This window comes from Chenopodium album, chromosome 11 (genome assembly GCF_948465745.1).
Source record: "Chenopodium album chromosome 11, dcCheAlbu1.1, whole genome shotgun sequence".
Taxonomy (NCBI): Eukaryota; Viridiplantae; Streptophyta; class Magnoliopsida; order Caryophyllales; family Amaranthaceae; genus Chenopodium; species Chenopodium album.
The window spans coordinates 33,026,472-33,170,650 of record NC_137844.1 but is presented as its reverse complement, the minus strand read 5'-3'; the positions used below and the strand labels follow the sequence as shown (position 1 = coordinate 33,170,650).

Genomic DNA, 144,179 nt, shown 5'->3' with positions numbered 1-144,179 from the left:
AGGGCAGGTTCAATCTCTTTTAGGTTGGATTTGTACCTTCATCCCCGAACCCTATTTGGTTCAAGACCTTTTGGAGTTGACGATCTCCTGGATCGTTAAGGGGTGTAATCTTCACCTTGTGAACGGTTTACAAGTTCCTAAAACTTGTTGGCGACTCTTTTGCTCTAGCTTCCTTCCCTTTGGACGCTACCATGCTTAAGTGTATGATCACAGTGGGGTTCAAGCTTGGGATTAATGCTTGAAATATTCCCTACAGTTTTTGGCGACTCCACTGGGGAGGATTTCTATTTTAATTCCTGAAATTTATTTCGGCAATGATTTAGAATGAGTGGATGAGACTCGAAAAGTTCTAAGTATTTCATGTGCGTAATTTTGATTAACATTATTTTCGTATGCATAAAAAAAAGGTCCTCATTGGATAGACTATCCGAAATGAGTCAAAAACATAGGATTTTTACACGTAGGAAATTTGAGAAATATCATTCACAACTAGAATTGAAATAATACTGCGAAATCTGGAAAATTCTAAGAACGTAGATACCTGTTGAGGCATGTAGGAACTAGCGTCTAGAAAACAGGGCTTGTCGCCTGTAAAGTGCTTCTGTCGCCTGGCAACAGGGGTACTTTTGCGGCGACGGTCCCTGTAGTCTGGCGCCAAGTTCTTCCAATACCGAGCCAGAACTCTGCCTTCTTGTTTTGACTATTTCTAGCACTGTTGGCTCGATTCTACTTCCTGATTGAGTTTTTCTCTCTTTTCTAAAACCCATATGTGTTCTACATATGGACATAACCCTCTGGGGGTTCACGCTCCATCTACCCAATCGAACGCTCCTGGCAACGACGGGTACATTCGAGTTTGTGAATCCACCAAACCATGGAAGCGAGTTTAACTTGCGGGGTCCCATCCATACGCGCCAACCCTTCCAAAGGTAAGGCTTCCGCGCGATGCATCCGGACTCATAACCATGGACCCTCTTTGACTAACCCATATCCTTGAACTTTAGAGAACTAGAGCCATGGTTAGGTTGCAAACTCATTGCATCATGTTGTGACTATTTGACTACTTGTGCATTATTTGCTTATGCATACCTAAATGTGATTAAACAAACCGTTTGGTTTGACTTGTAATTATGAATATTCTTAAATAAAATAACCAATGACTAAAAGTCTTTTCTTAATTAATTGATTAATTAATTTGAGCAGATAAATATGTCTAAAATCGAGTCATAATTCCTTTGAGTCAACCCGGATTTTTTATTCCCGTATACTGCACAAACGTCAACTTGTTTTTGTCATAGCTGGAGTTCTAGGAAGAGTTATGAGTCGTACAACCTATGGATCTGTAGCCCTGAGTTTTATCTTTCATTTGGAATTGGTTTCGTCCAATTTAGAGTCACAGATAAAAAGTTATGACTAAAATACCACAGTTTGTCCAGTTTAATGCATATATGTGAGGTCTTAACTTAGTCTTTGTTTGAGTCTAGTCACATAGTCTAGCCACATGGGCATGACACGAGTCTTAACATGTCACCTACACTCACTAGTCGTAGCACACACTTTACATAGTCACCATGACCATGTATTAGGTTCATGCATGAGTCGGTTTTTTCCGTCATTTGAGTTGGGGGTACATTCTATTCCTAATTTTTTTTTCATCTCTCTCCATCTACATCATCTTTCCGTTCTCTACATGCTTTCTCCATATCACAACCTTCATTCTTTCTACCTTCTTCCATCCATGCATGTTGAATCGAGTTTGAGTCTTGTGATTGACAAACAAAAAAGGGTAATGATGAAACAAATGCACAAGGCAAGCTTTTCACCAAGATTTCATGCGTTCTTCTTCTTTTTTCAAACCCTTCCCCAATAAGTCTAGCATAGGCACCTTTCACTTTCCTTAGATTTATTTTGTAGGATTTTTTCCTTTTTTTTCCCTTTAATAAAATGAGCATTTATTTCCTTGCATATGATCATTGCATCGCATAAAAAAAATCCATGTCGAACTAAGCACAAGATATACCAATGATTTGAGGCACCCCTTGTAGCCACATCATATCACCTTTCACCTTTCAAATATACAATCTTTTTTTTGATAAACCCCTTTGAGCCTCGTCTAACGATAGACCTTTCTTTCTTCAACCTACATCTACCTAACCTTGGGGTGGGATGGGGTGCAACTTATGCAATTTTCAATTTCATAAAAAGTTTGAGTGACTTCAAAAGATTAAAATAGCAAGATAGAAACAATAAAAGTGTACAAAAGGGCAAGTGTTCCAATGTCTTTGATATGAACTCGTCTCAAATTGCGTTTCTTATCGAGTGCTCGGTACCGTGCCTGAGAAACATGAATACCAAGTGAGTGATAGACCGCATGATCGGGATTGCCCATGCTTATAAAAAAGAGATTTGAATTTGAAAAAATGATAAAGCAAGAGCAAAATATAAACAAAAGAGAGTTAAAAAGTGAGAAACACTCAAGCATAAAAATACAAAGATTCAAAAGCAAGGTTGCACACCTTGGGGGCTTACCTAGGGTGTTGAGCCTTTATCCCCCTCTTCTTCAAACCTTTAACCTAACCACTTTACAATCCTTAAAAGACCTTTTTGAGGTATACACACTTGTGCGAGGTTCGGCTAGAGCTACGTTTGGCCTGATTCCTAACGGATACGTAGGCAACCTCACATCAGGGTGCGGCCGTAATAAACATGCATTCATATTCACATTCACACATCATGATCATATCAAGGGATCTCCTATGCTCATCCATATCTACTTAGAGCTAGACTTGGGGGCTTGATCCTTACATTATTAGCCTACCCAGCCCAAGAGTCACCACCATTTGACTCTTTTCAATATATCTTTCCATACACTTAGCCCTTACGGCCTAGCTTTAGTGTCACTATCACACACATCACAGATACATGACCAAATAGTCCTTTCCTTAGGAACCCTTTGTCATGAAATCTTGAAGCATACTTTGTCATAACAAAATCACTCATCACTCATCATTGCATCACAAAGTATGAAGTGCTTAGCCTCCGTGCCTAAATTACCCAAATACTTTCATCATTGAGTCAACAATTGAGATAGCCTAGGATGAGTTAATCCTTGCACCTTGAGAGATAGTATCAAACAACGTTTGACTAAGCTCATTCAACATGCACCATCAAAAACTTCTTCCTTTTTGCGTCTTTCTTTTTTGGGAGAAAGTCGGTACCCTCCAAAAAAATGACGGAAATTTTTGTTTTTCTGCATTTTGAGTCATGTACACATTGAGTCATGTCGTGTTATCACATTGAGTCAACACTATGCACACGCGAGTCACACGAAGTGAGTCATGATTAAGTCAAGTTTATACCTTAAGTCACCTCAAGTCAATGAGTCAAGCAACACTAAGTCTTAGGTTAACCCTAAAGAAAGATAAGCAAAGTCCCATAGTCAAATATAAATGCAGGAGCATCCCAACAAGCAAGAACGTTCCCGGATTTTTTCAAAAACCGCGAATATGACACATGAGATTCTTCCAAGATGAGAGGAGTTACATAGATCAGTAAATTAGAGATGAAGAGCATTAATTTATAAAAGATTTGAGCGAATTTGGTTGAAAGGAAACGACCAAGTTCAAAGTTCGGAGCGAAACCGAGCAACGAACAGCAGCAACAAGAGCAAAATAAGGAAGACCCGACTCCAGCGCTAGACAACAAGGATGTTGCCTGGCGACAACATCTGTCGACCGGCGATAGAGCAGAATTACAGCGATAGTAATTTCCAGTGTGCGCCGGTGCGGCGATAGGATACATGGCCCTCATAAGTGACTATGTGGACCTTACGCAGCAATTTCGGGTTCCTTGGTACGCCAGTTAGCCCCTATAAGAAATTTGACATGATTAAGTAATCGGCTCGATTACAATCACAATAGGTGATCGACCTGATGAAAGATCGTCTCACTTAGCTTAAAGCGCCTAAACATTGGCTCATCGCAAGACACCGACATACAGGTTCATAAACAACAGAGGCACCGACATAATGGTTCACAAACAGCAAAAATGCGCCGACGTATTGGCACCGCGGAAATTACAGCAAAAAAGGTTTGCAACAGCAAAGTTCAAGTGAGCTTTAAGATCGACAAGCGTTGGTCTTCGGTGATATTCTTCGGAGTATTATCGCAACAAATGAGGATAACTTCGGGCGAAGATATCTTCGACAGCATTCGCTAAGATTGTGGAGATTGTCATTAAGATTTCAGAAGATAGCACGAGATGGGCGGTCTTCGACAGCATTCGCTAAGATTGTGGAGGTTGTCACCAAGATTTGAGAAGATAGCACGAGATGGGCGGTCTTCTACAGCATTCGCTAAGATTGTGGAGGTTGTCACCAAGATTTGAGAAGATAGCACGAGATGGGCGGTCTTCAACAGCATTCGCTAAGATTGTGGAGGTTGTCACCAAGATTTGAGAAGATAGCACGAGATGCGCACTCTTCGACAGCATTCGCTAAGATTGTGGAGATTGTCACCAAGATTTGAGAAGATAGCACGAGATGCGCACTCTTCGACAGCATTCGCTAAGATTGTGGAGATTGTCACCAAGATTTGAGAAGATAGCACGAGATGCGCGGTCTTCGACAGCGTTCGCTAAGATTATGGAGGTTGTCACCAAGATTTGAGAAGATAGCACGAGATGCGCGGTCTTTGACAGTGTTCGCTAAGATTGTGGAGGTTGTCACCAATATTTGAGAAGATAGAACGAGAAAGGCGGTCTTTGACGGCATTCGCTAAGATTGTGGAGAATTGTCACAAACAACTGAAGATGGCTACAAGAAGAGTTATCTTCGATCGTGTTCCCTAGGATGTGGAAGATGGTCACAAGCGGCGGAGAATGATTACAAGCAAAGTCATCTTCGATGAAATAGGAGGAAGCTACAAGCAGAGCGGTCTTCAACAAATGCAACAAATCGGTTACTTTCAGAGACGTGTGCTCGACGGTGCAAGATACGCGTTTCTTAACTCTTTTATCTGTTTTAACTAACGCTAGTTTGCAGGTATCGGCGTTACAAGAATGATTTAGGATCGCAGAACGTTCTGAATCATTCTCCGTCCCTATCGATACTTTGACTTTCGTTTTCGAAACTTGCGTTTCTCCAAACTCAGTCAAAGTGGGGGCTTCTGTAGACACCCAAATGTGTCTCCCCAAAAACCAAACCAAATGATGAATACCTTTTGCGTTGAATGATAATCGAACGAGGTGAAAGTGTGAAAGGTCTGGTGTTGCAGTTGGTTTTTATTAAAAATTCTTTCTTTCCGTTTTCGAAAACAACTCTATTTTATGAAAATAGCCAATCCAGTTTAGTTTGGTCCAAGACAAGGGTCCAATAATAGTGTAGTTGGATGGGGCTTGCAAAGAGCTTTCCAACGATATATTATAATCCCAATTCCGATGAATAATGGGGAAAATATGGCCAGAATACTAAACTAGGCCTGGTTTGATCTTTACATGCGGCCCGATGATCTAAGGGAGGGCCCAATGTTAATTATTATTCCTAGAGTTATTAGAATTAATTATAGTCTTCTAAAATTCTCTAGAAGGTTCTATTTAGTCCTAATAGAATTAGAATTAATAATTATATTTTGATAAGTTTTATTTGGAATAAAATATTATTGTATGAAAAATACGATTTCGATTTCCATACGGACTTTACAAATAAATTTTGATTGATAAGTGGACTCCGTGTTTGAAAGCGCGTAGGAGTCCAGGCTGTCGCCACCGACAAGCCTTGTCGCCACGCGACAGACCCTATCGCCAGGTGACAAGGTCGGTTTTGCGGCGACATAGTGGAGTTTTATTCCTTATCAAATTTTATCTATTTCCGGATTGTTTTCTTATAAATAGGGTCCTGAACCTCCGTTTTTATTCATCAACAATTCACAATCTACAATCAGTCTATTCTCTCTGTGCTCTCATCTCTCTAGCTTTTCATAAAAAAAATTCCGCATACACGAGATCTAGAAACACCTAGCCGAGTTCGAAGTTACCTTCGCCCTAGACGTGAAAGGTTATAATTTCTGAGGGTTTGGTCCCTAATCTCTATTTCAATTATTTGATTTAATTGTTTGATTTATATTTTCCTTGAAGTTACTAACGCGTGTATTTTGTTATTAGAAAGAGATACGAGGCATCAAAGTATGTAATCTTATTGCTCTATTCTTGTAGAAAGGATGTTTATTATTAATTCCTAGCATCATGTTAGGATGTTATTATTGCTTTCTAGTATCATGTTTAGGGTGCTTCCTATGCTTTCTAATAACATATCAATATCATGTTAGTATCATGTTAGGGCTAAAGCTTTGATTTTTATTGCTTAGTGACATGCTAGGATTTGTTATTAATCTTGTTAGTATCATGCCTAGGATCTTGCTATTATTATGCTTTAGCGTCGACATGATTATTATTGTTATAATTATTGTTTTTATTATTATGATGATTGTTATTATGTTGCTTGATATTTATTATTATTGTTATTGCTTGATCACGCCTTTTATGCATGTTTAAAGGGAATTTGTACTTGTAATCACGCTTAATAAGATAATTAATAATCTTGTTTAGGGTTAATATGATTATAATTCAAGTGATCGCCAATAATAGTTTTATTTGTGCATTAAATTCAACCAACATAGATAAACAGGTTTAGGGTTAACCTATTGATTGCATGTTAGTCAGAAAGCGCACATGAATACAGAAAGAATAAAGTAGAGGCCTATTATTAGGGCAGGTTCAATCTCTTTTAGGTTGGATTTGTACCTTCATCCCCGAACCCTATTTGGTTCAAGACCTTTTGGAGTTGACGATCTCCTGGATCGTTAAGGGGTGTAATCTTCACCTTGTGAACGGTTTACAAGTTCCTAAAACTTGTTGGCGACTCTTTTGCTCTAGCTTCCTTCCCTTTGGACGCTACCATGCTTAAGTGTATGATCACAGTGGGGTTCAAGCTTGGGGTTAATGCTTGAAATATTCCCTACACCCTTAGATCATGTTAATCAGACGGCTCACATGCTTTCCGTGTCATTAATGGCATTTTTGTAATATTTTAACTTTATAAAGTAGTTTCTGGTTTCATTTATCAAAAGTAAATGAAAATTTAGTAAAAGTAAATTAAATCAGTCTTAAAGTAAATGAAATTGCCTTAAAAGTTAATAAAAAAAAAAAAAATTGGGAAAAAGTTTGAAAACAGCGAAATTACGAGAATGCCATTAATAAGAGCGGGTGCAATGTGAGCCATTAGATGGAGTGCGATCAATGGCTGAGATTAGTTCCTAGTTCCTAAGGTCTGGATCCGGTGAGAATCACCCTTTATGTGAGAACTCACATCTTATGTGAGGATAAATCTCAACCGCTAGATTAGATCAAATCCAACAGCTGAGATGTCATCCGCATTTTTAACATACTAATGGTATTTTGGTAAATGATTGTATTATACCAAAACATATCTAGCGTTCTTTTTCGCTTTCTCTCTCTTCTTCATGTTGTCTCTCTCTTCCTCCAAATTCTCTGGAATTTGAGGCGATTTTCTTGGGTCGCTCACGATTTCTTCGCTTTTGTTCGTCAAATTCTAGCGCATTTCTGTTAAGGTACGCAAATTTCCATCGATCTATTGGTATGTTGATTGCTCGATTTTTTTCGATTAATTCGAGTTTGAATTTAGGGTTTTTGCTATTTAATTTTATTTGATTAATATGTGTTTTCGCATTTTATAGTCAGATTAAATAGTTGAAATTTGGGGGTTTTTTGCTAGTTTTTGTTTGATTTATTTGTGAATATTGATTGTTCTATGTATTGTAATTTTAATTACATTTTTTTAATGTTTGGTGGTGTACAATGTTGGAATGCAGTAAGGGTAATTTTGTTTTGGTTGCTTGGGGAGCTGGTTTGTGGGGCTAGTTTTAGGTGGAAGAACTTGGGGTGTTGCGTAGGGAGATGCTATGTGGGGCAGTTGCCTTGAGCTCATTGTTATTGGTGTAACTATTTATAGTCAGGCAGCAGTTTTGTGTTGCTGAGTGTCGTTGGTTGTTGTTGCGTGTTTGAGCGAGGGATGTTAGGTGGTGTGCTAATGTTTTAGTAATAGGGCAAACCCAAATTTTGATCCTTGTTTTTTAGGTTAATACTAGCACTAAAAGTTCTGTAAACTACATAAATATCAAATTTCTTTAATATTAGCAAAGATAGAGTTTATGTGGTTTGATTCTCTTTTATCATATATAGATATAGAATATATCAAGGTCAAGTAGTTACAAGTGATTGAAATTGTATGCTAAATACCACTTTGCTCATTTATCAGATGAGCAAAAAAAAATTCTTTCCTCATTTATCAAATGAGCAAACAATTCTTTGTTCATTTTGTCAAATGAACAAATAATTCTTTGTTCATTTATCAAACGAGCAAACAATTCTTTTTTCATTTATCACTACATGAGCAAACAATTCTCAGTTCATTTATCAAAAGTGTAAACAAATATTTGCTCATTTGTCAAATGAGCAACAATTCTTTGTTCATTTTGTCAAATGCGCAAAAATTCCTTGTCCATAATATACAAAATGAGCAAACAATAATTCTTTGCTCATTATTTGCTCATTTGATAATGAGCAAATAATTATTTGCTCATTTATCAAATGTGCAAACAAATCTTTGCTTATTTATCAAATGAGCAACAATTCTTTGTTCATTTTATCAAATGAGCAAACAATTATTTGTTGATTTATCAAATGAGCAAACAAATCTTTGCTCATTTATCAAAGAGCAACAATTCTTTGTTCATTTTATCAAATGATCAAACAATTATTTGTTGATTTATCAAATGAGCTGATTAAAAATTTATAACTTAGAAAAAAAATTTAAAACATATGATAAAACCTATTAGCTCAATTGGTAGAGCACTATGCAAATGCATAGGAGATGTAGGTTCAATTCCTACATAGGTTATCTCAATAAACAAAATGGGGGGAGAGAGAAAGTGTGAAATAGCTAAGAGAATCTTAGAGAGATGAATTAATCAGTGCGACGAGAAAAAGAAGAATTAGCAACAATTCTTTGCTCATTTATCAAATGAGCAAACAATTCTTTACTCGTTTTTCAAATGAGCAAACAATTCTTAGCTCATTTATCAAATGAGCAAACAATTCTTTGCTTATGTATCAAATGAACTATATTCTTTGCTCATTTATCAAATGAGCAAACAATGTTTTGCTCATTTATCAAATGATCTGATAATTCTTTACTACTTTATCAAATGAGTAAATAATATTTTGTTCATTTATCAAATGAGCAAACAATTTTTTGCTCATTTATCAAATGAGAAAATACTTAGTTGCTAATTTAAGAAATGAGCAGATACTTAGTTGCTAATTTAAACAATGAGCAACAACTTAGTTGCTCATTTGTCAAATGAGAAAAAAGTTAGTTGCTCATTTGTCAAATGAGCAAACATTTCTTTAATCATTCATTAAATCAACAAGCAATTTTTTGCTTATTTGTGAAATGAGCAATCAATTCTTTGCTCACTTGACAAATGAGCAAATATTTCTTTACTCATTTATCAAATTAGCAAATAGTTCGTTGCTCATTTGTAAAATGAGCAAATATTTCAGGTAAACGCTAGGTATAAATGACAAAGTATTTAAAGTAAAAACTAAAAAAGATCTAATTTCGATTCAAATATAGCCAAACAATTCTTGTGTTTATTTAACAAATGAGAAAACAATTATTTGCTCATGTATCAAATGAGCAACAATTCGTTACTTATTTATCAAATGAGCAAAAAGTTCTTTACTCATTTATAAAAATGAGCAACAATTCTTTGCTCATTTATCAAACGAGCAAACAATTCTTGTGTTTGCTTGTCAAATGAGAAAATAATTCTTTGCTCATCTATCAAATGAGCAACAATTTTTTACTTATTAATCAAAAGAGCAAACATTTCTTTCCTAAATTATGAAATAAGCAAAATTATGACATTACGAAATATATTTTGCTCAATTATGAAATGAGCAACATTATTACTTTGCTCTTTTGCAATATTTGTTTACTCATTTTAAGAGAAGGGTAATCATAATTCAAATGTAACAATTGTGACTATATTCTATTATGTTCATCAGATTGAATACAAATATAAATGTTTGTTTACTACTAGCCTATGTAGGATTTGAACCTACATCTTCTGTGCAATATAATGTAGAAACACAGTGCTCGACCAATTGAGCTAATAGGCTAAGAATTTTATGTAATCAATAACACACCAATATAGCAGGAACCTGTAAATGCTTGGATGATAATCATGGCCTAGCTACTACCAAAATTATTTTGGCTAACAGTTAAGGTCAAGCAGATCTAAGACAAATAGTTAGCAATTAATATTCAGATTCAGGCCAATCCACAATCTTAATGTTGTACCCTGGCCGGAATAGAAGACTTGGTGTAGACAGCCAAATGTTTCTCCTCAAAACCAAACCCAGTGATGAATACCTTTCATGTCATTTGATTATCGAACAAAGCGAAAGCGTGAAAAGTCTAGTGATGAGGATGTGTTTTTATTAAAATATCTCTTCTTTCTGTTTTTGAAAATATTTATTTTCTTACCCTATTTATGAAAAACGTGCATTCCAGTTTAGTTTGATCCATGATATGGGTCCAATAATAGTGTAGTTATATGGGGCTTGAAAAGACCTTTCCAACGACATATTATCATCCCAATTCCGATGAATAATGAGGAAGTTATGGCCAAAATACTAAACTAGGCTCAAACCGGATTTTACCTACGGCCCAATGACCATGTGGAGGGTCCAAAGGTTTAATCCCATTCCTAAACTAATTAGGATTAATTAGAAACTTCTATAAGTTTCTAAAAGATCTTAATTATCTTTTTTGAAAAGATAAAATCAAAGAGTTTGAAATTGAATAAAACTTTCCTTTTTTTAAGTCCTAATTCTATTCGAATTTAAAGATGTTCAAAGACAGTCAGATATTATTTTTGTACCTCATAATATTTATTCAAATCTTATATGGTTGGATAGATATTGAAATTATCTTTCCAATGATATATTATAATATTAATTCTGAGCTATAACAAAAAAGATATGAATGGAATACGAAACTCTATCCAAAACTGACACTGTCCCACTATTTCGGCCATATCTTTTTATCTACAAAATATTTTAATCTGATTCCAATTGGGTTGAAAAGTATACTTCAAGAGCTTTCCAAAAACATATTATATGACTTATTTAGACTTCTGGATCAAAAGATATGATAAAAACAAAATCCGCAAAAACTGTCTTGCATCACCAAACGACAGGTTTGTCGCCTAGTGACAAATCCTGTCGCCTGGCGACAGAAGCGTGTTTTATTCCTTTTCGAACTCTGATTCATTTCTATCAATTCCGGACTATTTTCTTATAAATAGGGTCCCTGGACCTCCGTTTTCAATCATCAACAATCATCAATCATCTCTCTCTATTCTCTCTCTAAAAGCTAGAAGATTTCCCTCTCTCTCTATTCTTTTTCTAAACCTTTTCTCAAACACAATTCCTCATACATTAGCACTAGACAAACCTAGCCAAGTTCGAAGTTGCCTTCGCCCTAGACGTGAAAGGTTTGATATTTCTAAGGGTTTGGTCCCAAATCTCTATTTCAATTATTTAATTTAATTGTTTTATTTATTCTTTTCCTTGAAGTTACTAACGTGTGTATTTTGTTATTAGAAAGAGATACGAGGCATCGAAGTAAGTAATTTAATTACTTTCTTTTTCTATAGAAATTATGCTTTAATCATATTAATTCCTAGTATCATGTTTAGGATTAACTAATATTTCTGATATTATTATGATGCTTCCTATTTCTTTCCTAGTATCATGTTAGGGCTAAAGCTTTGATCTTTATTGCTTAGTGACATGCTAGGGTTTGTTATTAATCTTGTTAGTATCATGCCTAGGATATTTCTATTATTATTATGCTTTATTGAGATTGAGATTATGATGATCATTATTTATTATGTTGCTTGATGATTATTATTGCTATTGCTTGATCACGCCTTTTATGCATGTTTAAAGGGAATTTGTACTTGTAATCACTCTTAATAAGATAATTAATAATCTTGTTTAGGCTAATATGGTTATAATTTCAAGTGATCACCAATAATAGTTTTATTTGTGCATTAATATTCAACCAACATAGACTAAACAGGTTTAGGGTTAACCTATTGGTTGTATGTTAGTCAGAAAGCGCACATGAATACGAGAAGAATAAAGTAGAGGCCTATTATTAGGGCAGGTTCAATCTCTTTTAGGTTGGATTTGTACCTTCATCCCCGAACACCAGTCATGGTTCCAGACCTATTGGAGTTAACGATCTCATGGATCGTTAAAGGGTGTAACCTTCACCCTGTGAACGGTTTACAAGTTCTTAAAATTTGTTGGTGACTCTTTTGCTCTAGCTTCCTTCCCTTTGGACACCACCATGCTTAAGTGTATGATCACAGTGGGGCTCAAGTGTGGGATGGCTTGAAATATTCCCTACACTTGGCCAGCTCTATATATGATTTTTACAAAAATAAATGCTAATATTGCCTAAATTTGGGTGTACTTTTAATTTATGTAGGATCCTAGCTACTTCCTAGTTGTTTGCTTTGTCTACTAGTTCAAATGATTGTTGTGAAGTAGCAAAAAACATTTCTTCTATCTACAAAGTAGAGGTGAAGGTGATTCCCTTACATATGATAAGTACTAAAAAACCCCTATATTGGCCATAGCCAGAATTCAATAACAGAGGAAAATGTCATCATTTGAGTAAAGAACAATTTGCTCTTGACATGAGCCAATTATAATTTTCTCATTTGACAAATTAGCAAAGAATAATTTGCTCATTTGACAAATGAGCAAAGAATAATTTGCTCATTTGAAAAATGAGCAAATAATTGCTTGCTAATCATTGCCTGCTCATTTGACAAATCCAATTACCAAGTGCAGCTTGAAACCAATTAAACCCAATAATCTTGCAAAAATCAGTACTAAGTTTGCAAAACAAGGCAGCTTGAAACCTAACATAATTACAAAGTCACCACATATAACAAGCTCCCCATGTGTACAGAAATCTCTCACTCCCAGTGCTATTGCTAGCTCCAGCTTCTATTTACTGACAGACAACATAATTGGGGTCGAGTATGGAATACAAGGGGCAACTTATCGATAATGCCCCTAATTCAAGTCTTACTACAAATTTCTTATTAAGAGGATATAATACATTTCGTCCATGTTAGTTGCCTAACTAGTGGTGAATATAGAGTTATAGAATATAACTTCACTTTTGGTTGATGCACTTGCAACCCCAAGAAAAAACATTTATGTAATGGTACCTCTATATTATTTATCATTGCATTTGCTACTAGAATATTAGGCTACCAACTAGGGTCAATATCATTCAAAATAAGTTTTCTCATCTTCTAGTATCTTCAGGATTATTCACACCATCTATATCAACCACTACCAGAGCCTTAATACCAAATTATTCACTATATTCTAGTCTAAAGAAGGGAGTATCAAGATATTAAAAAAAATCATTGAAATGTGAACTAATATCACATACCACATACTACTAAGATCACATCCCGCTGATTCTTTTTGTAACTTCCACCTAAGCATTACACACCATACCTCACTTGAATAAAGACATTTAAATTGATTATACAATCAATTAGTAAAGGACATGCTATACAAAGGAGAGAAAAAAAGCTCCACCACATGGCAATACGAAGGACAAACATCTACCCAAAGGCAGAAATAATGCAGCTACACCAATCTATAAAATTCATGGGAAGAAGCTCACTCCCTTTCTTTCTTATAAATTCAAACTTAAAATATGAGCAAACTAAAGAAAATGAGCAAACTAAATTCAAATGAGCAAAGTGAAATAAAATGAGCAAACTAAAATAGATTGAGCAAACCAAACTAAAATAAATTGATACTTACATTCTTCGTTCATAGGTTACAACTAGAAATTTTGGTTCATCATTTGGAGCTTTGGTTGAATCCATTTGCAATTCACGATTTCTAGGGTATCGGAAAAAAATTTCACAAAAACAAAATTAATGAATAACGTAATTTTGTATGAAATTTTAGCAACATTACATCAGACGAAATAACTCTATATAATAATGAATATTCAGAAAAATATAATCTGAAAATTCAACCACAAATACAAAATTCAGATTATAAACAAAATAGTAATTCAAAAAATTTCACAAAAAAATACAAAATTAAATTAACAAAATTGAGTGAAACTTGAGAAATTTTCACGAAATTTACAAAATCGAAGATGAACTAACTAATTTGATGATGAATCATGCTAATTTGATCTTTCTCTAAGTGGAGCCTCTTAGTTGAAATTTTAGAAAGATAATGAGTGACACATGTGAAATTTTCACAGAGGAAGTTATATGGGAAAGAAGAAGAAAAAAGAGGTGTAGAAATTTACAAAAATGCCTTTACTAATGCTGTTTTTTGTATGTTGGATCGATTTGATCAATGGTCTAGATTTGTTCCTCACATAAGTTTGGGTTCTTACATAAGAGGTGTGGTCTCATATGATCTTTTTTCTATATATATATATATATATATATATATATATATATATATATATATATATATATATATATATATATATATATATATATATATATATATATATATATATATATATATATATATATATATATATATATATATAGGGTCAAATGAGAAGGGTCTTATAAATGAGAAGGATGAGAAGTAATCTGACACGTTCAAATAAGATAATCTAATGACTTTCATTAAAAGCCTCATTAATGGCAAAAATGTAAATAATGTTTTTCCCTATTTTTCTTTCTCTTCCCGTATCCTTCCCTGTCTTTCCTCCCCATTCATCACTCTTCCACATTTATTTTTCATATTTCAAAAGAAGATTAGAAAATTTTCCCATTTTTTTCCCTCTCTCTCCTCTGTTTTATTTTTTCAGATTTCAAAGAATTTCATTCTCTTGAAAATAAGTCGTGGACATTAACAAACATATAGAGGATTATATTAGAGAGTAAAACTTTAACATGCATAACTTTAAAGCTATATGTGCATTTTTTTTAAAAAAAAAATGTGCATATTAATTAACCAAAATATGCAAATCCTATGTATTAAAGATGCATATTTTAATAAAATTAACAAATTGTTGAATATTCTCTTAATGATCAAGGTATATCTATTTATGATTTAAACTCTAGTTAATTGATTGATGATTTCCACCTTTCATCATTATAAATCAAGAATGGTTTCCACAATTCATCATTATAATGATTTGGGAGTGTTCGCAATTCGACATTCGAAGTCAACAAACTATGTAGAGAAGCTTGGAAATTCGATCCTTATTACCGGGTTTGCAAGTAGCTTATAGCCACATTTAGTTTCTCATCTACTGTATAATATTAGAACTTATAGCTTGAATCAGCTTTAATGGAGGAGAGAGAGAGTTTATTACAGTGAGGAGGAAAATAACAGTAAAAAAGAATGTGCTTACTTTTTGAATAAAATGTGCATAACTTATATACTAAACGTGCATAATTTTTCTGCTAAATGTGCTTCTTGCGAAAGTAAAATGTAAATCGTTGGGTTAATTTGCACGGTCAAGATTCCTTCTCATCCTTCTCATTATAATGAGAAGGATGAGAAGGAATCTTGACCGTACATTTAAATCCAACGATGCACATTTCACCTGTGCCAAATGCACATCTAGCAGAAAAATTTTGCACATTTAATTCAAAATTTATGCATACTTAATTCGAAATTTATGCACATTTTTTTCTTTACAGGAATATTGCACATATAGCTTAAAAATTTTGCACATCTTTTACAAGAATAATGCGCATATAGCTAAAAATTTTGCATATTAACTTTTACTCTTTAATTTAATGTCCTATATTCAGACTATTGTGCACGACTCTCTTATTGCAGTAATGAAAATTTTTGTCAAGTCTAAGAGACAAATAAAGGTGGGAAAAGAGATGACAAGGAGGAGAGAGAGAGGAAGAGATACAGAAGGTGGGGAGAAAAAGATGACCACGGAGGAGAGAAAGAGAGAGAGAGAGAAAGAGAGAGAAATGGGGGAAAATTGTAGCTTCTTTTGAACTTTAATTTACCAGAAAAATAAAAGGAAACAATGATGAACATGGAGGATAGGGAAGAAGAGGAACACGGGAAGGAGAAGAGGAATTTTGGGAAAAGATTTTATATATTATTTACAGTTTTGCCATTAACAAATCATGTAATAAAGACCATTAGATCATCTCATTTGAACGCACCGGATTCTTTCTCATCCTTCTCATTATAACACCCTTCTCATTTGACCCTAAATCTATATATCATATAACTAATATATAAAGCTAAACTTTTAGACAGGCCACGAGATTCCGACACTTGGCGTTCCAACTTTTCACCAAGTGTCGCGCCACTTCAGATGTACAAATTGTTAGTTTAGAGTTTTATTATCAATAAAATACCAATATTTCAGATGTACAAATTGAATTATAATTTTATTCAAAAAAATTATTAGATTATAATTCTCAAAAATTATCACATAAATTTGTTCTTTATATCATAATATTTTTTGGAGCGAAAGAAGTAGTTCAAAGCATAAAACATCCATTTATAATATTACTAATCGGCTAAAATTATATGCTTCACAATCGAATAGAATAGAGAACTGTCAATTAGGGTTGGGTCATGAGTCATCTCGGATTGGGTCACTTCAGGTTACGAGTCAAGAAAATGGTGTGCTTTGAACATTTATTTTTTGCTAATATTTATTTTTTATTTTTTAATGTATTAAATCGAACATTTTCATCAACATTATTATTAGTCATTACATACCTACTAGATAGCAAATCGTCAGAAAATCACATCAATTCCTAATTAATTTTGTATTAATGATATATTTTAAATTTTGACATATAGATTATAAATTTATCTTAAAATGCAATAAACAACCCGGGTATCGCGCGGGGCACAAAACTAGTATATATCATATAACTAATATATAAAGCTAAACTTTTAGTCAAGTCACGAGGCAGCGACACTTGGCGTTCCAACTTTTCGCCAAGTGTCGCACCACGTTGGATAAATTTAAATAGATTTCATAAGATAAAAAAAGTTAGATTATAATTCTATTTGGATAAAATTGTTAGTTTAGAGTTTTATTTTTCGATAAAATACCAATATTTCAGATATACAAATTAAATTATAATTTTATTAAAAAAATTATTAGATTATAATTCTCGAAATTATCATATAAATTTATTTTTTATATCATAATATTTTTTGGAGCGAAGGAAGTAGTTCAAAGCTTAAAAAAAACCTTTATAATATATACTAATCGAGTAATCGGTTAAAATAATATACCTCACAATCTAATAGAATTTTTATTAATATGTAGACCTGTCAATTAGGGTCGGGTCATGAGTCATCTCAAATTGGGTCACTTCAGGTTATGAGTCAAGAAATGTTCAACCATTGCCCAAAGTTTTGAGTTCGGGTCAACCCAACGGGGTTTGAACATTTATATTTAATTTATTTTTTGCTATTTTTTTTAATGTATTAAATCGAACATTTCCACCAACATTATTATTAGTCATTACACGCCTACTAGATAACAATTCGTCACAAAAGCACATCAATTCCTAACTAATTTTGTATCAATGATATATTTTAAAATTTGATATTTAGATTAAAAATTTATCTAAAAATTCAATAAACAATTCGGGCATCGCACGGGGCACAAAACTATATATATATATATATATATATATATATATATATATATATATATATATATATATATATATATATATATATATATATATATATATATATATATATATATATATATATATATATATATATATATATATATATATATATATAGGGGAGGGATCCGGTGAGAATAGGTCTTTATATGAGAAATCCATCATATATGAGAATACATCACAACCATTAAATAGAACAAGATTCAACAGCTGAGAACACTCCAAGAGTAATGGCAAAAGTGTAAATTTACGCTCAAATAAAACCCTTCCTACCCACACATTCAACTCATCCTCCAAACCCATGCTCAAATTACCAGCTTCTCTCTCTCTCTCCATAAAGCTTGACTTTCTCTCTCCTCTTGTTCTTAGGTAAGTAATTCAATTCTTATGATTCAATTCTTTCTACTCATTATATTCTTATGATTTTTGCTGTGATTTGTTTGATCATTTTTATGCAATTTTTCCCAATTTTTTAAGCGATTTTTTGCTTCGATTTTTATGCAATTTTTCTTAGTTTTTTCACAATTTTTTCCCTGATTTTGGCATTTTTATGCTCGAGTTTGTTCGTTTTATGTTTGATTTATGTTCAATTTTCGAAATCTGTTCAATTTTTGCGATTTATATGCATTTTTTTTTTGAATTTCCGTCTTATTTTCGAATTTTTGATTTAAATTTGATTCTTACAATCAAAAATATGTTTTCAATTTTATTAGGTTAAATTTATTGTTCTTGATTGTTTGGATTGAATTTGTGTATATTATCAGACTATCAATGTTTCATTTGAAATTTGTAATCTGAATTTTTGCAGGTTCATAATATTAGGTTGAAAATTATGGATGAACAAAAATCGTAGAACATTGTTGAAAATTTTCTAACATGTATGTACAAATTTAGAACATGTTAGAAAGCAAGGGAAAGTAATAACGGAGGATGTAGATGAGTAAAATTTGATGAATAATTTAGAGCATTTGATAAATAATTTAGAACAAATGAGTAAAATTTTGGAACATGTTCTTATTTTTCTAAGGGGGTGTCTAAATAACAATGTAGAACGTATGAGTCATAAATTATAACATATAAGTAAAAATTTAGAACAAACATCTTAATTAGGTAAACTTTAGTCTTGAATTTATGCTCTATATATAATAAATCTCTTTGTTTTAAATCAAATTTGCATGTACACTTTGAATTAATTATTATAAATATTGTTCTAATTTCATACTCATATGTTTTAAATCTTAAATTGTTTTTTCTAAAAAACTTACATGATCTAAGATTGTTATTCAAAAGTTCTAAAAATTGTTTCTAATGTTCTAAATTTTTAGTCTAATGTTCCAAATTATGTTTTATATGCTCATAAGCTTTAACAACTAACTCTTCATTCAAATGTTCTTAATAGTGATTCTTATGTTCCGATTACAATTAAATAAACTTCATTATTGAAATTAAGCTCTTAAAAATTAGTCTTCTGTTCAAATCATATGTTCTAAATATTTAATCACGTGTTCTAAAATTTTTTATCATATGTTCTAAATTTTATTCACATGTTGTAAATTTTTTTTTAATGTTATAAAGTTTTAGTCTAATGGTCTAAATTATGTTTTATAAACTCATTACCTTTATGCTCTAAATAATTAAGTAAACTTCAGCCTTAAATCTATTCTCTAAATAGTGTCTTCTGTTCTGAGTTAATCATGTGTTCTAAATATTAAATCATATGTTCTAAATATTTAATCACGTGTTCTAAATTTTTACTCATATGTTCTAAATTTTTATTTACATGTTCTAAATAGGTACTGCTATATTTCTTGTGTAATGAAATTTGATCTTCTTGTTCTAAACAAGTACAACATGGCATTTACTCCATTTACAAGGGTTGATCATCACAAGAGTTGCATCACTTTTGCGGTTGGTTTCATAGCAAAGGAAGATATTGAATCATTTGAGTGGTTGTTCAAAACATGATTGTGTTAGTTTGGCAGAGGGCGATGATGAAGATATCAAAGACCTTGTGATTAATCTTCAAGGATTGAGGCTGAATTTGGAAGCTAAGAGGAATGCAAGAAGTAATGTTGAAAATAATGCTACTAGCATAGGTTGTGGGGAATTGAGTCACCATGATATTCAAAATTGTCCAAAGAAAGTTAGATGATACTTAATGATTTTATAACATTTTTTTGAATTTGTGTATTGAATAACACTTTTTTTGTAGTATAAAAATGATTATAGTTTGAATTTAATACATATACTTCGTATGTATTGAAGTTTAGAACATATGACAAAAAATTTAGAACATATGACTAAAAATTTAGAACATATGAGTTATAATTAGTAATCATGTGTGTTGTATGTTTTCGATGCGATTTCAAAATTTTAATTTAGACCATATGATTAAAATTTATCACTTAAATTCTTAGTTCTTGAATACATGAGTACTATTTTTTAATTTATGTGTTTTGTATGTTTTCGATGGGATTTCAAAATTAAAAATTTAGACCATAATGATTTAAATTGGTGGGAGGGTGTGCTGCATGAATTTAAATTTCATTCAGATGCATTTGGGTGGGAGGATATGAGTAAAAAAATGGAATATATGAGTTTTAATATAAAAAATATGAGTTATAATTTAAAACATATATAAACATATAATTTAGAACATAAGGCTAAAATTTTAGAACATATGAGTAATAATTTAGAACATATTTATAAAAATTTAGAACTTATGGGCTTATGGGTAAAAAAATTAGAACATATGACTAATATTTTATAATAACATGCTATATTTTTGTTCTAAGGGGATTTCTAAATAGCAATTTAGAACATAAAAATTTATATAACATTATATATTTTCACATTAATATTTATAGTATATGGGTAAAAATTTGGAACATATGAGTATTAATATATAATAAATTGTATTTTTATATTCTTGCATGCATAACAATGAAGTAGATCACAAGAAAGACAAGACAAGCTTATATATTCGAATACAACCTTTTAGAAAAATAGTTTTACTATAATTATACTATATAAAATTCTACATGCTATTTCTAAAATTTTATTACAAATTATTTTCTTTCGCCCATTTCCGTGATCTTGAAGTAATCTCATGATGTAGCTCATTTTCCTTGTGTGATAATATTTTAGCACAAAAATCCACCCTCAATTTCTTCATTTGATCAATCTGCAATATAATAACATAAAATCATTAGACTTTGGTATCCGCTATCCCACTTTTTACATCATTATTAAAAAAAAAAAATAGATTTACACAACTTACATGATTCAATTAAATCTGCTACTTACATTATACATTTTGGAACTTATGAGTTTAAATTTAGAACATATGTATAAAAATTTAGAACATATGTATAAAAATTTAGAACATATGGGTAAAAAATTTAGACATATATAAAGTTGTAGCAAAAATTAACAATTGAACTAGAATGTATATATACTGCATACTCAACAAAATTCTAGTAGAAAACATAAAATGTGAATAAAATAAGAATTAAAATTAGAATTGAATTAAATTTAGAACATTCGAGTAAAGTTTTAGAACATATGAGTAAAATTTAATCTCAAAAAAAAAAAAAAAAAAAAAAAAAAACATATGAGTAAAATTTTTGAACATATCTAACATTCATAAAAAGTTGAACAGTATCCATGGATGATAACCAACCTTTGAATTTGATCATTGTTTATAGCTTCTAGTAAAGATGGCTCCACAATTGGACTTCTAGACCACTGATCATCAATTTTTACAGCTTCATCATCACCATCACTTTTTTTCTTTTTGACAAGTGCTTTATCACCATCTCTATTTGAAAAAAAAATGTGTTAGAAGCTTAAAACTGAGATTAAAAACAAGGTTACACTTGCTAATCTAAGCTAAGATAGTCAAAACAACAATATTGATTTACATAATCATACACGCAACATGCAGTTAAATTTCAGCTTGACATTTTATCGAACGTGTTATGAGCATCTAAAAGTGATTTCTAAATTTGCAAAAAATCAAACATCAAGAATACTATTGCCGATTATAAACAATGATGATAATGAAGAAGAGAGAGAAATACATCATAATCACATTATTGATCCATTAAATCCAATAAGTAAACATCCCAAAATAAACAATCAATTTCCCATAAACTAACAGATTCAAGAGCTTAGCTTTAGAGCACCAATATTATTATCCTTCAATTTAAATTGATACTACCAAAATTCACATAAAAATAAAGTAAAATGCCCAAAATCAATAAATTGATACTTACATCCTTCGTTCATAAGTAGTAATAGCTTAGATTGAATCCATTTGATGAAGAATTTGCGATTTCTAGGGTTTCAACAAAATCACAAAAACCTTATTCAATACAAAAATTTGAACATTGAAGCCAAATATCAAAGGAAAAATAGTTAAAATAGCAAATACCTAACAATATTTGTAGATTCAAGTAGAAATTCAAAGATATCTTACATTAAGATCGATCAAACCAGTGTTCGTTCAGAAATTTTTGGGGAAAGAAGAGAGAGAAAGGGAAGAGCTGGTTTAATTTCTAGAGAGAGAAAAAGCTGGACAATTTTTTTAATTTTTCTTATATACAATCTAAAATTTACAATATTGCCATTATTTTGACCAGGGTAGATGTAGAGCGTTGGATCTTGTTTAATCCAATGGTTATAAATTATTCTCACATATAAAGTGTTCTCATATAAGAGAGGTGTTCTCACATGAGCCTCTCCATATATATATATATATATATATATATATATATATAACCAAACTCAATAAAGAGAATTAGGAACTCATCTGAGCCATTGGTTTATTTTATCCAACGGCTGAGATGTTGTCCGCCTTTTTGCTCGAGTAATGGCATTTTGGTAAATCTAATATATCCAAAGTTCATTTCTTTTTTTTTTTTTGCTTTCTCTAAGTTCTTTATATTATCTCTTACTTCCTATAAATTCTCTTTCTGGCGATTATTTTTTCCTTCGATCTTCGCACCGTAGTCTTTGATTTGGTAAATTGAATTTCTTAGCTAGTTATTTCCGGTGATCAAAAGTAAGTTGTTTGTTTTTTTTTCCCCTTTATTTTTCTTCTTTTTTTAATTTTGTTTTTGAATATTAGTTCTAAATTTTTATCAATGATTAGTGTTCTTCAATTACTGAATTATATAGATTTTAGTTTGATGTTTTAGTCAGTTCTGTATTTGTGATTTCGATTGATGAATTAGAGTATTCTTGTTTCTTAATTGTTAATTTTCATTATAATCTAAAAGGTTTATTTTTTTTTTAGGGTTTTAATCTAGTATGATTTTGTCTTGTTTTTATTATACATTTTTATTCTCGTAAAAGTATTATTGTATACTTTTAAAGATGTATGGGTTTCAATTAGTGTTTGTCCTTAATTTTGAATATGAATATCAGAAGGCTTGTTGGGTTTTTTTTATTGCTTTGATTTGTTGCATGCCAAGTGTTCGATGAAATGGCTGACTTAATGGAATGGATGTTATGCTAGACTGCTTGCTCAGGTCTTTAATTTAGTACAACTGTAATTCGCATTACAATTTCATTGAACAATTTAGGCTAGTTGTCTGCCTAAATTGTAACTAGTTTCGCATAGTTGTTTTGGTATTGTTTTCTAATATATTCTTCGATCTGAGTTTTTATGAACAATATGTCCTCATATTTGCTTTGTACATATGTGATACGTGGAATAAGGATGTCAAAATAATGGAAAGTTGCTCCTTGAACAACAGTGTGACATTGTTGATCATTTGCGTTGTGTGCAACATATTGCCAACCTTGCTGGATTTAATAATCTATCACTTCTAACTTTTCCTTGAATGGTTAAAGGTGAACTCTCCTGTTGGCTCCTATCTTGTCAATAAGCCTTGTTTTAATATACCAAATTAAAAAGTTAAATCTGAAACATTAGACCTACCCTTTTTTTTATATAGTATGATTAATTTTTAAGATATTTTGATTAACTTTTGACTTTTTTAATTTCTATTTACTTTTGAATTGGCCTAATATATATTTGCAGTGCATAAATTAAGAGCTGCTTTATTCTAGATTAATTAGTAGATTGCATATATACTACTAGGCATCTATACTAGACAAGGGTGTGCGTAGTTAGTTGGCTGGATTAATTACATCTATACTACACTTTGAATGGGCTTGATTTCCCAGATTGCTTGTGTGTGATGAGGTAGAAGTAGATGACAGTGGACTATTATTTACATCCCACTGGTCTGCAAGATTCCAAACTCCACCAGTTCTTTCTGGGAAGTTGAAACATCAGTCCAAGTGTCAACAGAATTAAACAGAATCACTGCAAGTAGTGCAACCAACACCAATCCCCAATCTGCCATTTTTTTCTATGCCTCGCTAGTTGCTTTGTTTTTAATTGTGACTGTTTGGGCGTGTTTGTAGTGTGCAGTGTTAGTGTGTAGTGTGAGGCTATTAACACATGAAAACTCACATGGATAGGAAATCTCCTAAACTAAGAAAACAAATGCTACCTTTAGATGCTTTTCTTATTAAATTTTAAGGATTTTTTATTTACTTTTCTATTATTTTTAGTTACTTTGAAATATATATGAAGAAATTAATAATGATCAATTAAGTTGCACATATAATACTAGCCTACTAGCTCAATAGGTAGAGCATTGTGCAAATGCACAAATGATGTGGGTTCGAATCCCACGTAGGTTCATATTTACTTTTGAGTTTATATTATTTACTTTTGAGTAATTTATTTTATTTACTTTTGAATCCCACGTAGCTGCTGCCCTGCCATGGCTTGCTACTGTAGCTGCTACTTCTGCCTTGCCTAAGCTGCTGTTGTAACTACTGCCCTTCCATGGCTTGTTGCTGCTATGCTACTTCTGCTCTACCACCTACTTCTGCTATGCTACTTCTGCTCTACCGCTACTACTGTAAATGTTGGTCGAGAGTTCTTGAAGTTGAGCAAAACGGGAAGCTGTTGTGAGCATGAGTGCAGTCTGGCACCATGGAAGCTTGTGAGGAGCAGCAGAAGCATGAGCAGAGCCAGCTCCATGAGCAGCCCACAACAACAGCATAGGCATAGCATAGTAGCAACTACAGTAGCAGCTAAGAAAAAGGTCCCCCAGGCGGCAGCAAGGCCTTGAACATGCAGCAGCAGAGACAACATGCACAGAAGCAGCACAACCACTGGCTTAATTAGAGAGAGTGTAGAACTAATTAATTTTCTTCAATAATTCAAGTAACCTAATTTTCAATTTCTAGTTTTTGGTTCAAGTTTAGTAAGATGTTTTTGTTTACTTTAAGATTTTTATTTTACTTTTGAGATTTTTTGTTTACTTTAAGTAATTTTTATTTACTTTTATCAAAAATGATCAATTGCATTTACTGACTGCTCTTAGTATATAATAGCCTACTAGCTCAATCAGTAGAGCATTGTGCAATTGCTCAAAAGATGTGGGTTCGAGTCCCACGTAGGTTATTTATTAAATAATTTTTTATTATTTACTCTACATTTGAGCTTTTTTTATTTACTTTTGGAATATTTTGATTTACTTTTTATTATTTTTTTTTATCTACTTTTGACATATGATGCATAGTGCTCTACCCTTGTGCAAAAATGATATTGAAGGAGTTAATCAGTCAAGTGAGGATAGTTGATTCTTATCCAACTAGAAAGTGGTCAGAGCAGTACAGCTGCTCATCTCCCATGGAATAGAACCTATGCCTGAATTTTTAGACAATTGAAGCTGCTGTAACAACACTAGCTTCCCCAGTTCACCATAGTTCACCATTGTTAGCTGATAAATCAAGCACAGCCAACGTCGAACAATAATATTTGATATTATTATTTATTTTCTTCAATGATATTTTGATTAACGTTTTAGCATTATTTATTTACTTTAGAGTAATTATGATTTACTTTTGACATATTTTGTTCTACTTTTGATTTCTTTTTAGAGTTATTTTGATTTGCTTTAGAGATATATTTATTTACTTTTTTAGTTTTTCTAATTACTTTTGAGAGATTTTGATTTACTTTTGAGGCAATTTGAATAACTTTATAGTGTTTTATACTAACTTTTTAAGATAACCTATGTAGGATTCGAACCTACACCTCTATGCATCCGCATAATGCTCTTCCACTTGAGCTAATAGGTCTACTTTAAAGTCAATTTTTATGCACTTCAAACTCTTTTTTACTTACTTTTTTCAAACTAAAAACTCACTTTCTTCCTTACAGACTCTCCATATTGAGAGGAGGTTGTGGAGCTCATACATGTACCTCAAGAGTTGGTTAATTGATAACTGCACAACACACAAAGCATTGAGAATTGATGTATACTAGAATATAATTTTTAAGGATTCAGATTAGCTACAATATGATACATGATACAACTGAAACTTCATCACAGCAACAAGTAAACTAATATAGCTATGCCCATTGCAACTAAGCAAACCCACATCACCAGGATTATCAAGTTACAAAGAAAATGGAAGCATCAAGTGCCTTCATAGCAAAGAGTTTTGGTTTTATGATAAATGACAATAATTACCTTTTTTCTTGGTCTTGGTCATAGTGTAAGCAAGGTAGGGAATTTGGAGGCACCAAACTTTGAAAAAGGTGATTAGAGTTATACTGATTATACTAGGTGAAGGAAGCATGATAATGAAGAAAATGATGATCAGAGAAGGAACAAGAATATAACACCTTGTAATGATGAAGTTCTTGAGCAATATGGTGATGTGATATTGTGCCTTGAAGGAAGAAGTAAGCCGGGTGCACTGTGTAACAGCAGTAGCAGGACACAGAATTCAGGTGATTCTTCGAAAGGCTCGAAGAAGCGAGGCAATAACAAGGTACATCGTACATGCTGCTGATTTGAGGGGGTTAGAACCAATCCTATAATAGGAACTAGAAACTAATCTAGGCTATTAGATCATGTTAATCGGATGGCTCACATGCTTCCCGTGTCATTAATGGAATTTTTGTAATATTTTAACTTTATAAAGTAGTTTCCAATTTCATTTCTCAAAAGTAAATGAAAATTTAGTAAAAGTAAATGAAATAAGTCTTAAAGTAAATGAAATTGCCTTAAAAGTTAAAAAAAAAACTGGGAAAAAGTTTGAAAACGGCGAAATTACGAGAATACCCTTAATGAGAGCGGGTGCAATGTGAGTCATTAGATGGAGTGCGATCAATGGTTGAGATATTATTCACCTTGGTTCTCACACACACACATAATATATATATATATATATATTTATATATAAAATAAAAGACACACCAGCAATGACACGTGTCATCTCCTGGTGTGTCTTTAGTTTTTTTTTTCTTTTATTTTTGAAAAAAATTCTATTTAAGAAACAAATTAAATCTTTCTACGTATAAGTAAAAATTGCATATAAATTAAAACAAAATATTTTGATACAATTTTTTTTTATATATAACTTTCCACAAAAAAACATATTGACATAATTTGTGACATATGACTTTGTTTTTTGTAATGACATATTATGTACTACATATGTTTATTACAACAAGATTATATATTATTTTGTTGATTTTTTTGTAAAATTACGTAGTAGAAGCTACAAGCTTAAGTAATGAAATACGAATATCAAATCAACAAATGATACTTTTGTCATTTCTTTGAATAATTTATGATTAAAATTTCAATCAATTAATACTCTACGCATACTTCAATAAGATTTGTCAAAAAAGACACATATTGATTATTCTTAGTGTGATATTTTCCTGTCATTTTTGTTGTTATTTAGCATTCAATTGATATGAATATAACATAAGAAAGTCAAAAAATTCAATAGTGTTAATTTTAAAAAGGAAAAATTGACATAAACAATCCCACCTTTTAGTAGTCTTCTCATATTAGTCCCACTTTTCAGAGGAAGTACTAAATGAGGTCTGATATGTATATGCAAGTGCATAACATGGCAATATTGTAAATAAATTGCAACTTTTGTGTAACGGTTTGTGAAAATGGAGGGAAAATGTGAACGGAATAGTAAAAATTGTGTAACGGTGTGGGACCCATAGCTGATTAAAAAAAGCAATTGACCCTACCCCAGATGTACTTCCTTCCTGAAGGAGAGAGACCCACTAAGTTTAGAACCTTCTTCCTCCAAAAAAAATTATCGAAAAGCTAAGCACCTTTTCCTCCATTGTTGAACTCAAAAAAATTGAAGAAATGGAGTTTTTAAGTTAAAAAAAACTTACAGTATTCTCAGTTGTGCGTAATGGAGTACTTGGAAATGACTGAGGATATCGACCGGTACAACGGTGGTGAGTTAGGTCCGAGCATCTGCGAGCCCGTTGATGACGATTGCGATGAAGTAGACTGCGCAGCGGCATTGGAGTTGCTTTTAAATCAGGTGAGTGATTAACTGGGTTGGCTTAATTTGTGAGAAAAAAATTAGGGTTTTAAAATTTACAATCGTATGAAATGTTCCATAATTGAGGAAGTCGAGCTATGCAATTGTGTTAGTGTGGTAGGTAGGTAGTGTATGTTGTGTAAGTTGTCCTCAAATTGGTCGTCGTCCTATTTCATGTAATTGCTCAGAATTAGACAACCTACATGTTCTAGAATCGTCCTCTGCATTCATTACTCTGTGTTAGATAGTCATGTATTCTTAGTTTTACCCTGTTATGTGGTGTGTGGAGAATATGTTGTTGTTAACTAGTGTGAAAAACAAAATGTTAATTGTTCAGAATTGTATGTATGTTTGTAGTCGATGATAACTTATTTTAAAAAATGTTAAATGCTGACCTAATGTTAAATGCTGACCTTTGTGAGGTGAATGTTTTATGTCTACATAAGGTAATTGTAGGGGGGATTCCTTTAAGACTCCAACGAAAGGGAAGGGCAATGTCTCCATCAGTATTCAGATTAAGGAGGCTGGTGAAGTGGAGATGGATGTTGCTTTGCCACCTCCGTCCATTGGAATGGTTTTTGAGTCAATGTTAGAAGTGGATAAGTATTTCAGGGAATATGGGCAGCAGAATGGGTTTGGTGTTGTGCGTGCAAGCGGTGCAAATAATGGAAAAGGTGCAAAGAGGAATTGTAGTGGACTTGTGAAAGCTATGGAAGGCATGGTCGAAAGTGGAAAAAGAGTGAAGTAGGTTTAGTCTCAGATGCTCAAATCAGTGAAGATGAAGATTTGTGTCCTAAGCGAAAGACAAAAAAATGTGAATGCCCTATGTTTATATATGCACATGTAAACGATGTAGGTCAATGGGAGATAACAAAGGCAAAAATGGAACATGATGGGCATAGTCCAACCCCTAGCAAATCGAAGAGTATAAGTAAATTTAGGAAGAAATTTTTGGTGGAAAATCCCCATATTGTGAAGCAGCTATTTCATGAAAGAAGGGTAGGGGTGCCTGTTTCTACCATTTATAGAAGTATGGCTCGGCAGCGGAATGGTTTGGAGGGGATGTAGTTTGAGCAAAAAGACTTACATGATGAAGTGTCTAAGGAAAGGAAAAGGGTCTTTGAAGAAGGGGATGCAAAAGCCATGTTTGCGTACTTTAAGAGAATGGTGGATGACAATTCAAATTTCTTTCACACATATCGAGTTGATGAAGAAGGAAGGCTTAAGGATGTTTTGTGGGTAGACGTAAGGAGTAGGGTGGCTTACGAAGAGTTTGGGGATGTAGTTGTATTTAATTCTACTTATTTGACTAACGAATACAAACTTCCTTCTTGCAATTTTGTAGGAGTGAACCATCATGGCCAAACCATTCTTTTTGGATGCGCGCTTGTCACCCGTGAGAATGCTGAGACTTTTGAATGGGTGTTCTCAAATTGGCTTCGATGCATGGGCGACAAAAAACCTATTGGTATCCTAACTGACCAGGACTCGGCAATGAGGAAAGCTCTAAAGGTTGTTATGAAAGGAACAACCCACATATGGTGCATTTGGCACATCATTAACAAGTTTGGAAAAAAGTTAGGCAAGCATGTTAAGTACCAGGAGCTGAAGGAGGCACTACAGCAGGCGATTTATGATAGTCTTGATTGTGAGGAATTTGAAGAACGTTAGCGTGAGGTTATGAAGAAATTTGAAGTTGAAGATGATGAATGGCTGGCAGGTAATCAAATTTTTATTTACAATTTTGTGTTAATGTGTAGCATTTGCAAACTATGCTTACTTCATGTGCTAAAATGTCTGGTGGTGATACATATTTGTATACTAGTTTTGTAGTTTGGTGTTGGTGTTATGTAATTTGAATTGCTTGTCAGGATTGTATGAAGAACAAGGAATATGGGTTCCAGCTTTTGTGAAGCATTTGTTTTGGGCTGGGATGAGGACCACGCAGAGAGTGGAAAGCATTCACGGCTTCTTTGATGGATATCTAAGCAAACACACACTGCTGCATGAATTCGTTAAGCGGTACTGTAGGGAATATTTCAAGCCATCCTACACTTGAGCCCCACTGTGATCATACACTTAAGTATGGTGGCGTCCAAAGGGAAGGAAGCTAGAGCAAAAGAGTCGCCAACAAGTTTTAGGAACTTGTAAACCGTTCACAGGGTGAAGGTTACACCCCTTAACGATCCATGAGATCATCAACTCCAATAGGTCTGGAACCATGACTGGTGTTCGGGGATGAAGGTACAAATCCAATCTAAAAGAGATTGAACTCGCCCTATAAAATAGGCCTCTACTTTATTCTTCTCGTATTCATGTGCGCTTTTTGACTAACAGGCAATCAACAGATTAACCCTAAACCTGTTTAATCTATGTTGGTTGAATATTAATGCACAAATAAAACTATTAGTGGCGATCACTTGAATTATAATCATATTAGCCTAAACAAGATTATTAATTATCTTATTAAGCGTGATTACAAGTACAAATTCCCTTTAAACCTGCAAGAGAGGGCGTGATCAAGCAATAACAATGACAATATATATTAAGCAACATGATAATCATCATAATAATCATAATTAACAATCATAATCATAACCATAATCATATCAACGCTAAAGCATAATAGCAAGATCCTAGGCATGATACTAACAAGATTAATAACAAACCCTAGCATGTCACTAAACATCAAAGATCAAAGTTTTAGCCCTAACATGATACTAACATGATATTAGGAAAGAAATAGGAAGCGTCATAATAATATACATGATATTAGAAATTTCAATTAACCCTAAACATGATACTAGGAAGCAATAAAACATCCTAACATGATACTAGGAATCAACAAAATTATCTAAGCATGATTTCTATATCAAAATATCAATGAAACAATTAAATTACTTACTTGGATGCCTCGTATCTCTTTCTAATAACAAAATACACACGTTAGTAACTTCAAGGAAAAGTAATAAAACAAACAATCAAATTAAATAATTGAAATAGAGATTTGGGACCAAACCCTCAGAAATATCAAACCTTTCACGTCTAGGGTGAAGGCAACTTCGAACTTGGCTAGGTGTGTCTAGAACTAATGTATGAGGAATTGTGTTTGAGGGAAGGTTTAGAAAAAGAATAGAGAGAGAGAAAGCTTCTAGCTTTAGAGAGAGATGATGATTTTTGAGAGTTGATGATTGAAAAAAGGGGAGATATGACCTCTATTTATAGGAAAAAAGAAAGTCGAAGAATAAGAAAAGAATCCGAATTCGAATCGAAATAAAACTCGTCGGTCAACAGTTTTTGCGAATTTTGTTTTTATCATATCTTTTGATCTAGAAGTCCAAATAAGTCGTATAATATGTCGTTGGAAAGCTCTTGAAGTCTAGTTTCCAACCCAATTACAATCAGATTAAAATATTTTGTATATAAAAAGATATGGCCGAAATAGTGGAAGGGTGTCAGTTTTGGATAGAGTTTCGTATTCCATTCATATCTTTTTCGTTATAGCTCGGAATTAATATTATAATATATCATTGGAAAGTTGATTTCAAGATCTATCCAACCATATAAGATTGGGATAAAGATTATGAGGCACGAAAACAATATATGACTGGCTTTGAACATCTTTAAATTCGAATAGAATTAGGACTTAAAAAGGAAAGTTTTTAAAAAAGGAAAGTTTTTTATTCAATTTCAAATTCTATGATCTTATCTTTTCAAAAAGGATAATTAAGATCTTTTAGAAACTCATAGAAGCTTCTAATTAAATCCTAATTAGTTTAGGAATAGGATTAAACCTTTGGACCCTCCACATGATCATTGGGTCGTAGGTAAAATCCGGTTTGGGCCCGTTTTAGTATTTTGGCATAACTTCCTCATTATTTATCGCAATTGGGATTATAATATATCATTGGAAAGGTCTTTTCAAACCCCATCCAACTACACTATTATTGGACCCATATCATGGACCAAACTAAACTGGAATGCACGTTTTTCACAAATAGGGTAAGAAAAGAAATATTTTCAAAAACAGAAAGAAAAGATATCTTAATAAAAACACATCCTCATCACTAGACTTTTCACACTTTCACTTTGTTCGATAATCAAATGACGTGAAAGGTATTCATCACCGGGTTTGGTTTTGGGGAGACACATTTGGGTGTCTACAGGTACATAGAGGCTCTTGAGGTGAGAGCAACAAGTGAAAAAAAAGCTGATGATAACAACACGAGATATGTGAGGAAGACTTACAGCGACTTCCCAGCTGAGCTGATATTCCAAAAGATCTATACCGATGCAAAATTCAAAGAAGTCCAGCAAGAATGTAGCAGGTCCCTATATGTTAGTCCAACTGAAAAAGGAGTTGTTTTTTAGAGCATCATTGAGCAAGTGGTTGAGGATAGAGTTTGGTACAAGCCGAAAAACTCTACGAAGGAGAAACCTTCGAAGCGGAAGCGGAAATACAAGATCACCTTCGATTGTGTTTCTAAGGAAGCTTGTTGCGACTGCAAGCACTTTGAGTGCCACGGTATTATCTGTCGTCACATTATCAAGGTTTACGAGCTGAATGATCATTACGAAATACCTGACAAATTCATTCTTAGGCGTTGGAGGAAAGATGTGATAAGGAAGCACACAAGGGTTAAGGTTGCATACCACGATCCAAACAAAACCAAAGAGGTTTGTAGGTTTGATAAAATGATGGTCAAGTTTGGTTCACTTAGTACAAAGCCCTGTGTTAATAAAACCACAACTGATCTTGTGATGCAAACCCTCTAGTTACTAGAAATTCAAGTAGATGAAAAGCTGTCAATGATCAATGTTACTAATGCAGAAGGAGAAGGAAGAGGTGAGAGGGGAACTCCTGTTACCCCTTCCACACAGAGACAAGGTAGCTGCTCTGAGGTACCGAAGGATCCCCCAATGCCGAAGAGGCCTGCTCACAGAAAAACCGATGTGAGATTCCCTTCTTGTGTTGAGAAGTCTAAAAAGGGGGGTAAGATAAACAACGACAGAGCTTCAAATAAATCCACAAAGGTGCAACATGAATCACAGCGTACAACTTCAAATGCTACACCTTCATATTCTTAGGTTTTGTTCTTTAGTATTTTAAGGCTCAGATGTTTTATGGTTGTGTGTTAATGGTTTGTAATGGTTTTGTGTTCTGTACTGCAGATGCCTCCACCACACGGATTTGTGTTTCCTTATAGCTCGCACTGTATAGGAGGCATCCAGATGGTGGATGCTGACAGATCAATAGGGTATTTCACTGGTGTGTCAGGCGCGAATACCCCCCATACTCCATCAGCCAACATGTCTGGGACTGATGGACAATCTATTTACCATCATCACTATAGACCACTCATTCCTTGTGCACAGACAGTTGCCTCCCCTAGTACCCCTAAGCCTGCATCACCACTTGGAGGTGCTTCTTCTACTAGAAAATACAGACCCATTGCTCCTAAGCCTGTGTTTATACCCATTGCTCCTTATCCTACAGTTCTTAATCATCACCAGTATATTCATCCTTACCACCATCAGTATATTCATCCAAACCAACATCCTAATGCTCCTCAAGAACTCCGTACTGGTCCTAACCAACACTGTAACGGTCCTAACCACCAGTCTAATGGTCCAACAGCTACTACCCCAGTAACATCTGCACATTAGCAGGAGCGTACTGATGAAATGCAACTAGAGTAGATGAACATATGTTGTTATTATTTTGATCATGTGTATTCAAAGGCCTAGACCTTTTTTTTGGTGGGTGTAGCTTAAAGTTATTTTTGGGGGGTGTAACTTCTTTTTGGAGGATCACATGCTGTAGTTGTGAACCTTATTACTTTGAGCCCCATTTTCGAGGGTCGTCACCATTATTTCTTTTTGTATTATTTAGATCAAAAAGATCAAACCCTCTAATTATATAAATGAATCTGTAGTTGTGACACGTTATTATTTTGGGTTAACATCAACCTCATAATAAGTTCGGTGTATATGTTTACATTCTATGAAATAGAAGAGTTGTATTGTGTTGCATACGAAATAGGATGCAGTTGTCTCTTGTAATCAGTATTGATCTCTAAGCAACCTTGGGTAGAAAGGAAGTACTCAATCCATACAAAGCAACATTAAAAGTATTACACTGACCTTAAAAAGGGGTGCAACTGGCAGTTGAATGAGGTTAACTTAATAACCCCTTCATTATACTCAGCATATAAAGGGTACAACTGAAAATGACAAGGGTACAACAGGAAATGTCAATGGTTAGAACTTATACTGACCATATAAAGGGTACAACTGGAAATGAGAAGGGTACCACTTGCAGGGAATAGTGTTAATAAACCTTGGTTATGTTAGTACTTATACTGACCATATAAAGGGTACAATTGGAAATGACAAGGGTACCACTTGCAGGGAATAGTGTTAATAAACCTTGTTTCTGTTAGTACTTATATTGACCATATAAAGGGTACAACTGGAAATGACAAGGGTACCACTTGCAGGGAATAGTATTAATAAACCTTGGCTATGTTACTACTTATACTGACCATATAAAGGATACAACTGGAAATGACAAAGGCAAAACTGGAGATGACAAGGGTACCACTTATGTTAGTACTTATACTGACCTTATAAAGGGTATAACTGGAGATGACAAGAAAGGGAACTGGAGATGAAAAGGGTACCAGTTGCAGTTGAAAAGTTAATAACCCCTGGATTAGTACTTATACTCACCTTATAAAGTGTACAACTCGAGATGATAAGGGTACCACTTGTAGGGTTAAGTTACTAACACTTAAAAGGGGAATAATTAACTTGAAATTTGTACACCTAAGGAGGATTATAAACTTTAGAAGGGGATTAGAAACGTGAAATTGATGCATAATGTGTATTCATCTTATAGTCATTGGTTTATTGGATTATCTGTAGTTGCTGTATATATTACTAAAATAACGTGTGTGAATTGAGAAATTCACAATTGCCGTCACCTATTGCTTTAACACAATTGTCGGTCCATGTACAATGGTTAGATTAACGATGAAGTATTTACTTCAATATATAGTACAGTTACATAGTTCAAGTGTTGGATATATGTTGGGTAATGTTTGTAGTTTAAAATGTAATACCCTAAGACTTCTTACGTCATTCTTATTCCGTAATAACCTAACTCACTTACATCCGACTTGAATTGTCTACTTAAGAATACGGCAAACTATGTTGTTCTTAATATGTACTCATTGACACCTACACTTTTGGTTATGTCATGTTATTTAAGCAATTACTAGCCATGTTCTACTGGTCCTTATTTACCATTACTGTAATTTAAAGTTATACCACTACACTTATAATGCTTCCACTAGTTCAAAGTTCATCTATATACTACAAGGGTATCGTTAACTGTCTATAGGGTACTATTATTGTCTTTAGGGTTTAGGGTTAGGGTTTAGGGTTTATTAACATGTTTTACAAAAGTACACTGGGAGAAGAAAAAGTACCACTCGAAAACCATAAAATCCAATTTATAATATTTTTAACCTTTAACTGGATTAGTGATGTATTCCACTAACACTTTGTAGGGTATTACTACAAATATATCCATGGTTCTCATCATCAATTGTGAAGTTTTCTATTAGTAAATTAATGTTATTTTGTAGGATTGTTACATTACACCAATGTTAAATTCCCTACACCATATACATTGTTCTCGTGTAGACTCCAACAGTCATTTACCAACATTGGGTGGTCCTTCATCTTGTATAAACCATATTTGTAGGAGAAGTCATTATTGAGTTTATAAGGGAACCCGCCTTAATACTATTTATCATTGTATAGTAAAATGTCTTAATACCATAACAGTACTTCTTCCATATAGGAATTATAGTTTAAATGCAACTTGTTCACCATATAGGAGCGTGGAATGTTGTCAATTTATAGATTACTACTTAATTGTCCATTGTCCTATTTTTATTAGTCCTATTTTATTAGCCTTTGTAATACAGTAGTATAAATTAACGTCAACTGTAACAATATTTGTTCCACTGATGATTTCCAATACTCTATCAACAAAACAGTACGGAACTGGAGTACCACTGGAAAAACATTATATACCACTATTCTATATTTATGTACAATTATGGAAAGTACAGTTGATAAATTGTTTGCAATGATGATTTCTAATACAAAAATACATAATAAGCCTTACGTTGTGAAAGTACTACTGACGTTGTATTTATGTATAACTGAGTTATATTAGTTCATTTTAATTTCGATTTATTAAAGGCGGGCTTTTTGGTAAACCTTTCCCGCCCATATTTGTCGCCCTATTTTTCCTTAGCTTCTTTAAATAGACAGGTTGTGACAAGGTATTTACAGGAGGAAGTACTAAAAACCCAAAACACAATAATGTCTTCACACTCTCTGTCATCTACATCTAGGCTTAGGAGATTTCAAAGCACAAACTCGGACATATTATGGGTGGCTGCTAAGAAATGCAATTGCGGGGGCCAAACAATAGCTTAGTTCCACATTTCTCATTCGGAAGCAAATCCTCTCCGGCCTTACTACAAGTGTAGAGCGTGCAATTTCTGGCAGTGGGTAAGTGAGGTTGATTTAATCCGCAACAGGAATGAAAACGCAGTTGGTTTAATTTGGCAAAGGCTGGATGATCTTGAACGTTTCGGTTGGAAAATTATCAAAATAATTGTTATTGTTTCCGTTGTTTTCACCGTATTCCACTTTAAATGATTAGATCTTGAATGTATAATTGAAGTGTTATCCTAGGAGATTAGTATTGTTATTGTAGTACACTATAAACTTGAATTGTTCTTCATGTATGACCTTTTTTTTTAAATAATGAAGATCTTAGCTCTGTGTATCAATCTATTGTTTCCCACGTTTGGAGCTTTATGATTTTTAATATTCCAATTATAAGTAGACTAAAGACAGGCATACATAAACACAACATACATTCATTCAACCTACTACTTATGATAACTTAGTACAACTTCAAAGTACTGAAGATAACATAACAAATTACAAAAGGACATAAATAAGTCTTATAATAATAGTCGAAAGAAAATGAAACACCCATAGCCGTAACATGAAACCACAACAGAATAGCAGCTAGCATAAGAATGTCCATCATGGGGTTAGATGGTCCATTAGATGGTCATTCCAGTCATGAACTGTTGGATCGCCCAAGTTCACTACTGGTTCGTCATCTTCAATGAAGGGTATCTTTGGTGTTGGTGGGGTGAGGTGATCATTCTAGTCGTGGATTGTAGGGTCATCAGGATCACTTCCAGCATGATTACTTTCCAGCTCACTTCCGTGTTGACTTGAATAAGCCCTCCTCAATGACTACAATATCAATCACATTTCAAAGCAATAATAATATAAATATCGCATTTCTAAATTAAATGTATAAATGAAATTTTGACAAGGCAATTGATACATGGAATATACATATGCAATTTCCTAATAAAAAAGTAAATGTAATCAAATTCTTACCTCGATGTCAACTCCAAGTTGGTGTCCGAAATATGAAACCCCTCTTTGTTACCCATGGGTACAGATCCTTAACATCCCAAATGAGCAACACCTCACTGTACCCATTCTGCACACCAAACCCTTCCACATTGTACACGCCCCTAAGCTCAAACTTTACAAACTCAAGTGTCGACTGGTCAAACCTAGTCTCCGTGACGACAACAACAACAGGAGCATAGTAATCGAAAATCTCATAGAACGTCTCCATAAATGATGGTCTGTGGACATTCCGTGCATTCCATACTACAATAGCAGAACCAGTATGCAAATGTTCAGGAGCACCATCATCAATTTCACTGTCAGAACCCTTTATGGAAACCCTATGGTACTTCACCTTCAGCTTCTGGGTGACACATGAAAATACATTCAGATGAATGAACTTGACCATGCCTTGGACCTCCATCACATGAATTGCTGCAGTTGAAGCTCCAATGAAGATGTGCCTTTCTTGAGTAGGGAGGCTATGCAAAGGAATATTGTCCAGATCAACCTCTGGCTTCAAATCAAAGATCGGAACAATTTCTTTGGGAATGAAATCATTAGAGCTTGAATTACTGCATATCCATTTGGAAAATGCACTTACCCCCTTGTGGAGATACCCATCCAAGTCATAAAGATCTGGATAGTAAGCAGGGCGGACGTTGTCTTCTGAAAGTTGCATAAAACTTTTGGGAATGTAAGTGGTTGTCATAATATCAAGGGAGATGGATAGTTGATCACGAAGGAAGGTAGGAGGCATACAAATTCCTTCTGTGTAGTAGTCATGGTTAGCAAAGTTTGGAGTGGAGTTGAAATAAAGTTCTGGGGTGGTTGTGGTGGCGAAAGGGCTGAAGTACATGACAGGTGTTGTGGGGTGTGGTTCAAGCGGCCTTCCCCAAGCCCTTCTTGATAAATTTTGTGACCTTAACATGGTAAAGGAGGTGAGTTACTATAAAGGGAGGATAACAATGACAGTAGGACTTAGGAAGGATAACAATGAGAGTAAGGAGTTAGGATCGATAAAATATGCAATTATACCCTAACTATAAAATAAATCAAGAGAAGGGAAAAAAAATCCCATGAAATCCTCAACCATCAGAGGATTTGTACTTTTTTGTAGAAAAGCTGAAAGGAAGTACAGCTAGGAAGCTACTTTTGTTCAACTTTAGAAGCAAAGTTACTTACTGATAAGACAATACACCTGCAACCAGAGTACAATGTGGTGTTAGGCTCAATGCATTTCTGACATTAGATGTTGAACACTTTAAGGAAGGTAAGACTCATTTATGTTACAGCTGAATTGTACTATTACACTAATTGTAACCATTGGTGTTGGGTCTTGCCTTGATATATACACAAAACATTGAAACAAAATCAACATTTCCACCAAAAATTTGTGCTCCATTCTTCTGCCCCATTGCCATGGCAAATAGAGGTACTTAACTTTACACACTACTTGCCCTTTATTATTCATACATATCCATTTGTTGTGTATTATACGGCTTGTATAGTATAGTGTATGGATATGAAGTTATATTTAGTTAAATAGTATTTTAGGAAGACTTTTTTTGTTTTAACTTTTTTTTTGTTTTACTTGTGCTTCATCTGTTAGTATTTACAATGCATCATCGACACTAATGTTCTGTTTGCAACACACACTTAACATAAACACCTAAACTAATAAGTGAAAACTTTTGATTGAATCCATGTTTATAATTTCGCAGCGACACTAATATGTTTGTTAGTGAAATTTGTTAGTGTTTCAAATGCATCATCGACACTACTGTTCTGTTTGCAACACACACAAAACATAAACACCTACACCAATAAGTGAAAAGTTAGCTTGAATCCAAGTTTATAATGTCGCAGCGAAAGTAATTTATCTGTCAGCGAAAGTCATTTGTCTATCAATGACATGAACCAGTACTAGAGTAAATAGTACTATTACAATCACTAAATGACTATTTTTTTTTTGACAAAGGAATGACTGTTTGTTGGACATGCAGGTAATAGACAAGCTGAAAGACGACATAAGAGGCTTCTACGAAGAGTACGCAAATTGAAAAACGCTGGAAATCAAGATCCCAATGGTATCATTAGGGATATGTATATGCCCAAGCGTAGCAAGGAATTGATGTTCAGCCATCAGTTGGCGACCATTGCTAGAGGGGGATTACATGACCCTGTTAAAGGTATAGATTTCCACCCCGAATACCCTTTCCTGACATTGTTTAAAGTAGGGAGGGCAAGGTACTTTCGAAAAGAAGCTTATTGTTTCATGTATTATTTGGTAGATGTAGCAAAGATTGTCGTGTGCTTCAACTTGCGCACTCTAAGAAGATCATTAGCTGAGTCTTATGTGTTCCCTAATTACCACATCTACCTTAAAAAGTTTTTTGAGTTTTTTTCTTATCTAGAAGATTGGTGGCTAGAGGTTGATGAAGCTGTGGGAAAGGGAGAGGAATGGGGAATTGTGCTACTCGGGAAAAAAATTTACGACCCCAAAGGCGGGTGACATCCAAGTTACTTGGAAGTGGCTGCAATACTCAAAAGAAGATCCCCTTAAGAGAATGGAGAATGATACCAAGCATTTGCTGTGGTTTAGAAGGACAATGCTGGCCGAAAATGGAGTTAAAGAAGATGACAAATTGTCTATTAATATAGGTCAACCATTTCAGTACACCGACTACCCATTGAGTATGTCAACCGCCTCCAGCAAGCACAATACCTGTTTGAAACCAACACGGACACTGATACCTCGGCCGAAGGGTTTGGATGGACATCAGAATCAAGTTTTGAGTTCTGCTAAATCCAGTTCGTGGTTAAGTATATCATATCATGATATGTAATATTTAATCTTAGCATATAACTATGTTGGCTGCTACTTAGTAAATCTCTTAGCAAACTTCTTCTATAATAGTAAGTGCTAATTATGTAAGGTAATGCGTATGCCACTATGTAGTCACCTAAAATCGTAATGGATCTTATCTGTATTCGAACTACTCATTCGTTTTCTTTACTCTGATTATCCTAAATTACAAAAACACTAATAGTAAAACTTATACTTAAAATCCGACAACAGATTAGTCACAACCTCTAGTACTAACGTAACATAATTTTTCCCAACTATGTGCTACCATTGTTCTTGTTGGTGCCCACACAGCATCAACCGGTGCCTAAAAATAAAATAAAACAACACCATAGTTCACCAACAGCATGCGCGGACATTGTCCAAACTAAACCTCAATACATACAGACACCACCACCAAATTGTGTTAGGTAAGCAAAACATGGGACACATATTCAGGTTAAACATGTTTGAACTAAGTCTTTAAATAAAAGGTCTAAATAACCAAGGAAGTCATTTGCGAACCACCCCTACGACTCCCTCGACGTTCTTTAGGCAAAACCTTCTCCAACTTTGGCTTCATCTGGTTGAAATCGTTGTTCACATCAGACAGAAATAAGTTCTGCCTCAAGGTGTGAATCTTGTCCTGAAATAAGCAGAACATATTTGGTTAAGCATCGCAAACAGAGAGGGTAACATAATTCTAAAATCTAATTTGATAACTCACCATGTGAAAGGCAACATCAAAGCTTCGTGCACAGTTTTTGATAGCAGCTAGCATAATCGCACCACACGAGCACCTAATGATATGGCAACACAAGTACCACATTACTACCAACCTAAAACTAGGTCAATCATACCAAAAAGGTTTTAAGTTACTGTGGAGATTACATACGTGTCAGATTGTGTCACAGGAAAAGAATTCTGGACCCAAGTAGAAATAGTCCCCTCCTCCCAGGTGGGATCACTTATATGGAACAACTCCCCTAAAGCCTCAATCTGCAGATAATTAACACATAAGTGTCCCAATAAGTATTATAAACAAATACTTTGGGTTAATGAACTAAGAACAACTAGGAGGGTTTCATTGAACTAAGAACAAATAAATTAATCCCAAACACAACCATTACCAGCTTATTCACATTTTTTTCATGTCTTTCGTACGCATCACATCGTACAATAAATCAATCATCCAAATCTGTTGACCTTTCAAATCTAAAGCAAGGCAATACCGGTGTTCCGCATCTTTTTCTTCTGTTTCTAGAACAGGGACAAACACCTGTTGCATAACTGAACCTAATTAACAACCTCAAATATTTTCCAACTGAAAGCACCACACTAAGCTACAAACACAGGCCACAACCAACTTACACTTTGAATCCGGTTCAGTTCAAAGCTTAGAAGGAACTTCGCGTACTTCTTGCCCAACTCCTTCAAATCATCTTTTCCAAGGAAAACAAAATGCTACCAAACACAAATGTTATGAATTAATGTTTAATAAACACTGATGAACAATAACACACATAAAGTGTAACCTTTCCTCACCGAGTACGACGGATCAACCAGAATCCTCTTCATAATGTGTTGTTCTGACTAGGTTTTGGTATACAGGACAGATGCCATCCTCTCATACTGGTCTCCAACCCGGCTCCTCGGGGACAGAACATGGTAACAATCCCTTTTTGATGCATCTATGCCATTACACTCGATTATAGAAGGACCAGGCCTGCACAATTCACCAGCAACAAGTTAATACAATAACAGATATGCATACAAATAAATTTTAAACTCTCACACTACACGTACGCATTTTCGTTATTTAGTTCCTTCCAGCCACGAACAAAGTTCACTAGACTCTCTCTAGTACAGTTAGCTTAAAAGTCCTATGTTCTTCCTCCACCACCTTCATGGCTGATGCAATATTGTCACCTGTGCAAACAGCTGCTACTACTTTCTCAACAGGTTTCTGATTATAAGGAATCGGTCTAGTACTCCCCGTAGCTAAGTGGCTATGAGTTGAACAGTTAGCTTAAAAGTCCTATGTTCTTCCTCCACCACCTCCATGGCTGATGCAATATTGTCACCCGTGCAAACAGCTGCTACTACTTTCTCAACATGTTTCTGATTATGAGGAATCGGTCTAGTACTCCCCGTAGCTAATTGGCTGTGAGTTGAACAGAAGTCATCAGTAGCATTTACATTGTTCTGCATAGTCATCTTGATGACAAAGGAACTGAAAGCTCTCCCTACAATACCCTTAACAAAGGTCTCCAACCTTGGGGTCAACTTCTCCATCACCTACAACATACAACCAAAAACAGCTAAATTCATTCTTTTTTTTTCTTTTCATCAACCTATCCACCACCTACATCATACAGCAAAATTTTGTAGCTCGTTTGCGAAATTTTTAAGAAAATTTTACCTTATCCAACACTTCTGTCACAACATCATCCACCTTTTCCTAATGAGTATAAGTTCCTAGCTGTGTTCCAGTTCTTGCAGACACAGGTCATCTCATGCACTCATCATCCCTTGGATCAAGAGGATGCTCCTCGCCATAAGTTATGTCCAAGGCCTACACCAAACACAAGTGAATGAGCTAATGTCCTAACAAAAAAAGACACTAAACTAACTATTTCAGTTAAATAATAGTAACACTTTACCAACAGCTTTCCATATTCATCGCGGCTAATCTTGTCTTCCATCAAGGCAACCTTTATCTGGGCAGAATTCCACACCTTCACCCTAGGGAACACACCCCATTGCAAGGGTCTCCTATTCAAATGATCTAGATAAAATATATACCAAAACAGTGACACTTGTGTTAATGCAACTCAACAGCTAACTACAATGATAAAAAAATAATTATAATACAAACACAAACCCTACAAACTCACCATAACAAATAGAAAGCTACCTCCTGATCTAGACCTAAAGCCATCACGCAGAAACTTTGCTTGAAAACGGTGCGCAGAGTCACAAAGCCAATCCATAGTGAATGTGCACCAATCATATTCACTAGCTTCTGTTGCCACTGTCAATGACGGAATTAGAGAGGCAGCCAAATTTGACGAGTTCGTCGTTGTGCATAGAAGTTTGCCAAGGACCACAATCAAGAATGCTATCATAAACTCCTCCTCATCACTTTCTGTCACCAGAGGAAAAGGGTTGTTCTCACTATCAACAGGGCACAAAACCTCAGACACCCTTTTCAAAGATATAGTTTCTTGCTTCGGCCCTACACCATACGCATCATACAAGGATTTCACCAACATTATCTTCTCTTCATCATCACCTATGTCCATTGGCACGGGTCTCGAACCCATAGGAATGCCTAACACAGCTCTCACTTGACTAGCACACAAGGGCAACACTTCCCCTTCTCCAAACACCATTGTCCCATCTTCAAGTACTCTAGCCATAAGCCAATAGCAGAACTGCCGAGGGATATTATCCATATCTAACTCAAGCAATCCACCAAAGCCCATTTGCTCTACTAATTGTCTCCTCCTTGGATCAAACAACTTCACAGAATCACAGAAGGATTCAACACGGCATACAATGTTCGGATACTGTTTAAATGTAAAAAACAATTTTTAAATACTTAAGACCAACAACAATATTAACATTGAACTTAAGACCAACAAGAATATTAACATTATATTCTCACAAACCCACAATAATATTAAACACTCATATACTTCCTATTCAAGGTCTTTACCTTTCCTATATTATCACGGTGAGTCTTCAGAACCTCCCCTTTACTCAAAACTTTATGTCCTTCAAGTTTTGGTACCTGTCACAGAAACAAAACACATACACCACCAATAAACACAAGCCAGTCCTTAAAAATAACACAAGTTACATTTAAAAATAACCCCTTTTATATTTTACCTTTTACTTCCTGTACACACTTTGTTCCACTTTCCCTTTCCTCTTCCTCGACTTCATCTTCATGTACTTCATCATCATGTTCTCTATAAAATCAGCACTACTAACTGACTGTCCTTCTTCCTCATAATCATCATCCTCCTCCTCAACTTCATAGTCATCTTCATAGTCCTCATCATCCTCACTTTCTTCCTGCCTTCCTTTACCCTTCACTTTCCTATCCACCACCTGGGATTTACTAAGAGCCTTTAAACACCCACCTTTTACACACCCACCCTTTTCCGTAGCCCTCTTCACAGCAGTAGTACACTTTGAAGGACCCTTCACACTAGCACAATTAAACAACATTAACACAAAACAGATTTCACATATCAATCACATAATTCACAGGGTATACAGATACACAACTCACCAATCCCTTCTTCCAGCCGATTGCTTGCACTACTGCCTTCCTCATCCTTCTTTCTTCTTTGACTAAACAACAACATATAAATAATATTCATCACTAAATCATGACACTCAACACAAATTACTCAACACCCTTTCAATTTGAACCTCAAATTGAACATATACACAAACACATACACAATTCTACAACAATGCCCAAAATTAAACAATTAAAATACACAAATACAGAAACAAACATAAACATACCCAAAATTCAACCTTTTAACCTATTCAATTCTTCAAATTCCTAGTTTATTAACTCTTACAAATCGACATTTATACCCTTAATTCGACCTTTTAACAATACACAAATACATAAACAAACATAATCATGCCCAAAATTCGAGCTTTTAACCTCTTAACTACTTCAAATTCAAAGTTTATTATCTCTTCACATTCGACCTTTAACAATTCTTCAACTAATTCCAACTTCCTAAACCCCATAAATTATAAATACGATAACATACAAACATTCAAAAACAATGAATAGGATACCAATTCCAACAATCTTAAACCATTTCAAGTAAGAACCCTAATCTTCGCCACACACATATAAACCCTAATCATCTCGACATGCAGAATTCAATGAAAGACTACACACTTAAACCAATAAAAGGAGCTAACCTTGTTTAACAAATTAAGGCTTCAGACACAACGACAATCGACAATTCGCCAACTCCGGGGAAGACACGATCCAACGCCGAACAAGGTTAGCTTAAATTCAAACCACCCAGCAATACCACATAAGAAACACTCGACTTCAAATTAATAATTTTTAACTTACACTATAGAATAGAAGTTTCGAAAACCTCAGATTAATGGAGAACAAGGGCAGGAAGAAGATGAGAGAGAAGCTACAAAATTTAAATGAGGAGAGAGGAAAGGGGAGAGAGAGCACAGAGAACAAGACAAAAGGGTCAGCATTAAAAAATTCAACTAGTACAAAACGGGAATTCAGATTGCAGAACAGGGTTGTCGAGTAGGATTTTTCAAATTCCAAGCGAAATGTCATAAATCCCCTTGATATGTATATGCACGTACCTATCAAACCTCCCTTTGGAAGGCCTCCACTTTTCAATTAACTCATAATAATCCCAACTTCAAGGCCTATCAATTTTAATTGGACCCTCTTCACTTATGACCTGCTACACCAGGTAACTTGCTTACGTGGCATTTGTGTTGAATGTCAACCTTCGTCTACCCAAAAATTAATAATTCTTCCTAAGAGTCTAACTACTCCGTGCTACTTATTCAATACGGAAAAAAAAGGTAAAAGCACCATTGATTGTCGCCATTAATGAAGATTGGTAGTTTGGTACAACTACGGGCAACATCTGGACAGCTGGAGGTGTGTAAGGCAAAGCTTCATTTAAGGTTTGCTTTCTAAAACCTTAAATTTTGTGGAATTTCATGTATAATTGGAATTGCTTGGTCCTTTTGTTGTATGTTTGCATAATTGACGAAAGCTAATAAATTCCCAAAAATTTGCAGCCAATTGGAATGCAAGCAAGTCAGAGCTCGGTGAATGCATCTTCAAGTTCTTAACATCACTAGATTAGAGATTTCAAGTTCTTAACATCACCAGATTAGAGATTTTGCTAGTTTATTTTGCTATGGCAATTATATGTATTTAATTGATGATTGCCTTTTTTTTTTTTTTTTTTTTTTTTGTAAACAATGACTTTGTATTTGATGCATGTTTTCTTTGTATCAAATTATATTGAATGACTACGGAACAATTACGCTAAATATCAGTAATGTAGATGATTTTCTAAATGTATGATAATAATTTCCCTTTCAAACATTCATCATTCAATTACATAAGCACTACATAATCACTGTTACAACCTATTTCATCAAGTACATAATTGCAAAAAAAAAATGCAAAAAAAAAAAAAAAAAACCACGAAGCAATGAGACCCTTGGAATTTCTACCACCTTTATGCCTAGTTAAACTTTAAAGTACTAGACATGACAGATTTTTGTTTGCCAATAGACATTTGAACTCCCAAATTTTTGGTTGCTACTTTTTTTTTTTTAATTTTTTTTAATCAGAGAGGAATTTGAAGAGAAGAGATGAATTGATGGAGCAAAAAATCGAAGAGCAACAGAGGGGAAAGGAAATAAGAAAGGATAGCGTTTTAAAGTGGCAACTAGTTGTTGGCCCGGGCGTTACCTCAGGTCATTACATGTTTGATGTAATAAAAAATGAGTTAAGCAAATTGTTAAATTGTGGAGTTCTTCTACATGTATAGGAATAAGATGATATAGTATTTGTATTAGATCCATAAATTTTAATAATTTTCTACTTAAATAAAAACACTAATGTTCATCATTAATCCTCCCTAAAGTCTTAATATATAATTCGATGTACATACTACAGCTAATACTATTTTTTTTTTTGGACTCCACTAACTTAATTTGTAAATAATGCTCACTTCTTCTTCTTCCCCATAATCCTCTCTCTTTATTTATTCCAAAGAGGTTAATAACTTCATCCTACAACATAACGAACTATACTTGCTTGTCATCATGTACCTTTTTTTTATTTTATTTTTTTTGGCATGAATCATGTACATGTTGAAGTGACATTATAAGTACTTGATTTATGTTGAATGTACAGAAGATAACAACAACCGATTAAATAAATCAGTTAAGATTTGGATATAATATGGATGATTATTATTGTTTACCTTTTCACTTTTACATGGTTGTTTCGTCCATCCTTTTAGTGATGTATATCCAATCTTCCTCTCCATAACAACACCCACACAAAATACTACAAAGTAGATCAACCATTCTTGATGATCTCTCACAGCTCCAATAATGGAAGCTAACATATTCTATTCTTAATTGAAAAATAGAGAGGGGTGATTAGTAAGGACATATTTGACATACAATGGATTATTTATATGAAAGAGTTATAACTTTCTAAACATTTATTTGAGGGGAAAATAAAATAATTTAATGAGGTTAGAATTGGTGATACCATTGACGTTAAAACTACAAAGAACCAAGAATAATAATACTACATATGAAGGTGAAATAATGATATAATGTCAGATTTTAATTTTTCAGTCACAAACTTAATTAGTATGAGTTAGAATTGGTGATACCATTGACGTTAAAACTACAAAGAATCAAGAATAATAATACTACATATGAAGGTGAAATATTGATATAATGTCAGATTTTATTTTTTCAGTTACAAACTTAATTAGTACGAGGAAAATTAATTAGCTTTTCCATTATGTTATTATGGACAATGTAAATTATAAATAAATTTTGGGCAATTTATTAAGACCATTGAATTATTAAGCGTAAATCAAGGAAAAAACAATATTATTTTGCTAGAAACAATTATGGAGTGTTATTAATTTTTATTCACTGTGTGAATGTGAATAATAAATGAATCAAGTAATATAATAGCTCATGGGAATATTGCTACGATTATACATTGACATATAATCGCTTATATGGCGCTTTGTCAATTAAAGTATGATGACACGTGGCAAAAGGAGTGACACATGGCGGAATGATAATCCTCCCTTGAGTTTTAATAATACTATTGATAAAATAAAAACAAATCCAACCCAAATGCCATGTCAGCAGGGTTACCTGGTGTAGCACGTCATAAGTGAGGAGGGTCCAATTAAAACTGATGGGTCTTGAAGTTGGGATTATTATGAGTTAATTGAAAGGTGAGACTAATACGAGTAAATTACTAAAAGGTGGGATTATTTATTTCAATTTTTCCTTTTAAAAATATTTATTGAAAATTACCGTTCATCGCACAAGACCTAATCTAATCTAATATATAATTGTAGAGTCAATTTTACAACACTTAACCACATCACTCCAAAACCCCAATCCTACAATTTGGTGCAATCTATCTTTTTTTTTTTTTTTTTTTTTTTTTTTTTTTTTTTGTTGAAAATAACTACCCTATCTATCTTTTCTTTTTCTTTTTTTTGGTTGTCAATAACTTCCACTTCTCTAAATTTTAGATAAAAAAAAATTCATTTTCACTTTTACTATTTACAATTCAATATATATCTCCATATATAATTGCACATTTTTTAACAACATTCAACTACAAACATATTTATTGTGTTTTTTCATCTTATAAAAAAGTTAATATATAAACTACCCACTTTACTTTTTAATTTTTGAGGGAACTACCCACTTTACTTAATATTACAAATATACACACTAATTTTTTATAACACAATATTGGAAGGATTTTATATTATAATTGCATGTTTTATTTTTTTAATTTTGTATTATCCCAACGCTTGAAAACTTCAATCTTAAAATTATAGGCATTTTATTTATTTTTGAAAATAATATAGCCCCCCTTAAGTTCACTAACTTTTAGCTGGCCACTTTATGAAATTACTCGGTTAGTGTTATAATGGTTACTCCGTTACGGATATAGAGCTTACTTAGTTAATAATATAGGGGTTATATTGTTTTCAGGGTTACTCAAAAAGTATAATAAGGGTTTACCATTTCAATATAATATAGGTTACTTCATTTTTCTACCAGTAACCGTATGGTATTGCAGCACACAGAAAACACGCTAGCATAAGTTCCACAATTTTCCTTTAAAAAAAACTTCCTACATTATTTTCATTTTAATATCTTACTGTGTGATATATATCCCGTGCATTTTACACGGATATACTCTAGTTCTCTAAATTTTAAAACAATACCTCTTATAATTTGTTTCCATTCAATATGATTTCTTTCAATATCCAATCCGATTTCAAAATCCTTGATTCGTACGGACCAATTTGGTACAAATCATAGATCCTAGAACTAGAAACAACCCGATCTTTAAAAACTTGTAAAATCAAACAACACCCGTGTGACCACGCAGCTACCGTGGGTGTCATTCTTCACCAAACTCCCAACCTCCGCCTTTACACCCACAAATTCCCGCTTTCCAACACTTCCGCGGGACACCGTCTCCGGTGCCTCCGCCTCTTTCTCTACCATAAATACCATCAAACTCAATTCAACAAAACCCACAAAAAAATGAGCAAGAAAAAGTGTATAATAACACTTCCAGTGGTAATGGTAGTTTCTGCAATCTGCTACATCTATTATGCAACTATCTTTGTTTTCATTGATCGATGGTTTGGTCTATTTTCATCCCCTGGTCTTATGAATGCTTTCTTTTTCACTGCGATTGCTATCATTTGTATATTTACCTATGCCATTGCAATTGTTCGGGATCCGGGTCGAGTTCCTTCTTCTTTTACACCCGATATTGAAAATTCCCATAATTCGATCCAGGAGGTTAAGCGCAAGGTAATGTGATTTTTCTTTGAATTTTGTTTAATTTTTTGTTTTTGTTATTTGGGTTTGTTTCAGATTTGTGTAATTTTTTGTTTGCGTTTCTGTTGGGTAATTTCGCTCAAGGGAATTGCATGGTCAGATTTTAAGGTGAATTATTCATGATCCTTGTTAATAATCTAGTTTTTTGGTAGAATTTTATTAACTTTTGATCCGTAATTAACTTTATGGTAGATCATAGTGCCTATTTTAATAGCACAGAATGGTCGAAAAATTGATTCCGGCTACATTGGTATCTGCCTGATTATCATACCTGCCTGTGGAAGGGCTGTGCACATTCTTGTGAAAGGCGGTTGTTTAAGCATGTCTAGCCAGTTTGATGTTCTGTGTCGTGCCTAATCGTGTTGTTTTTACCATATTACTTATTAGTTTTGAAGTAATGTGACATGTGATCAGATTTTCAAAATGATAAAATGGCACATATAAACTCACATCTAATCAATAATATGATGTGGGATATTAAACTGGCTGGTATAGCGGGGAGAATATGCTGAAATGATGATGCAGCATACAAGGAGTGGTTTTGTTGGCACATGACATTAACCATGTAATGGTGAATTGATTATCTCCGCAAGAGTTAGAATAGCTATGGTGATAGCATGAAGAATCTGATTGAGTATTTAGGTAATAGGGGAGACTATGGTCAATTTATTTGGAAATTGGTTTTTAGCCTGAATGCGTGTTACTTGATCACTGTAGTTATGAAACAATGTGTTACTTGATTACTTGGAGTCGACAATGCACTATATAAGGAGTGTCTTGTTGGGAGACCTTGGGACATGACATGAAACAATCAGAAATATGCAGTGGTTAACACAGCGTCTCTGCAGGACTACAGGAGTTAGGGTTGCTATGGTGACCCTTTTTTAATTGATGTGTGGTGATAGCATAAAGCTTCTATTTGGGTGTTGGGAAGCTGTGTCTTAGAGGTGTCATCTGCTGTCACTGAAGACACAATGCATAGAGGAAGGCTTATAATCTTCGAACGCTTTTGGCAAAAGCATTATATGCCTCGTGACATTTTGGGGTCTCTAAGTCATTGATAAATATCCCGAGCTTTATGATGCTGTGGGCTTCTTCATAGGGTTGGGACATGATATATCAAATTTCTAGGTGTCAGCCTTTAATTATAGACCCCGAGTCTTGGTAGAAGCTACATAACTGTGACTTGTCACAATAAATTATATAAGTCACTATAACATTATTAAAAGGCCTAGCTGCATAACTAGATGGTAGTGAGTTTTAGATTTTCAAACTATGTCACCATTACATTTTTATTTTGTGTAATATTTAATAAGCATAGCCTCTCCCCTGTAATTCTATCTTATATGGGTGTTTTTGCTGCCGCACGATGTTACTGTGTAGTGATGGCATGTAGGGGTGTTCAAATCCGGGTATCCGGGTTTTTGGGTACCCGAAAATCCGGGTACCCGGATATTCGGGTACTTGTTAGCTTGTCCCATGTCCCGACCCAAATAATCCGGGTACCCGAGTTTCGGGTACTATGGGTACCCGGATCTGTTTTTTATTTTTTTTGTAAATAACTTTTTACTTAATATTATGTATTTATCCCTGCTGTAATTTAATTTATTTTAATAAAAAAAACCCGCTTTAATTTAATTTATTTTAATAAAAAACCTGCTGTATTTTTTTTGTAAAAATTCCAGATTTTCAGATTTTATTTTTTGTAAAAATCTGCTGAATTTTTTTTTGTAAAAACCTGCTTCATTTTTTTTTTGTAAAAACCTGCTGCCTGTTGTGCTTGATGCATGTTTTTCCAGAATTACTTCATGCATGTAATTCTTTAAAATGTAGCCCTTGACTGCCTTGAGTACCTGCTAGGGCTGCTACATTTTAGTAACCTAGTAACCTGTTTTAACATATTAAATTACATGTTTTAACATAATTAAAGTACTAATTAAAAGCTAAAGTTTAGGGGAAGTCATTAGTTACATAATTCCAAACATACAAATTACAAAGTACAATAATATAACAAAGCCACAATGCAAATTAAATAAGCTTGGAGGTCGTGTTTCATTCACTTGTGAGATCCGAAACATCAGTTGTCTCATCAATAATAATCGTTGGTTGCTCCAAAACCAAGTCTTTAATTCCTACAAAACCAAATAATGCAAAAAAATAATTACATATCAAATATATTATGTATAACATAGTAAAATAAAGTAATAGATAAAGTTAATTAAATCACCTTCTTCTTCCATACTTTCCAACTCAAGCAAGCTTTCCTCTATAGTAATAGGGACACTAGAACTACGCATCCAATCTTGGCCACAAACAAGAGCTTCTACCATTTTTGTGCTCAAAGAAGTGCGAAAGGAATCTAGAACACGTCCTCCCGTGCTAAAAGCGGACTCGGAAGCAACGGAAGAAACCGGAATAGCAAGAATATCACGAGCCATAGTCATAAGTATTGGGTATGTTTTTCCTTGTCCACTCCACCATACCAAAATATCAAAATCTACATCACTAGGCTCTAATTTATCCCCTAAATACTTTTCCAATTCGGTCATTCCTTTGGAAGATGAATCATTCCCACTCTCCCTTACAAAACTATCCCTTAACCGAGATACATTGTTAAGACCCTTTTTTTGCTCTTGTCCACCTTTTTCACTTTGACTTGTAGAGGCAAGGTTAGTAGAAGATGACTCTACTTTTTGTGCATAAGATTCATATAATGAATTCAATGCATCTTGAATGCGTTGACACAAAGTATAGGAACTACTAGCATCATAAGAATTACGCACAATGTGCTCCGTATACTTCATCTTATTCCTAGGATCAAGAATCAATGCAATGAACATCAAAATATTAATATTTTGAACATTTGCCCAATACTTGTCAAATTTCAACTTCATTTGTTTTGCCATTTTCTTAACATCATCATTCGGGTCACTAACATAGTCATATATTGTGTACCCAATATCATAAATCTCTTCCACAAAAGTATTTCCCGTCACATAATGGGATCCGGACAACTTCAAAGTAGCATTATAAAAAATTTCAAGAAAAGGCAAGAAACTTTGAATTTTATCTCAATCCTCATCATCGGGAGCACCCCCTACCGGTTGCTTCATAAGCTCTTTAATGTAAGGAGAGAACTTTGTTTTCATATTCTTAAAGGCTTTCCTAAACACTAAAGCGCTCTTAAGCATCAAATAGGTGGAATTCCACCTTGTTTCAACATCTAGGCAAACAAGACCTTTGGAAGTGATTTTCTCCTATTCAACACAAGACTTAAACTTTTGAAGCCTAGAAGGAGAAGACCTCACATATTTCACAGCAGCTCTAACTTTTAAAACAGACACATTCACATCTTTCAAGCCATCTTTGACAACCAAATTCAAAATATGTGCGGCACATCTCATATGCAAAAACTCAGAATTCAACACACACCCATCCCAAAGATTAAAGATTTTTTTCAAGTATTTTATAGCTAAATGATTTGAGCTAGCATTGTCAACTGTTACAGTTAAAACCCTCTTTATATTCCATTCTAACAAACATTTTTCAACAGATTTATCAATAAGCTCCCCAAAATGACCAGCAACAGGACAAAAGTTAATGATCCTCTTATGTAATTTCCAATTATCATCAATGAAATGAGCAGTAAGACATATATATGACAAATTTTGACCCGATGTCCATGTATCTGTAGTAAGACATACTCTAGATGACAAATTATTGAAAACGTTCATTAACTCCTTTCTTTTTTCAATAAAAAGACCATAACAATCCCTTGTAATTGTAGCACGCGAGGGAGGAACAAATTCAGGACAAGCAACTTTACAAAACTGACGAAAACCTTCACGTTCAACGAAAGCAAAAGGCAGCTCATCTACAATCAACATTTTAGCAAGTGCTTTTCTAATCTCATCATAATTATATCTCCACAATTTAGGAACACTAACAGTCTAAACAGTCCCATCAGTATTAATGTGTGTCCTAGACTCAAAATCTAAGATTGTTTGAGTTTTATCTTTGTAAAATGGAGCTTTTTTACACCTTTCAGTGTGTCGCTTCATGCCATTAGTTCCATTTACACTTTTACAACCAATTTTTGTTCCACAATAAACACATTTAGCATGATCTACATCATTTGCAAGCACATAAAGTGTTCCCAAGCATCAGAGGTTTTTTTCTTCTTACCTCCATTGTTTTCGGCTTTTGGTTTTTTCCCCGCTCTCTTCTTCTTATGCCATGTTTTCAGAGCCTTCTCCAAAATTTCTGCCTCATCACTATCAGATCTTTGGTTCCCAACTGTTTCATTTGAATTTGTCACCATCATGTCATCAGAATCTAACATTTTCTGGTAAAAAAACAAGCATACATCAATTCAAGACATATACTGTGAGACAAATCGGTCCATTCATTTTAGAACTGAAAATTACATTTATACTAATCACTTAATCTGTCAATGCCTAAATACCGAATTGATAATCTATATATTATCTTGAAACTAAAATTCAGGTCATACATGATAATTTAATCATCAAATAATGAAATAATTCAAAATAATGCAACATAATTCCAGCAAATCAGCAAAAAATAAAAATAAAAATTAGGATAAAAAAGAATTCGAGCATGTATGAATTTGTCATCTAATTAATCATCATAATACACTCAATTAGCACGAAATACACTATCAATTAGCACGAAATACACTATCAATTGGATTACCACAAATTACAACGAAATTAAACTCGCATGAGAATAGAAATTACCTAGACTGAAGCCTTAAACTCACTTGAACTCGCTTGAACTAGTGAAGGGCAGATCCATGCAGGAAGAAGAAGGCAAGAAGAAAGAGCAGGAAGAGAGAGAGAGAGAGGAAAGAGGGAGCGGCGAAGAGAGAGAGAGAGAGAAAGAACCCTAATTTCGTGAAAAGGAGGCAGAAGTGAGGAGTTTGAGGGGGGTTTTTTTTTTCTTTTAATTTTTAATTCGGGTAATTGGGTACCTGTTTCTGAAAAAATCCGGCCCATGTCCCGACCCGGATAGAAGGCAGTTTTCCCGGGTCGGGTACCTGTTTTTCTGAAAATTCCCATCGGGTATTTGCCGGGACAGCGGGTCGGGACAGTCGGGTCGGGTTTTTTTGAACACCCCTAATGGCATGGCACTGTGTCATCTATGTAGTGGTAGCAAAGAACTCCATCCTCTCATCCTACTCAGCTTGTGTCCAACATCCTAACTACATGGCAATTCCAAAGATAAGAGCTTTATTAGTTTGAATTGCTGAGCCTAGATAGCATGGTATTCTTAACTTGGTGCCTGGGCCCTTGTTATAACTCTCTTCCTTGTTTTGTTAATTTATTATCTAATTTCCTGCCTTTTATTGAAAATTCTTATGGAAAAATGTAGTGGTGAGATTCTTATTAAACTTTGGGTATTGTATGTTTAATCAACTATGGATGCTACCCATAGGATCCATCCATGTAATGATGAGATCAATGGCATCATGAGTGAAATTTTGATTACTTTATTTATTTATGTTTGGGTTGTCTATTCGCCGTGAGATTAGGTGGCGTTAATCAAAAAGTCACGCATGGTTAATAGAATTACATGTTTTGTTTTCATAATTACATCAGTCTCTAGTTAAGTAAACAAGAGTGTAGTGAGGAGTACATGATTGTGTATTAGGGTGCATACGTACATGACTGTGTAGTGCATTTCACACGGCCATGTAGTATAGTTTTTATCTCTTATTGGGATATAATTAGGATATTTTTTTATTAGGGATTACTTTTGGGTTTATTTTGTCTTTCGGGACTCGTTTGGTTGAATGTAGGAATTGTATATTCCTTGGAATCTTAATTTTCCATGTAATTGGATTTCCTAGGAAATTCTATTTTCCGTGAATTTGTCAACCAAACACCACAAAAGAATTCTGTTTAGGGTAAAAATACCCTAGACACGTGGTCCAATCAGGTCAATTTGGGATGGGTCCAATGTGGACCACTTCTCAGCTCACACAGCCTCAGATAACAAATAGAATGGTAGTATTTAGGGCCCAACCCCCAAGAGCGTTGCAAAACGGCGCAGCCCATTTGGTCATCCTGACCTAATGAAGGGCACATTTTCCAACGACCCTATAAATAGGGAGATTCCCCCATTTTGGGGACAACCTTCAATTATTACAGCAACCCTACATTCTCTCACATCAGAGAAAACACCTGATCTCGGAATCCGAGAAAATCTCAGATTTACCTTTTTCCGCACCTTTTCATCTTCTACGACCAATACTAACTTGATCGTGGCGCCGTCTGTGGGGAGAGTAACTCTAAAATGGTTCTAGAGTCTATACCGCCGCCTTAACCCAATCGGCCTAGAGCCAATGGGGAGGTCTATATAGACTAGGTTACAGACAACGACTCTGAAGTCGAAACCCATGTGTGGCCCTAATGGGTCCCTCATCTCTAAGCACATCCGTGCGAGGGATAGACTGGAATGGAGCAACAATGAAGCTGGTCCCAACAACTCTACTGGACCACCGCCTGACACCCCAGACGACAAGGGGTTAGACTCTAGTCACCCGAGACGAACTCATGAAATTCATGACAAGTTTCAAGGGTGAAATCAAACACCTGATCAACAAGAGGACGGCTGACTCTAGCAAGGGTCAGTCGGCCAAGAAGACTCCTAAGGCTGAGAGGAGAAAGCCAGTGAGAGACAAGCAGCGTACTTCACATCCATAGGAGAAGGCCACACCTGCCATTGACTGGTCCAAGATCCATGGGCAAAAGGAAAGTCATCCGAGCTATTCAGCCGGATGGCAGCAAGAAAACCTTCTTCGATGCTCGACACATCATCGAGCATAACAGGAGCCAGCAACTGTCTGAGTCAACCTGTACATCGAGCTTCGCATACAGCTTCAAAAATACCTCCGCAAGGAATCCTCAATCCTTGCTTGAGAGCCATACAGGCGGCAACAAGGTTGTTAGGATGTGATCCTACGTTGGATCGATGAGGGGAGTGAGATCGAATCGATAGAATCGAATAGTAGGATCGTAAGATCCTACTTAATAATGAATAATATTATATATTATGCTATAAATTAACTTAAAAACATTTCTTCTAAGGGATTTTAATGCTAAAGACATTGGTTTGCTTTAAGAAATGTCAATCTTCATTTAGCTTTGTCCGTATGGTAGATAGAAGATTAATAAAACAAGTTTAAATTGATAAATTATGTGCAAATTTGTCAAGAATGAGACCTTAACAATGACAATTGCAAGTTGTCAATTGATAAAATCATATTTTTGTCTCGGATTTGCTAATTTATTAGCGATAATTATTGAATACATTAAATTTAGGTTCATATGACCTAATGAGTAATAAAAAAAATATGTCAAAATATATTAAAGTCTCATATTATAGTGAAATGTTGGATCAGATTGTAGGATTGTAATAAAATCGTAGGATCGTGTTGAGATCCTACCACTCATAATTAATATCGGAGTAGGATCGTAAGATCCTACAAACTTTAAGATCCTACCAAAGACCCGGATCGATCATGCAATTTTGGATCGTAGAATCGTATGATCGTAAGATCCGGACGGGATTTTAACAACTATGGGCGGCAAGTCCGTCCATACAGGCCCTCAGATGATTGGGTCAGTCCTGTATGTGCCTCGGATGCCATACGGGCAATATGTCCCACCATTCATGCAGTCGGCCCTCTTTGGAGGTCAGGCGGCACATAATGTCCAGCCTGGACTAGCAGCTCCGACTGCTCACACTAGGTGAATAAACCTCTGCGTTCACCATGGAAATAATTGAGGCGGCACAGTCGGCCAAGGTCAAGAATGTCTTGGTTGGTGCCTATGATGGTTCCACGAGTATCACCTTATGGTCTACACCAACCTTATGCACATGCAAGGGTTGGATGACGCCATGTGGTGCAGATGCTTCCCGACTATCTTGAAGGGCATAGCCCAACAATGGTTTGGCAATTTGCCAGCCGGATGCATTGATAGCTTAAAGAGGCTTACCTTCTTGTTTGCTTCCAACTTCTCGATGAATATTCCTGCCAAAAAAACAAGCCTCGACTTGAGCAACATACGGCAGGGAGAGAGAGAGACTCCGCTCCTACGTCAGGCAATTCAATTTGGTGAGAATCCAGATTCAAGGGCTCTCTGACGAAGTAGCCTACACAGACTTCTTTAAGGGTCTGAAGGACGGGTTAACATTTAAGTTTGACCTTGTTAGGAAGAGGGTCTTCACCCTTCAAGAGGCGTTGATGGAGGCAGAGAGCCTTATTAAAGCCACCGACCTCTGCTCGTCCAGCCATCAGTCAGACACTAAAAAGTTTGACAAGCAAAAAGAGAGCCGGTTTGCTCAGCCGGTTTAGAAAGCAGAAGAGAGCAAAAAGAGAAAGGAAGTATGGGCACTTGATGAATCTGATGAGCTGACCTAGAAAAAAAAAAGAATTCAAACCGTACGTCCCAAGGTACGAGTTTAATAAAGATTGTTACTCCATCCTCATGGAGATAAAGGATCGGCTGACCATTGAGAAGTCGAATCCGATGAAGAGTTCCGTCTAGTCGCGGAACAAAAATAAATACTGCCACTTCCATGAGGAAGTTGGCCATGAGAACGTTGGACCGTCTAGCCACAAAGGGGTGCTGAAATCTTACATCTTGAAGTCCAAAGTGACTGTCAAGACGAATCCTGGACAGTCTTCGAAGACTGTCTAGCCTGCTAGTAGCTCGGACACACTAACAAAGAGCCGGTCTACACCATAGCAGGCGGGTTCACTGGAGGTGGCCCGACCATTCGGGGCACCATAGATCATTTGAAAAACATGGTCAATTCTGTTGATGAGGGACATGCGTCAGCCAGCAGCACCTTCCCAGAGGTCGTCATTACTGAGCGGGATCGGGGTAAAGTCCGCCTGCCACATGACGACCCGGTTGTCATTGAATGTAAGGTTGCTAACCAATTGGTTGGTCGAATCTTTATAAACACGGGTAGCTCCTCTAACCTCATAAGCTACAAGTGTCTGTCCAAGTTGAGGTACAAGCTAGACAGCCTGCGAGACGTCTCCCACCCTCTTGTTGGTTTCGGGGGAGGGGTCGTGCACCCAGTCGGACAAATTCACTTACCCATCTGGCTGGGGGAGAAGGGATAAGGGCAACATATGGTCGTCCGGTTTTTGGTGGTCGAAGAGCTGACTGCTTACAACATTATTCTGGGCCATCCTAATCTGAACGAGTGCAAGATCGTCATCATCCCAGCTCTCATGTTGCTAAAATATGAAAGGGATGATGGCTTTGTTGGCTTCCTGAATTGGGGGATCAGAAGACGGTTAGGGAGTGCTATCTCTCAGACGTGAAACCCACGGTTGCAGCAGTTGGCAGGGAAGGAGCCAATGTACCTTGACGATGACAAGGACTCTGATCCAGCCCACCAGCCGTTTGGCTCGAAGAATGTGCCTGCTACTTTCCAACGAATGATTAATACTGTATTCATTAATGAGATTGGGAGGAATGTAGAGGCGTACATTGATGACATGATAGTCAAATCCAAACTATAGACAGATTATCTTGCTGATCTCTGAGAAACTTTCACCACACTAAGGCGACATAAGGTCATGTTAAACCCCAAGAAATGTGTTTTTGGTGTTGAGTGTGAGAAGTTTTTCGGATTTCTAATTGATCAAAGGGGGATAGAGGCTAACCCCGAGAAGATACAGGCGGTAATTGACGTGAAGTCACCTCGCACTGTCAAGGATGTTCAAAAACTCACCCCGGTTGCCTGGCGGCATTGGGGAGATTCCTCGGTCGGTCAGGTGACAAATGCCTTTATTGCTGAGGCGGCCTTTCAGAAATTGAAAGAACACTTACACTCTTTGCCAAGGCTTGTTAGCCCTCTGCCAAAGAGACGCTTTACATGTACTTAGCCGTCTCAGATCATGCCCTCAGTGCCGTTCTCCTTGCTGAGAGAGACGACATTCAGCTCCCGATCTATTTCATTAGCCATATACTCAGAAATGTTGAACTACAGTACCCCATGGTTGAGAAATTTGGCCTTGCTCTTTACATGGCTCTCAAGAAGTTGAAACCTTACTTCCTAACACATCCGGTTGTGGTCTACACAGACTAATCTCTCAAACGACCAATGACAACCTTGGAGTCATCCGGTAGGATGCTCTAATGGGCTATTGAAATGCAAAGTCTTGAAATCACTTTCGAACCGAGAAAGGCAGTGAAAGGTCAGGCATTTGCCGACTTCATTATCAAAATGACAAGGCCGGTTGTACCGGACAATGCTGATTAGGTTTGGAAAGTGTATGTAGACGAGAGCTCTACCATGAACGGCTGTGGTGCAGGCATAATTTGTCTCCTGATGAGGGCAAATATGAGTATGCACTTCGGTTCAAGTTCCAGGCCTCAAACAATGAGGCAGAATATGAAGCCTTGTTAGCCGGTATCCGCTTGTGTAAGACGGCAGGGGCAACCAAAATTGACGCTTGCTCTGATTCACAGTTGGTCGTAAGCCAATACCATAGTGACTATGAAGCCACCCATCCGGCTATGATCAAATATCTTCGGGCGGTCAAAGCTGAAGCTGGGACACTTGAAGAATTCCATTTGAATCAATGAGCCGGATGCACTGTCAAAATTGGCATCCTTCGCCTCCTGTGATACGCCTCGGTCAGTGTTTGGGAAGTTATGGAAAAACGAAGTATTACCGAAGAAGAACCCATTAGAGTACTTGACCGAAGCTCTACCTGGATGGATGGCATTCGGGCATACCTGCAGGACGGCACGCTACCTAATTCACCACAGGAAGCGGTTGTCATGAGAAAGCGGGTTGCAAACTTCGAGATGAGGAACGGAGAACTCTTTAAAGCAGGTTTCTTATAGCCTCTATTGAAGTGTGTTACCCTAGAAAAAGGGCAGGAAGTTCTCGAAGAATTGCATGCAGGATACCGTGCATCTCATATAGGCGGCAGATTCTTGGCTACCAGGCGGCAGGTTTATTTCTGACCCACTCTTGAGACAGATGCCATGGAGATGGTAAAAAAATGTGATAAGTGCCAAAGGTTTGGCAAGCTCATCCGTTTCCACTGACTTGACAGCAATTCATAGCTCAGTCCTGTTTGCTAAATGGGGCATGGACATCTTAAACGGTACATTCTGGTGGCTGTGGATTATTTTACCAAGAGGGTTGAGGCAGAGGCTGTCAAAAATATCAAGACTAAGGATGTCATCTCTTTCATTTGGAAGAACATTATCACCCGGTTCGGGGTACCTATGTCTATGGTTTTTGATAATGGCCCTCAATTTGAGACGCCTCGCCTCAGGGAGATCAAGAGATCTCACATTGTTTTGCATTAGTCGGCCGACCCAAGCAAACGGCCAAGTTGAAGCCTTCAATAAACTCATCTCAGACGGCATTAAAAAGAAAATAAAAAGGGCCAGTGGTTTATGGGCCGAAGAATTAATTCATGTCCTATGGGCCATCCGGACAACCGAAAATGGGCAACCGGTGAAACCCATTTCTCATGGTTTACGGGTGCTGAAGCCGTTTTGCCCATCGAGCATTATAAGCCGACTCTTCGAGTCATGCTATACGATGAAGAGGCAAACTTGGAGGCCATGCGGCTAGCATTGGACTTACTCCCGGAACGAAGGGGCAATTCCGTCTTGCGTCATGAGATTTACCGTCTGAGAATGACACGTGCCTATAATAAGAGAGTGCATAAATGGCTTCTGAAAGAGGGTGATTTTGTGTTACGGAAAATAGAGGCAACCGGTAGGCCAATTAGCAGGGAAAGTTAATTACTAATTGGGAAGGTCCCTATCGAATTTATGAAGAAGTAAAGAACGGCACCTACCGCTTGGAATTCCAGACGGTATGCGGCTGCCTAGAATTTGGAATGTAGATATCTTAAAAAAGGTTTGTTAGAGTTGAAAATTTTTATAGATGAAAAGCCTATCAATGAAAGTTGCTTTTTATTTCCAATTCCTTTATTTGTTGCTTTATATACATTCGCAATGTTTGAAATGCCGCTTGTAGAACGTACAGACGGCGCGCTTTTAAGTACTAGAAATACTAAACTAAGTACAAAAACTAGTAGCTAAATGAATGTCTGGCGAAGACATGAGGCTAATTGCTGGATAATATTTGAATTTATAAATTCGTCTGCTCCAATATGAGTAAGGCGTCCGGCGACACCCATTCGGGTGGAATCCTCGTAGAGAGCATTGCACATTGCTCTACAAACATATGCAGACAGTCGAAATTGAACGGCCTAATTGACAACTCATAGTCGTCTGACCAAAGTAATCCAAAAAGAACAACTAAGTCCACGAATATCGGATGTCTAAAGACATCGGCCGAAGTTCTAACTTAGATTATTTTTCGAAATTATACAAGTCCACCTAATGGGGCAAGCGGACATAGTGTAATTGGATTGCAGATACCCCAGACGGTGGCAAAATAGTTCAATAAAACTATTTAAACCGGCTGGGCAAATGGCTAAATCGCTTGCTGTGTTGGACGGTTGTGTACTTGGTTTGGGGCAATCACTACTGTGATTGATTGACTTAGGAACATCTCATACTCCTTGAAGTATCAAAAGTTCCCAAGTCAATCAATCAATCAAGCTTGGAAACTAACCACACAGCCGCCAGGTAGCCGGTTGGTCAGTTGCCGCCTGTTATTAAAGAGTTAGGCAAAAATTCAAGTATATATGTATGTAAAGATTCAAATGCAAAAATTGAAAATTGAAAAATTTAAAAATTGAACAAAACCAACGCATATTTCTAAATTAAACCCGACCAAATGGCCGGGGATAATGTTAACCGGATATGCATTAGAGAAAGACAAGAAAAAAAGAGATTGTTGAATTGCCCAGTCAGTAAAATACAAAGATACACGACACGCAGGTCGGAGAAAAACTTGGCATACTGCCGCAGAAAACCTAAGACTGCTGGGGCGGAGGCACCACTTGGGTCGGGGGCGGGAGGTCTTCTACAATTTGCTCGGGTTGAGCCTAGCTAGGGTCAACCAGAGCTTCGTTGTTCGGCTCATCCTCCTCGTTCGAGGCAATTTCAATGCCTTGGCCAAGGCCATTCCATGAAGGGAGGCGGCGCCGTCTCCTTTAGCTGCTCGGCATCGTACACCTCGGTGGCATACTGGTACCGCAGGTTGAAGAACTCCCAATTGGCAGATGACACAGGTGCACGCCACGTGGCCCTTGTGAGGGGCAAATGTTTAGGGTAAAAATACCGTAGACACGTGGTCCCAGAGAGGGACACGTGTTAGCCTCAGATAACAAATAGAATGGCAGCCTTTAGGGCCCAATCCCCAAGAGCGCCGCAAAACGGCGCAACCCATTAGGTCATCTTGACCTAATGAAGGGCACATTTTCTAACGACCCTATAAATAGGGAGATTCCCCTATTTTGGGGACAACCTTCAATTATTACAGCACCCCTACATTATCTCACATCAGAGAAAACACCTGATTTCGGAATCCGAGAAGATCTTACATTTACCTTTTTCCGCACCTTTTCATCTTCTACGACCAATACTAACTTGATCGTCAAAGGCGGAGCTCCTACCAACCGGAGTCTCCGTGTTTTACAGGTACAGACCGCGTCGGACCAGTCTTGGTGACATAACTCTCCCGAGAGACCAAAAAACACCCAAAACAAATTCAATTACTAGGAATTTCAACTTCCTATGTTTTTTTTTCATCTACTAAACGACACCTTAAAATCCTATTTATTACCTTATAAATAGGCGTCTTTACATTAATAAAACTGAAGAGTGATTATTGAAATTATAATTTTGAACGTATTGTTCTTTGCTTGAGACTGCAAACAGGCTTTCGAGATTAAACCAACAACTTTGATCGAGACTCCATAGTTGAACCCTCATACTTTGAGATTGGTTTTGAGCCTCCTTTCGAACACCAAGCAAGTGCACATCATTTGGTATCAAGAGCCACTCAAACTTTTTCAAAAAATTTCATGATCTAAAAAACCCGGTTTGAGTACAGATTTGTTTTGCTTCGTTTTCCCTCGATACCAAGGCTTTTTGACAATTCCTTTTTTTTTTAATCTAGATTTTTTTAGCTGTTTACTTTTCACCTATGAAAGTCCAGAATTTTTAGGCTTGGTTTGCTAATAAACTGGGTTTGTTTCTGTCAATGGGTCGATGCATTTGTTCTGGACAGCAAAAATGTTTTCAATCACATCTTGAGTTTTACTTTGGATTTTTCAGCGATTCTTATTGCGTTGGAATCTGTAACATTGAAATATCATCCTATAAAGTTTTGTGAATTTTCTGAGTAACGAATTTGCAGTAGCACTAAACTTTTGACAAACCTGCTTTACCTAGTTAGGTGGCATCATCTATGGAGAATTAAATTGTATTTGCAGCATTTATAAGATGAAATCCAGAAATTCACCACGTATGGATAAAATTATAAGGAACATCAAGAATCTCTTAAATTTTTTTAGGATGCAAAGGATAGATTTTGAAGACAAGGATGATAAGTTCTCTTGTTTGCAAGGTGTGTCTTGTGAGGAAAAAGTTGAAGAACCTAACTTTGAGGTTATGCATGAGGAAAAGATTGAATTTTCACCTTGTTCTAACCTGAAATATCCAGTATTGGAGCAATCTAATAAATATTTAATAGATGCAAAGGAATGTTTGGAACACAGAGTTGTAATTTTGTCAAGCTTCATCTTAGTTGAGGAAGATAAATTTGTGGCTTCTAAGTTGGAATCAAAAAGTCAAATTTCTTCTAGTTCCTTTGACGGCGATAATTTAGATGCAACTATTTTCATGAATTATTTCAATGATATTAATTGCATTGACAATGGTGTGTCGTCAATTATGTTCTTAGATCATTGAATTGAAACTCGTGGTGCATTTAATTATGTGAGTTCTAAACATGACATGGGTGGATGGACTAGGCATATTCTTTTGGTTCATGTTTGATTGATTTGGATGATATCCATGCTTTGCTAAAACTTTAGACTAGGTTTAATTTTATATATATATATATATATATATATATATATATATATATATATATATAAAGGGGGAGTATGATGCGGATCAAAGACATCATGAGTGGGATTTAATTACTTAATTTATTTATGTTTGAGTCATCTATTAAATGTGAGATTTGGTGGCGTCAATCAAAAAGTCACACATGGTTAATAGAATAAGTTACTTCCTCCGTTTATTTTTAGTTGCATCAGTTTCGTAAAACGGAAGTTTCGAATTAGTTGCATCACTTTCCTTTTTAAGTTAATAAACTCTATCTATCTCTCTCCTATCACATTGGTCCTTTTTTTTTTTTAATTCTTTCTCATTTCCAAAAGTTGTCTGGGAATCCGCAATTTGAAAAGTTATGCAATCGGAAGTATTTGTTTTCATAATTAGTTCAGTCTAAGTGGGGTTTCTTTAGATGCTAGTCGAGTTCGAATTTGGGGTAGCTTGGCTCGACTCGACTCGATATCGACTCGTTAACATATCGAGTCTTGAGCGTTCACCGAGTCGATCTCGAGTAGCTTGCTAATTGATTCGTTCTTAATAGAACCTTCTATTTAGTGTAACATTTGTTCTTTCTCATTAATATTGTATTACAAGAAATATACTTCCTCTGTTTTTTTGTAGTTGCAACAGTTTGACTTTTACACTATTCATATGTTTCACTTTGACGATTTATACATAAGTAAAAATATAGCCGTGTGAGATCTTGTTAGATTCGTCTCGATTTGTACAATTTTACTATCTAAAATTTATAATTTTTACATATTGATAATCAAAGATATTAACGATTCAAAACATGCATCGGCAAGCGTGAAAAGAGAAATGTTGAAAAAACAGAGGAAGTACATATGATGTGAGTACATAAATATTATAAATTTATTAATTATTTATGAAAAATAAAGTTTTTGAATCGAAATATTTTTATTTTTATAAAATATAATAATGTATGAAGAGATTCGAGTTTCTCACGAGTTTTCGAGTCGAGTATTGAGCTACTCGACTCGACTTGACTCATTAACATTTCGAGTCAATCTCGAGCTCACTCGAATCTAGTTTTGACCGAGTCGAGCTCGAGTAGCTTGCGAGTTGTCTCGTCTCATAAGCACTCTTAAGTCTAAGTATTCTTGTTAAGTGCGTGACGGTGTAGTAAGGAGTAAATGACTGTATAGTTGAGGACTAGATGTACATTTGTACATAACCTGTAGTGTATTTCACATGGCCAAATGTACCTCTTAGTCCTCAACTACACTACATGGTTATGTACAAATGTGAAAAGATATCTTGACTTTTTTGTGTAACTACTAGCCTAAACATTTCCTATTCTAAAATTCTTAAGGAACTCCGCCTTGCCACAACCACCACGAATGCAACTGATTTCCAAACCCATTACCACCTGCAATTGCCAACATTGTATAGCAATTTAAAGCAGCAGGCAAATTTTGTGCTAATGCCTTTTTATTGTCTAATACTGTTACTAAGTGCTTCCTCAGCTCTACTACCAGCATTTGATGAATGCACTAAGGTACAGTATAGATCAGTGAATTCTCAAAAGATTACCTGTCATATAAGAAATACAGAAAAGACAACATAGGGAAAAATTGATGATGTAGCTAGACTTCAAAGATGAAAAACGAATGCAGAAAGATGATCAAGAATTCCTATAAAATACCCCCATCTCAAGATCTTTCACCTAATATACTATTTAAAAAGCACAATGGCACTTAAGTGGACTTGTTTGGCAAGACCAGGAACTTCTTTGTGTACATGATGGCTGATTATTTAATGCATCTTCGAATATCTGCCTGTTTATTTCTGTTATTATTCCCTGGAAAAATGTTTTAATAATGGTATGCCTCTGTAATTAGCCTTCATATGCATCTGTTAGCTATAGCTTCTTTGTGTTCTGTTTAGTTTTGTGTCTTATTTATGAATCATAGTAGCTATGCACTACAACTAGTACTAATGTACAAGATACAAGTGATGATACTATGATAGTAGTTTTATTGACCTCATGTATACTGTATCTGTTATTTTTTTTGTTACTCCTTTTGATGGGTTATTTTTCTATCATTTTAGGGTGTCAATTCCACTGTTTCTTTTGTTCACAGTAGTCTGATTTCTAATGCTTCGTTGTTTCCCTTTTTCCTTCCTAACTTCCTCTATATTGTGTGTTTCTACTCTTTACACTCATTCCAAGTCAATTAAGGAGTCTATTTAAAATTGGATATGTTTCCCTTTTTCCTTCCTAACTTCCTCTATTTTGAGTGTTTCTACTCTTTACACTCATTTCAAGTCAATTAAGGAGTCTACTTAAAATTGGATATTATAAATATCACCAAAAGTAATCCTTAAAACCATTTTGATACCCTGATCTCACCATTATACTTGTAGGGAATTCTCATGCATTTTGGACAAACCTTGATATGGATGCTTCTGAATCCTCCAGAAAATTTCCCAACTATGTTCTTTTTCATTCTTTCACTTTTTTTTTTTTCCTTTTTCATATCAATGGGATTTGAATTGAATTTCTACCAATGTGGACTAGAAGCTATAACTGCTTGTTCTGGATATGCATCAAGGTTGTATCATCCTTGTTGATTGATGATCAAGTCTGGAATGATTTAATTGATAGTTTGTTCTGGTGTCTCAAATGTTTTGGGATGGCAGAGTGATTAATCTGGTGCTTATTCATGTGTGGATACTCTATTGCAGAGTGGTGACTTAAGATATTGTCAGAAGTGCTCCCATTACAAGCCTCCTCGTGCACATCATTGTCGAGTATGCAAAAGATGTGTTTTGCGGATGGTATGCGTCTGTCTAATTGTACCTGACTGAGTATATTGTAGTGGATATGCATTTAAATGGTGTTTTATGAATGCCAGGACCACCACTGCATATGGATAAATAATTGTGTAGGCCATGCTAACTATAAGGCGTTCTTTATCTTTGTCCTATATGCTGTAATAGCATGCATACACTCTGCGGTACGTTCATGTTGTGTCATCTATGCTTTCTTTTCCTTTTTATAATTTTATTTTATTCTGAATTTGTTTATTTATAAATGGTTATACATTTATTTCCTTGAAGCGATTAGTGAGGGATTAACAGACATTACTCAAATCATATTTTTGATTCTTACCCTTTTGCATTTTCAGGTATTGCTTCTGGGTAGTATAGTTTATGACACTGTAAAGGATGAACAGCAAAATGAAGAATCATCAAGAACTGTATATGTAAAGCTTCCATTGCGTTTTTCTTTCTCTTAATCATTTTATTTTGGGTAATTGTTGATTTAAATTATTCAATGTTCTAGGATGTTTATTTTCTTGCTTGGAACCCATGTGGGATATTCATTGTTCAATTGTATATTTTCTTCACAGGTGGTATCATGTCTGCTTTTATTTCCTTTGATTATAGCACTTGGCGTTCTTCTTGGCTGGCATATCTACCTGACTCTACGAAATAAGACTACTATTGAGGTTTGCATTCATCAAATTGGTGTTATATATTGATCATTTCTTCATTGCTGAATGGTTTTTTTAATTTATTTTGGACATACATTGCAGTATTATGAAGGAGTCAGAGCTATGTGGCTTGCTGAGAAAGGAGGAGAAGTGTACAGACATCCTTATGATCTTGGTGCTTTTGAAAACTTGACTTTGGTAAGTTTCCTACATATCACTAGTAAATATTTTGCAAGTAGGGTATAATGTTGGTTTAGAACAAATTAATTTCGTGCATATGATTTGGGCTGTGTGCTTTAGCTTTCTTAGTCATAACTATTTGAACTTATCTCTTCAATTTAATCGGTTTGAACTTTTCTAATTATGGTAAAATCTAGGGTAACTTACTAAATTTCTTTTTGATTTGAACTTGCTTGAATTTGTAGCTTTTTTTCACTATAAAAAAGAAATTGTGTGTGTGTTGTGTGTGTGTGTGTGTGTGGGGGGGGGGGGGGGGGGGGGAGGGGGGTGTTGGGATATGTAAGTTTCAATCTGTTTCTAAGGCTTGTGGCTGAAGATAGGACATGAGCAAGGATTTGGGTGTTTATTATTTGGCTTGCAAGTGTTCTTGGAAGGATATGATTCTTAATCTTCAGTATTGTGAATACATTTTCTTTTTTCATATAAATTATCGTTTTGAATTGCTGGCCTTGAAAGCAACTATAGAATAGCCTCACTCACTAGCTACTTTTAGTGTCTGGAGCTTACAAAAGATCCCTGATCTTATCTACTTTTTTTTTTTTTTTTTTTTTTGACTGCGATCTTAGGGAAAAGGGTTGCAGAGGGGGTGGGTGGGTGTCAGATTGTGTGTATGAGAATACAGGTTTAGCTGTTTAGGCCCTAGGCCTTGCTTGTTCTAACAAATATTTGTGTCAATCAGCTTACAGAAACAGAACTAAACTGAAAACTATGGCCGTTAGCTCATAATTTATAATGAGGGGTTTAATTTTAATTTTTTTATTTAAGGAGCACAAGGATGAAACAAAAGCAAGAAAGTTGCAATGAATTGTATCTTGATATATTAGGTATAAAACAAGGCGAAAATTGCTAATACATATGCTTTAATGCCAGTCCCTTGCTAGGAATTAGCTTGGTTACAGCACTAGTAATGGCAGAAATTAAGATATAGAGGATGATTATAGCCTTAAGATGAGAATTACGCTAAATTGGATGATAATTCCTCTTTCGAGAGGTGGATTCTCTCCTAATATGAGCTTTCAAGAGGCTCACTCTCTCTCAATAACATAACCTCAACAATATTCAACATCCTCATTATTCCTCCCAATGAGGCCTATTTATAGAAAAACTCTCATAACAAACTCTCTAACTTATTCCCCAAGCTACTACTAGTAGGCTATGACTAACATACCCTTCCCCTAATATTGATTCCTTGCATCCCTTCCCTTGCAAGTTGCAACAAATCTGCAAAAATACTATTTATAGACTCATAATCCGTATAGGAGTAATAGGTTTCCCCTATTTGATTATAATAAAGCATTATAAAGCTGTGTGAAACAAGGACAAACCCACAAACATTATTTGATAGAAATTTACTATCATAAAAATGATAAAATACACAATTACACATCAAACTAAGGCAAAATTGATTTAAAACACCTATGTGGAAGCTTCCTTGCAAAGACCCAACTAGTTATGAAATTGATTAAATTGCAGCCTTACTTGTTGGACTTCACGCTAATTCAAGGAAGCTAACAGCTTAACTAAATGAAAACTTACTTTGTATCTCCGTGTTACAAGCCAAAAAGTCCCTGTAAAACTGTAGGCATCATTCGAAGCGCGACTACGTTAAGCATGTTGTGAATATGCTTGACACTCATAGGAAGTGGGAATTGACATTATACGATTAGGGATAAGGAAAGTAGGGAGTCGCCAACAAGTTTTTAAAGAACTTGTAAATCGGTCACGGATCATTTAAGGCAACCACGAATAAGAAACAACGATAAGCAACAATCATTGACCCGTGAAGGTTACACTCCATTCATAATCCATGAGATTACTAACTCCATATGGTTCGGAATCACCAAAAGGAGGATCGGGGATAATGGTACGAAGTGAGTCATGGAGTCACATTCGCCCGTATTGGCCTCTACTTGATTCTTATAGTGAAAAGTGATTCCTGCGATCTTAAAGGCATGCAAACAAATATTTAATTTGCTCCAAACTATCATTAGGCTAAATTGGCTGAATATTAATGCAGCACATAATTCTAAAATATTGTGATCACTTGATTAAACAATAAGATTAAAAAAGAACATAAACAGGTCGTCCAAATTATCTTATTAGTCGTGATTTTTCAATTACATATTCCCTTTAAACATGCAATATGGTGATCAACAAAATAATGATAGAATCAATATTAATATTGGAAGCAATTTAATCATAATAACCTTAGTCAAATCAAGTCATAATAACCCTAATCATGATATTAGCAACAAGAATAAAAAAAATAAGAGTAATTAAGTGATTAATTACTCACTTTCCGCGTTTCCTTGAATTGCTACATCATGAATAAACTGTTAGTAATTTCAAATAAAATATAAAATCAAATTAAATTCAATTATATCTTTCACGCCTTGGTTTAAGGACGGAACCTCGGGTCAAATATGGACTCCTTGGAGTGCTTGGGGGAAGTATTGTGGTAGAATAGGGAGGCTAGTGTTTAGGCTAAAGAGAGAGAAGAGAATGATTATTGGTGCCCCAAAACTGAGGAAATCAACCTCGTATTTATAGAGGGAATGAGTAGGGTGAAACACGGAACCCTAGAAGTGAAAAGGCGCAGTGGAGAAACCCTAGAAAAACGCCGCGACACGTCGCTGGATACCGTGACACGGTACGAATTGCCGCAACACAGCAGAATACCGCAACGCGGTGTGTCTGCCATGACACGGTATTCAGCTCTTCCTTAAAACTGTTCAAATTCATTTTAACCCTAATTCTTAATCATTAAGTACGTGATATTTAGGTGCAGTTTCAGGATTCCGGGCTTATTTAGACTTAGGGTTTTATTATTTATTAATCGGGCTTAGTTATTTAATAGCACGAAATGAATTAAAGAAGGGTTTGGGCTAGAATATGAGTTGGACTGAGTTTGAATAAATGGCTTGACTGATTTGTTGACTGAATATGGGTTTTAAGCACTTTTGAGATTAAATATTTAACCCGACTAATAATGGCGGTGAAAGGTTGTTCATCATCGGGTTTGGTTTTGGGGATATATTTTTAGGTGTCTACAAAAACAAATTCATTAGCTCACTGAAATATTCTTCTTTTGTAGTTGTTACCAACTTTCACTCATATGTTGCATGCAACTATTATGCAAAGATTGCGAACTACTACTTCCGTTCTAGGATTTCTTTTTATAGAAACTACATATTTATTGGAACTTTTAATTATCAACGCATAATTTATCTCAATGACTTTGTTTGGCAATTAGTTCTTAGCTGTTTGCATCAACTATTTTGACTAGCCGTTTATGTAAAAGTGTTTGGTATATTAGTTGTTTTGGTGAACCCAAAAAGTTCTTTCAAAAAGCTCCTAACAAAACACCCCAATGAGCTTTTTGAAATGAGTTTTTCCCAATCCCCCCCCCCCCCAACAACAAACTCCATCACTATCTCTGCTTAGAGATTGTTCAACAAGTCTCTAGCCAACTAAATGGAGAGAAATAAATTAACGGAGGACCCATGTGTTGAACAATCCCCCCCTCCCCCCAAGTAAAAAAAAAAAAAAAAAAGCTCCTAACCAAACACCCCTATGTCTCCTCATCACATGGGTCCTTTCATTTTTTTCTCTCCTATTAGCCGGCGAGCGACTTGTTGAACAATCTCGGGATCTGGGGAATAGAGTTTGTCATCATTCTTGGTGGATGGTGCTGGTGGTTGTTGGGGGGGGGGGGGGTGTGGGGGTTGGGGAAAAGAGATAAGTGACAAGTTGATCTCAACCAGCAGTAGTTGAACCACAACTCTAGAATACTTAACATCTGACACCTTCATGGCATATATATCCAGCTGGCTGTAACAAGTGTAATTAACTTTCATGGAGATGGTTGACACAAATTACTGTTTGGACAAGATGGGGTAACAGAAGTTCTAGTTTCAGTAATTCAAATAAGATAAATTGCAGCTTATAAAATATGGGAAAGGTCAGCATTGTTGTCAAACCTTGTGACGTGCATAGCGGAAAAAGGAAATTGAAAGATAGTTTGAAGTTGTTTGGTGCCTATGAATTTACGTTTATTTCTGGTATGCTTTATGGGATGTCCTATTAGAAAAATCATTCTTTCAGTACTGGCCTTGACTTTTCATAATATACCCATTTCAATAATTAATTGTTTGGTTGATTTTCCCTTCTCCAATAGGTCCTTGGGCCAAGTGTCTTCAGCTGGATATGCCCTATCTCAGGCCACATTGGTTCAGGTTTACGCTTCCCTACTGCATATGATAAGCTTACTGAATCAGCATCAGAATAAAAGGAAATGATTTTGGCTATGAAGCTAAGTCATTCAGTTTACATGGTGTTCTTGGGAGCGCATATGGTTTCTTCGTCCAGAGTGTTTTAGATGCAGCTGCTGAAATGGCTTTCATGTCAGTGTCTAAATGCAAGTTTTAAGGCTGTCATTACAGATTAGCCAAAATATATCAAAAGTTGAATGATTATTTGATATGGATAGTTGTCGGTAAAATCTTCAGATCTGGAGTTGCAAAATACTGGAGTCTGAGAGACTAGAAACTGTTTGTGGCTGGTATACAACTGGAGTCTGGATATCACAACACAGCTGAAGCCTTGGTTCCATTAGTTAGGAGGATATTATTCATCATTCAATTTGTATAACACAATAGTTTTGTAACACAAGAAACTTGTAATATATATGTGTATTTGTAATCTGAAATACCAATGGTCATGCGGTTTCTTGTTCATGAAATGAAAATAAAGAAAGGATTGAAATTTATGAGAGACTAAAAAACTGTGATATCCTCTTTGCTGAAGCATTTGATAACAAATAAGCATAGACAGTGAAAAGGTGTACTGATATCGAAATGATTAACTCAAAATTCAGCTTCTTTCACTACAGTTGTTACACATTGGATCATTGTCTTCATTATCTATGAAAAGTTACTGTATTCTAACATAATTTAGAGAAAATACAGGTTTATGTTCAGAAAAACAATGTTTATCTAGTGGTATTTCGGTAAATAAGTCAACAACTATTTTTAAATGGGGTCTCCATAAATATAGAGTTATTTAGGAAAATGTGATATTGACAAGGATATTTTGTTGATTTATTTACCGAAATCCCATAAAATAAACGATTTTTGTTTATCAGAAAGATTAATTGGGGCTCCCTCATTGTGCATTCAATTTCATTTCTTATTTTCACTTCCAATATTATTTTCTAAACCTGGCCTTATTTTTTAAGCAAGCATTGCACTTACACTTCCTCCACAAGTTAGTAGGGCATAAAACCTTATCCAATAATTTACAGAAGAATATGAAATCTCTGACGTGGCCTCTTATCCATACCCCCACAAGGCCACAAACCTGCTAATTTAAGCACCCTTGTTCATCATCTCCTTGGCTTTACCTTACCAAAATCCCCTGAAAACTTCTAAAATTTAGTTTAAAACTAAAGGCAACCATGACCTCCTTCAAGTCCCAATTTCTGGTGAACCCATTGATACCGTCGCAAATAACAGCAACAAGAAATTTAATCACGGTTAGATCTCCTCCTAACCTTCACCAGAAGAAGAGGTTTTTAGTGAAGGCAGCAGTGGGAGAATTATCCTCTGACAGCACCACTTACTTGATTGCTGGTGCTGCTGCTGTTGCTCTCCTTGGTACTGCCTTTCCCATCATTTTTTCCCGCAAGGATACGTACGTGTTCTCTTCCTCTCTCCCCCTGTTTATTATACATTCCAGCGTACCTAATGTACTTATTTTTCGACATTTTGGAGTTTATGTTAAAATTTTGAATTTAGGAATGCATTATTTCAATCGTGAATATCTTTAATTACTACTTAGTAATGTTTGATAACTGTGTGTGGTATTTCATACAGGTGCCCAGAGTGTGATGGCGCGGGTTTTGTCAGGAAATCAGGAAGCGCGCTGAGGGCAAATGCAGCTCGCAAGGATCAAGCTCAAATTGTATGTGCTAATTGCAATGGCCTTGGCAAGCTCAACCAAGTTGACAAATAAAGTTTACTCCTATCGCCTTTTAAAATCATGCTTTTCGCCATCTAAGTAGATTAATTTCATGTTTGGATTGACTAATTGTACAAAACTTTGGAGGTCATATTCCTGTAATAATCTTAATTGATTCAAGACACGGGAATATTCGTATGTGTTTAGTATTATTGGTGATTGTTACAAGAATATGACTCCAAAAAGTTCATTTAACTTCGAGTTCATCAAATGTGGGATTACTGTACGAAAGATGCCCAAGAGTTCCAATTATATACTTGTATGATGTATCTTTGTTAATCTTTTCCTTTGATACATTGTCAGCAAGATGAAAATCTGATACAACCTTTGTGTTTGTGAAATGCTTATGAACTTAAACAAGGTCAAGTTACATCAATTGGCATAAAATATGGTCTACAATCATTGACACTACCTTGTTTGTGTACTCAAATAAACATGAACATAATATATAAAGCTAACAAAATCAATAGAATGGTCTGTAATGACCAAGTTCATACTTGTATCATTGAGTATACTATTTGGACAATATGTGTCTTAATTGACCAAGTTAATATAAATTTAGTCATAGGCATAAGTTCATGTCAACGGATGTTGTCAATTAATGTTTTTTGCATACATTTAACTAATAGCTTCACCATTGGAAGGAAAATAGTAAAATTTACGATGAGACGAATCCAATAAGATCCCATGTGATTATATTACTCATTCATAATACTTGCCCCAGTAATATTTATATTTTTATTAGTATTTTATTACAAAAGAAATCTCAAAAGGACACTAATTTTCATCAACCAAAGTCATACCGCATCTACCGTTAACAATTAACGACAAAAAGTCAAAAAATAACCAAATTAAAAAAGAGTGTACGACTAAGAATAAAAATACATAGATATAATAATTTAATATTCTTGATTTGTTGTTTTATACAACTTCATACATAGATCCATCATTGCTTCGTAAGAGGAAGTTTATACCAATAATTACTCTTGTCATGAATGACAATAACAAGTGTATGTTGGTATTTTTCGATCCCACTACTTTTGTTTTATTAAGAACAAAAGGTATATAATCCCGAACACATTCCCGAACTTTATACAACGTTTCCCCTCAACTTTAAAGACGCACAAAGGACGGCCTTGAGCTACCGAGCCGACATAATCAGCCCCTTGTCGATCACTTGAGGGTCGGCTATCATGCATGCACCCACAAAATATAACAAGCAGGGTTGATGAAATGGATAATCGCATCAGATCTAGCTACTTGCATACGACTGATGCGAGTGTTGTAATAATCAATCAAAGGGGAAGTGATTGCTGACCTTTTTAGAAAGCAATAGTTTCTCCACAATATTTGTAATGGACCTGATGTAAGCTAAAATGGTCCCAGTGTTATGCATCATCTTTTAACACTCCAAATCTCTACAACTATGATGCTGTCTACGCTCAGAGGCAATGCTGTCGTAGTGTAACTGTGTAATAAAATACTGAAACCGAATGATCTTATAAAGAATTGATAGGAAAGAAGGATGTAACTCGAATATACTACTCTGTAAGTAGTTTTCAAAGTTCGCTATTCGGAATCATCTTGGAAATGACATGTCCGGTAGAACTATAGCCATGTTTGGTCCAAGTATGATAAGTAATAACTTACGCCGGAGTACAAGATACCTACTTTCAAAGTTTCAAGTACTATCAAGATGGAAAAGGATTCGTATTAAATCCAAAGTTCAACGCATTCCTCACCTTATTAGTAATTTGGATTTGATTTTCGAAAATTGGATTTTCAGATCTAATTGGATTGAGTGTGCTTCAAACATTCAATCAAAAACATACATACAAAAATTATACAGTATAAATAGTTTTCCTTAAGAGTAATACAAAAATATATTGGTGTTGTAATTTTAGACTTTTATACACTCTTTAAGATGGTTATGTAGGTTTTCAAGACTTAGGTAAGACTATTAATTTGTATATTCGGATTGTATCCAAATGAGCTAGTCTTGAATCAGTTTAAACCAGATTGAATTTGATGGAAATTAAGGATGTAATAAATTCAAATTTCATTATACAAACGAGTGTAATTTACACATTTTTACATTCCTCTTCACCTGGCATTTCCCATGTAAGTCCAGTCATGTACTCATCATGTGAAAGCAAATAAAAGTACACATAAATGTGTCCGTGGACTGTCGAACGGCAGAACCCACAGACAGTTCATTGTAAATGACAGGAATAAGCACCTTCACATCTAATTCCTAACTGAAACAGCTTAATTAATTTTTCTTCAATATCACTCATACAACTGAAACCATATTCAGTGAATAAGGGATTAGAAGCTGCTTCCACTTCATTACCCATGGTTCTTAGACTTGCCACTGCAAGATCTTTGATACCCCGTACTAAATATTGCAAGATTAAATGACAGCTAAATACAAATTATTAAAATCAATATATCATATACGAAGTATTAAATTAGTGATCAATAATTCTAATAAATCATTACAGAGTATATAAGATCAACAGCATTATCACTTTCAAGTACAAGATTGTCTCTACTCTCTTAACACTAAACCTTTGTAGACATGGATATTCAGGTTAGTTCACCAAACTTATCTTTCATATTCATATAGAAATTTATATATAGGAAAAAAAATATATATATAAATAATACCTCTTTCATTTCTTTATAGTTACAACACACACTTTATCACGGTATTTAAGAAAAGTGGATCTCACACGATATAATATACTTAAAATGGAGTTGAAAGGTTATTAGGAGCATTATCAAGTGGGTCACGTGCTTTAAATAAAGATAAAGTACAATTTTCACTATAAAAGCCATCCTTTTATAGTGCGTTGCAACTATTATGACACTTCTATTTTAGGGAAGTATTACAACTATAAAAAAAAAAACGGAGAAAGTAGTCATTACAACTCTTCATATAGTTAGTAGTTTGTAGCACCCGATGAGACAACTATGATGTAATCGATCGAAACTACTAAATTGCTCCGCCATTAACGTGCTCCAATTTAATTTCTAAACACCAAATGTCCATCCTTGACTCTGTCTCCTCCTGAATAATGAGCGGGAACGAGACACACTTCTCCCAGCTTCAACACTCGAACGAGACGATGAGCTTCTTCTATTTCTCCTGAACAAAGTAAAGACACTACGAAAAGCACGAGCCCAACTCCGGCTTCTACCTGACCTACTCTCCCTCAATGGCCATGAAATCCTACGGAAATCATCATTATTATCAAACCTTCCTCCATCCATTTCTGTATAAACAACAGGAAACAAACCCTCATCTGCCGTTCCCCTCCCACCGAGAAACCTACCAACGGCGAAACCTCCACCAGGCAGTCTCCATATCCTCAACCCCACCATCATCCCATCATCAGAATCCGAATCCCTACCATCATTCTCACTAACACCATTATCAGTCGGCAACTTAAACCGACAAACGGGGCACGAATTATGCAACAACAACCACGGAAGTATACAATCCGAATGATAAATATGCTTGCAGGGTAATTCTCTAGCATTCATATCAATCTCAAACTGATCTTTACAAACTGCACAATGTGATTCAGATCCTACATGACTATCAACAATTCTAACAAAAGGAATAGATTCAACAGCCGATTTCGAAGCAGGCGGATTATTATTATTATCCATACCATTCAAACTACCATTAAAATCTAATTGCCCTAATTGATGAAGAATCCGATCAAAACCCGAACCCATTAGAAATTCTGCAACACTAATCGGCAAAGGGCGAAGCCCTAAACCCGAAGTATCATCATAAAACAATTGATAAGTAGGAGGTGAAGTTTCATCAGTTGAATTAGGAAGAGCAATTACCGGATTAATCGAAGAAGGAGAGCTACGAATAAGGCGAGAATTGTCGGGAGGAAGAAGCCTGGTGGTAGTAGGAGGAGAGATTGGAGAAAGAGGGGAGAGAGTAGATGAAGCGTCGATTCCTTCGACGAATCCGCCGCCACAATCTGGGCAAATTGCGATGTTTTGCGTATGAACCCTAATGAATCTGTCGCATCGATGGCACCAGAAGGTTGATCCGTTTGAATCCATTAGAATGATTTTGAATTAATGGAATTTAATTTGCAGTTGCAATAGAGAGAAAAATGGGATTTGTGTTTTGGTGTAGTTTTACTTTAGCTGAAATGTAACAAGTTTCGTTTTATAGTGGTGGTATTGAGTGCTTGTGTTTTGTTGTAGCGTGCTGCTTGCTTTTTTATATTCTTGGAGAAGGCTTTCTTTCTGGTTTCTATTTTTGAATGACCATGTCAATGTTGGCTGATTTTGACCAGTTTTATCAATTAGTAAAAGCTAGTCTCTTTTCACAGTTTTAGAGACTAGCTAGCTATGTAATTGTAGTCCCTTGTTAAAAACAATTCATTTCACAATGTTAATTGAATCATTCATTTTGTAATAATCACAATAATAGACACTGGTAGAGCCAGGAAATTTTACAATGATACGGCATCGTATCATCTGAAACCCATTCATCAAATCTTAAAATCTTTTTTAAACAAAAATTAAGATATATATACGTGTCCCATAGCAATTGTGAAAAAGTATTCTTAATATCAAGATTCAAAATTACTTAGAAATTATATTTATCAAACTTTATAGAGAGTGAGGGATAGAGCTTCCCTCCCAATTCCATGAGATTCTGAGATCGATTCTCACCCTTGCCCCTTGTGGTTCTCTAAACAACAACAACAACAAACAAAAAAAAAATGTCAAAGGTGTACTCATACATGTAATAAAGATATATACATGTAACATTTCAACCACTAGGGTGCTAGTAAGCTTGAACATAAATAATGTATGTACTTTGTATTTTTTTTTAAAAAAATAGATAATTAACTTTTTAATTTTTTTTTTTTCTGGTAGGGCACGTGCCTTATCAAGACATAAGACCACTAATAGTAGCCATGACACATACTTTAAAAAATTATAGGGTGGGATTAATAAATACAGAAATTTTTATGAGAAGCCATCTTTTAAGTTCTTGTTTATAAAATATCATATTGAAAATCATTACACTAAGTGTGGTCGCCATATTTTGTTGAAGGATATTCGATATTATTTGGTTTTTTTTTTTTTTGGACGAGAAGAAAATATTGTAATTAATGAATAGTCATACAACATCTACAATATATAATAGCATTGATCAATAAAACCACAAATTTAGAGAAAATAATATAACAAGTACAATCAAAATTATAACTAGTTTGCATATTTGACATAGCTCATACTCCACCGCTTCAAGTTTGACATGAGCAGTGACTTTCAATGGCTTCACATCTTTCCTCGTAGAGACCTTCATAATTTGCGCTAAGATTCTGATCGTAAAGCTGATGTCAAACCTTAAATTCATATGTGTCCAAATCACCTTCTCGATTATTAAAACCCTAAAAATAAAATTCTCATTCATAAATGAAAATCAAAATCCCAGAAATTGGAGCAGATTCTCACAAATGGAGAGAACAAAGCAAAGGAAAAACAAAACAAAGCAAACACCTAAACTAACTTAAGAAAAAGGATCGAAAATAGTTTGATTTCTTGGAAATTAGACTATTTCCAACCTGAGCGACCAAAAATTTAAACTTTAAAAGAGAAGAGAGGAGAGAGGAGAGAAAATAGAGAAGAGGGGTTGTTCCCCTGGATAACATTTGTTAGATGTTTAGAGTTCATGACATTGATGGTTCATTTTTATACATATATATAGGATCCTGTGCGAACTAGCTCGAATAATACGAACTGAAAACTCATGCGAGACGTCCATCGCGTTAAATCTGACGGTCTACACTTCACCTGCCTCATCAAAGGTATTTTTGTAATTTCAGCAGTTGAATGACCTCCCTTCTAATACATGCACCCTTCATTTTCTTTCTCTCTCTATCTTAGAATTCTCTCAAAGGTGATATTTCGTGATTTCAATTCTTCGCTTGCGCTAATTGATTCTTCAAACTCTTCGATTTTGATCTTTTAGTACTTCGTATTCTTGGATTTTTGTTATTCATTGAGGTAAATTTCTTGTTTTTTCTTTATTACTTTGATTTTGAATCCAATTTTTGGGAGTTTGATTGCAAAATTAGGGTTTTTCGAATCATTTATTAGAGTATTTGTGATTTCAGTTGAAATATTTGGGCATTTACAGTTTCCGCATTTGCATTTTTGTTGTTGAATTTCGCTTCCTATTTGTCGAATCTTCGTTTTTTATATCCAGTTCTTCAATGAATTTCGTCAAACGCTCAACTACTTACTCGAATATGAAGTATTACCTGAACTTTGATCCAAATTGTCTATTTTCAATTACAGTTTGTGTTTTGTGTTTCAATTTATTTGAATTTTAAATTAGGGATTTGCTATTAATAGTTTGAGCAATTTGCAATTTCGCTTATTTTTGCTAACATTTTTTTGCGATTTTTGTTGAGCCTTTTCGCGATTTGCTGTCCAAGGCTGACAAATTTTAATTTCAATTTTACTGTTGATTTTCTGGATTTTTTGTTGAAATTATTGTACTTTAATTTTGTGTAATCGGACATCTAAATTGATGGGGTTTTTTACATGATTTTTTGGTGGTTTAGTATGATTTGTGGTTGTTTGTTTGATGTTAGAGGTCTAATCTTTTTGGTTTTCTTAATAGCTATGCATGTTAGTGTGGTATCAAACAAGAGACACCTAGTTAAGCCAAGAGCACATCAGTTATGTGATTGTTCTACTTCTACCCCATATCATTATATTATTATTATACAAATGAATGAATAAAATGACAGAGATGATAATTAAAGAGATGATAATTAAATATATTCAGAACAAGAAACATGATAAATCCAACACCTTGATAATCCTTGCACCGGCATTATAAGAAAACAATATTTGCAAATGGACAAAAGTAAATTAGGTTGAAGTGTAAATGTTCAGAATCAAGAAAAACCATTCAATGTTTCTAAGAAATGGAGACAAGATATTCGTACTTTTTTTAGAGTCATGACATTAAGTATGTATAGAACTTCATGATCTTGGATGTCAACAATTATATCCTGTAGCTAAGAGCTTAGCTGATACAACCTCAATCTAAGTGCTACGTTATTATGAATAACCACAATGATGCCCGAAACTCCTGCTAATGTAGGGAAAATGAAGGTTATGGAAATCTCACATGAATTCACATCAAAATTAGATAATGAATAACTAAACAAAATTTACAGTTTAATAGCTGAAATCAAGCATCAAATTTTCTAGAAAATTAAGGTTCTAATCATCAAAATATCCCAATTACAGATTACAGTCCCTTTATATTAGTAAACCAACTACTAGATCTTATAATAAACCCTTTATGATTAGGAGCTTGCAAGAATTTTTTTCACCAATGTTTGATCAAGAAATTACATAAACCATAATTATGCTAGTCCTTGAAATATTAAGTCATAATGCACTCACAACATGAGATTCTGGCCGGCAATTGCTAACCTGTCGGCAATTTTTTTTAATCTATTTTGGGAGCAGTTTAAAATACTTGTAGATATATTAAGTTTACTTTAAGAGGAATTTAATTTACTTATTCAAGGCCGATTTGAATATACAGATTAATATATTCAAACAGACATGTAATGAAAAATTTCAGAAATATTGAAAAATCAAGCATCATAAGCATCACCTTATTCCTGTATCTCTCAAAATTTGCTAAAATCTTCAAAAATTTCAATGACAACTCAAAATCGTACACAAGATCAATCAATCTTTTCAGACAGTATATCAAAAAGAATTTCACCTAAAATCATTCCAAAAATCAGACACACTCAATCATAAGAAATTCTAACAAGAATTAACTCATCGATTCAAAACCTTAACAAATTTGATTATACACTACAAAATTCATAATCATATAACGCAATTAATTTGCAACGAATATTGAACTAATAAAATTGTTAGCTAAATATTAATTTGAAATATGAGAATTCTATTATACCTACTTGAACTCGATATGCATCTCGATCGATAAAGAACTGAGAGTTGCTGAAGAATTTTTACCTAAGTTCACTAAATTAGAAATGCAAATCTCCATTTTCCAGCAAGATCTCGATGGATTTGCGGCAAATTATACTCAATTTTGATACAAAATTTCCAGAATGTTAGGGAAAATTGAAGAGAGAAAAAGTTCTGAAGAACGAGAGATACAAATTTTGGGACTATAATTAGTTTATTTGATTCAACAAAAGAATATCGCTAAAATTTTTTTTAAACCAAAACATCATGAGTAGCTTAGATTTGTAAACATAGAAATCTTGCTGATTAAACTAAGGGACTGTTCTCATACGCTGAACTCAGCTGATCTGAACTGAACTGAAAATAAATTGAACTAAACTGAACTGAACTAAAAATAAACTGAACTGAATTGAACTGAACTTATTAATTAGTAATTTTTAACTACGGATTAGTGATCTTTGATTATTTATTATTATACATATGTGTATATACAAATATACATATTAAAATATTTAAGAAAAATATACTATATAATTATATTTATGGAAAATATATTATTATTATTATTATTATTATTATTATTAAAGATTAATTTATTATTATTATTATTATTATTATTATTAAAGATTAATTATTATTATTATTATTATTATTATTATTAAAGATTAATTATTATTATTATTATTATTATTATTATTATTATTATTATTATTGTCGTTGTAATAAGAGCTTAAAAGAATGAAATTTGGCTTTATATCATTAGCAATATCATTAGACATAAACTGAACTGAAAATGAACTCAACTGAACTGAACTGAAATTCAACGTATGAGAACAGGCCCTTAAATTGCAATAAAAATAATGAAATTAAACATTTTATGAATCAATTAAAAGTAAATTTATAATCATTCATAACCTCGAATTGTGAATTTAAATTCTGATTTCGCTATTAAGAACTGTAACGAGGCGTTTGGCAGGAGGGATGGGATTAAGTGGGATAAAAAGGTAGGATAAGAAGGTGGAATTAATAGATGGGATAAGGATAAAATAGTGTATTTCATTGTTTGGATTGGGTTAAGATTAAATTGGAATAACTAATAAAAATACACAATTACCCTTACTATCCTTTCTTCACTCTCTTTTTTCTTTTTCTTTCATTAAGGGTAGAAATGTCTTTTACTCCTTAAATTTAATCCCCATCTCTTATACCACCCCCCCTAGTTATAATTTGGAGGGATAACTCCCTTTCTTATCCCCATCCTAATCCGCCTCATAATCTCCATCCCTCTAAACAAACAAAAGACTTTTTAAATCCCTCCTCTTTTATCCTATTCCCCCTCTTTTATCCCTCTAAACAAACACCCCCTAAATTGAACATACTAACAATTAATTAACAATAAACTATTGATATTGAAAGTCATTGATTTTAAAAGGAGAAAATAAATCTTACCTTTGTAACAGCTTCAATGGAATAATGAAAGCTTCAAAGTCTCTTCAATGGAGAAGAGAAGGCTAAAAATCCACTCTAATGGTGATTTCGGAACACTAGTTTCAATTGGAGAGAGAGAAACCACTTGAAAAGAGAGAAAATGATGGTAAAACGAGATGTTCTACGGGAGAGTTACTTCACCAAGACTGGTTCCTCTTCGGCTGTACCTGTAAGTAAATGGAAGCTCCGGTTGTGCGGAGTTTCACATCCGATGATCAAGTTAGTAAGGGCCGGGAGTAAAAGTGCGAAAAGTAAATTAGATCTTCTTAGATCTTGAGATCTGGTGATTTCTCCGTTGTAAGAGAACTGTTTTTGATGTAACAAATGAACGTGTCCCCAAAATTGGGTAAATGCCTATTAATAGGGCATTGGGAATCAGTGCCCCCTTCCTGATAGGAATGATGTCCTTCTAACAAGTGTATTATTTCGATAGAGGGTTCAGAATTATTAGAAAGCTAATTATTCAGTGAGGTCAAGTGATCGGAATGCCTAGCTGGAGGCCGTTTCTGATCAGTATTATTAATGTACAATTAATATTACAACTTAATCTTGACTGAACCCTACGAGTCACTGTAGGAGTTTATAGGTACTATAATACGGAAAACATGAATCATATTCATAAAGCACCTAATCCCAAGATCGCATACATAACACACAAGGCACATAATCATACCTTTGAAGCGTGAATTCCACGTAGCAATTCGACCGGCAAATCAGGGAGAAAATAGAGCCCCAAGCCTTGCTCCTCTACTTAACAGGATTTGAACGAGCCGTCCACCAATACTAGATTGGTCGAGTGAAAGAAGAAAACCGCGATCACCACCTTTAATGGACTAACCGACCACCACGAACCACCACAACCAGCGTCGAGGAGGAGAGAGAGCCGTGAGAGGGAGGGAGTTTGAGAAGGGTTTGGTCTTGTGTTTGCTAATTAGGATTTGATCAAACTGATCACTGAATTGCAATGCATTACTTAAAAACCCTAGGCACTTAGTCTATTTATAATCACATTATAATTAGACTAAGTCACGAAGCCCAAAGCCCTCCATATCACTCCATATGGACGGCCATACTAGGGGATGAGGCCCATCATGGGCTTCGTCCTCTCGTGCTCGATCTAGGCCCTTTGTGTGACCTTATAGGATCCGTCCAATTAGGTTTTGATCTATTTTACCAGCCCAAAAATCGTTAGTACCTTTAGTTATGATATAATGACGACCCAAATGTACGAACTTAATTATCTCCATAATTTGATCCATTTATATATCTAATAATTGCACATGACGAAGACATAAATCCTTCAATTTCCCACTTGTATGAGACAAGTGTGCAATATTCAAATTCCTTAAGTCAATGTGTGTCGATTTGATAATATGATTGCATCACATGTCGAGATCATATTAATTTACAAATCGTTTCTTAATCGAAATCTGAGTTCGAATTACAAAACCAAATGATTACTGAATAATGCATTTGAACGCGACCACGTATTTTCTGAATTCTCCCTTTTCAAGCGGCCATGACACATTCCCTAATTTAATAGGTAGGCTCAATTTTATCTTGTAGCAACAAAGCTCCCACTCAACTTTTGAAGTAACCAGGAAACATCCTTTATAATCTCTAGTTATGGGTAGACGTTTGAATGTACCACAGTTAAATCAATCATTGAATATAATCAATGTTCCACTCATGTCAAAGGAATCCACTAATATATTCGGAAGCTCTATACTTGAACTTCAAAGTAGGTCAATAGTTCGATCATGCATCATTCATGCATTTCCAAGTGATTGACCGAGCATTACTATGCCCCTATAGCCCATGAAACTGCGCTATCCAATCAATCTTACATGCTAGTCCATTTGTTGAAATCAATTATATCCACTTTAATGATTTCTAACTAGGAACTTAAATAATATATGAATTTTGTTCACCTTTGGGGTTTCATTCACCAGGTCATCAACCTTTTGAGCCCATCAATTCATAATTATTTTGGACATTTTATTTAATTTTCAAAACTTTAATTAAATAAGAAAAATGAAATTTTTGTTTTAAACATAATTCTGCAAATACATGCATTCCTTATGTAATATGTTTTCTCAAAACATACACAACTTGAATTAGTATAATTTGCTACAATACAAGACTTTAATGTGACTCTCATACCTTGGTCTATGGAAGGGGTTTGATGAATGATATTCTCACTCATAATAAAATTATGCAGATCACGACATCCCGCTTGTCATTGATCTCATAAAGGAGGTGATATCTTATATCTATTTGTTTGGATTTGTGGTGTGACCCTGGCTCCTTTATTTTGGCAAAGGTATCCTTTTAGTCACAAGATAATTTGATCCAAACTTCCTCTTTAACTACTCTTATTATAGCTAAATAGTCATATTCTGACATTGAGTATGCGACAGTGTTATGCTTTGAACTCTTCAAATTCACTGTCCTTCTCCATTCAAATACAAAATGTATCTAGATCAACATCTAAAGTCATCTTGCCTGTTTAGAAAGCTTGCATCCGTATAACCTTTTGACAACTTGTTCACTCTTGCCGTCATAAACTAGAAACATTCCTTTAGTGTTTCTCAAGTACTCAAGGATTTGTTCTTGGTAACTTTCAATATGCTTATTCTGAATTTACTTGAAACCTGCTACACATACACAAGTCATATGTAATATATTGCTTTTTACATATCATAGCACATATAATGAACCTTTGGCAGAAGCATAATGTACACTATCCATACAACTCAACTCTACTAGCTTTTGAAAGCACTAAGTTTTACTGATCAGCGTAATACCATGAGACATGGGAAGACAACCTCTCTTAGAGTCTTGCTTCATGAACTTGTCAAGAACCTTATCAACATTAGTCTCTTGATGTTGTCCAATCATTCTTCAAGATTCATTTCGTGGATCTTGATTCCTAATATGTACTTAACATCTCCTAAATCTTTCATATAGAAACAACTCTTTAACCACTGCTTGACTTATTCAAGCATTGACATATCATTTCATATGAAATGTATGTCATCTACATACAAGACTAAGAAGACCAATTGCTCCCACTAAAGTTCTTGTCTCCACAAGATTTCTTTTTGTTCTTTGAGGAAATAAAACTGTTTGATTGCCTAATCGAAATGAATGTTCCAACTCCCGATGCTTACTTCAATCCATAAATGAATTTCTGAAGTTTGCAAAACTTTATAGGATTTTTTTATTTCAAAAGTCTTAGGTTGTATCATATACATATCCTCCATCAAGAACATTTCAAGAAGGTGATTTTGATATCCAATGCTAAACTTCGTAATCGAAAATCAGTAATCACTAGAAGAATCCGAATAGGCTTACGCATCTAATAGATTTGACCCCATTTGTAAAACTATCATAGACTAACACATCTTTACAGACATGGAGTCCATTCTGGATCTCATGGCCTTAAGCCACATCCTGAGTTGGTACTTACTCAAAAATTGCTTGTAGGGTATGGATTCTAACCATTCCTATAGGAAAATTTTAGAATCCACCTTTTCTCAGAATTTTAACAAACTATTTGTTTTGATCCTAACCAACCTACAATAGGTATAAGCAACAATAGAATTATTCTTTTCAACTCTTTGAAGCCTTTCATTCAAATGGGAATATAGAAGCCTCGCTAGTTGAATTAGGTTGCTTCGACACATGATTTATCAAATTAGCTGATTTCATACGCCCTCGTATCTGATGTAGTAGATTTCTTTCTGTAAAGATACTATCGCGAGCAGCATACACTTTGTTATCTACGCGATTGTAGGAATAATACCTCTTAGTTTCCATGGGAAAACCCACAAAGAACTATTTACTTGATTTAGGGTTCATCATGTCATCTTTGTAAACATTTTACAATGATTCCATAACCCTTAATCCTGTTTAGAAAAGACAGCTTTTGGAATATTTCCAATTTATAACTCTTATGACGTCTTTTCAATTGCTTTGGTTGAGTTTTTGTTTAGTATATTCGCAATTGTTGTTCTAATGTATATCCTCAAAACGATATTTGTAAATCATTAAAGTTAATCTAGGATCGAACCATGACAAGCAAAGTTTGATTCCTTCTTTTAACATACATTTTAATTGTAGTGTTCTTGGATTGTGAATTAATTCAACAATTCCCTTTAGATGATAATTAATTTTGAGTCAAATATTTATCACAACAATCACATTGTGGTGTTAAATTGTTTCTCTCAATCTGATTTACATTTCATTTTGGAATTCTTGAACCCTTCAATGATTCCAAGCTTTACTTCATTAAGCAATTATCAATATAGTTACTTAAATCGTTAGTAAAAGCAATGAAATAGTTAAATCTCTTACTAATTCTTGAAATTATTGGTCCACACACATCATATGTATGAGTTTCAAAAAGGTCATTAGCTTCTTCACCCTTTGAACTAAAAAGGCGACTTGGTCATCTTACCTTATAAACCATGACTTCTAATTCTCAAGTGATTCATAATCAAATAAGAATAAGAGTCCATCCATTTGAAAACTTTGGATGTGCAAATGGTTTATATGACCTAACCTTACTTTATTATTAGTGAGTTTTTAAATCATCTAATCTTGCTTTTGTGATCTACGTATATCGATGTCATAAAACAAAATTAACTCGTATCTAGCAAAATGAAAATAATTTATTACCTTGGTCATGGATCAACACTTGTCCATGCCAAGTAAACTAAATCAATATCTGTAGGGAATATTTCAAGCATCCCATACTTGAGCCCCACTGTGATCATACACTTAAGTATGGTGGCTCCCAAAGGGAAGGAAGCTAGAGCAAAAGAGTCGCCAACAAGTTTTAGAAACTTGTAAACCGTTCATCACAGAGTGAAGGTTACACCCCTTCACGATCCATGAGATTGCTAACTCCATAGTGGTCCTGAACCATGACTGGATATTCGGGGATGAAGGTACAAATCCAACCTTAAAGAGATTGAACCTGCCCTAAAAATAGACCTCTACTTTATTTTTCTCATATTCATGTGCGCTTTCTGACTAACATACAATCAATATATTAATCCTAAACCTGTTTAATCTATGTTGGTTGAATATTAAAGCACAAACAAATCTATTATTGGCGATCACTTGAATTATAATCATATAGCCTAAACAAGATTATTAATTATCTTATTAAGCGTGATTATAAGTACAAATTCCCTTTAATCCTGCAAGAGAGGGCGTGATCAAGCAATAACAATAATAATATCAAGCAACGTAATAACAATCATCATGATAATATTCTCATCAAAGCATAATTATAATAGCAAGATCCTAGGCATGATACTAACAAGATTAATAACAAATCCTAGCATGTCACTAAACAATAAAGATCAAAGCTTTAGTCCTAATATGATACTAACATGGTAGAAGAAAATAGGAAGCAACTTAAACATGATACTAGAAGGCAATAAAAGCATCCTAACATGATACTAGGAATTAATATAATCTAAGCATGCTTTCTATATAGTAAATAATCGAATTACTTACTTCGTTGCCTCGTATCTCTTTTTATCAAAACAATACACACATTAGTAACTTCAAGGAAAATATTAAACAATAAATCTAATCAAATAATTGAAATAAAATTTGGGACCAAACCCTCATAAATTATCAACCTTTCACGTTTAGGGCGAAGACAACTTTGAACTTGGCTAGGTGTATCTAGAACTCGTGAATGCGGTATTATAAAGGGAAGGTTTAGAAAGAGGGAGAAGAATAAGCTATTGCTTAAGAGAGAGAAAGAATAGAATTAGATGACTGTTGATGATCGTTGGTGACTAAAAACGTGAAAATATGACCCTATTTATAGAGAAAATAGTTTGAAAATGATTGAAAAGAATTAGAATTTGAATCAGAATAAAACCGGCTCCTGTCGCGAACGACAGGACCCAGCGCGAAATGACAGGGATCACGCATGGCGACAGGCTTTGTCGTTTGGCGCTGGTGCTGTCGTTTGGCGTTGGTTTAAAAGATAAACGCGCTTTTGTACGGAATCCTTTTCCTAATATAATGAAGTGATTAAACTTCGTGTTTATCAACTTTAAATTAGATTTATCGTAATAAAACACTTGTTTTATTTCAAATCAAATTCCATATTTCTCTAAAAGATATAATTGTCAATCCTAACTCTATTAGAACTCAAAACAACCTTTTAGATTATTCTAGAAGATTAGAATTAATCCTAATAATTTCAGGAATAATAATTAATGGGTCCTCTACTAGATCATTATGAAATAAAACTATTTCAGACCCAATTTAGTATTTTGGCCATAACTTCCTCATTATTCATCCGAAGTGGACTTATATATATTATTGGAAAGCTCTTTGCGAGCCCAATCCAACTACACTATTATTGGACCCTTATCATGAACAAAGATAAATTGGACTGGACATTTTTCATAAACAGGGTATGAAAAGGAATATTTTCGAAAACAGAAAGAAGTATTTTTATTAAAAACAACCGCATCACAAGACTTTTCACACTTTCACTTCGTTCGATAATCAATGACACGAAAGATATTCATCACTGAGTTTGGTTTTTGGGGAGACACAATTTGGTGTCTACAGAAGCCCCCACTTTGACTGAGTTAGGAGAAACGCAAGTTTCGAAAAGAAAAGTCAAAGTAGCGATAGGGACGGAGAATGATTCAGAACGTTCTGCGATCGTAAATCATTATTCTAACGCCGATACCTGCAAACTAGTGTTAGTTAAACAGATAAAAGAGTTAGAAACGCGTATCTTGCACCGTCGAGCACACGTCTCTGGGGTAACTGATTTTGTTGCTGCATCTTTGTTGTGACGACCTCCACAGTGCTTCGTAAACGCCATCGTCGAATACCACTGCTTGTAGCTATCCTCGATTGTTTATGACAATCCTCCACATCCTAGGGAATATCGTCGAAGGTGACTACTTGTAGTCATGTTCAGTGTTTTGACAATTTTCTCATCCTAGAGAATATTGTCGAAGACCACTGCTTGTAGTTGTCTTCAGGGTTGTGGCAATACCTTGCCACGGCAGTCCCTCAACGCTATAGACAATATCCTCCTTGCTTTGGGACATCGTTGGAGATTGCTGCTTGTAGCTATCTCCAATTCCTCGTCTGTGCCTTGACTCGATCATTTAATTGACAACTTTCTCATCCTACTGAAAGTCGTCGAAGATCTCGTTGCCTTGTGATCCTCTGTCTGCCGATGCTTTGCTTGAACGCTTGTTGTGTTGATGTGTTGTTGTAGTTGCTCGCTGTGATTGCTTGCTGTGTCAGTACATCGGTGCATTTTATAAATGGGCCGGTGCCTTGGCGCTTGTGCTTGTTGTGAACTATTACCTTGGTGCTTGTGATGAGCCAGTACTTAGGCGCTTAAGCTAAGTGAGACGATCGTTGCCAGGTCGATCACCTACTACATTGTAATCGAGTCGACTACTAATCATATCGTCTTACTTATAGGGGCTAACTGGCGTACCAAGGAACCCAAAATACTGAATTAGGTCCGCATAAATCATTATGGGGGCCACAGGTTGTGTCGCTGAGCCAGCACACGCTACAACCTGTTGTCGCCGCGCATCGAAGCTGTCGCGATGTGACATGAATCACGCTGGAGTCGGGTTTTCCGAATGAAACCCCTCTCCTTCCTCATTTCGCCATTTGCTTCATTTTTTCATTCGAGTTCGAAAAAAACTTCGAATCATCCGTTTTCGCTCGTTTGTTAACCAAATTTGCTCAAATATTTTGCAAATTAAAGCTCTTCATCTCTAATTTCCCGATCCGTGTAAGTTTTACTCAAACTCACCTCAGTTTTATGCTGAATTTTGCATGTTTTGTTCGCGGGTTTTCGAAAATTTCAAACCCAATTATGCTTATTTTGCTTTGTTCATTGAATCTTATGCCACGAATTTGCTTGTTTATGCTTGTATATTATCTTGGGAGTGTTTTGAGACTTGTTTGACTCGATTTGGTGAAAAAATGAACATTTTGCCATTATTGAACCCTTTGAGTTTGTAAGAACAATGTGGCTCGTTCTTGATGTTTTTGCTAGCTATTCATGCTCAATTTATCACAATATTTGCCATAGTATTGCAAGAAATTGATTGATTGCTTGAAAATGCTATTTCTGCTCGAATTAAAATTATGCTCTGTTTTAGTACTACATACACTGTTTTTGTTCAAACATAGTATCATGCGGCTAGGCGAACCTTAGATACTATAGAACCTTTGATTTATTGTTGTTTTGCATAATTTAGCATGTCTCGACGTCGTGGCTCTAGCTCTCGTTCTCGCGGGCTCACCGGAAGGACGAGCCTGTTGATGCAGGTGAGGGAGCTTCCACCGGTCTAGGGGAATTCCCTGAGTGGGATGAGCGTACCCTTTACTTTGCGCCTGAGTTTCACATCTCGGAGCGGGTGCGACTCGGGATGACCGTCGATCGTGTTCGTTGCCATGGCTCAGGCAACGAGGCTATTGGTCAGTTATACGATCTTCACTTCCGCGACAACAACGAGTTGCGCGAGTTATGGGAGTCTTGTGGTCCGACTCCCTTGCTTTAGGCCACTAGAGTTCTGTACTCTTTTCAGTCGAGCCGTTCTCTGGTTCGAGCCTTGGTGGAGTTCTTTTGGGATACCACCAACACCTTTCACTTTCCTTAGGGTGACATGACTACCACTCCTCTCGACTTCTCTCTCATCACCGTACTAGAGTTCCGGTCAGCTGCGGTTCCATTTGGCAGCGACATCACGGTTTTCTCTCCGAAGGTGGAGGAGTTGATCGGCCCTATCGCTGTTCGTGCTCGTAGCGAGGCCTCGGCCGACGAGATTAGTGCCCGGTGTATTCGTCGGACCATGCTGGTGGAGGCCTTTCAGGATGGTGCGACCACCTTGGAGCAGCGGGTGCGCATCTTTGCTATGATTCTTTTGTCGGGGAACTTATCCCCTGACAGGGGTAACCGTGTGCTACTCTATTATCTGCCTGCTATTCGCGACCTTCGCATGGTCGGATCATATGATTGGGCCAGCTTGGCCTATGCTAACTTCCTGCTTGGATTGCGACTCTCTTTTCGCCATCGCTGGTTTGATGAGGAGGTCATGCTTTCGAGTTTCTGGAGACTCGTAGAAGTATACTCTATTTCCCCTTTTAACCAAAGTTTATCCTAGTTTTTGTGCTAGCACTGGTTGACGTTTCCTTGTTTCATAGGTCTGGTTCTACGAGTATTTTCCATCTTTTCACCAGTGAGGCCTTCACCTCGAGGGCTCCCCGTCGCTGCCAGTTAGGGAGGCCGCTATAGTGACCAGACTGTCACTACTCGTGTTCGAGAGTTGATTCTCTTGGTATGTTTTCTTAACACTCTTGTTTGTATTACCCCTTTGTAGGATTTGAGCTTATGAATACTCGTTTTGTAGGAGCCTGATGTTCAGTTTCAGCCGTGGGACGATTTCGTTTTCCCTGCATTGGCCGTTTAGTACACTGCCAAATGTCGGTATTTTCAGGGGACATACAACGCTGTGGTATACCTGGGTGAGAGAGTTGCGATTCAGCACTCTTCAAAGTCTCTTGTTGTTCCTTCTCGCCCTCTACGACACATGTTCGATTAAACGAGGATGAGGGCTCGGGCGGCTTGGACGCCGGCGGGTACGGATTGGCGGAGTCATATCCATCCGATCCGGAGTTATGGAGAGTGGCTTTTGCCGCGTTTGGCTCTGCCGCCTTGCTTGCCAGAGAAGGCAGAGGTATCTTTTGTATTCTTTTATTTATTCCTTCGATAGCCCCCTAGCAAATTCTAACCACTTAGATTTATTTTGGTGGAATTCGACTAGAGAGTTCGTGCCTCCGCCGATATCCATCGTCTACCAGGGCACTTTTGGTCCTATTGAGGAGATGATTCCCCTTGCTCCTGAGCCATGGTGTTAGGAGTCGATACCTAGACACCAAAGTTCGGTAAGTCGCTTTATTTGTCATCTTTATTTGTGTATATGCTTTGATCATCTTTGACTTTGTGACCTTGACAGTTTTCTCGTGAGGTGCTGACGAGGATAGCGAGAGGCATGGACGCCTTCCGTTACCAGCTCGTGAGGTTGAGCCACCGAGCTATGTGTCGTCGTGGTGATGACGACATGGAGGTATTTCTTCTAACCTCCTCTTATGTTTGTTTATATTTATCTTTCCGTACTTGAGTCAGTTTGCTTTTTCTATTTCAGCCTATTTCCGTACTTGAGACCCTAGGCTAGGAGGGAGAGATCGGAGTTTGACTCGAGGCGTCGCCGTACTTCATTTGGGAGTCAGGGCGGTCGAGTAGAGTTAGACCGTAGTGCCAGACTAGAGGGTTCTGGCTTTTCGTCGGAGGGTGCATCAGGGAGGCTGACCTGCCAAAGAGGCACGACATCAGCTCCTTTAGCGGGTGGTGGGACGTACGAGGTTGGCTCGTCGTTGCAGCAGCCACAGTAGCCTCAGCATTTAGGAGCCCAGCAGCAGGGTGAGGCGGGATGGGCTGGCCCTATTCTCTCGATCCCGACTACTACTGATCAGGCTGCAGGCGAGGGGCATACTCCACGGACTGTACAATTTTTTGATAATTTCGGAGTTCCTCTTCATCTGCGTCCTCCGCCGTCATAGATGTACCTGTATTTGCATTTATTTTGACTTTGTAGGACTTTGCTCATTTAACTCCTCACTTGTGTTAGACACTTTGTATATATATCTGTGATTACTATGTCTATTTTAGCCTTGCATTTTTTATTTTCATTTTGTGTGAGCGTGTGAAAATTATGACTAATTTTTGCGCAAAAAATTTCTGTCATTTTTTATTATCAATGGAGGGTATCCGACTTTCTCCCCCCAAAAAGAAAAATGAAAAATAAAAGTCAAGTTTGACTAGATTAAGCTTAAATTTAATTAAACTTAAGATAATCAAATATGGCACAAGTATTTGCAATAAGGTTGGATAGGGCTATGAAAATGGTGAAAACCGTAAAATCGTAGTACAAAACTGAGTCAAAGTCGAAAAACTTTGGTAAGCGTAGCGCGCGAAGCTGGCGTAGGTTGCACCTAGCTGTCGCAATGCGACAAACATCACGCAGTGTGTGAATCCTGTGGCATGGCGCTGGTTATGTTTTTTCGAATCCTTTCAAATTCGGTTTGCGCCAATTTTGTGCATAAATAGCCCCCAAACCTATCGATTCTGTATACATCAAACAAATTAAAAACAATTCCAGCTTTTATTTCTCATCAAGTAATCATTTCTAAGAGTTTTAGCGATTTCACTCGTGAGTGGTGCCGGTCTCTGACTGCTAAGGAGAGAAAAGAGCTTGACTTTTTTCACTTGGGGGGTTTGCTTGGGATTAAAGGGGTAGATCTTTATATAGACTTTATTCATACCGCCTTGGAATATTGGGATTCAGATACTCATTACTTTAGACTTGGTTATGATGAAATTAGTCCTTTACCGGAAGGATTTGGTGCCATTCTAGGCTTCCCTTCCCTGAATCTTGCGCGGTAATTCCTAAAGTGAGCGAGTATTATTTTAAAGATTTTGAACGTTTCCTTAACCTTAAGGATAAAGACTTAAAAGATATAGTGCATAGGAACGTGGTTAATTTGAAGGAATTTGCACGCTTTTATTTTGACAGACCACGCTCTGAGTCTTTTCACGTTTAGAGGAGGAGAGCCTTCCTATTCTGCATGTTAAACCAATATCTGCTCACTAGTGGTAACATTCATGAGGGCCAAACGATTTTAGCATCTGTCATGGAGCAAATTGAATCAGGTAGAAATCCAATGCCTTTGATTGTTGGAGAAACCATGCTTGGTTTAGATGAATTAAAAAGGAATCCAAAAGCACCTCTTTGAGGTTCCCCAATATTATTACAGGTAGAAAAGTAATACTTTTAATTACAGAAATAAAAAATATTTAACTTTGTATAGTAACAATAATTATTTGCAGATGTGGCTAATGGAGAGGCTTGAATTAATTAGCCCTCCTGACAATGCTGACAACTATACACCAAATTGCTTTGTAAGACGGAAGAAACTCTTTTCCATAAAAGATGGGCCGCAGGGAGTGGAGTAGAATCTTTGAAACTTGCGACTTTGCCATCAAGTGGGTCGTTCCTTGGTGGAAAATTGAGAAGATGGTTGGTGTCAACAGTCAACCTTTTTGCCGTCTTCCTAGCTTGTCAAAATTGACTTTTTATTACCCCTCTAGGGTAAGGAGACAATATGGTCTTGCTCATACTGTTCCTTCTGGTGATATTCGTCGTCCCTATGAATTTCCCGTTTCGCAGGATGTAGAGAGTTTTGATGATTATTGGTGTGCTAGACCTTTATGGGAAGTTGTTACCCAAAAGGTCCCACCTTCTTTGTCTAGGGATGTGAAGCAATGGTTGCTTGGTAGATCTCGAAAGGACAAGAACAAGATCCGAAAGCTGAGTAAGACCAATGTGAAGGGTCGCCTAGGGGATAAAAAAATTCCTCCTAAGGAGCGCTTGGGTGAAAGAGTTGAATTCAAGACTCCTGTTATGCCTAAGAAGAAAAGTTCTACTAAGGGTAAAGAGAAAAGAAAAGCCGACTCTTCAGAAAATAAAGTGTGGGTTGAAAAGAAGCACGGTTTAATGGCTATTGGAGAAACCATCAACACCAAAATCGAGTGTAGATCTTCTAAAGGATGCCTACTAGCAAAGGTGATGGATGATGAAGAAGAGGCAGACAAGAACAGGAAAAGGATTAGAAAAGAGAAGACAGATTAGAGCATTGCTTTACTTTCAACTTATTAGACAGTTTTAATTTTAAGTCAATTTTATTTTTAAGCTTTATTTAAAATTCCATCAATAATGTAATTTTTACTTTATTTTATTAATGCAATTTTCAGCTGTTTAAATTAAATTAACTTTTACAAAAAGAATTATTAAAACAATGAAAACATCTTGAATATTTTCCAAGAATTATTCGAGTACGGAAGTCGAAAATTTCAGGAAAACACCGAAATTTGCCCAAATTGATGCAGAAATTCTGGCGCTGCGAATTTGAATTTGTCACTGTACGTTGTGATTGTCGTGATGCACTGCTTCCTGTCGCTGTGCGACAATTGCAGCGTGTCGCGTTGGACTTAATTCTTGAGCATCGGTCGTTCTGTTGTTGGCGACTTGATTTTTATGAAGATTAAAGTGGCCGCACCCTGTAAATGGTTGCCTATGTATCCTTTCCTAAGGAATCAGGCCAGACGTAGTTCTCTTGAGCATCTTACTCAAGTAATTATGGGTACTACTTCTTCAGTTGGTCAAGATTTGTCATATTTGAGAATTCATTGCCATCCATATCAGTTAGCTTTGCGGCACCTCCTGATTGGATAGTTTTGACAATGTATGGTCCTGACCAATTAGACCTGAATTTGCCTCTTGGGTCTAGAACATTTTTCTTTAATGCTTTTAACGCCGAGTCTCCTACTTTGATGTTTCTTGTATTGACCTTCTTGTTAAAGTATCTAGCCATATGAGTTTGGTATCATTGAGTTTGATGAAGAGCTTGTAGTCATTTTTCATCAAGTAAAATTAGCTCCTCGTATCTTACCTTGGTCCATTCGAATTCATCGAGTTTACTTTCCAATGCAATGCGTAGGGGAGGTATCTAACTCTACAGGTTGTACGGCACCCATTCCATAGACTAAGGAAAATGGCGTATTTCCTGTTGATGATCGAATTGACGTGCGATAACCCCAAAGAGCAAAATGGAGTTTGTCATGCCAATCCTTATAATTTTCTGTCATTTTTTCGATGATGGTCTTTAAATTCTTATGGGCTGCCTCCACTGCACCATTTGCTTGAGGCCTATATGGGGAAGAGTGGTGGTGTTGAATGCCATACTTTTGTAGGAATACTTCACACTTTGCTTGAAAGTGAGTTCCATTGTCACTTATCATTTCATGTGGGACTCCATGTCGACATATGATTTTCCTTTCGATAAAGAGTGCTACATGCTTGGCAGTGAGTTTTGCATATGAGGCTGCTTCGACCCACTTCGTGAAGTAATCGATTGCTACTAGGATGTATTCATGACCTCCTGTCCTAGGAGGAGTAATCTTTCCAATGATATCTATTCGCCATGTTGAAAATGGCCATGGTGATGTGTAGGTGTAAAGGAGTGATGGAGGAGCGTGCTGCAAGTTAGCATATATTTGGCACTTAGGGCATCTTTTTACATAATGATAACAATCCCTATTCATGGTAGTCCAATAATATCCCTCGCACATTATCTTTTGAACTAGCATTTTGCCATTCACATGAGTTCCACATACTCCTTCGTGGACTATTCTCATTGCCCTTTGGGCTTCCTTTTTGCCTACACATAAAAGAGCTCGACCTTTAGGTACACTTTTGTGTAGCTAATTGTCTATGAGCACATATTGGGAAGCCAAAAGTTTTAAGGCTCGTTTTGCTCTCTTGTCAGCGTGGAGCAGATATTCTCCTTTGGTGACATAGTTGAAGATGTCAGTATACTAAGGTTCTTCTTCTTGGACTACTTCATCGTCTTCTATAGCTTGAATGTAAGCGGGTTTATGCCTCTTTTCTATTGTCAAAGGCATTTGCTCAATTTCCGTGGGAATTCTAACCATCAAGGCTAGTCTTGCCAAGGCATCGGTAAATTGATTTTCTTCTCTTGGTAGATATGTGTATTCTACCTTTTCTAAATGATTAGTGAGAGTTTCCAAATATGTTTGGTAAGGAGCCAAGCTTTCGCTCCTTAGTTTCCATCTTTTGGAAATTTGATTGATGATTAAAGAAGAATCTCCGAATATCAGAAGTTTCTTTACTCCCAATGCCAAATCTGTTTCGAGGCCTACTACGCATGCTTCATATTCTACAGCGTTGTTGGTAGCGTCAAAGTCTAACTTTATGGAGATTGGGACATGTTCCTCTTTAGGTGACACTAATAATACTCCTACACCACAACCCTTTTGGTTTGATGCTGCATCAAAATATAACGTCCAAGTATCATCTTTTGTAAGCATTAAGTCTTCATCTAGAAACTCATTTTCATGTATAGGAGTCGAATCTTCTATTGGGAAATCTGCTAAGAAGTCCGAGACCACTGATCCTTTGATAGCCTTTTGGGGCATAAACCTTACATCAAATTGGGCTAAGTTGACTATCCATCTTGATATTCGCCCATTAAGTGTAGATTTCTCGAAGAGATACTTTAGTGGATCCATCCGAGATACCACATAGATTGTTTGAACGAGCATGTAGTGTCTTAACTTGGTCGTGGACCACACTAATGCGAGGCACAATTTCTCAAGTGGTGTGTAGCGTACTTCATACTCGAGCATCTCCACTACAAGAAAACAGCGTAATTGCGACGGAAAAATTCCGTCAGAAACTATGAAAAATCCGTCGGAAATCAAGTTTCCGTCAGAAGCGTTCGTCGGAATACCTTTTGTAGGAAATTGACCATATTCCGACGGAAATTCCGTCGAAAACTTCATTTCCGACGGAAATAATTTTGTCGGAATGTAGTTTGACCTTAATCAAAATTCCGTCGCAATATTCCGACGGAAAAATATCCGTCAGAAAATTAAATTTCCGACGGAATTAGTTCGTCGGAAAATAGATTTTCCGACGAAAAAATTCCGTCGGAAATTTATTTTTCCGACGAAAATATTCCGTTGGAAATTGGTTTTTTGGACGCAAAGTTTCCGTCGAAAATTTGCGAGGGACTTCCCCGTCGTTATCTTTCGACGGATATTGTTTCCGTCGTTCACCAATGCAGTTTGCGACGGAATTATTTCGTTGGAAGGACCTTCAAAACCGTCGGTAATATTTGACCAAAAATACAGTTCCAAATCTGAATTTTTGTTTTTAATAAACTGACACTAACACCTGAACACCTGCATAAGTTGCTGTTTAAAAAAAATTAATTAACGACCTAAGAAATTATATCTATTTACATATTTATTTACAAAAGATAGTCCGAACTAATTTGGTATCCATACCAAACAAAAGCTATGCTAGAGTGAAGCTAAGCTAAACAATCGGCCGGGGTACCCTGGCCTGCTCCACCACTACCCAGGTCGTCCCTAGGGTCTCGATGCTGAGGATGAATGGTGGAACATCTGTCATTGTTGGTGAAACGACTCATCATCTCATCCATACTCTCCTTGTATCTCCTCTCCATTTCAGCCATTTTGGAGTCAATTCGACTTTGCATCTCAACTTCCATTTGAGTTTGGAGAGCTTGCACCCTATGTTCCATTTGATCTTGCATATGAGAAATGATAGAAGGCGTGTATTGCTGTGAAGAACTGGAAACTCGACCCAACCGGTTGTCATAGTAGAGCTCTGCACTTTGGCCAAGTCCCTTCAAACGACCCTTCTTATTGCGCCCACCCACCGTCTCCCAGTACAACTCGTTTGGACTCTTCCGAATCCCCTGACTCCTTGCTTCTTCGAGCTTCTTCTGGTAGGTCTCCTACAACATATACATGATATTAAAAAAAAATTGTTAAAAAAACAACCAACAATATAAGGTAACGGTTCTTATTCTTGAACATTCAAGCAAATTTAGCCAACAATGTTTTCTACCTTACCCATTTTCTATGTTTTCAATCAAATGAGCTCATTCTTTCTTCTAACACGTCAATATCAAATAATTTTAGGTGTCTATGGCTAGAAATCAAGAGAAATGAGCACATAAGTCACTTTATGACCCTTATTCATCCAATTTCAATCAATTTTGGCCTATATCGCTTCTACCTTTCCCATTTTCTATGTTTTCAATCAAATGAACTCATTCTTTCTTCTAACATGTCAATATCAAATAATTTTAGGTGTCTATGGCTAGAAATCAAGAGAAATGAGAACATAAGTCACTTTACGACCCTTATTCATCCAAATTCAATCAATTTAGGCCTATATCGCTTCTACCTTGCCCATTTTCTATTTTTTCAATCAAATGAACTCATTCTTTCATCTAACATGTCAATATCAAATAATTTTAGGTGTATATGGCTAGAAATCAAGAGAAATGAACACATAAGTCACTTTACGACCCTTATTCATCCAAATTCAATCAATTTTGGCCTATATTGCTTCTACCTTGCCCATTTTCTATGTTTTCAATCAAATGAACTCATTCTTTCTTCTAACATGTCAATATCAAATACCTTTAGGTGTCTATGGCTAGAAATCAAGAGAAATGAGCGCATAAGTCACTTTACGACCCTTATTCATCCAAATTCAATCAATTTTGGCCTATATCGCTTCTACCTTGCCCATTTTCTATGTTTTCAACCAAATGAACTCATTCTTTCTTCTAACATGTCAATATCAAATACTTTTAGGTGTCTATGGCTAGAAATCAAGAGAAATGAGAGCATAAGTCACTTTACGAACCTTATTCATCCAAATTCAATCAATTTTGGCCTATATCGCTTCTACCTTGCGCATTTTCTATTTTTTCAATCAAATGAACTCATTCTTTCATCTAACATGTCAATATCAAATACCTTTAGGTTTCTATGGCTAGAAATCAAGAGAAATGAGCACATAAGTCATTTTACGACCCTTATTCATCCTAATTCAATCAATTTTGGCCTATATCGCTTCTACCTAGCCCATTTTCTATTTTTTCAATCAAATGAACTCATTCTTTCATATAACATGTCAATATCAAATACTTTTAGGTGTCTATGGCTAGAAATCAAGAGAAATGAGCACATAAGTCACTTTACGACCCATATTCATCCAAATTCATCAATTTTGGCTTATATCGCTTCTACCTTGCCCATTTTTTATGTTTTCAATCAAATGAACTCATTCTTTATTCTAACATGCCAATATCTAGTAATTTTAGGTGTCTATGGCTAGAAATCAAGAGAAATGAGAATATAAGTCACTTTACGACCCTTATTCATCCAAATTCAATCAATTTTGGCGTATATCGCTTCTACCTTGCCCATTTTCTATTTTTTCAATCAAATGAACTCATTCTTTCATCTAACATGTCAATATCAAATACTTTTAGGTTTCTATGCCTAGAAATCAAGAGAAATGAGCACATAAGTCACTTTACGACCCTTATTCATCCAAATTCAATCAATTTTGGCCTATATTGCTTCTACCTTGCCCATTTTCTATGTTTTCAATCAAATGAACTCAATCTTTCTTCTAACATGTCAATATCAAATAATTTTAGGTTTCGATGGCTAGGAAATCAAGAGAAATGAGCACTTAACTCATATTATGACCCATATTCATCCAAATTCTATGAAATAAGCATATAATGAGTTCTACTTTGCTAATTTGCCATATATCAAGTCAATTAATAAGTTTTAGGAACTAAAATATAATGAAGTATTTACCGCAATCCTTTTGGCTTTGGTGTTGGCAGGCACTTGGCCTTTCCCAGACACTTCCTTGAAGTGTGTTTTCAAGAAAAGATTAGGGGCATTTGGTATTTGGCCTTGGTTTTTTGCCGCCTTTAAATGTACATGCAGAAAATCAATGAAAACATGTTAGACCACAAATGTTCATTAATACACAAATGACTTCATTGTTACTAGACACATTTTAGGAACCTTACCATCCTTTTAGCATGTTGTACAGCTGACATAGAACCTTGAAAGTGGGTCGGTTCAACGACATTTTCCATGGATCCGCCTCTTCTGTTCTTCTTGTTTTGTTCCGACCGCTTCTTATATATCGGATCATTGGCAACAATTTCCATCATATTCTTGTGGACATCTTCATTAAGCCATTTTGGTTTGGCACCATTCATCTTCTTTGTGATGTTGTAGAACATGTCACGTAGGCGATTTGCAAACTTGAATTCAAAAGTTTGCTTCACATGCTCGTTCAACTGAGGTGCCCATTTGAATTTTTTCTGCAATACATAGAAAATGTCGTTATTACAAACTAAACTCCATCAATATACTTTATAAAACATGTATTATGTTAGGTTAATGTTATCATACGCTAAACAAGTTCCAAAAGTGTTCTTTCGTTTTTGCATCAACCTCTCCATAATTCCTCTAAGCCTCTCGATAGTAGCCGGTTAGCGTGTCGGAGAGCATATTCTTCACCTCCTTATCATCAAACCTAAAATAAAGGAGAGACATTCATGTAAGTAGATAATCAACAAAAAGTGAACAAAACATGTTAAAAATAATACAAAGTTAATTTATCAAAATAAATACGAATCTAAGGATATTTCATTACAACTACATACGCACCAAAGTGTGGTAGGGTCTAACTCCGGCAAGTCATTAGGTTGTGGGTCCTGTTGCTCTTGAAGCCGTTGATGTTGCTCCTGATGCTGTTGCCCCTGTACATGAGTTTGAATCTGCCTCCGAGTGATGATTTCTTGAGACGCCCCCAAATCGTGTGCCTCCTCTTCCTCCATTGACTCGTCCTCATCATCATGTACAACTTGAGTTTTCCCCTTGGCCTTTCTCCTCTTGGACATTTCTCCTTTATTTCCTCCCGCCATGACCACCTGAAAAAATTGTTAGTACCATGACATGACATTGTAATTTCATAAATTAGAAGCATATTACAAAAAAAATTAAATGAGACAGAAAATGTAATGAAATATTACAAGTCCGAGTAGTCATTAAAAATAAAAATTACAAGAAAGTAGTTAAAGGAGTAACTACATATTCTCCTCTTCATTACTCTTATCACTACTATCACTATCATTATCACTATCACTAGTGTCATCTAAAAATACATCGATGTCCTCTTCTTCGTCACTATCACTAGAGTCAATGCTATCTTCTTCATCTTCATCGCTTGAGATAACAAAGCCATCGTCATCATCATCATCAATATCAAGTTCATAGTCTGGAATATCATTTGGTGGACAAAGCGTTGCATGTACTTGTGGTGAAGGAGCCTGCAAAAACTCTAAGTCCACCGGAGCATCAACCACCGACCTTGCTTGTGTTTTAAATACAGTCCACCATTGAACTCGATCACGTTTAAGGCTAGGGTATGATGCATAGTACACTTGAGACACTTGGTAAGATAAGAAAAATGGATCATACTTGGGATATTTCTTAGTATGATTTACTTCGACAAGCTTGTATTGTTCATGTATGTTCATTCCTCTACCACAATCCATCCAATTACACTTAAACAAAATAGTCTTGTACTCTCTTTCGGGACCGGTGTAGACAAGTTCAATTATATCGTTTAAAATGCCAAAGTACTCTCCACCGTCCTCACTTGACACACACACCCCGTAATTCATCGTAGATTTGTGTTTGCCATAGGAATGTGTGTGGAAATTAAAGCCACCGACAAATATTTGGTTCCAAGTTCGAACACGCTTGAAAGGCCGCTTAGACAATGCTCGCAACACATCGGAACTTGGTTTATGTTCCACCACCTAAAACCGTTTCGAATACAAATGTCACATTTCTTGAAATGAAATTTAGTGTATTATCACAAGTTAATCGATATGTAATGTTAGAAAAGTATTATCACCTTGTGATGAAACCAATCAGGGAATTCACTTTCGCATTTCTCCATGAAATCTTCTCTACGCAAATAAGTTCTAGTACTAAGAATGTAGTCCTCAAACTCCCTAGTAGATTAGTGACACAAGGTTAATCATTGCAGCAATTATTTTAATTATAAGGCTTGTTGAAAATTTTCTCCTAAACATATATACCTTTCGTATTCACCAAGAATGCCGGTATTTCTTAAAACAAACAAATGAGCACATTCAAGTTCCTTGTCATCTAAAAATCGAGTTTTACCCACATTTGACACACGACCCTTATCCACCGTGAACAACTCTGGGATTTCATCGTTGTCAGTCGTGGATTCCACATCAGCATTCACATTTTGACCTAGATCTCGTGTTTTTGTGTCAACTGAGGACTGAAAGTAATTGGAGCAAAAGTTTGCTATCTCTTCAGTGAGATAAGCGTTGCATATGGAACCTTCAACTCGAGTCTTATTACCAATCTTTCGTTTCAAGTGATTGAGGAACCTGTAATTATTTTTATATAAATATAGATGTATAAGTAGCCCTTAACAATGAATGAGATGAAAGAAAGAGTTGAGAAAGGGCCTTTGATTTACCTTTCGAAAGGATACATCCACCGATATTGAACAGGTCCACATAACTTGCCCTCACATGGCAAATGAATTGGTAAATGCTCCATGGAGTTGAAGAATGAAGGAGGGAAAACCTTCTCAAGCTTGCAGAGGATCTCAGCTATGTTTTTTTCCAATCGCTCCATGTCGCTAACTGTAATTTTGTAGCAACACAAATCGCGAAAGAATTGGCTTATCTCTGTAATTACATTCCATATATGGCTAGGGAGCAATTCTCTTAAAGCAGTGGGCAACAACCTCTCCATGAACACGTGACAATCATGGCTTTTCATTCCGTGTAACTTACATGCTTGCAAATCAACGCATCTGCTCAAATTGGAAGCGTAACCATCAGGAAACCGCAGCTGTTTGACCCACTCACACAAAACCTTTCTCTGAGCCTTGTCAAGAGCGAACGGAGCCTTTGGCATGAATTCTTTTCCTCTATCATCCTCTTTCAGATGAAGCTGGGGCCGTTTACAATATTTGGCAATGTCATTCTGAGCTGATGGCGTGTCACAAGATAGCTTTTTCACTTCCATTATAGTGTGAATCAACTGATCAAAGAAGTTCCTTTCAACGTGCATGACATCTAAGTTGTGACGAACGAGCAGATGTTTCCAATATGGAAGCTCCTAGAGAGTGCTTTGCTTGAACCACCCTTTTTTGGCTTTTTTGAGACATTGTAGTGCCTCGGGGCCATCTGTTGACTTCGGAAGGTTTTTCACACATTCCCATAGTTCCTGTCCTGACATGATATGAGGTGCTGAACCTTTTTCGACTTTGTTTTTACAAAATGCAGTTTTACTATTTCGAAAAGGATGATTTGTCGGAAGGAATTGGCGATGGCAATCAAACCAAGAAACCTTACCACCGTGTTCGAGCCAAAATGCTTTGCTTTTCTCCATGCAATATGGACAAGCCTTCTTACCAGCTGTGGTCCAACCAGATAACATACCATAAGCTGGGAAGTCACTAACGGTCCATAGGATGGCTGCTCGAAGATTGAAATTCTGTTTTCTCGAGATATCGTAAGTATTTGCCCCAACTTCCCACAGCTGTTTCAACTCGTCTATGAGCGGTTGCATCTAAACATCCAAGTTTCCCTTAGGGTTTTTAGGACCAGGAACGAGTAACGAAAGGAACATGAACTGTATTTTCATACACATTAACGGGGGCAAGTTATAAGGGGTCAAAATGACAGGCCAACAAGAATATTGTCCCCCAAACTGACCATGTGGAGCAAATCCATCCGTACATAGGCCAAGTCGAATATTACGAGGTTCGGAGGCAAACTCAGGAAAGCAACTATCAAGGTGTTTCCACGCTTCACTATCGCTAGGGTGTGCCATTGTGCCTTGAACTCGAGGATTTTTAGCATGCCATGTCATTTCCTCGGAAATGTTTTTAGTTGCAAAAAGCCTTTGCAACCTAGGTGTGATAGGGAAATAAAATAGCACATTCAAAGGCACTAAGCTACCTTTAGAAGTCTTCTTGTATCGGTCGCTGCCACACACCCTACATGTAGATAATTGAGCATCATCTTTCCAAAACAACATACATCCTTTCGGGCATGCATGAATCTTTTCATGTGGCAGCTCTAACCCCTTAACAATTTTCTTGACCTCATAGAATGTCTCGGCCATGTGGTTGTTGTTAGGAATCGCTTCATTAACCAAAGAAGCAAACCCATCAACACATCTATGCGGCAAATTATACTCGCACTTTAGGCTAGTAATTCTAGAAGCCATCTCTAACATAGACAATGAACTCCCTTCGTACAACGGTTGTTCAGAAGCCCTTAACAAATAAAAAAAATGCTTAGCTTGTGCATTAGGCTCCTCCTCTAATGAAACACTAGCCTCTTCGGAATGCCCTTGATCTGGAGACTGACCAAATGCATCCAAAACAATTTCACGATATTCATTTGACTGCCTTTCAAGAGTTCCTGGAAACCCTTCCCCATGACACATCCACTCATAGTAATTAGGTACAAAACCCTTGCGATACAAATGAAGTTTAACCGTTTCCCCATCCCAAAGTCGTTTGTTTTTGCATTTAAAACATGGACACCTAACTTCATTCGGGTTGCTACTCTCGGGATGATCTTCGACATATTTAAGGAATTCATCTACCCCCTTCACAAACTCTGGATTAATAGAATTCTCAACCTTCCTTTCATACATCCAGCTACGTTCTCTTCGTTTCATGATTACAAGTTCTACACAACTCACGCATATGCCATTAATCAAATTAGTCACAAACCACAATATATATTCATTATCGATCAAAGTGTTACGGAAATGCAAATGAGATTTGAAAAGATTTCCAAGGGTCCTTATCACTCCAACCTAACCCATCCTTGGACCTTCAATCTCACTAGTGAATGTATGCAAGGATTTCAATTCTATGGAAAATCCGGCAGCATTTCCCTACAGTTCTCCAAGTACACGATGTAAGCGATTAGAAACACCTATATATGTACCCAGAGAACATTGTAGAGAAATGACAAGCAAGGATATTCCTTAGAATTAAAAAAAAGGAATACATTCACCACCTAAGTGAGAATAAACGTACAAGGACAGTCCAACCGGGGACTATTCAAGACATACTCCTAATGTGTATGCCTTGAACGGGTATTTAGGCATATGATTTTCCAATTATGATATTTATAAATATATAAACTAAACTAACATACATAATATTAAACAAATATATCATATTTAAACTAAACAAAATTAACATATCATAACACCATAATATTATCATAATTAAACCAAATCACACCAAACCAAAGTAAACTAACATATCATATTAAACTAAACCAAACCAACCAAACTATCGTTTTATTATATTAAACTAAACTAACATACTTACAAAAAAACTAAACTAAACTAAACTAAACTAAACTAAAACATGTTATATTTGAATAAACTTAACTCAACTACATTATGTTAAACAAAACCAAACCAAACTAACATACATACATTATATTAGAGTTTGTAATATGATTATGAAATGATTTATTTTATATAAACTAAACTAACAAACATAATATTAAACAAATATATCATAATTAAACTAAACAAAAGTAACATATCATAACACCATAACATTATCATAATTAAACCAAATCACACCAAACCAAAGTAAACTAACATATCATATTAAACTATACCAAACCAAACTATCGCTTTATTATATTAAACAAAACTAACATACTTAAAAAAAAAACTTAACTAAACTATGCTAAAACACATTATATTAAAATAAACTTAACTACACTAAGTTATGTTAAACAAAACCAAACCAAACTAACATACATACATTAAATTAGGGTTTGTAATGTGACCAACCATTAGATCTGCACTTCTTTTGACAATTAAACTATGTAATTGTACAAATCCTACAAAAAAATAAAAAATTAAATTAAATAAATAAGGGTTTATTATTAAACAAAATTAAATTGAAAAAAAGGAGGGGGGGGGGGAGGACGACTTACCCAAATTTGCAGCCGCCTTCCTAATGTGGTTCAGTCACGGCGAGAGAAGGGAGGAGGCCGGAGGCTGCGTTGTGGTGGTTAGGAGTAAGTTAGTTTTGAATGAAATTAAAAAAAAAACCAAAAATATATAGTGGTAAACTGACCTAGACGCAGCGCCGGCAACAACCAGCAGCGTCGTCAAGGGGAGGCTCAACGGAAAAGATGGCGACGGCGACGGTGTGGGTCCTCGTCGGCGGTGACGCTGCTCCCCTCGTTCTCTTTCTCTTCCTCCTTCTCTTTCTCTTTCTCTTTCTCCTTCTCGTTCTCTTTCTCTCTTTCGTTGTCGGCGGCGGTGTGCGTCCTCGTCGGCGGTGCTCCCCTATTTCTCTTTCCCTCTCTCTTTCACTCTCCTTCTCTTTCTTCTGTGTTGTCTCTTTCCCCGTTCTTTCCCCCTTCTTTTTTGTTGGTCAAACCGAGTAAAATTAATTTGGGGTTTTTTTTAATACCTGATATTTTCCGTCGCAAAAATATTTTCGAGGGATAATTCCGTCGGAAGATTAAAATGACAACGGAATATATTTCCGTCGGAATAATTACGACGGAAAATTCGTCGGAACTAGTATATTCCGTCGCAAAATTGTGATGCATCTAATTCTGTCGGAATTTTTGAAATTTGCGACGGAATAAAATGTCCGTCGCAAGTAATCCGTCGCTATTTAGCCTATTTCTAGTAGTGTTTTTTTCTTAAGTAGTAGATGGCGTTTTCCTTTCCTTCTACATCTTGTGCGAGCATTGCCCCCATTGTCTCTTTGGTGACTGTTAAATACAACCTAAGAGGAATTCTCGGGAGCGCAGGTGCTAATACGGGAGGATTAGTGAGGTAGGCTTTGATCTTCTCAAAGGATTTTTGACACTCATTGTCCCATATTACCAGCACATTCTTTTTAGTTTCTTAAATATTGGTTCACATATCATCGTTAACTTAGATATGAACCTACTTATTTATTGCAATCAGCCAATGAATCCTCGAATCTGTTTCTCGGTCTTGTTCGGCGGCATTGACATGATTGCTTTAATCTTGGTTGGGTCTATCTCTATTCCTCTAGAGCTAATGACATATCCTAAGAGCTTTCATGAGGTGACTCCAAAGGTACACTTAGATGGATTTAACCTCTTGTTATATTTTCTCAGCCTTTTGAAGAACTTTCTTAAGGCTACTAGATGTCCTGGACAATCTTTAGATTTTACAATCATATCATCCACGTAGACTTCAAGTTCTTTGTGCATCATGTCATGTAGTAAGGCAGTTGCTGCTCTTTGGTAAGTGGCACCCGCATTTTTCAACCCGAATGGCATTACCGTGTAACAGTAAGTGCCCCATGGCATTATGAACGTAGTCTTCTCCATACCTTCCTCGGCCATGAGAATCTGGTTGTACCCTGCGTATCCATCCATAAATGGGAGAAGCGCGTGATTCGCTGTGTTATCTACCAAAATGTCGATGTGTGGTAAAGGGAAGTCGTCCTTTGGACTTGCCTTATTTAGATCCCTATAGTCGACACACATTCTTACCCTTCCATATTTCTTTGGAACTGGCACCACATTTGCAACCCATTCGGGGTATTTAGATACCCTGATAAAACCTGCCGTAATTTGTTTTTGAACTTCTTCTTTTATTTTAAGAGATACGTCGAGTTTCATTCGACGTAACTTTTGTTTTACAGGTTTCATTCCTGGAATTAGTGGTATTGTGTGTTGAGCTATTTCTCTATTTATTCCCGACATATCTTCATATGACCAAGCGAATACATTGATAAATTCTTTTAGTAGATTAATTAAACCGATTCTTTCTTCTTTAGTAAGAGTTATTCCAATTTTAACTTCTCTTTTAATGTTTGGATCTTTTGAGATATCCACTGTTTCAGTGCCTTCTATTACTGGTGTTTTATTCTCAAGTGTTTCCATTGCTTTAATTATTTCACTTTCATTGTTAGTTAAGCAATGCTTGTCATCTTGGGTTAAGGAATGACACAAGGAGTAAGCGAAAAAAGACATGTCATTGATTCTAAAAACCATTACATCAAATAAAGAAATGTCCGTCGGGACTTGACTACTAACTATCCTAGGAGTAGATACTAAAGTAGAAGAACTAGGGAGAGGTACTATAGCTAAAGACTTTGAAGACTCGATAGGGGAAGACTCAGATTCAGACTCTGACTCATACGACTCTTCGAACATAGGTCCTTGTCCTGTTGTTATGGAGATCTTTCGTCCGCTTGGTGTGGTCAGCTTCACAGTCTTTTGCCATCCTTGAACTAATCCCTCTGCCGGAGTGATAAGCTTTGAGGGGTCAAAGATCTCACTTTGTAGTGCTGTTTGAATGAGCGCGGAGTTGTCTTCAACATATTTTGGGTCATTCTTCTCGTGCCCAAAAAGAAGTCCCATGACATTAAAGTCGAAACATGAAGGTGCTTTCTCCTTATAGATAGGAGTTGGGATGTCATCTAAGAAGTGGAAATCCAAGAAGATTTCGAAACCGGGTTGTCTTATTCCATTTTTGACAAAGGGCTCGGGAAATTCATAACATGGATTATCTTTACCCTCTCTTATGAATTGTCCATTTAGGGTGAGAGGGTATTGATCCATTCGGATGCTTTGTTTTGGGTACGAGCGTTTCTTTGCGCGTTAGCCTTTTCCCGGGCTTGCTTATAGTCTTTCGGAGTTAGTTCAAAACCAAGTCCAAAAGTACCCACTTTAGGAAGGCTAGGAGATCTCATTTGCATTGCAAATCCTTTCTTCTTTCCTAGAGTCATTCCAGGAAAGTGTCCCTGTTTTCGGAGCATACCATTAACTATCATATTCGAATGGAGGTTGTAGCAAAGAGGGGTCCTTTCATCTTCTTCAATTAAGGAGAGTTCTTATGAGTTATAGCCCTATAAGTCTTCATCGTTGTCATCATGTTTCACTATATGATAGGGTTATCGATTGCCTTGATCCTCATTGGGAAAGCATCGATTGTAATAGGAATTCCTCTTACTATGGCCTTCACTTGTTGATGAAGGGATGAAGGGACGACCTTAAGGTCGTGAAGCCAAGGGAGCCCTAACAATAAGTTGAAAGAAGCTTTAATATCTACCACATGGAAAGTAGTAGCATGTTCTATTACTCATGCGGTAACATTCATAGTAATAGTCCCAAGAGCTTGGCGACGAGTGTTGTCATAAGCTCTTATTCCTTGTGTGGATGGAGGCAAGTTTTCATCCCTTATTTCTAGCTTCCTCATAGTTCGTAGTGGGCAAACATTGATTGCTAACCCGTTATCGACAAGAGTCATTGGGACATTCATTCTCTTGCAGATTACTGTGAGGTTTAAGGCCTTATTGTGTTTGTCGCCTTTCGGAGGTAGGTCCTTGTCAGAAAAGGTGATTAGATTAATAGGACTCGGAAGATCGCTTGTGAGAAAATTAGCTAATCCCTCAGGAGTGGTTTCGGAATTTATTCCTACTTTAGCCAAAGCATCCATTACTGCCATTCTATGCTCATGGGATGTGGCTAGTAGTTTCCATACGTTCATTTCGACCTTAGTCTTTTTAAGTTGTTTGACAACATCGTTGTCTTCTATGATTGGTATGGGAACTTGTTGGGTAGTAGGAATGGGTTGTGTAGTGATGGGAGGTTGCACTCTCCCTAATCTTGTGAGAACATCTATGGGTGAATCTTCTTCATCCCAAATGTTATCTACTGGGTATATTTTGGAAAGTGGGGTTTCTTCCACATATTTGAGGTAGACATCCTCATCATCACTTTCCCAAACTCCGTTGATGCTAACATCCTTTTCTGGTGGAATTTGGACCAACTTTTTATTGTTAATCAATCCCTAGATTAAATCCTTGAATTTGAAACAGTGTTCTATGGTATGACCTCCTACTTGATGGTATGGATAATAGAACCTATCTATCCTTTTCAATGATTCAAATGGTCTTGGCTCGAGAGGTTTGATCTTCCCACTCTCGAAGAGCATTTTGAACATGTTTGCATAAGAGGTCCCAATTGGAGTGTAAGGCTTGTCATTCCTTTTGGGTGCTTCGACTACTTGGAGAGAAAATGGCGTTCTCTTAGTAGTCTCTGTGGGCATCGTATCTTTAATGACATGCTTATTTCGAACCATCGTTGCGTGATCGAGGGCCTCACGACATATGTCTATTGCTTCCCTCACTGTTTGTATGAGGACCCATACTTCTTCTTTTGTGGCAGGTTGTTGACCTGTAGGAAAGTCACTCATGGTATCAAAAAAGGCTTCCTCCTCTTCTTCGATAGCATGGGCTTCTTTGACTGGTTTAATGAGGGATGATGGGTCAATATTACTTTCCTCGTCAGAAATAGCCAAAGAATCTTAAAGTGGGGCGTTATTGATGCTTGGCTTCTTGCTTGCAGGAGGCAATGGAAGTTTATTGCTATCAATCAGATCTTGAATAGCTTCCTTTAGCTTCCAGGAATTTTCAGTAAGATGACCCCTTCCTTGATGATACTTACAATGTGCATTGGGGTTCCAACTAGCCGTCCTCCTTTCGACTAGTGGATCTCCAAATGGTCCAATGAGAGTTATAAGACCTTTTGCATGAAGGCGATCAAATGCGGTGTCATAACTCATGCCAATAGGAGTAAAGTTTTTCCTAAATGGCTTCTTTTGTCCTTAATTATTCATAGTGAGGACTTCATTCAAATTAAAGGTACTAACGTTGTTTGAGTGGGTGGTTTTGGAAGAAGAAGGATTGTCGTTCTTCTTTCCTTTCCAGCCACTGTTGGAGTTGTTAGCAGCTTTTTTTTCGTAAGGTCGTGCTCAATGTTAATTCCTATGTCATAGATGGCCTTGAAAGTGTTCAAATTTCTTTGATATTTGAGATGCTTAGAGTACTTTTTCTGGAGATTCTTAACGAACATCCTTACAGATTCTTTTTCGCTAGGCACCTCGACCATCTTAGCAGAAGTTTCCCTCCACTTATTAAAGAAGGAAGTAAAACCCTCTTCTCTTTTTGCTTTAACATTTCCAGTTCTCTATGGTCAGTTTCAACTTGAATGTTACATTTGTACCTATCAATGAAAGCATTTACTATTCCATCCCAAGTAGAGATATTTTCTTTGTCAAGGGAAAAGAATCATTTTTGGCAAACGGTTTCAAGAGATAGAGAGAACAAAGAGTGAAAGACTTTCCTATCAATCCCCTTAATATTCATTATGGTTTCAAAAGCCCTGAAGTGGAAGTAAGGATTGTCAATTGGTTTGAACCTAGGGATGTCATTGGCATTGAACTTCTGCGGAAGAAGCTCCTTGTCCACTGAGACCCCTTGTGAGCTAATGCCCTGGAACTTGTAGTCGTTGGAGAGCTTGTTCAAGCTTTCCTCCATTCGCTGCATCTGTTGCTGTTTCGCAGAGTCATTGACTTGAAGAGCCATAGCCTTCATCATTTCAGTTACATTGGCCAAGTTTTTCCTAACTTCATTGACTTCTTCTTGAGTTGCCATTATCCTCTTAGCTTTTCTCTTTTGATAAATCGGTTTATCAAAAAGTAAGACTTGAACAAAAGCGTTGTCCTTGATTAGCCGCCCTTCTCTTCTTGACCAAGTACTGTAAATTAAACCATTTATTTAAATGACTTGACTCAAATTGACTTTGACCTTATTGGTTTTAAAAGACAAAAGGCAAAAATAGGGTGCATATTTTTGGGAATCAAGTATAGGGTTTAAACAAGTATGGTTCAAGTATAGGGTTTAAACAAGTATGGTTTAATTAGAGGATTAATATCCGACTTACCCCCCTAAAAAAATGACGGAAAACACGCGTATACAAGACTCTCTAGACATGGTCAAGGAGAAACGTACATGTAAAGTGTGTGCTTTAATAGTGAGTGAAAGTGACATGCTTTGACACTTGTGTAAGACCATGGGACTATGTGCTTAGACTCAATTAAGGACTAAATATAGCTTCTGCTGCTAATAGACTGATTAATTAGACTCAACGTGAGGACTCGAGTAAAAAAAAAAAAAACCGGACCGTCGCTTAAGCAACGAGACTGTAGCCAAACGCCAGGACCAGCGCGATGCGACAACGCTATCGCATAACGCTGGACACTAGCGTGTCGCGCCACAGGCCAAACGCATGCGCCATTACTGAAGCAGTAGTCTGGGTTTATTTCCAGTGTTTTACTCTAAAAGGACAAGCCTACAGTCGTACTAAGTCAGGTTTGATCAATTTATTTAGACTTTAATTACTCATATTAATTTATTAATTAATTAAGCAAAGTCCTTTAGTCATTAATTAGTTTATTTGGACTCATTCACAAGTCAAACAAACGGTTAGTGTAAACACACATAAGTTATGCACAAGCAAAGAATGCACAAGTAGTCAAGTAAGCACAATATGATGCAATGAGTTTGCAACCTAACCATGGCTCTAGTTCTCTAAAGTTCAAGGATAAGGGTTGGTCAAAGAGGGTCCATGGTTATAAGTTCGGATGCACCGCGTGCAAGACTTACCTTTGGAAGGGTTGACGCGTGTGGATGGGACCCCGCGAGTTAAACTCGCTTCCACAGTTTGGTGAATTCACAAACTCGTATGTACCCTTCGTTGCCATGAGCGTTCGATTGGGTAGATGGAGCGTGAATTCCCAGAGGGTTATGGCCATAAGTAGAACACATATGGGTTCTGAAAAGTGAGAAAAACTCAATCAGGAAGTAGAATCGAGCGAACAGTACTGGAATCGGTCGAAACAAAGAAGGTAAATTTTTGGCTCGGTATTGGAAGAACATGGCGTGAGACAACAGGGCCTATCTCCAGACGATGACCTTGTCGCCAAACGACATTGCTGTTGCACGCCGACAGAGCCATCGCATGGCATTGGCACTGTTTTCTCGGCGCCGGTTCCTACATGCCTCAGCAGCTTTCTGTTCTTTGAATTTTCCAACTTTTTTCGTAGTGTTATTTCGATTCTAGTTGTGAAAGATATTTCCCAAATTTCCTACGTGTAAAAATCCTATGTTTTTGACGCATTACGGATGGTCTTTCCAATGCGGACATTTTCTATGCTTATGCCAATAATGTAAATCAAAATTACGCACATGAATACTTAGAACTTTTCGAGTCTCATCTACTCATTCTAAATTATTGCCAAAATAAATTTTAGGAATTAAAATAGAAATCCTCCCCAGCAGAGTCGCCAAAAAACTGTAAGGAATATTTCAAGCATCCCACACTTGAGCCCCACTGTGATCATACACTTAAATATGGTGGTGTCTAAAGGGAAGGAAGCTAGAGAAAAAGAGTCGCCAACAAGTTTTAGGAACTTGTAAACTATTCACAGGGTGAAGGTTATACCCCTTCATGATCCATGAGATCGCTAACTCCAAAGTGGCCTTGAACCATGACTGGATATTCGGGGATGAAGGTACAAATCCAACCTAAAAGATATTGAACCTGCCTTAAAAATAGGCCTCTATTTTATTCTTCTCATATTCATGTGCGCTTTATGACTAACATACAATCAATATATTAATCCTAAACCTGTTTAATCTATGTTGGTTGAATATTAATGCACAGAAAAATCTATTATTTGCGATCACTTGAATTATAATCATATTAGCCTAAACAAGATTATTAATTATCTTATTAAGCGTGATTACAAGTACAAATTCCCTTTAATCCTGCAAGACAGGACGTGATCAAACAATAACAATAATAATATCAAGCAACATAATAACAACAATCATCATGATAATATTCTCATCAAAGAATAATCATAATAGCAAGATCTTAGGCATGATACTAACAAGATTAATAACAAATCCTAGCATGTCACTAAACAATAAAGATCAAAGCTTTAGCCCTAACATGATACTAACATGACAGAAGAAAATAGGAAGCAGCCTAAACATGATACTAGAAGGCAATAAAAGCATCCTAACATGATACTAGGAATTAATATAATCTAAACATGCTTTCTATATAGTAAATAATCGAATTACTTACTTCGATGCCTCGTATCTCTTTCTATCAAAACAATACACACATTAGTAACTTCAAGGAAAATATTAAACAATAAATCTAATCAAAGAATTGAAATAAGAATTGGGACCAAACTCTCATAAATTATCAACCTGTCACGTCTAGGGCGAAGGTAACTTTGAACTTGGCTAGGTGTATCTAGAACTCATGAATACGGTATTGTAAAAGGAAGGTTTAGAAAGAGGGAGAAGAATAAGCTATTGCTTTAAAAGAGAGAAATAATAGAATTAGATGACTATTGATGATCGTTGGTGACTAAAAACGGGGAAATACGACCCTATTTATAGAGAAAATAGTCCGGAAATGATAGAAAAGAATTAGAATTTGAATTAGAATAAAACTGGCTCCTGTCGCGAACGACAGGACCCAGCGTGAAACGATAGGGATCATTGTTATACCTCGTATTTTTATACGTATTTTAATTAAAATAAGTATTTTGAGAAGTATTTAATAAATTGAAATATTTTATTTAACGTATTTTAATTATTTATTTTAATAAGTTTAGAAATATTTTATAAAAGGAGAGTTTATTTAATTAATTATTTTATTTAAGTTGGGGTGTAAATTAAGAAAGTTTTATTTTAGTAAAGTTTTATTAGGGAAGGGATTAGGAAAGATTAAAAAAAAAAAGGAAAAGTTTAGGGAGAGGGGTTTCTAGAGAAGGGGTATAAATATTCAACACTTGAGGCAAATCAAACTTTGCCCAGTGTGGAGAAAACCCAAGGTAAACTTCTCTCCCTTTCTCTTTATTTTTCTTTTTCCTTTTTTCCCTTCCCCTTTTCGGCTTCCCCCTCACCGCCGGCCACCACCACTACCGGCGCTGGCAGCAGCTGTGGTGGCTGTCGGCTGCCACCTCTTTCGAACAAAAATAAAAATAAAAATTAAATCTTTGTTTTAAAAACTAGTTTAATCCTAGATCTAATTATTAATTATGAGTTTTGTGATTTGATTTTGATGTTTGATTATGAGTATCATGTAAATTCATTTTTAGATTTTATTTTAATTGAAAAGCCCCAATTTTTGAAACTCTAGGTTCTTGAATAATTAATTATTGAAGGATTATGATATACAATGGTTTAAATCTTTGATTAAAGTGTTTTAAGGCCTAATTACCGCAAGTTTTCATTAAAATATAAAGCTGGAATTTTCGGTAGTGTATTAAAAATCAAGTTTCTTTAAGGAATTTCAATTACCCATTAATTGGATTTAAAGTATGATGTTTTAAATATAATTTCAGCTTATTTTAATTAAATTATGAGGGGTTTTATAATAGTATATATTGCTAGAAATTTGTGTAGAGAGGATTTTAATACTCTTCTATGATTTTAAATTGTAGGAGACTTTGAAGTGAGTGATTTCTATTAGTTGTGGCGATTTTAAGATCGTATACAAGGTACGTTCGCGTAATTAGCACATTTTATTGATGTAGTAGCATGCTAAACATGTTTAATTGATTACAAGTAGTATTATGCAAGATTTGGAATGGAAATTATGATTTGGTTGTTGTTGGTGATTGAATTATGAAGCATGATTTATTTGTGATGGATTAATGGATGGAAAATTATAGTTTGGAATATTGTTTATGAACCACACTTTTATTTATGGCATGTTAGAGAGCATGTTTAATTAAACTAAATGTTTAATTTGGTTTGGAATATTAAAAGGGAATTTTATTATGGTTCATATAATTTTTATTGATGCTTTAAGCATGGGAAAAGAGCTATGTAAGTGTCTAAGTACACGAGGAATAAATTATATGTGGGTGCCTTAGTGCACTTAAGGTGTTTTTAACACCGAGGGATAGGATTTGTAGCGCTTTATGCGTTTAAGGTGTCATTAGCACCGATGTAGAATTAAAAAGGGTTCAACATTAAATATTTTGTGGTCACTAATTATTTAAGAATTAAATTGGTATATTTGATTGTTTGAATAATTATTGTTGATTGAATGATTATGGTTTGAGAGTCATCACCAAGTTTAATAATTTGTAAATAACGTAAAGTGAAAGAGATTACGCACCAAAACTCTTGGAACGTATATACCTTGAGTATGAACACATGGGGGGAGTTATGTGACTTTATATTTGATCATAATTTCTACTGGAGTAAAGGACGCTATACATTCCTTTTATTATTATTATGCGCAGGAATTCCGCCACTTACGAGTGGTTATTGATGCTGGCACGGTTAGCTCCCGTGTCAGTAACCTCAATTTATTTGGGGGAGGTTAGTGGGGAAACCCGTTCGATGCATAGTCAACGCTAATTAAATTATGTAGTTGTCTAGTGAGAAGTTTTGTTAAATGTTGTATGCTTGAAAAACAGGTGCAACAAGGTAAGTTGTGTGTTGATAGGCAATTGCATGTTAGTGTGTTAATTACGCTTATGTACTCAGCTTTGCTAATTGTATGTTTTGTGTGTTTGTGGGCCTTGTCTTTATCTTGGCCCTATGATGAACCATTTTTAATGAAGAGTAGTGGAAACAAGTAGAGAGAAGCTTTTCAGGTGATGAAGCATATTCATGAATGGGCATGAGTGAAGAGCGAATCATGCTAGTTTCTATAAGTATATGATGTGTTTAATGCTTTAATTATTTATGATATTATTTCATGCATGACTAACGCAAAAGTTTTAAAGTTTGTTTGGTTTTAATAAGGGCCTATGATGGTTCCAAGTTATAGGTCGATTTTATTTTACTTCGTTTGACTTTGGTTTGACTTTACTTTTGTTGATTGACTTTTTAAGTTGACTTGTTTTGAATGGTTTTGAAATTAGTCTTCTGCTGTGTGTCTTTGATAGTTTCCTTAGCCGTTTTCATGGTGGCGGTAATGTCTTAGATATTCCTATTTAAAGTTTTAAACAGGGCAAAACAAATATTTTAAAAGAAAGGAATTTTTAGGGTGTTACAAAGTGGTATTTGGGAGCCTTGGTTTGAGATTTTATTACCACTAAAGCCAAAAACGTGTTTTAAAGTGTTTTAATTTTAAATTTGGCCAAGTACTTATTTATTGGTGAAAACTTTTAGAGAATTATTTTATTTTATTTTATTTTGGGAAGATCAAATATTTATTGATTAAATTTAAAAATCGAATTTTTTATTTTTATTTTTATTTTAAAGAGGTCCGAATTTTTTTTAAAAAAATATGGACCGAATTTTTTTTTTTTTTTTTTTGGGAAGGTCCGAATTTTTTTTTAGGGGGGAGGGCCGAAAATTTTGGTCTTCTTTCCTATTTAATTTCGAAAATAAAATTAAAAAAAAGGAGTCAAAAATATTTTTTTTATTTTGTTCATTTTGCAGGAAAGCAAGGAATAAGGTAAGTATTATGTGTTTACAGTTTTTATTTTTAAAGCATGTTGGTGAGAATGGGTAGGAAAGAATTTGGGCATATAAGTTAGAAATAATCATGTTCTTGTATGCATTAAATATTTAGGTTGTGAATGTTAAATCATGTGAATAAATTGCTTGAGGATATGTATTTATGTGTTTAGAAATAAGAAAATTGTTTGATTGAACATTGAACCTAATTCATGCAAGAACTGTATTATTTTGTTTTCTTTGGGAAAGGGAATTCTTTTCTAAGTCTTTTCTTTACAGGATGCCGAATCTTCCTAGCAGATACACCGAAATAGGCACTCTCACTAAGAAACCTAATGAACATCCCTATGATTATGTTCAAAAGATTCGCTTTTACTGTTCCTACAGGAGCAATGTTTTAAGGGACATGGTTTTTGATAGCCCTGATCGTATATCAGCTATAATTGTCCGTTCCTTGCCTGATGAGCCTCCTTATTATGCTGTCAAATCCAAAATTTCTGATTTCTATTTACCAGGGGACATCTCGAACTACTACAAATATAAGGACTATTATGGACAGTGGTACCCGGATTACAGATTTTTGATTTCTTATCTTGTTAGGGTCGAGAAAGCCATTATCGACGACTCCACCTTCCATACCATGACTAATATTTCGAAAATCCAGTGGGGCAAAATCCCCCTTCTCCTAGTCACCAGTCAGGAAGTTCCTCTTCTTCTTCTTCTTCACAGGGCGGTCAAGCAGAGAATGAAGAGCAAGGGGAGGAAGATAGTTCATTCATGGAAATTTCTAATCCAAATCCACTTCCAACTCCAATCATTATAGAAATTTCTTCTGATGAGGAGGAAGAGGGAGAGTTTGTGCAGGTAGAACCTGAACCCGAGTCACCTGAACTCATGGAGGAGGCAGATGATCCTGAGTTCGACCCTGGTAGCTACAAGTAGTCGACAGACAAGAGAGATAACGTTCGAAAGGATTAGATTTTTATAGATTTCTTCGTTATGGATTTTCAGTTTTAATTACAGTTTACTATTCTTTCAGTTTTAAAATAATAAGTGGCATGACCATAGTGAGTCTGTGAGCTTATGTGGTACATAAGTTTCTAGAACTCAATTTTATTTCAATAATGCTATTTTATTTTAATAAATAAAAATTCTATTTATTTATTTGTTAAATTATTTATATTATTAATAAGTAAATTCATTTTATTTTCCAAAATCTTCCATTTCACATCACTATTCCAATAGCCAAATTCCAAGCAAATTAATTCCAATAAATTATTTCTAAGCTATGGGAATCTATGGGAATTATTTTTATTTATCTATGTGATGCTTTATTAAATGTATGGTTGGTTAGCAATCAATAATTGATTGACAAAGCTACAAATTTAGGGAATTTTTAGCTTGTGCTATCCCAGTTTGTTAGCTTCAAATATTACTGTGAATGTTTCGAGGGTGTTAAGTAACAGATGAGTGTTTTCCTTGAGAGCTAACCAAAGCCGTCTCTAATATAAACCCTTGTTCTTAATTCAAGAGAAGCAAAATGGCAAGGGGAAGTAATTCTGGTAATGATGGAAATGATTTGAATGAAGTAGTGAGATAATTGGTAGTTGTAGACCAACAGTTAGCTAGGAATTCAACCAACAATGGGGATGCTGAGGGTGAACTTTTGAAGAAGGTGGCCCAAAGCAAACCACCAACCTATCAAGGAGAGCCTGACCCTACCATACTAGAAAATTAGTTAAGGGAATTTGAGAAACTGTTTGGGGCAGTTGGATGCCCAGAAAATTCTAAGGTGGGCTGTGCTACTCATTACTTGAGAGGTGAGCTAATCTTTGGTGGCAGCAAAATGAGACAACTATTAGAGCGCTACTTGGATTCAATTGGACTAAGTTTCAAGAGAAAGTGAGAGATAAGTTTTACCCTAGCTTCTTACAGAAGCAAAAGGCTGAGGAATTCTCAAACCTCAAGATGGAGGAGAATTTTTAGTGACTGAATATTATACAAAGTTTATTGAGCTGTCTCGTTTTGCTGAAGAGTCCGTCTCTATAGAGAAGGCAAAGGCTAGGAAGTTTGAGAGTGGTTTGACTACTGATTTACAGCTGAAGTTATGTGGATAAGTGTTTGAAACCTTGGATGAGGTGTATGGCAAAGCTGCACACTTGTATGCTTTGGAGTTGAAGAAAAAGAAGGAATTGGCTGATGTGGAAGTGAAAGAGAAGAGGAAAGAGGTGGGATAGAACTCTGGGAACCAACAGGGTAACCAGAATAACTTCAAGAAGCAAAAAATACCACCATAACAACAATAACTTCCACAACAATAACAACAATTCCCAAGGTAACAATCGTCAAGGAGGACGTAATTTCAATGGAGGGGCTAGAAACAATAACCAAGGGAATAACAGAAACGAGAGGTGTTATTTTTGCAATAACCATCTTGGAAGGGACTCTGATGGAAATCTGGTTGCCTTGTCGTGCTTTTAACAAGTTGGGGTATAGGGAATACGAGTGTTTCTCCAAAGATTCTAATGGGAATAAGCAAAACAATAATTCAGGAGGAACCCAAAGGAACTTTCAGGGAAACAACAATAACTTCACTGGGAATAAGGGAGCGCAGCAGAACGGAGCAAAGAACAACAATAATAGCAGCAATGGGAACAATCAGCAGAAAAGTGGAACTGCTGGAAAACTGAATGTGTTGAGTAGGCGTGAGGCTGATTCCACGAAAGATGTCATCACTGGTACTTTTTCTGTTCAGTCTATTCTTGTTAAAGTTTTATTTGATTCTGGTGCAACTTTTTCTTTCATTTCGAAAAGAATTGTTTTGAAACTTAAAGACTGTTTGAAAACAGTAGAAGTAGTAGATTTACCAATAACCATTCCGACGGGTGGGGTAGTGAATTGTACCAAAATCTTTAGGAATGTACCTTTAGAGATCGAGGGGAAAGTGTTTCAATCTGACCTCATTGAGTTTGGGTTAAAGGATTTTGATGTCATCCTGGGAATGGATTGGTTGAGCAAGTACAATGCAGAAATAAGTTGTCGATCGCAGAAAGTGAAAATGAACACAAGTGAGAATGAGTCAGTGACTTATTGGATGCATGGCGAAGCCAAATGCCCTAGGTTGATATCTATGTTAAAGTTGGAAAAGTACATGAAAAAGGGACATCTAGTGTACTTTTGCAGTGTGAGAAACATGGATCATGATGAGGCAACTAAGCCAGAAGACATTGAAGTGGTGAATGAATTTCTGGATGTATTTCCGGACTAGATCCCTGGAATGCCACCTAAGAGAGCAATTGATTTCACTATAGACTTAGTCCCAGGAACAACACCAATATCAAAAGCACCATATCGAATGGCACCTGCAGAGATGAGTGAATTAAAGGAGCAACTGCAGGATTTGTTAGACAAGGGATACATCAGACCGAGTGCATCTCCTTGGAGAACACCAGTTTTGTTTGTTAAGAAGAAAGATGGGAGCATGAGGTTGTGTATTGATTACAGAGAATTAAATAAGGTGACAATAAAGAACAAGTATCCACTTCCAAGGATTGATGACTTGTTTGATAAGTTGAAAGGCGCAACCGTGTTTTCTAAGATTGGCTTGAGGTCCGGATATCATCAGTTGATGATTGCAGGTGAAGACATTCCTAAAATAGCTTTTAGGATGATATATGGACACTATGAGTTTACAGTGATGCCATTTGGATTGATAAATGCTCTGGCAATCTTTATGGATTTGATGAACAGGGTGTTTCATCAATTTATGGATAAGTTTGTGGTAGTGTTCATAGATGATATATTGGTGTATTCAAATAGCAAAGAAGAGCATGTAGAACACCTGAGGGCAATTATGCAAACACTGAGAGAAAACAATCTTTATGCAAAGTTCTCTAAGTGTGAATTTTGGTTGGAAAAGGTAGCATTCTTAGGTCATTTTGTATCTAAGGATGGCGTGGAAGTAGATCCAGCCAAGATCGAAGCTGTGAAGGGTTGGCCTACGCCCAAAATAGTATATGATGTTCGGAGTTTCTTAGGTCTAGCAGGATATTATAGGCGTTTTGTGAAAGATTTCTCAAAGATTGCTAAACCTATGACTACTCTGATGAAGAAGGACAAGAATTTTGGGTGGGATGATAAGTGTGAAGAAGCATTCCAACTCTTGAAACAGAAGCTGGTTACAGCACCAGTGCTTACACTGCCAGACGATAGTGGTATCTATGATGTGTACAGTGATGCATCAAAGAATGGTTTAAGATGTGTGCTTATGCAAAATGGGAAAGTGATTGCATACGCATCAAGGCAGTTAAAGACCCATGAAGTGAATTACCCAACCCATGATTTAGAACTTTCTGCAATTATCTTTGCACTAAAGATCTGGCGTCATTACTTGTATGGAGTGAAATGTATAATTTACATAGACCATAAGAGCTTGAGTACATTTTCACTCAAAAGGATTTGAACTCTCGCCAAAGGAGATGGTTAGAGTACACGATGGATTATGACTTGGACATACGGTATCATGAAGGGAAAGCAAATGTAGTTGCAAATGCTCTAAGTCGTAAGACCAGTCATGGATTGAATACCTTAATAGTGGCTGATGAGTTATGTAGAGAAATGAGGAAAATGAACTTAGAAGTTGTAGAATGGGGAGTAACAGCTGGCATTCTTGCGAATTTGACTATCCAACCACCATATTCAAAGGAAAAACCAAGTAGGAGATGTGAAATTGGATAGGATTCGTGAGAAAATAAAGCAAGGCAAAGATACAGATTTCAAGATTCACGAAGATGGAAGTTTGAGGTATAAAGGTCGATGGTGTGTACCCCAAAAGTGCGAGGAACTGAAGAGAAAGCTAATGGAAGAGGGACACAATACACCCTACTCAGTGCACCCAGGAGGGGATAAGCTATACAAGGACTTGAAAAAGGTGTATTGGTGGCCTAAAATGAAGAATGAAGTTGCGAAATTTGTAGCAAAGTGTCTGACTTGCCAAAAGGTGAAAATAGAGCACAAAAGACCCCAAGGGACTGTGCAGTCATTGGAAATTCCTGGATGGAAGTGGGATTGCATTTCAATGGATTTTGTGATTTTCCTTCCAAAATCGAAGAGTGGAAATGACACCATTTGGGTAGTGGTGGACGGACTTACAAAATATGCGGTGTTCATACCAATGAAGGAGACTTGGAAGATGGAGCAACTTGCAAAAGCTTACATCAAGAATGTTGTGAGATTACATGGAGTTCCAAAGGATATTAGGTCTGACAGAGATTCTAGGTTTCTTTCAAAATTCTGGAAAAGCGTGCAGGAAAACTTTGGTACGATACTTAAGATGAGTACAGCGTTTCACCCTGCCACAGATGGGAAAACTGAGAGAACCATTCAAACCTTGGAGAACATGTTGAGAGCTTGTGTTATAGACTTCCAAGGAGGATGGGAGGACAGCTTGGATTTGATTGAATTTTCCTACAATAATTGTTATCATGCGAGCATAGGAATGGCTTCATTTGAGGCATTATATGGGAGGAAGTGTCATAGTCTAATTTGTTGGAAAGACATAAGTAAAACAATGATTTTAGGGCCTCAAATGATTGAGGATACATTGAAGCAAGTAAGGGAAATTCAAGCTAAGATTCAAGCAGCTCAAGGTCGCCAAAAGAGCTACGCAGATTTAAAGCGTAGAGAAGAAGAGTTTGAAGTTGGTGACAAGGTGTTATTAAAGGTGTCACCAATGAAAGGGGTTATGAGGTTTGGAAAGAAGGGAAAGCTCAGTCCAAAGTATATTGGCCCATATGAGATACTGCAAAGGATAGGCAAAGTAGCTTATAGGTTAGCCTTACCTATGGAGCTAAGCAAAGTGCATAATGTATTTCATGTGTCTCAATTAAGAAGGTATATACCTGATAAATCCCATGTATTACAACCAGAAACCATTGAGCTAGACCAAAGTTTAACCTATGAAGAGAGACCTGTCAAAATTCTTGACAGTAAAGTGCGTAGTACACGCAATAAGAATGTTAAGATTATAAAAGTGTTATGGTTTAACCAAGAATATGAGGAAGCCACTTGGGAAGCAGAAGAGGAAATGAAAAAGAAATACCCAGAGTTGTTTCAGGTATGTTGAGTTACGGGGACGTAACTCGTTTTCTTTTAGGGGGTAGAATGTGGTAGAATTTCGCGCTTTTTTCCTAAATTTTCAGTTATTTTTGTGCTTTTTGCACAATTTTAATGAGTATTTTGAGTTATTGCGTTCTCAATGAAACACATAAAGTACAACAATATTATTCTAAGTGAGGAAAAACTTTGAATTTCGTTTCCCAAGTTTCGGGACGAAACTTCTTTTAAGGAGGGTAGACTGTAATACCTCGTATTTTTACACGTATTTTAATTAAAATAAGTATTTTGAGAAGTATTTAATTAAATTAAAATATTTTATTTAAAGTATTTTAATAAGTTTAGAAATATTTTATAAAAGGAAAGTTTATTTAATTAATTATTTTATTTAAGTTGGGGTTTAAATTAAGAAAGTTTTATTTTAGTAAAGTTTTATTAGTGAAGGGATTAGGAAAGATTAAAAAAAAGGAAAGTTTAGGGAGAAGGGTTTCTAGAGAAGGGGTATAAATATTCAACACTTGAGACAAATCAAACTTTGCCCAGAGTGGAGAAAACCCAAGGTAAACTTCCCTCCCTTTCTCTTTATTTTTCTTTTTCCTTTTCTTTTCCTTTTTTTCCTTCCCCTTTTTGGCTTCCCCCTCACCGCTGGCCACCACCACCACCATCGGTGGGCCGCCGGCCGCCAGTAGCGCCAGCCGCCGGCAGCAGGCAGCCACCTCTTTTGGAACAAAAAAAAAAAAAAAACTTTGTTTTAAGAACTAGTTTAATCCTAGATCTAATTATTAATTATGAGTTTTGTGATTTGATTTTGATGTTTGATTATGAGTATCATGTAAATTAATTTTCAGATTTTATTTTAATTGAAAAGCCCCAATTTTTGAAACCTTAGGTTCTTGAATTATTAATTATTGAAGGATTATGATATACAATGGTTTAAATCTTTGATTAAAGTGTTTTAAGGCCTAATTACAACAAGTTTTCATTAAAATATAATGCCGGAATTTTTGGTAGTGCATTAAAAATCAAGTTTCTTTAAGGAATTTCAATTACCCATTAATTGGGATTAAAGTATGATGTTCTAAATATAATTTCAGCTTATTTTAATTAAATTATGAGGGGTTTTATAATAGTATATATTGCTGGAAATTTGTGTAGAGATGATTTTAATACTCTTCTATGATTTTAAATTGTAGGAGACTTCAAAGTGAGTGATTTCTATTAGTCGTGGTGATTTTAAGATTGTATACAAGGTACGTTCGCGTGCTTAGCACAATTTTATTGATGTAGTAGCATGCTAAACATGTTTAATTGATTATAAGTAGTATCATGCTAGATTTGGAATGGAAATTATGATTTGGTTGTTGTTGGTGATTGAATTATGAAGCATGATTTATTTGCGATGGATTAATGGATGGAAATTTATAGTTTGGAATATTGTTTATGAACCACACTTTTATTTATGGCATGTTAGAGAGCAGGTTTAATTAAACTAAATGTTTAATTTAGTTTAGAGTATTAAAAGGGAATTTTATTATGGTTCATATAATTTTTATTGAGGCTTTAAGCATGGGTAATGAGCTATGTAAGTTTGAATAATTGGTATATTTGATTGTTTGAATAATTATTGTTGATTGTATGATTATGGTTTGAGAGTCATCACCAATTTTAATAATCGGTAAATAAAGTAAAGTGAAAGAGATTGCCCACCAAAACTCTTGGAACGTATATACCTTGAGTATGAACATATGGAGGGAGTTATGTGACTTTATATTTGATTATAACTTCTACTGGAGTACAGGACGTTGTACATTCCTTTTATTATTATTATTATTATGCGTAGGAATTCCGCTACTTACGAGTGGTTATTGAAGCTGGCACGGTTAGCTCCTGTGTCAGTAACCTCAATTTATTTGGGGGATGTTAGTGTGTTAATTACGCTTATGTACTCAGCTTTGCTGATTGTGTGTTTTGTGTGTTTGTTGTCCTTATCTTTATCTTGGCCCTATGATGACCCATTTTTAATGGAGAGTAGTGGAAACAAGTAGAGAGAAGCTTTTCAGGTGATGAATGTTCATGAATGGGCATGAGTGAAGAGCGAATCATGCTAGTTTCTATAAGTATATAATGTATTTAATGCTTTAATTATTTATGATATTATTATCATGCATGACTAACGCAAAAGTTTTAAAGTTGGTTTGGTTTTAATAAGGGCCTATGATGGTTCAAAGTTGTAGGTCGATTTTATTTTACTTCGTTTGACTTTGGTTTGACTTTACTTTCGTTGATTGACTTTTTAAGTTGACTTGTTTTGAATGGTTTTGAAATTAGTCTTCTGATGTGTGTCTTTGATAATTGCCTTAGCCATTTTCACGGTGGCGGTAATGTCTTAGATATTCCTATTTCAAGTTTTAAATAGGGCAAACCAGGTATTTTAAAAGAAAGGAATTTCCAGGATGTTACAATCACGCATGGGGACAGGCTCTGTCGTTTGGCATTGGTGCTGTTGTTTGGCGCTGGTTTAAAAGATAAACGCACTTTTGTACGTAATCCTTTTCCTAATATAATTAAGCAATTAAACTTTGTGTTTATCAACTTTAAATCAGATGACTGTTGATGATCGTTGGAGACTAAAAACGGGGAAATATGACCCTATTTATAGAGAAAATAGTTTGAAAACGATAGAAAAGAATTAGAATTTGAATCAGAATAAAACCGGCTCCTGTCGCAAACGACAGGACCCAGCGCGAAATGACAGGGATCACACATGGCGACAGGCTCTGTCGTTTGGCGCTGGTGCTGTCGTTTGGCGCTGGTTTAAAAGATAAATGCGCTTTTGTACGGAATCCTTTTCCTAATATAATTAAGCGATTAAATTTCGTGTTTATCAACTTTAAATCAGATTTATCGTAATAAAACACTTGTTTTATTTCAAATCAAATTCCATATTTCTCTAAAAGATATAATTATCAATCTAACTCTATTAGAACTCAAAATAACCTTCTAGATTATTCTAGAAGATTAGAATTAATCCTAATAATTTCAGGAATAATAATTAATGGGCCCTATACTAGATCATTGGGCCATAAAACCATTTCAGACCCAATTTAGTATTTTGGCCATAACTTTCTCATTATTCATCGGAAATGGACTTATAATATATCATTGGAAAGCTCTTTGCGAGCCCAATCCAACTACACTATTATTGGACCCTTATCATGAACCATGCTAAATTCGATTGGACATTTTTCATAAACAGGGTATAAAAAGGAATATTTTCGAAAACAGAAAGAAGTATTTTTATTAAAAACAACCGCATCACAAGACTTTTCACACTTTCACTTCGTTGGATAATCAAATACATGAAAGATATTCATCACTGGGTTTTGTTTTTGGGGAGACACAATTTGGTGTCTACAGTATCTCAACAAGAAACCGAAATATTATCTCATCAAAACTAGAAATATGTCTAAATCATCATTAAAATTCTGAAATAAAACTATGAAGCTATCTCTGGTCACTCGAACACTTCTAGTGCACCCTTAAGCTCCATTTCCTTGCTAGCCTCAATTCTTTGCTGCTTCTGCACAACATTAATAATGTTAAGCACTGCAACTCGGTATCACATACCCAAGTGAAAGTTAAAATTTTTATAACATAATACATGAGGTGGATGCTCCATTTTTCTTTTAGAACTCAAGATACTTGTGGCAATTGCGCTTCCAATGCCCCTTCTTCTTACAGTAAAAGCATTCACTTTCATCTGTAGCCTTGGCCTTTGGAGTCGCCTTAGGCTTTTCAGGAGCCTTGACAACTTTCTTTCCCTTGCCCTTAGCCTTTTTCCCCTTCTTCTTGAACCCCTTTCCCTTTTGAACAATAAGAATCTCTTTCTTAGGTTCTTTAGGGATTTGCTTTTCAGCACTAACCAACATAGCATGCAACTCATTCATAGTCTTTGTAGCATCAAACATGTTAAAGTTCATGATAAATTGGTTGAAAGTTTATTAAAGTGAGTGGAGAATGATGTCTGTTGCCATCTCATCACTGTTTGGGTGCCCCAGCTTTTCCATATTTTGAATAAGGCCGATCATTTTGAAAACATGATCATGAACTGTGGTTCCCTTCTCCATCTTACAATCCAGAATCTCTCGATGGAGCTCGTACCTCTCAACTCTAGCATGTTTCTTAAACAAAGTCTTGAGTTCTTGCATAATAGTATATGCATCCTGGTCCTCAAAACGCTTTTGAAGACTAGGCTCTATTGTTGAAATCATTAAGCAAGTGATAGGAAAACCCTATCTAGTGCTTCCTTGCGCTTACGGACCTCTGCTGTAGTAGCATCCTCACCCCAAAGATCCTGGCAATGGGGTGTCAATGACATCCTCTCTACCTTCAGATTTCAGAACAAGCCTTAGCATCCTTTCCCAAATGGAAAAGTTTTCTCCTGTCAACCTATCCTTCTCAAGGAATGGTCGTAGATTGTAAATATTGTTGTCATTATTACGGTTACCCATCTATGTTAAAATAAGGAAAAGTTTAATAATTATGTTTAATTTAAAATTAAAGTACCATAAACGAATTATATAGGTAACTTTAACACACTTTATTCAATATTAATTGATCCCAATTGAATTTTAAGTGATTCCAAGACCCTTTATTTGTGTGATAGTTGACCAGACTGAGGCCCTACCATCAAGCATTACATTTTCAAGGTGAGTAAACTCTTTACTGATTACAACTCTTGTAACTCTTGGTTGAATAATTAACCATCACATGTTTAATTATTACCCTTTGCTTCAAGGTTCTAAACTCTTTAGGTAACCTTGTTGAGCACAACCAATTAAATATGTAGAACGTGATCTACTCTAAATTACCCAAGATAACAAGTGACACTCTGCTGAGGCCGACCCATCACTCACGATCGAAGGATTGTTGGGAATTTAATTGGAAAAGCAATCTCAATATTACTAGGACCTAGATTTATTATGTTGTGATTATTTAGTGAACTCTAGCGCATCATCAATCAACATAAATAAAATCCAACATGCATAATCTAATAATGCAATAAAACATGACATAGTAGGCCCCTTAGTCCTAAGAAAACTAGAAATGAAAATGCTCCCACTTGAACCATCATGGATCTCCATCCACCTTGCTCCTGTTGGGCCTTCACTTTATGGGCTTGTTTGGACTAAACTATTTAAATAACTAATCTATTTACTTTAAATGAAAGTTACAAAAATACTTAACGGTTCGCAGACCGTATTTAGATTATAAAAAATACATCACGATGCGTAGATCATATTTAGAATCTGTGGGCCATACTAGTCTATATATAGCAACATAATATCATATATTATATAAAATGTCATATAATAAATCACTTAATATGCTTGTCTAAACTACAACGTCGAATGTTCATAATTAAGTCAACGCATTTCCTAAATATCTCATATTTTAAATCATAATTAGATAATATCGTATATTATTCATGACCAATTATAAAATATCATATATTTTAATTTAGGCATGAGACAGAATCAAATCTTATTTTAATCTAGAAAGATAAATCATATTTAATCTTCCATGATTATCCTAACAACTTTAGGAGATTCTATCCTAATTACTAGCCAATCAAATAATTTTATAACCAATTATATCCTAATCTTATTATGGGATAATCACATTATTTAAATCAATTATTATCTTTTTTTGAATATGCTAAGAATATCCTTACAAATCTTATCCAATATTAACCACTTTACTTATGGATAATCACCAAAATTAACAAATTAAATATGGATAATATCAAATTTAACAACTTTTGAAAGATTTGTTTTTATCCCAAATAAAAAATTTTATATCAAAACAATTCTATTTTATCCCAAAATAAATCATATTTATCTTGAATTATTTTTAAATAAAAATAATAACTTTTTTTGAAAACCGTGCGCCACCCTCTCCGGCCACCGTGGTTGGCTAGCTTCAGCTAGCCATGGTGGCTGGCTGCCTTTTAAAGCATCCACTGTTGCAAAGGGGCAGCAGCAGGCAACAACCGTACTGTGGCTGCAGGCTACCATACGCGACCAGCCTGGGCTAGCCACGGTGGCTGGATGCAGTAAGCAGCCATTGCTGCGCAAAGGCAGCAGCAGCAGCCCCAACGTGGCTGAGACAACAGCTGTGCAACTCTTGCACGCTTCTGTCTAGCCACCTGCCGGACCACCTGCCCTCCCTCTCTCTAGACTGACCACTAGGTCGGCAGCCGCCGTGGTTGCGCCACCCAGCCGCGGCTGTTGGCCTTAAATATATTTTTTTGTTTTTAATTTAATTAAAATAACTTTTATTAAATTTAAATTAAATTAGTCTAGAAATTAAAATTAAATCCCATTTAACTTAAAAATTACGTTTCATCATAAAATTAATCCTAATTTAATCTAACTTTTAAAATTAAATTGATGATCATACACAAAATATTTTTATGCATAAATCAATTCAATTAAAATTGTGAGACATAAAAAAATCGAATTAAATCAAAATCAAGCACAAAAATCATATTTTAGGGCTATTAATTTCGAAAAAATTCAAAAATCATTAGGGTTAGGGTTCGAAAAATTCGAACATTGTAGGGCTAAATATCAATCCTCTTCATGGCTATTTTGAGCATAACTAAATCACATTTAATCAATTCCAAAAGTTTAATCACATTAAAATTAATTATTGAACCATAATTAAATTAATTTCTCCTTCTTAATTGATTATAAAATTAAGAACATGGACTTCAAATAATCGTATTATTCTCATCAAGCGTGTTCATGCAAGTGGGAAACTGATACCACTGTAGGAGATTATAGGTACTATACTGCGGAAAACATGAATCATATTCATAAAGAACCTAATCCTAATATCGCATGCATAACACACAAAACACATAATCATACCTTTGAAGCGTGAATACCACGTAGCAATTCGACAGGAAAATCAGGGAGCGAATAGATCCCCAAGCGTTGTTCCTCTACTTAGTCCACGGGATTCGAACGAGCCGTCCACCAATACTAGATTGGTCGAGTGAAAGTGGAAAACCGCAATCACCACCTTTAATGGACTAACCGACCACCACGAACCACCACAACCGGCGCCGAGGAGGAGAGAGAGCCGTGAGAGAGAGGGAGTTTGAGAGGGGTTTGGTCTCGTGTTTGCTAATTAGGGTTTGATCAAACTGATCACTGAATTGCAATGCATTACTAAAAAACCCTAGGAACTTAGTCTGTTTATAATCACATTATAATTAGACTAAGTCACGAAGCCCAAAGCCCTCCATATCACTCCATATGGCCGGCCATACTAGGGGATGAGGCCCGTCATGGGCCTCGTCCTCTCGTGCTCGATCTAGGCCCTTTGTGTGACCTTATAAGATCCGTCCAATTATGCTTTGGCCTATTTTACTAGCCTAAAGATCGTTAGTACCTCTAGATATGATATAACGACGACCCAAATGTACGAACTTAATTATCTCCATCATTTGATCCATTTATATATCTAGTAATTGCACATGACGAAGACATAAATCCTTCAGTCATACCCAATCAAGTAACTAATCCGTGTTGACGAACTAATCCAAAAGGAATTAATGGGTCGTTAGAGTATTATGAGCATAGACGTCGGATATCGAGATAGAGCGTCGTAACCGAGCATCTCAAGTCGAGTCGGATTTATGAAACGACGCGACGGTAAAATCAAGCAATCAACAAAGTCATAAATACCCCTAGCATCATAATGCCCCGAGCAAACCGAGTGCTAGGGGCATGGCAGCCGCACTAAGCCAAGCAATGCTAGCATCGCTGGTTGGTACGGGCAGTCATGCTAGCCATGTGCGCGCAATGCGTGTGCTAGCAAGCTAACACCACTTGCAGGCCAGCAGCGTGCTAGGCCTTGCTAGCTGCTGCTAGAGTTACACGCGTAGCACAGCTCGCACAACCCCGCACCGCAGCCCGCAACAAGCAAGCAATGTTTGCTGGGCTTACGCACAAGGCAGAAGGCAGCAGCATCCAGCAGCCCGCATTGGTGCGTGGTGATAGGAATGGTGTCCTTCAAACAAGTGTATTATTCCGATAAAGTGTTCAGAGCTATTAGAAAGCTAATTATTCAGTAAGGTTAAGTGATCGAAATGCTTAGGTGGAGGTCGCTTCCAATTAGTAATACTAATGTATAATTAATATTACAGCTTAATCTTGACTTAATCCTTCGGGTCACACCCAAGAAACTAATGATCCGACACGACGAATTAATTTGGAAGGAATTAATGAGTCGCTCGAGTAATATGAATTGGACGTCGCAAATCGAGCTAGGAGCGTCGAAACCAAGCGTCGCAAGTCGAGTCGAATTAATAAAAGACGAGACGGTAAAATCAATAATTAATTAACAAGTTTCCGAAATACCCCTAGCACCGGAATGCCCGAGCAAACCGAGTGCTTGGGGCACTTGGTAAAGAAAGGTGGCTAGCATGCGCACCAAACCGAGCCTCGGTTGGCTGGTTGGTGCTGTGGCATGCTAGCGCACCACTGCTTTTAGTGTTGCTAGCACATGGCTAGCAAGTCGCGCTAGCATGTGCGGGCAGCAACAGAATCGAGCTAGAAGCGCGCTAGCTTGCTAGCACTACTAGCAGTGTGTGGCTTGCAGCACCCTCGGCCAGCAGCCCGCAACTAATGCATGGCGTGCTGAGGCCGAGGCAGCAGCACTACCGCACAATGCATGCGCCCACCAGCAGGCCTAGCCGCGAGCACTAGGCGCCAACAAGGCTGCTTGGGTGTCATGGCTTGGCTGCCACGTGGCAGCCGCTCATCGGAGCTAAGAGTCATGAGGGCCGGTTTTTTGGGAGCCTTGGGGATCAAGTATTGGTCCCCCCCCCCCTTTTCCCTTGTGGTCCTTACCTAACCTCTCCTCTTAGAATGCCACTTGTTGATTAATTAGTTGTTTGCTATTTTCTTTTATTTTTGATTTAAAAATAAAAGGGGAAAATTGATTTTACCAACTCTCCCACATTGATGGGAGAGTGGATTTCTCACTTTAGTTTCCCTATAAATATCCCACTTGGGAATTGGGAAAACTCACTTGATTAAGAGCTCAAAAAGGCATCTCCGTTTGACAGAAATCCTTTAAGCTCATTAATTACTCGAGTTGTGTTTTTGTCCGACTTGGCTAACCTCCAAGTAAGAGAACGGTCAGGGTCGTGTTGTGGGTGGATATCATCGGAGGCCGTTGCGCTTGTGAGGCTTAGCTTTCTCAAGTAAGAACTTCATTGGTCGAGCAAAGCACGCAACAAGGGTAATTTAGTCTTTTCTCTAATCTTGTTATTTATGTCTTTTGGTTATATTAATTGTGAGTTTTTTCCTTGGGCTCGGGTTTTATTTCCGTGGTCAGTTAGACTCATCGAAACCCAATAGCGGTATCGGAGCCTTGCTCATTTATTTTTATAACTAAAAATTTTCAAAGTGTTTTTATGGCTTTATTTTTCTAGTTTTATGTTACTAATTAGATTAGTATCTCGGTTTTATTGATTTTAATCCCGTTTAATGAGATTTTTTTGCCCCAAACCCAGATTGTTCGCCCAAAAATAGTGAATTTTGGGTGGAAATAGCGTTCTGGAAAGTTTTCATTCCTTTTAGGATGCGAAAAAGCCGAAACCCGACTAGAAATGCCTTTTTCGAAGGTTTTTCGTTTTTTGACGAAATTTTTTAAAAATCTTTTAACCTTGAATCTTAATGGCATATTTATGATGATTATGTATTTGGTTCTTTCCTTAATGTTTTCGCATTTTTGGACCTCTTTAAGCATGGTTACTTTGTAGTAATTAGTGCTTGAAAGATTGGTTAAATTTTCACATAATTGCAAATCCATTGCATTAAGTGTGAAAAATTTATTATTTGAGGCTTCTAAGTACTAAAGATCCAATCTTTAATTGTTTTACGTGGTTGGAACTTTGAGTTACTAAATTCCATGTATTTTTGCTGAACTTTGTGATTAAATCATTTATTAAGTTGATTGGAATCATAAAGTTTCAATCATGTTATAGAATTTTAATTTATCTTCATATTGGAAGATATAATTTTCAAGGATTCACAAGTTAAAGTTGGAATCTTTATTTGAATTTTGTGTTCATAATACCAACTCTTTCTTTGATTTTGTTAAATCTCATAATTAATTTATGTTGGTTAAATTAATGTTGAGAATAGCCCTATTCATTTATTGCATCAAGTTTAACCAATTTTATTAAAGAATTGTTCTTGGAAATAATTTTGGTTTTGTGCACTTGAATGAATTTATTAAGTTAGACTTGTTATAATATTTTCATTTTTCTCACTAAATTAATTCTAAAATTAATTTGGAATTAATTAAATAAGTCACGCAAAATTCGGAATTAATCCTGAAATTTTAGCACGCAAACCAAGGCAAGAACCACCATTGGCTAGTCAGGCTGCATAGCAGCCCGCATGTGGCTGCTAAGGGGTGGGCGTTGCTTGGTGCGTGCATGCGTGGTTGGTGCTTGCTGACCAGCACCATGGTGCGCCACGGCCAGCAAGGCAGCAGCAGCTCGCATGCTGTGCGCGCCATGCGTGCTGCTATGTATATGTGTGGTTGTGCGATGCATGTTCGGCTGGGGGAGCGTGAGCGCGTGTGTGCACTTCTTGGTGCATCAGGGAGGACAGCGAGTTAGGGTTGTGCGGGCGTGGCTGCTAGGAAGTAAAAGCCCAGCACAATAGCAAGGCTAGTGCCAGCACTAGTAGCCTCACACCTCCCCTTGTCGAGCTTGGTGCCTAGCAAACCAAGCCTTGTTGCTTGGTGCTAGGCACACGAAAGCGTTGGGCTATGTTTTCCGTTTTAGCCGCTTTATTTATTTTAATTATTTTAATTACGTTTATTAATTTTAATTAAAATTTTGGAGGCTAGGCCTCGGTTTTGAGCGGCACTTGCAAAATTTTATTTTGGCAAAGTTTTGGGTTTACAGGCTTAAGTAATTGTATTAATTAAGATGGATGCGAAATTTAGTGGGAGCTTCAATTTTAATTGCGCTTAATTACATAATCGGTTAAACAACTTTGACTAGTTTTAATAAGCGCGTTAATCGGATTAATCACCTAAATTAGTTACTAGTTTACGCTTGTTTGTGCATTCTTACTTGATTATCGTTGTAGAATGCATGGGCCATTCACAAATAGTTAATGGATGAATGGAATGTATATTCTCTCACAAGTTTTATAAAATGGCAACTAGTGGAGCCCGATTAGGATAGAAAATACGGACTGCGTTCCGTCATGTATTTTTGTAAATCTAAATACGGTCTGCGAACCATTGAGTATTTTTATACCTTAATATTTAGATTAGTCCTAATTGTAGATAGTAGTATTTGCATTATTTTGGTCATGTCTTGAAGACGAAGGTTCTTGGAAGACGAACCATGAAATTGCAAAAGAAGACCCTTGAAGACTCAAGGGGTCATGCTAGTTGCCAAATGCATCATTTACTTATAATTTCAATATATATTTATGATTATATATATGAATATATATTGCCAAATGCACTTACCGACCTATTAAGAGTAGTGATGGGTTACACCAAATCGAGGCATCACTATTACTCCTAGGATACGTAAGGCATACCGGGTATGCATGTTGGTTTTGGTTGTACTCAATGATATGAGTGATGGAGTCCTAACATGTCGTGGAAAAGTGGATAAGTTGTTGAGAGAGCATTAGATGCGACGATTTATCTAACCAAGAGTGGCTTGGAGCCATTAGCAAAGAGTTGCTTACCTTAGAATATTGAGTGTTAAGACAAGCCAAAGTATGCTTAACTGCTCATTGATTCTTTGGATCTTGGAATCGACTTATTCTCACCAAATGGGGACAATTTAATGTGTGAATAAGACGTTTAAATAAGTTTCATAAATATGCATGATTTCAATCTTATTTAAGTATTATGAATGGTCTTTCATTTCAAATTCTTTCAATTGTAGAATCATGTCTTCAACTAACATCGACAACCTAATGTGCCCGGAACTTCCCAAAGAGTTACCATTTCCCTTGAACTTGGTGAACTTTAAGGAGTGGGAAGAAGAACTCCGAAAGACCCTCCGAAATTGCTACCTAGAGCACATTCTCGACATACTAATCCCGAGTTTTTACTTAAAAGGGGTTATGAGCGATAAGGCTCACGAGGAATTGAGTTGGGATTGCAAAAGAGTCTCACGACTTATGGCAAACACCATCCCCAAACAATGGAAGGGGAAGTTCTCCAACTATTTTCCGGACATGCTCCTCAAAGATCTAGAGGATATAGTCAATTTGAGGATCACCAACAGCATTAAAGGCAACTATGACGGTCTCGTGGAGGAAGTGACTAGGTCACTATCCAACATGAAGATCAAGCCACCGCAAGAGGGGTGCCTTACCAAGGAAAGGCAAGAGGTATGGGCACAAGTCTACAATGCTAGACTAAGACCCGGAATGCCACTTCGAGCCCACGTGCTCCGAATGACAAGGCTATTCACTCACTAGGCGTTCATTGGCAAGCCGATGGAGGATGAGCAAGCTGCTCACATGCTATTAAGTTCTCTCCACTCGGGCTATGTCACATTGAAGATGCGGCTAACTGCAAATCGGAACAAACTCTCTTTGATTAAGGTTGTCCATGAGCTTCAATGGGCCGATTCTTGTGGAAGTGATAAGCTCAAGCTTGCTCTAAGGGCAAAGAAGAAGGGGTTCAAGAACAAGGAAAAGATGCGATGCTTTTACTATAGTCGGCGAGGCCACTACAAAAGAGAATGCAACATGTACTGATGAGTGTCATTTATGGCACTCATTTAGCTTCTTTTAGGATGATTTTACATGACTTTTGCATCTCTTTTATCTCCTTTTCTCTAGTTTTGTTTGTATTTTCTTTACTTTGCATTTTCTTTAGTTGCTTTCTTATTTTCTTGATTTTCCTAGTTTATTTTGCATTTTCTTCTTTACTTGTTTGCTTTTCTTTTATTCTAAGAAGTTGGCGATGTTTGAGAGGCTCAATGGCATTCTCTCGATGTTTTCAAGCTAAAGATGTGTCCTGATCCTACCTTTTGAAGCCCAAAAGCAAAGGTGTGCAAGAGTCAAGTCTTCAAGGATGCGCCCTCATACCGCGTGGACATGAAGAGGCGGTGTTGAACCCAAGGTAATGGCTCCTAGAAACTGCTACTATCATCATGCATCATCCGGAGCTCACGGGGTCATCTTCGAGCGCACCATAGGAAATCCCCTACTCCCATGGTGTGGCCGCACACGAGGGAGGAGTATTGTTTTGTTTAGATTCATGTTTGTTTGGTTTGATTTTGATGTTTGATCTTGAATAGTATAATTGTTCTTCATATTTTGTTAATTCTTGATTTTTTAGTTGTTTATTGTTAGATGATGATTCTTGAGTAGTTGTTTGGCAAGGAATTGGGTGAAACTTGTATGATTGATTGATTGTGATTAATTTAGGAATTGTGTTGATTGATTGTTGAGATTAAAGTGATTAGTGTAAATTTGCATGTGTGTAATTCAATTAGGCATTGAGAATTATGCTAGATTGCATTGTGATTGCTAATGACACGACCAATTGATTTAGGAATTCCAATTATCGATTGGTTTGGATTGTGATTCTCTTAGTTTGTTATTTGTAGAGACATCTAGCTTAACAATTAGGAGATAGCTCTTTGATTCCAATTGATAGCTCTTATCATTAGTCTTCACAACCATTGATTGACATGTTTGTCCCAAGTTGTTGCAATTGTCATGATTACTTGTTGATCCCCATTCCTAGTGCTTTATTTGTTTGGTTATTTGTTTTGTTAGTTGTTAGTGTTACTTCTTTACCTTCGACTTAGCTTAGGCACATAATTGAAAGTGCTTGAACATAATCGTTCCTTTGGGTTTGACCCTTGACTTGCCTCTATACTTGTATTTAGGTTTGTTAAGTGTTTATAAATTTAGTTTGACTTAGGGAGGATTAGTTAACGACCTAGTTTTTCCCCTCGTCATGTACATGGAAGATGAGGCAAAGGGAAGAGAAATCTCTACCTCAGGTATCTTCTTTATAAACTTACACTTGAATACAAGCAATTCATAAGGTATTAGATACCATTAATGACTCACAATATGCACCTAATTCAATAACCAAGTGAGAAGGGCTTACCAAGTGGATGTGGATATACAAGCGGAAGAAAAAGACAATCTTTCCGGAAGGCTTGTAATCATATAGTTTGTCTTGACATAAAACTTATTTAAGTTTTTGTTATCAACCATACATTGATCTTCCGATGTTGGACCTCATTTTGTTTTGATCACAAGATTATTGTTTCAAAAGTCTTGCTTATATGTTTATGGCTTGACATGTTTATCTAAAAATGTGTGCTTTCGTTAGACAAACAAGTTTGTAATGTTAATAATGCCACCAAGATAGCTAAGACCATTGAGTCAAATGAGACATACTTGTGGCATTGTCGTCTTGGCCACATTAACATCAAACGCATCAAAAAACTAGTACAAGAAGGTGTTCTTGACTCATTCAATTTACAATCGTTTGAGAATTCTGAAGGATATTTATTAGGCAAGATGATAAAGCAGGCATACTCCAAGTTGGTAGAAAGGGCAAGTGACTTGTTGGGCCTAATACACACCGATGTATGTGGACCAATGAACACAACCACAAGAAACGATCATCGATATTTTATCACCTTCACAGACGACTATAGTAGATATGGATATTTCTACCTTAGGTCGCACAAATCTGAATCATTTGAAAAGTTCAAAGAATTTCAGAGTGAAGTTGAAAATCATCTTAGAGAGAAAATCAAAGCCCTTCGATCGGATCGAGGTGGTGAATACTTGAGCCAAGAATTCATTGACCATCTGAAAGAAAAGGGTATAATTTCAGAATTGACACCTCCAGGAACTCCACAATGAACGGAGTATCCGAAAGGATAAATCAAACCTTGCTAGACATGGTACGATCAACAATGGGTCTTAGTGACTTTCCTATCTCTTTCTGGGGACACGCACTTCTAACCGCGGCACTAACACTGAACCGTGCTCCATTAAAAGCTATAGAAAAGACTCCATACGAGCTATGGACGAAGAAACCTCCAAGGTTGTCTTTTCTCAAGATATGGGGATGTGAAGAATATGTCAAGAAATTAATTTCTGAAAAACTTCACCCCAAATCTGACAAGGTTTTCTTTGTGGGCTACCCAAAAGAAACTGAAGGGTATTACTTCTATAATAAATTTGAGAACAAAGTGTTTGTTGCTCACGATGGAGCATTTTTGGAGAAGGAACACCTTTCCAAAATGACAAGTGGGAGAAAAATCAAACTCGATGAAGTTTGGGAGGACGAGCAACAAAATCAAATTGACAGTCAAAGTGCTTAAACAACATCTATTGACGCTGGTCAAAATGTGCAAAGTCAAACCAACAATGCAAATGCTCAGTCCGATACCCTACGTAGGTCGTAGAGGCCGAGGTCTCAACATGATAGGTATCTTAGTGTTGTATTAACCAAGAATCAGGACATCTTGGTAATGGATGGAGACGAACCGACAACCTACAAGCAAGCGATGGCGAGCACCGACTCTTCTAAATGGCAAGAGGCCATGAGATCTGAAATGGATTCCATGTTTGAAAATCAAGTCGGGGACTTAGTAGACTTACCCGAAGGTTACACACCTATCGTATGTAAGTGGATTTTCAAATTGAAAACTGACAAAGATGGTAGTGTATTCATTTACAAAGCTAGACTGGTAGCAAAAGGTTACAGGAAAATTCATGGTATTGATTACGATGAAAACTTTTCTCCAGTTGCAATGCTTAAATCCGTTTGGATCATCCTAGTGATTGCTGCATATTACAACTACGAAATATGGCAGATGGACGTCAAAACCGCCTTCCTCAATGGAATTTTGGAAGAAACTGTGTATATGACACAACCTGAAGGTTTTGTCGACCAAAACAATGCTGGGGAAAGTGTGTAAGCTTAAAAAGTCCATTTATGGGCAAAGGCAAGCTAGCAGAATGGATGTTGCGATTCGATGAAGCCATCAATAAGTTTGGTTTTATCAAGAATCCAGATGAATCTTGTGTTTACGAGAAGGTCACTGGGATTTACATCGCCTTCCTAGTCTTATATGTCGATGACATATTGCTCATTGGAAATAGCATTCCGATGCTAGATTCTATAAAGGCCTGGCTTGAAAAATGTTTTTCAATGAAAGACTTAGGAGAGGCTCATTATATATTGGATTGAGCTAAAGTACTTATATCGATAAGGCACGATTCAGTATGCAGGAGGCCAAAAGAGGTCACCTACCCATGTCACATGGCATAACCTTAAGCAAGAAGTAGTGTCCAAAGACACCTGATGAGCGAGAAAGGATGAATCAGATTCCATATGCTTCGCTTATCGGATCGATCATGTATGCCATGATATGTACTAGGCCATATGTATTGAATGCCTTGAGTGCTACGAGCCGATACCAATCAGACCTAGGAAAGGCGCATTGGACTGCGACCAAGAATATCCTAAAGTACCTGAAAAGGAACAAGGATAAATTCCTGGTATATGGTGGCTCAGAAGAATAAGTTGTTGAAGGTTATACCGACGCAAGCTTCCAAACAGATAGAGACGATTTCAAATCACAGTTTGGATATGTGTTTTGTGTAAATGGAGGAGCGTTTAGTTGGAAGAGTGCTAAGCAGAGCATAACTGCTGATTCTACAATTGAAGCCGAATACTTGGCAGCTGCTGAAGCGGCTAAGGAGGCAGTTTGAATTCGTAAGTTCGTTGGTGAACTTGATGTTGTACCCTCTAAAAGGAATGGTGTCCTTCGAACAAGTGTATTATTTTGATAGAGGGTATGGAATTATTAGAAAGCTAATTATTCAGTGAGGTCAAGTGATCGGAATGCCTGGGTGGAGGCCGCTTCCGATCATTAATATTAACGTATAATTAGTATTACAGCTTAAATGACTGAACCCTTCGGGTCACACACAAGCAACTAATGAACCGACGCGACGAATGAATTGAGAAGGAATTAATGAGTCGCCCGAGTAATTAATATTTAGACATCGGAAATTCGAGCTTGAAGCGTCGAAACCGAGCATCGAAATTCGAGAGCCTAGGCTGGCTGGTGCGTGCTAGCGCACCATGGCTAGCTAGGCGGGCCGTAGCACGTATCACCAAGCGCGCATGTGCTAGCAGCCATGCCGCAGCAGCTAGCCGCAAGGGATAGCACGCATGGCGCGCCAGCTTGTAGCAGCTAGCAGCAGCCTGGCCAGCCGCACAAATGTGCGAGGCATGCTAGCAGGCCACGGCCAGCAGCCCACACATTAGTGCGTGGCTTGCTAGAAGCAGGCCTCGACCAAGCAGCCCGCACATATGTATGTGGCCTGTTGGGGCAAAGGCACGACAGCAGCAAGCAG

The 144,179-nt window shown here is 36.1% G+C and overlaps 2 protein-coding genes, 3 long non-coding RNA genes and 1 pseudogene across 7 annotated transcripts; 5 read left to right on the top strand and 1 right to left on the bottom strand.

Annotated features, from left to right (window-relative positions):
- Positions 1–18,171: 18,171 nt before the first annotated feature.
- Positions 18,172–20,036, top strand: LOC145568791 (uncharacterized). The gene is made up of 2 exons (XR_014095960.1): positions 18,172–18,233; positions 19,658–20,036. It is a non-coding gene; the product is annotated as an uncharacterized LOC145568791 (long non-coding RNA).
- Positions 20,037–29,432: 9,396 nt separating this feature from the next.
- On the top strand, positions 29,433–29,939 carry LOC145566521 (protein FAR1-RELATED SEQUENCE 4 pseudogene; annotated as a pseudogene).
- A 19,819-nt stretch (positions 29,940–49,758) lies between these two features.
- On the top strand, positions 49,759–73,876 carry LOC145568790 (putative protein S-acyltransferase 16). Of its 2 annotated transcripts, XM_081628190.1 has the most exons (8): positions 49,759–50,295; positions 50,407–50,430; positions 68,088–68,180; positions 68,258–68,359; positions 68,531–68,608; positions 68,756–68,854; positions 68,942–69,037; positions 73,257–73,876. In XM_081628190.1, exons 1-8 carry the CDS (start codon positions 50,020–50,022, stop codon positions 73,365–73,367), a joined length of 879 nt encoding a protein of 292 aa, XP_081484316.1. In that variant the 5' UTR covers positions 49,759–50,019; the 3' UTR covers positions 73,368–73,876. The 2 variants fall into 2 exon arrangements, with proteins under 2 accessions (XP_081484316.1, XP_081484317.1); XM_081628191.1 differs by lacking the exon at positions 50,407–50,430 and having other exon boundaries at positions 73,257–73,872.
- Positions 73,877–74,630: 754 nt separating this feature from the next.
- Positions 74,631–75,243, top strand: LOC145568789 (uncharacterized). The gene is made up of 2 exons (XR_014095959.1): positions 74,631–74,770; positions 74,953–75,243. It is a non-coding gene; the product is annotated as an uncharacterized LOC145568789 (long non-coding RNA).
- Positions 75,244–77,778: 2,535 nt separating this feature from the next.
- LOC145568788 (E3 ubiquitin-protein ligase RDUF2-like) lies at positions 77,779–79,358 on the bottom strand. Its single transcript, XM_081628189.1, has one exon. It carries the CDS (start codon positions 79,187–79,189, stop codon positions 78,134–78,136), a length of 1,056 nt encoding a protein of 351 aa, XP_081484315.1. The 5' UTR covers positions 79,190–79,358; the 3' UTR covers positions 77,779–78,133.
- Positions 79,359–81,007: 1,649 nt separating this feature from the next.
- Positions 81,008–95,383, top strand: LOC145568787 (uncharacterized). 2 transcript variants are annotated; one of them, XR_014095958.1, is made up of 5 exons: positions 81,008–81,154; positions 93,839–93,972; positions 94,045–94,579; positions 94,651–94,761; positions 94,840–95,383. It is a non-coding gene; the product is annotated as an uncharacterized LOC145568787 (long non-coding RNA). The 2 variants fall into 2 exon arrangements; XR_014095957.1 differs by having other exon boundaries at positions 94,045–94,761.
- The last annotated feature ends 48,796 nt before the right edge of the window (positions 95,384–144,179 follow it).

What these genes read in the sequence shown, in the direction of transcription:
- LOC145568788 (XM_081628189.1), bottom strand. Translation starts at nt 79,189, where the DNA reads ATGGATTCAAACGGATCAACCTTCTGGTGCCATCGATGCGACAGATTC.
- LOC145568790 (XM_081628190.1), top strand. Translation starts at nt 50,020, where the DNA reads ATGAGCAAGAAAAAGTGTATAATAACACTTCCAGTGGTAATGGTAGTT. An exon ending in TCCAGGAGGTTAAGCGCAAG is followed by an intron (nt 50,296 to 50,406) that starts GTAATGTGATTT and finishes ATTTCGCTCAAG; the next exon opens with GGAATTGCATGGTCAGATTT. An exon ending in TAGCATGCATACACTCTGCG is followed by an intron (nt 68,360 to 68,530) that starts GTACGTTCATGT and finishes TTGCATTTTCAG; the next exon opens with GTATTGCTTCTGGGTAGTAT.